Source organism: Cupressus sempervirens, chromosome 3 (assembly GCF_028749045.1).
Source record: "Cupressus sempervirens isolate cs-2001-9-10 chromosome 3, ASM2874904v1, whole genome shotgun sequence".
Lineage (NCBI taxonomy): Eukaryota > Viridiplantae > Streptophyta > Pinopsida > Cupressales > Cupressaceae > Cupressus > Cupressus sempervirens.
In genome coordinates, this window is record NC_143120.1 from 510,235,338 (window position 1) to 510,379,516 (window position 144,179).

Genomic DNA, 144,179 nt, shown 5'->3' on the forward strand with positions numbered 1-144,179 from the left:
CTAGCTTCTTAAGGCATGCTTCCTCGATAACCTTTCCATAAAGAGGGACATCCCTGATAGCTTGGAATAGAGGGATTTAGATGTGCATGTTTTTCTGTTGCTCAATAATATCAAATGTCCCTTCCTCTTGGGATATAGATTTCTCTTTATTTAGCCTATGTGGAAAGGGAGGATTCACTAAGGTGTGGTTAGTAGTCTTGTTGGGTACATCAGTTGGTGGATTGATATTTGGTAGTGTAGCTTCTAGAAGTGGTGTTGCAGGAGTGTCTACAACTTCCATGATAATAGGATATTCTGGTGCCGGCAGAGTTGTACCAGATCTCAAATGGATATCAAATATCTCTAGTGAATAAGTAGGGTATTGTTGAGTATCAGTAGTGTATGTTTGCTACTGTTGTTGCTTGTTGTTTGGATTTGGCTGAGATTGAGTAGGAAATTGGGTTGGCTTAGGATTAGCATTATTTGCTGAAGGAAATGGCATTATTGCAGGTTGTTGCATAGGAGGCAGTAGTTGTGGGTTACCAGGATTTTGGTTAGGACCCCTCCATTTGTTATTTTGCTACCAATTTCCTTGCGGTAGTTGCCATTGATTCTATTGATTTTACCACTAGTTATTTTGTTGGTTTTGCCATTGATTATTATGCTGATTAGGCCATTGGTTGTTTTGCTAGTTTTGTCAGGGAGGTTGGGAGTACTGAAAATGATTTTGATAATTTTGGTTTTGCCACTGATTATTGTAAGGATTTGAAAATTGTAGAGGGTCTTGAGGCATACCTTGTCTTGAAGCCTATGGTTGACATTGAGAAACGAAGAACACTTGATCGTTGTCCCTATCTATCTTAATGTACTCAATTGGCAAATGTTGATTCTCCAGGTTGGCTACCAGCTTACATGTGCAGTCTTGATTTTTTTTGTGGTAGTGAGGATAGTACTCCACTAGTCATTATTTAGCTTCTACATGCTTCTTCTTTACAGTCATGGTGTTGAAATTGTTTATGATGTTGTGCTTGAAATCTGAGAGTAAATTAGATATCTCGATCTTTGAAATGCCCTGACTGATCCCTTTAGTGGCTATGGACTGGTATCCTCTACCTTTCTTCATAGTTAACCTTGAGTAGTTAAGACAAATTTTCTTGAGGTCATCCCAAGAAGATTGGTATATATTGCCACTAGCCATCAAGTCTAATGCTTCCATACAATTATCGTTTACCCCTCTTAAGAAGACTAGTTTCTAGGAATCCTCTGCTAGTACATTTTGGGGGTTCTTCTACATTGTGTACACAAAATGTGAAACATAGTCTTCCAATGTTTCGTCCTCCATTTGGGATATTGTAAAAATGTCATCTCCCCTTGGATCATTCCCTTTATAGTACTCTTTGTATTTCTCTAAAAATAGAATTTGCATCTCATCCCAAGTACCTATTGCATTGGCTCCTAAGCCCATGAACTATCGTAGGGTTGATTCTTTCAGTGTTGTTGGAAACAACTTGAGCTTGTGGGCATCGGTGTTAGAGTAAAAGCTAAAACATAGTATGTCGAACTCAAACAAGAAAGTATCAGGGTCCTCAGTTAGAAGGCCATAAAACTTCAGAAGAGCAACTACGGGTATATTTTTGAGATTAGCATTGTTTATGAGGCTCAGGAGAGGAAATGGAAAAGTAGGATGTGCCATTACTGGAGTTATTTGATTATGGAGTTACTGCTGAAAAGGAGCATTAGCTACGAGATTGTTAACAACAGGTGGGTTTGGACCAGAACTACCAAGAAAACTAGTCAATACTTCAGCAAAAGGTCGAAGACTGCTTATATCCAAAGATTTTGCTCTAGAGGAAGATTTTGCAAGAAAATCAAGACTTGCGTCCTCAAAAGGCAACTCAACTTCTTCAATTTTGTCATTCAAATTAATAGACCCTCATGGAAGAAATTTTCCATATTCATCTCGTTGTCTTCCTCTTTGATGCATGCAATTGAATTCTTCACACTTGTGAAACAATTATTAGGACTACAAGTCTGTATTCAAAAACTAGCTATAAAAAAACTATGACTCAAAAAATAAATGTTCCTAGCTTGACACCATCCCTAGCAATGGTGCCAAAAATGGTCAACCTCACAATACATGTGTAATAATCATGCCCAAGGCCTTACTTAAGAATAGTTCATTCAATCTAAGGATTAATTCTCCCACCATGAGGTGCATTTAATTTGTCAACACAAGGATGTATACTTGAAATGGTCGGCATAGTATGTACACTAGGTTCCTTGAAGAGTCATTATGCTTATGTTGCAAGAAAGTAAAATGCATATTAAAAACCTACACTAGTGTTGCAGGAAAGTAACACACTTAACTCCTTATTGAAATGAATGCTAGAAATACAACTCTATGTTAACCTATACTTCAACCCAAACCATCCACTATAACTGCTCTTGTAGATGCTATAGGAACATTCACAAAGTACAATGCTGCAGGAAGAAACTATAACTTCTATCTGATATACTAGAAATGCTGGAAGTAAATATGCACTACTCTAATCTAATCCACCTCCCAAGTGGGCCCCCTTGGTTGGCTTCTATTAATCTACTAACATGAATTGTAAACCAATAATTACTTCATTATATTTAAAAAACTCCTTACATAAGAATAATACATAAAACTGTAGATAACTTGCTACAAGAGACAACAATGTTTTTCATAAAAAAATTCCAAGTTTTTGCAACTATCAATCCAATCCCTATAAATAGAGGATCAACACTTATTCTAAAATAGAAAAGAAAACAAACTGACTAAAGATCTACCAAAGAAGAAGAAGGAAATATAAAAGCTCATAAGGAATATAGCAACACTTCGTCCCTACATTCCTGGAATAATAGCTCCTCCTTTTTAGTAGTCATATCTTCTGGTACCATTATGATTCCTCCACTGTAGTTGGGCCTTGACACTCCTTAAATGATGTCATCCACTCTCTAGCTTCTTCCTTTCCTAGTAAGTTAGTCACGATACAAAAATATTTACGCAAATAAGCATAATCAAATTAAATCCAAATATTAGAACACACATTCTGATGGTTATATGAAATACTACATTATATGTATAATATTGGCAAAATATGACATAACTATCTATTTTGAGAAAGACGTGGTGGAGGAGGAAGAAAGGGTTGAGAAGATGGGAGAGAAGTAGTAAGTTGAGGATTGAATTTCTTCTATAATAAGTATGAGACACCACGTGATAATCCAAAGAATCACTAGGTTTCCCTTTTAAGTGTTATGGAAGGACAACCATTAAGAGTAATGCGAGAATTATTTTATGAGGGGTGACCTTTGAGAGTGAGAATAGGTTGACCAAAATTAACTGTATTAAGAACATGATTCTCAGTAGACTCATTACTAGAAGGGAGAGCATTAAGGAGATTACCATTATCCCCTTTTCCTAACCAATCCTTAGAATAGGGATTGTAAATTTCCATCAATGATTTGTCTTTGTTAGGTTCATCAAATGAAGCCAAGGCCACATTGATAAAATAATTTATCATGTCTTCTCCTTTCTCTAAAATATCCCTAAGAGTAGTGTATCTATTAGGAGAAGAAGAAACATCAAGCTTGTCATGTTGAAAATAAAAGGTATTAGTCATCATGTTATCTTTTTCACGGGGTAGAGAATAGGCAACATTATCATCTAGAGCTTCATCCCAAACTGTGATATTATAAATACAAGGAACATCTCTATTAATAAAGAACACCATAGAAAAGGAGTAGTCATGAGTTATAGTGAGGTTCATAAAGGATAAATTATTGAAAGAATATATATCACCACCCTCACCTAATGTATCCCCATGGTTAAGACCAAAATTTAGAGCAGGGAAAATATTACTATACTACTCATCATCATAAAGTTCATATGATAAAGATAAGTTAATGAAAGGGTGTTGTTTTATGTCAGAGACAATGGAATGATGTTTAGATAATGTTTTGAACAACTTGTGCAACATGAGAAAAAGAGAAGTGTATATAGAGTAGATCCTAGAACTTGTTATTGAGATGCATGTAAGATCAAACAAACCATCCAAAAAGAATCCAGGAAGGTACATACACAATGATGACAATGTCATTAAAAGAGGTCTAGCTAAGAAGTTCTAAATACTAATAGTGCAAAGAAGAGTGGATCTAGAGCATAACTAAGAAACATAAGTCCAAAATTAAACAAAGGAGAGAAAGTGTCAGGTTCACTAAAAATTTTGGTGGTAAAATAGAAACTCTTAATAAGATGTGTAAATATAATTCTTCCACTTTCACACTAGCATTAAATACAAGAGAAAGAGAGGCTTCCAGACATAACTATCAATATAAACCAAGTTAGATTAGAAAATTCCCAAATAGATAAAGGGATACTAATGCTAAACCCAAAAACTATCAAGGAAGTATGCAATACAGTCCTCTTTCATGTAATGTAAAGTTCGATTAAAAATGTACAATTTAAATATGAAATTGAACTAATTGATTTGACAAGAAGTGTAAGATAGATCTAGGTTCTAAATATATGTAATCAACCCATTAAGATATGAAAATAGGTCTATGCTAGAAGATGAAACAAATGATGAAAAATTTACCTTGAAGTGTTCAAGGTAATATAACTTTTTATTCTAAAAATTATGAATCTTAACTTGTGACTATGATGTTGGGAGGAGCTCTAGTAGGTAGGATTCTGGTTGGTGGGAATTTAGCAGTAGGGATCGACCCTATTGGTATAGGGATTCTGGAAGCAGGGAGTTCAGTAGGGGGTGCAAGGAAGTCAGAATTAGGGTTTAGTGGGTTTTTAGAGTAGGAAGAAGACAAAGTTTTGTTGGGATTCTATTCTAGAAGATGTGGGGTATTTGTTTCTGATCATTCTAATCCCCTGATCAAGAATTCAGTCCAAGAAAGGGACATACTGAAGGATGGGAATCTCTCAGTGGATGTGGGCATGAACATTGAAGGTTCATGTGTTGAGGAGCCAAAGAAGGAGGATTTTGAAGCAGGTCAACAAAAGTGGTCTCCTTTGTTTTGAAAAGGCCAGGAGGAAAATCTTCCTTTCCACCTATTACTTCAAAATCTTGTTGGGAAAAAGGTGAGTTTTAGATCTTTATCCTGGACTTGATAGTTGATTATTCTATTTTGACTATGGCTTTTACCCTAGTTGGGAATTTTCTAGGGGCCCGCTTAGATATTGATGTTCTTAGAAAAATGATTAAAAGGAAATGGGCTATCCATGGTCAAGTGGATACTACTTTAATGATGAAGGGGTTCTTTTCCTTTGTTTTTACTTGCAAGGAAGATTTAAATATGGTTTTATGTGGAGGTCCTTGGTCTTTTGGTAATAGCACTTTAATGATTAAAAAGTGGGAACCAAATATGGATCTTTCTTATGCTTTCTTCCTTACTACACTGGTATGGGTTAGACTCCCAGGGCTCCCACTAGAGTTTTGGCATGAAGACATTTTTTAAGGGATAGTTGGTTCTTTTGGAGAACTTATAGCTATTAATAATATAATGGCTTATGGATCTAAACTTTGTTGTATCACAATCTATGTGAAACTTTCTCACCTCAAGGATCTTCCCCAGAAGGTGGAATTAAACTCAAAATTAGGAAAGTGGGTGCAAGAGATAGCTTTTGAAGATCTTCCTAATTATTATTTTGTCTACAAACAATAGGGTCATTGGGAAAAAACTGTGCTTTGAAAGGTGAAAATAAACAAAAAAAAAGTAAATATGGAAAAAAAGGTTCAAAAAAGAATTTGGAAACCTAAAGTCCTTCCCGAAAAGGAGGTCTTAAATGAATTGAAAGATGAACAAGCTAATCTTAATAAGGAGAAGTTGACGAAAGCTGACAAGAATATCTGGAACATTGAGGATTTGAGTATCAAGGATATTGAGAATGTTGATAGTCCTAAGAACTAGATGGTCATATATCAAAATAAGGATATCGAGTTGGAAGAGTTAGAAGATCTAGAGGAGATTGAGGAAGGAGAAATTTTTGAGGAAAGAAGTGGTCAACTAGATGAGATTGAAATCTTAGAGGAATTATAGAATGAAGATTCCCTTTCTTTGTTGATCCCTCCTTGTCAATATTTTCCTCTTTTTGTAAGTGTTTTAGATCCTAAATGTTTTGATTTGATAACTAAAATGTTGGAACCTAAACAGAAATAGGGTCAAAGGAAGAAAATAGATTAAAAAAAAAAAATCTAACCCATTTCCAATAGGGGTTGAGACTCGAAGAAGTAAACTGAAACTTGGCTCCCTTTAGTTGAAGCCGAATGTTGGGACTCTAGAGAAACTGGGCAGAAAATCAACTCGGAAGACTAGAGAAAGCGAAAGTATGCAGAATATTGTTGATGGGAAACATGCAACTATTTTGGCTTATACCCCAAAAAAATCAAAATGAAAGTTATTACATGGAATATTAGGGGGATGAATAGTATGCATAAACTTGATGTTGTTCAAAATTTTTTTAGAGAGAACAAACCTGATATTCTGGTGCTCCAGGAAACTAAAATGGACAAAGATAAAGCTGAAAATATGAAATCTTTTAGTAACTACTCTATTTTGGCTACTAGCTCAGAAGGAGCTTGTGGGGGAATTATGATAATGTGGAAGCATACTCTTTTAGTTGGTACTTTGATGGATGCTAATAAACATTTTATTGTGGTTAAGTTTCAAAGTTTCTCCTAGGATAATTATTGGTATATTGTTAATGTGTATGCTCCTAATAATAAACACTCTAGAAAAAAAATTATGGAATTCTCTATCTAATATTAAGAGTGTTGATTATTATGGTAGATGGTTATTGTTGGGGGATTTTAATGTTCCTCTTTATGAACATGAGAAAAAAGGAGGTAATCCTAGTCAACTAGAAGGAAGGCTGGACTTTATGGACTTTATCAACAATGAAGGACTAATGGATTTGGATCTATAAGGGATTGATTATACTTTGAGTAATAAAATAGTTGGAAATGAGTGTAATTAAGCTCATTTGGATAGAGTCCTTATATCTCCAGACTGGACTAAATTTTTTGTGTAATCTTAATGTTATTCAGAAGATTACTTGTGATCATTTTTCTCTTTTGTTTAAGGTGGGGGCTATTCAAACTAGGAAGAATTTCTTGTTCAGATTTGAGAAAATGTGGATGCAACACCCATAGTTTAAGGATCTGATGAAAGAATGGTAGAATATTAATATTGAAGGAATGACTCTATTCCGAGTTGCATCTAAACTTTAAAATGTCGCAAAGAAAAATAGAGAATGGAGTAAAAGATCCTTTGGGAATATTTTCTAGAGTAAATCTAATCTGAAAGATGATCTTTAATCTATCCAAGATACAATTCAATAGGAAGGATATTCAATGGAGTTAGTTAATGAAGAAAATGAAAAATTGGTGGAATACCATGACATCATTTCTAAAGAAGAGATGTTTTGGAGGCAAAGGTCCATATCCATATGGCTAGAAGAAGGGGACAAAAACACATAAATTTTCCATCTATCTACTATGAAACACAGAGCCACGAATTTTATCTATAGGCTTTCTAAAGGAAGACAAGTAATTACCAATAAAAAGGATATTTTGAATGAAGTGTTCTCTTATTTCTCATCTTTGTTGTCTTCTGACCCAAATATTGATGAAACTAAACAAGATGAGTTGCTTGAAGTTATCCCCCAGCTAGTTTATATTGACCAAAATAAAATGCTAAGTGTGATCCCTAAGGGAGAGGAAATTTTCAAAGTTCTTTGCTCTTTTGAAGGAGATAAGTCCCTTGGACCAGATGGCTTAGAATTGGATGGTAATGATGCATGTGATGTTGCCAGAGAATTCTTTGGAGTGAAAAGAATGTTGAAGGAGATTAACTCTACCTTCCTTTTATCTTATTCCAAAGAAGATGGAGCTGATTCCCTAGAACAGTTCGGACCCATTAGTCTTTATAATTTGATTTATAAAATCATCTCTAAAGTCCTCACTTTGAGACTTTTGAGCATTCTTCCTAATCTAATTTTAGAGCAACAGAACGGTTTTATTCCTAGAAGATAAATCCTTAACTCTATTATCTATGTCCATGAAAATATCCATTCTTTATCCCTTTCTAACAATCAGGGGTTTATTATGAAAATTGATATTGCTAAAGCCTATGATAGAGTTGAATGAACTTTTCTTCACAAGGTTTTACTTTCTTTTGGTTTTAGCGCTATGTTATTAAGTTAATTATGCAGATGGTTTCCACTACTTCTCTTGCTGTTTTGGTCAATGGAAGGTCCACATATTTTTTTAAACCCTCTAGGGGGTTGAGACAAGGTGATCCTTTATCTCCAATCCTATTGACTATTATGGCTGATAGTTTGGGTGGATTTATTGGAAAGTTGATTTTAAGAGGGGAAATTCAAGGTTTGAGACCCTCTTCTCATCCTCTCATTTGCTCTCATGAACAATTTGTGCATGATGTTATTTTTCTAGGTAAATTTGATGTTACGGAGACTAGAAGTCTTAAAAAGGCTCTCAATATTTATTCTGTAGCTTCTGGTGAGTTGATTAATTGGAATAAGAGCTCCCTATTTTTTATTAACACACCTAAAACTAGATAGAGAAAGATTGCTAATATTTTTGGATGTTCTATAGGATCTTTCTCGTGCACCTATCTTGGTCTCCCTTTGGGTCTTTGTCCTTCGGATACCTTTTGGGAGGATCTTGTTAAGAAATTTAATAAGAAACTTGTTGGGTGGAAAGGTAATATGCCGAGTTAAGCTGGTAAAGTTACTCTTCTCAAAGCTTGTCTTCAAAGTATCCCTATTTATGCTTCGAGCCTCTTTAGAATCCCAACTAAATTTGCTAATGCAATTGACAAAATTCAAAGGAACTTTTTATGGTCTGGAATTGAGGAAAATAAGAGAATGGCTTTGATTTCTTGGGATAAGATCTGTAAACCTAAGATGGATGGTGGTCTAGGTATTAGATCTATTAAAAGTATGAACAAATCTTTACTTGCTAAACAAGGGTGGAGAGTGTATCATGACAATAAGGAATGGTCTATTTGGAAACATAAGTATCTTTATGAGGCTCCGTCTATTTCAAACTTTTTATCCTACCCTGTTATTCCTACCTCTTCTGCCATTTGGAGTGTTGTCCAAGGTGCTAAACATATTTTGAATGGATGATGAGTGTCTTTTGGATCACCCTTTCATTGAGGATTTTGAGGATTTGAATTCTATAGAAATATGTAAACTGATTTATTGGGAATATGTGGAGAACTATTGGACTAACAATGAGTGGGTTAATATTAATATGATTAATCCATTTTTTTCCAGTATCTAGTTTTCCCTGAATGCTTGTAGCATTTATCCTGAGAGGGAGGATCTTATGGTTTGGGGGATTGATCCTGAAGGATGCTTCAAGGTATCTTCTGTCTTTAGATCTGAGTATAATGGTAATTCTCCAATGTGGGCTAAAGCTTGGATCAAAGATCTTACTCCTAAAATCAATATCTTTTTTTGGACAATGCTTTAAAATAAAATTTTAACTATGGTTGTAGAAAAGAGGGATGTATTTAGTCAACATATGTTGTCTCTACAAGTTAGATTCTAAAGAGAGGAATCACCTTTTTTTGAATTGTAGATACAACTAGAATGTGTGGAGTTATCTTCTTCATTATTGGAACATAGATTGGGTTCAACACAATAATATTGATCAGTGTTTTTAGAGTTGGAAATGTCCTATAAAGGATGTTGAAATTGGTTTTCTCTGGAAGATATCTCTTCCCCATCTCTAGTGGGGGATCTGGAAAGAGAGGAACAATATAATTTTTAGAAATAAGGAAACTGTTGATTGGGTTTTGGGTCAAAATATTATTAGAGCTATTAAGAGAATTTCAAATCTTAGAGAATTTTTTTTTATGAAACCCAATTAAGTAACCCTATGAATGGTAAAAATATTAAAACTAAACAGGATGACCAGAGACAATATGTAAAATGGAGATCTACCCCTTTGGGATGGGTTAAAGGTAATTTTGATGGTTTTGCTAAAGGAAATCCTAGAAAAGCAGGATGTGGTGGAGTGTTGAGGGACCATTACAATAGGGTAGTGGATGTTATTGCTATACCTATAGGTCATTCTACTAGTCATAAAGTTGAGGCAATGACTACTCTGTTCATGGTGAGGATAGCAGTGGATTCTGGTTGTTGAAACTTATGGTTGGAAGGGGACTCCCTTAATATTGTAAATATGCTAAATAATAAGATTCCAATAACTTGGAACATTGAGGGCAGCATCATGGAGACAAAAGACCTTATATCTTTTTTTTGATAATGTTATTCTAACTCATATTTTTTGTGAAGGGAACAAAGTTGCTGACTGGATAATGAATCAAGCAGTCTATATGGAAGCTAAGATGAGTTGGCAGGATTACCTCATCAAAGATTGTGAGTTGATGATAATTGTTAATTATGATATGGCACATGCTAATGAAGGAAATATCATTCAACATTGAGAAATGTATGATGAGAAGTGATGGTTTTATGGTAGATTATATGTGTATCCCAAGGTCGTACAATTATGCCATCATGGAAAGTATTGGGCATGTTTTCAAGGTTAAAAGTGTCTTGGAAATTAAATACACTTTATTCTTCTTTTTGGTTATTGTTTTTCAAAGTAGAAATGGGAGGTGAGCCAAGGAAACAAGAGTTGAAGACATGCAAGGAATGGAAGGAAAATTCAGCTATGTGGGATATTTTGCAAAAAGGGAAAGTTACGATGTATACTGAGAAGCTTCATGGTTATAAGCCCCACATTATAGAATATTTTTACAAGAATTAGATTGAAGATAGTGTTACGATGCATGGGGTTATTGTGAAATTGTCTAAGGAATTTCTTGCTGAGATTACGAGACTTCCTATGGAGGGTCTTAAATTTAGTAAGGAGACCAAAGTTTTGAATGCTACCTTCAAGAAATTCCCTAAAATTGATGAAAAGGAGAAAAAGCTAGAGAAGAGTGGCGATTTCTATGACCTAAGCCAAATTAAGGTTATATGGAGGGATGTTTTATCATGCATTCACAAGTATTTCATACTTGATGGAAGATCCAAGAGGGTAGACAAGTTTCATTTTGTATTTTTAAATCACTTTCGATATAAATATAGATTATATTTCCCATTTTATTTAAAGTTTTCTTTGATTCAAAGTCTCCAAGCTCATAGAAAAAAGGAGTCTAAACTAGTTCTCCATGAGGGGTTAATTTTACTTATTGAAAATTACTATAAAAACAAAGTTGTTAAACCCTCTCTTGTTGTGGAAAAGAAGCATAAATTGCCTGGTAATGACCCTTATGTTAAGAAAATTAAGGTTAAAAATGAGGAGGGAGTTAATGATAGTAAGGATGCTAAGAAGGGTATCAAAAGGGAGATAAAAAAGAAAAAAGTGGAGGAAGTTACGAAATCTGATAAAACTGCTAAAGATGATGATAAAATGGAAACATGGGAGCTCAGTTCCTATTTGGAAGGTTATTAAGGAAGCATAGGTATGACTAGAAAGGATAACGTGGACAGTAGTAAGAAAATAGGGTCTAATGCTAGGTCGAAAGCATCGGGGCATAAAGAGGGGAACCCAGGTGCTCACCCTACTTCTACTAAAAGGGATTCCACTAAGAATAAAATGGACATGGAAAATAATAAGAACAATGATGGTAAAGCTATTATCATGAAAGAGCATAGCTTGAGTAAGGAGAATAAAAAGGACCTCAAGGAGAAGCAAGACTTAAACACCGAGAACTAGGTCAATATCAAGGAGAATGAGGATACTACGATTGATTATGGAAATAGGTCTGAAGATGAGCTTAGGGATGAGGTGAACTTATCTTTCCTCCGTAGAGCCAAACTTAAAGTTGATGCTTCTCTTCAAGATGATTTGTGGCTCTATAATGAGATTATGGTGCTAAAGAAAAAAGTTGGGGATATGCAGAAAGATTTGGACCAAGAAAAAATGCCGAAAGCCAATTTGGAAAGCCAAATTGGTAATATTCCTGATAAACTTAAGGTGTATGTACTGGAACTCTAAAATTTGATCAAGGATAGTGGGGAGAAGATGGAGCTTGTTACTTCCAATTTGGTTGTTGTTGCAGCCAGTCTTGGTAAGAAAAGCAACGAGGAGATTATGTCTCCTAATATTGCTGATGCTAAGAGTCTAGGAGGTCCAAGTAAAAGAACCAAGCAGAGCATGAAGAAAAAGGTTACTGAGGCTCCTAAGGTTCTTGGGTCTACTAAGGTTGATATCATCCAGACTACTATGAAGGTAGGCAAGGAGGTAGCGAAGATCATTAAAGAGCTTCTTTAGAAGCTGGTCGGGTTTGCTGGTGTGCTAGTTTTTCGTTCGTGTGATTTTTCTTGTTCTATTTTTTGTTGTTTCCAACTTTATGTTTTAAACTCTAGGTTCCAGGTCCTTGTAAACTTGGGTTTGTTTTTGTTTGGTTCTATGCTAGTGGTTTTAGGTCCTTGTAAAACGTAGTTTTTTGATGTTTTGTGGTGAACTTTAGGTTTTAGGTCCTTTTAAAACTTGGTGATGTATCATGTTTATCTTTAGCTTTTATAAAGGGTTTTGGGTCCTTTCAAAACCTATTTTTGCATTAATCTAAACTTGTGACCACAAATTCAAGATCATAATAGAAAACCCATAAATTATATTTTTTATAGGCCTCTAGGAAGACGTCAACCTGGTGGTAAGGTGTTTAGAAAATTTAAGGGAAGGTGGAAATGTTCCCAGGATATAGTAGCAAAGTTAACCCAACTTCTTTGGAAATGTTTTGGCCAACAGTTTCCATATCTACAATCATAATTCGACTATCCTACTCCTACACATAGTGAAATCTGATTTTTATTTTTGTTTGATGAGGGATTGCCTTGATAAAGTCCTATATTTAGGAATAAAACTTGAAATTAACATTGTGAAACATGAAAAAAATAAATACAAATGTAAATAATTACCTTTCTTGAAGGAATCCTTGTCAATAATGATTTTACAATGTTTGTGTGTTGTAGATGTCGAATTTACAATGAAGGACATAGAAAATCTCCACAAATATAATGGATCTACCAAAACCATGTATTGGAGCCATGGATTTAAATATGAGTCAACGAAGAAGACTATGAATTTCTCCATGTAAATCTCCTCCCTCGATGGACAACACAATGTTAGATTGTCAAGAGGAAATGCTTACAAAGAATCCTTGAATCTTAGATGCTTGATGAATGCTTAAAATGCCTTAGGAAATCTACTAGGTTGACTACTTGGAGTTCCTTCTTGATGCATCTTGATTATTATGGATGTCTTAATGTAAAAATGAGGTGCCCAAGCTTCCTTTTATACTAGTTTTCGTGCTAAAAAACCAAGCTAGCCGCACCCAATTAAAAAAATTAACTCGTGAGACAAAACTACCCATGGGATTCAAAATCATTGAAGAATAAGTTGATTGGGGTCAACCTAGTCCACAACATGTTGACTTGGGTTGACCTATTGTAGGGTCAGCCAATAAGGAGCTAACCTTGAGGTCTCAAATACTACATTGATAAAAATGGAAGATACAAGGCATAATAGGAGAAAGAGATGATTGAGCATGAATCTATCCATGGTCCATAAGGTACTAAATGATGAGAGCTAAAAGGTATTAAATTATGGGTGCTTACATTTTAAGATGGTACATGAAGTACAAGGACACTATATGTTTTGTGGTAGACACAAATACATGCCTCATGGAAGCAATGAAACCAAGGACCTTGTGGGTTACACTTATGGGTTTAGAGGTGGAAGCAAATATGTTAATAATCTATGTAGAATATCTATTGCACAAATAACTAGATCCAAGTGTTCCTAGGTTTAGAACATTTGATGATAAAGACATGGAGGTTTGTAGCAATTTGATCTAACTAATGATTGAAAAGAAGTGGAGCAATTTGTTCTAAACATCAAATTCGCAAATGAGTAGATTGATAAGGCAATAACCAAGTATGAAGCATGATAAACTGGCATGTTTGTTGTAGGAGAAGGAGAATAAGTTAAAGTTTTATTTGTAATGAGCAATAGGAAAATTAGAAGTGCTACTATAAAGTGGGAGAAATCCACTCCTCTTATCAAATTTCTAGTTGAGAGAAAGGAGAAATCTATTAAGGCTAAAAATTCAGAGCCTTCAAAGATTAAGAAGACAACTAAAAATATGAAGGTCAACAATAAGAGGAAGAAGGAAAAAGATGATGAAAAGAGTGAGGAAAAAGGAACTTAATCCAAGGAGGGCTCGAAAGAGCTAAAGGCTAGTGGAAATAAGTTCAAGGTTGTTGCCCTTATACCACGAAGACTGTTGAACCCGACATAAGTAAGTTTTTATATGTTGATAAAATTGTAAATAAAACTAGGAAATGGGGTATGCTAGTTAAAGTTAAAAAATACTATGATAAGTTTAATGAAGAGGAACAAAAGCATACAGAGAATACAATTGTCTTCAATATGAACCAACTAAGTAAAGCCCTTATTGAACTACACACATCCTTGCAGTATAAGATTGAAGCTAGGTGGCGTGTTGCATTGAAGTAAGAGAGTTAGTTGAGTATGTTTTAGTTCAATTGTTGCCAGAGATATCCAAGGAATAAGTAAAGGATATTCTTGGTAAGACTAGACTACCATTCAAGATCAAGAAAAGGTTAACAAGAATACTAAATTTGGCGAGTCTCAGTTGGATCAAGATGAGACAAAAGTTTTTTTGAAAAAGTTCTCAGGTCTAGAGGAGCAATGAAAGAAAAGTGCACGAAGTAGAGGAAAAATTAGAACAAGATGAACTCCAAATTACTCATACTAATGAATACTGGAAGATTGATGGTGTTGAGATCACCATAGATGATATTCCTTTCCTAAATATTCCATATGAACAATTGGATGTATTAGAGAACACAAGATATTATCAAGCCATGGAGGAAGTGATGCTTGAAGATACCACACTGGATGCATCTACCAGGCGACAACAACATGTATCGATAGTGACTAATAGTGGAGAAGATGGAAATAAAGAAGATCAAACATATGTTGAGGTTGTGTACATGAAAGGAAAACAAAAAAAAAAGAACAAAAGGAAGGTATTGCAAATAAGAATAATGAACATCAAACAATTATACAAACCTTATCTTCCCTTAAGATTTTTTTTGATGAAGAAGATAAAGATGACATACCAACCACTCAAGGACCAATTGGCATCACTACTTTAAGCCCCAATGAACTAATTGAAAATTTCATGACAATGCAATCTAAGGCAAAGAGGTAAATGATCAAATCATAGACGAAAGATGCATAAGTGATACAATCAACAAGAGATATATAGTCAGATTTTATGCTTGAGGTTTATTGTGATTCATGTGCTACACCAACTAGACAATTGGATAAATTGGTGACTGTTGCAAGTGAAAAACTATAAATTTAGAGGATGCGACTATGCATAAACTCCAAAAAGACTATGAGATAAAAAAGAGGTTAGAGAAACTTGTTCAATCCCTTACACTTGACAGAGTTACTTTAACAATGGGTGTGAACCAAGTGAAGGAAGGTGGTAAGTTACTTGTCATGATCTTTGATTTCTCAAAGTAGAAGAAAGGATTTTAATCTCAAGAAGAGTTGAAAAAGTTAATTACTAGTTTTGATCTAGTGAGTCATTTATCTGCAAGTTTTGGGGAGTCAACAAGCATTGTAAATTATAAGCTTAAAATTTTTGACAATGCACAGGAAAAGAGAATTGCTACAATACTAGAGGCATTGAGAAACTTGATTCCTAAAATAGATCTTTTGTAGAAATGGATAAAAGTGGCAAAAGTTGTATTAGCATTACTGGGTATGAGTACACTAGATGTACTAGAAGTGCTAGATTATCTGCTACATAGTTAGATAATTATCATGGAGAATCGACACAAGACTTAGGAAAATGATATTCATGTCTTAAAGACCAATTTTTGTGGATGTCTTTACCAAGATATATGCATACCAATAATACATTTTTAGTGTTTTGTATATCTTTTTTGCCTTCCTTTATCATTGTTGTCAAAGGGGGGATCCGTATCAGTGAAAAATTGTAAGCTTGCAATAGAGAGTTAGTGGTTGGTAATTTTTTTTGTAGCCATAAATATGTAAGGGGGAGTCATGGAGTCTTGTATTTTTTGCATCAACTAAGGAGGATTCAATTTTGTTATTGATAAGAGAACCATAAGTGTTGCCACCAATACCAAAGGGGAAGATTTGGCATAACGATGAAGTTGGAGAGATTGTTGGCATATTATTACCATGAAGTATCAAATTAGTATTGTCATTGCTAGTAACAAATCATTCCGAAGGTGATGGATAAATACTTCTGATAGACAATTAGATTAAATAGACACAATTGCTAAGTGTTTAGTTTATCAGTGACTGGATAACCAATTAAGGAAAAAGTGATATGCAATAAAGATGGATGTTTCAAGGTGTGTGCTTCATATGGAAGCATTATCATAATAATATCAGTGTATGCTTAGTGTCACATCAACCGATTTGTAGTACAAGCAAATATTTGATGAAGCAAACCGATGACAACTATTAGTGACATAGTTAGTTTGCTCTAATTGATATTTCGGTAGAGGAAAAAGTCCAAGGATGACTTAGAATCTTATTGAAGTATTTGGGTTTGACATCAAGGAACTTGAATTTGTGAATCAACATGCTCACTCATAAAATTAAATTCCTTTTGGAGTCAACTTTGGTAATACATTTAGGGATTTTCCACCAACTTGAAAAAATATATAAGGGGGATGTTTTTGTTGTGATAAGTTGTGATGCATGAAGGTGTTAGGTAGAAAAGTGAATGTGTTGTGGAAGCAATTTAGAGTAGAGAAATTGAGAAGAACATTAGATCTATCAAACAATGAGTGCTTTTTTCAAATCACTTTACTTGTTGAATCCTAACAACTTCTTTGAGCTAAGTCCCCAAACATGATCACTCCTAACATATCTGAAGATTAAACCCTCTAACTAGGCGACTCTCAGAAGGAGTCTTCAAATCCTTTAACCAAGTAGCTCTAATAGGGCTTTTGTAATAGCTTGTAACCAGGCTATAAATACTCTTAATTGGGTATGCCCTTAACATGGTGATGCAATACTCCTAATAAGGAAAATCTTATTACTAGAGTAGTGAGACTTATGGGTGCTAATTCACATCATGGTTTTTCTCATTGACCAAAGATTTTTCACAAGAAATATATTGATATTTTTCTAATGCATGTTGTGGATGTTTCATTTACTTTGCTTATATGTTATAGTTTCAATTACATGTCGGTTAATTTGGAAGATAATTGAAAAGGCTTTTAGATATGTGGTTGCACTAATTTGCCTTATAACTAACAATTGCATCACATTAGTTTTATGGTTAGAGTTACAATTTCATTACTATTAGGAGTGAGGTTAGGAATGAGGTTAGATTTAACAATATGGTTGGTTTTCTTATTAAAGTAATATGGTTTTTGGTAGGGTTAGAATTATGATAATGGTTTAGGTTTATGTCATGTTCAAGGTTACGACTATGTTTATAGTCTGGGTTATGAATTTGTTTGGGATTAAGAATATGGTTAGAATTGCAGTTTAAGATTTGTGATAAAGTTAAGATTTATGGTTAGATTTACAATTTCATTACTATTAGGGGTGAGGTTAGGAATGAGGTTAGATTTAGGAATATGGTTGGTTTTATGGTTTAAGATATGGTTTTTGGTAGGGTTAGAATTATGATAATGGTTTAGGTTTATGTCACGTTCAAGGTTATGACCATGTTTATAGTTTGGGTTATGTCTTGTTTGAGATTAAGAATATGGTTAGAATTGTAGTTTAAGATCTGTGATAAAGTTAAGATTTATGGTCACTAAGTATACCATCTTTCTAATTTCAAGATTTTTTAACTTTATTTGTGTACTTATCAGATGTACTTACTATTGCACTCAGTTGTACTTAACTAGTTATTGAACTTTTCTATCTCAACCAATTAGATGTAAGTATTTTTAATTTTAATTTTAACTTTTAATTTTTGTAATGTTTATTTATCAGATTTTTGATTTTAAAAATTTGTTTTATTGGATTTTCATTGGCTTATAAACTTGGGTCTTATAGGAGCAGATTTTGAGGAAGCACTACTCGATGTTTTAGAATGCAATTTTTTTTTGTCATGTAAAACTATTATTTTTACTATATCATACAATTATTTTAACATGTTTTTCTTGTGATTATATTTTATGAATAATATTTTATATAATATTTGTTTAGTTTAAATAAAATATTAATACTTTAAGATACAACTTAATTAGTTATAATAGTACATAATTTAAAAAAATTAAAAATTAATCAACTTTTATCATATAAATTAAATATTAATAAAATTATTTCAAAATTTATCAAATTTTTAACTTTATACCTATTATAAATTACGACAATACATGCCATGTGACACTTGTTAATTACACAAATATATACTAAAAAGACAACTATTTATTAAGCCGAGAGGCTTTCTACAATCGCAGCAGTCTTCAATATAAACAATTTTTGTTTTGAAAAAAAATTGACGTTTATTTACATGTCAGAAAAACAAAATAGAAATAGACTAAATATTATTATAATTAAAATCGTGAAAATTATAGAGAGGAAATGGAAGTAAAAATGAGGCAGATCAAAAATCTTGAATCCTCTTAGACTCACATAAATATGCGATGAAAATTATGGAATTATGAAAATAGGCGCCTCGAGAAGGATATCTCTCGGCTTATTTCATATTTATATAATATATAAAAGCTAGTTTTTAGTACAGGCCTACCATTTAAAAGTTAAAATCAATTATTAATTGGTTGGGGAAGAGACGAATAGAGAACGCACTGTTAAGAAACTGCGGAAGAAAGCGTGAGGATACAGTAGCAACGCGCAGAACTCTAAACTGCCCATTTTTCTTAGCTTTGCTGAATACGCCTGCGTTGTTACATGAACATTTGGCCGTAGTTATATCAGAAAAGACTTGCTTTTTCATCCCCACGATAGGATTAAAAATTCTGTCTTGGAGTGGGGAAGAGAGAAATGGCAGAGGAGGCGGTTCTGGAGTATTTGCAGACTCATGAGGAGATTGGAGATTCGGGAGAGTTCGCTGATTCGAAAGGTCTTGAACATTCAGATCTTTTAAGCGTGATTAAGAGCCTCAATGGCTTCCGACTTGTTGACGCCAAGGTATGCATTTTTTTAACATCGTGGCCAGAACCATCCCTAACATCGTATCTGCAATCACACCTGTGGAACCCTCTGTATAGAAGAATATTTTCAGGCGCTAGGTAATCAGCACATCGAAGAGAGATTCAGGGTTCGTTGCTAGTAACAGTGATTTAGAATGCATGGAAACAGTTATCATGGCTAGGCATATCCCTAACACAATATTTGCAATCACACTCGTGGCAGCCTTTTTGTAAATGAAAATGTTCAGTGCTAACAAGCATGCTTAAAAGCGATTCAAGGTTCTTGGCTACAAATGCTTCTGCGTGTTTGGAACTACTCAATATGTCTAGTTACATCCCTCCACCTGAAATCTGCAAAACAAATACGCTACATCATGCCTATGGCTTGACACCTTTCAATTAATATCGGTTCACATCTCAGATCGAGAGCTATACCTTTATGGTTAATATTCATGAATCTGGCATAGTAGTTGAACACATTTTCGTTGGATTCAATGGTTGATCACACTGGTTTTCCAAATACAAACTCAGTGATACGACTCAAATTGGTAAATTACAAAGACCTTCAGAGATGTTCATTTTATATTTTCAATTTACGACTAAAATTCTATTTGCTGCTACCCTCTTTGCTCCTCCCTTCCCAATATATGAGATATAAGAAATGGAATACACCTACCCTACAGTTGTTCAACTGAAGTTCTAAAAGTTAGATGTCAAACTTACTTCTTGTAGCAGCAGAAACAAAAAATTCCCTATTTTTAGGTCAGAAATCATAACACTCAAACTCTGGTCCGTAACTGAAGATGACCCTTCTGCATCAGCTGTCACATCTTAGTACATTGTTAATAACACGTTGAATTAAGAACAATCAATAGCCTTCCTCTATCTAACATACCTTTGGATTTAGTTGAGAGTAGCCTGTGCTTTAGTGATTCAAGTCGTCGCTTTCTTGAGATCTCATTTTCTAACATATCAGTCACTATAGCCAATGGTTCTCAGCATTAGGGCCATCGAGGTTGAGAATCATGTTTATTTTGCTAAAATCACCTAATTTTAGGGAAGTTGCAATAAACGAATGCTTCGAAGTATTCTTGTTTGTTTCTGCAGTGCTACCTTCTACTCTGTGCTTGATATTTTATATTTTAAGGGCTTTTGGCTGTGGTTTTGCTTGCTTTTTGCCCATAAGCATATCACAAGTCTAATTTGGCCAATGGATGACACACATTTTCTCATTCTCTCATGTCATGATGATTATAAAACAATTCAAAACACTGAACATTTTGTTAAACGATGAATACTATTTTCTATGTTAGTACCCATATCTGCTCTACACAGTCATAAAATGAATTTCTAGCTTAGCATGAGGCAAGTAGGCTATGGATAGATAGATAGATAGATAGATTTTTAACTTCCACGAGGCTAAGAATAGCGTATGGTACAGCCTTCCAACTAAGCCAGCTTTAGTAATTCAGATCTTTTTTGGTGCAAGCTGATGATGAGCCCCCCTAACTTCTCATTGTACTCCTTGTTGAATAAATTGTGCCAAGAGCTTCCAGATATAATATCTGCAAATTTGAATCTGATGTCCTTGTACGCATCACATTCTAACATAAAGTGTTGTTCCGTTTCCACCTTCCCAGCATTGCAAAACATGCAAATTCTCTCTTCCCAAGACTCTTTTGGCCTCTTCCATCGACCGGTCTCACATCAGAGTTGATGAGAGTTGGTTCTGAGCTGTGCAATGAGACTTTTAGCTCTCCAAGAAATGTTGGCCCCCTATGTATGCCTTTTGGAGTTGAACTCGCTGATATATTAGGCTTTTTTCTTTCCTAGTCCATTACCCCAAATCTTCTTATAGAATTTCTCCATAACAAAGAGCTTTATTTCTTTATTATTAGCGGGACACATATTGAAATGGATATTCCATTTGCACATCCGCTTGATGTTTTGTTGCATCCACGTGTTTTTACGGTTGCACAATCTATCATTAAAGATCATTTTAGGCCATCTATCTTCATACATTTTTTCAGTTCTTTTTAGGTAGCTAATGAGGCGAACCATAGCAATTGCCTCAATAGGTGCAGCCTCCACTTCACTTAACATAATATCATATGAGACAGTGTTCTTGATTTTAAACTTGTTTGTGATCCAACGCTTTTGAATCCTCTCAATTTGTTTCCATTGTAAGGCTGAGGTGCTGCTGGTCCATATTTCACATCCATAAAGAACAACCAGTAGCACAAGAAGACCAAACAAAGTTTGACTAGTTTTCCAATCCCAAACTTTTGCCTCTCAACACCTATTTTGAAGTGCATAAAATGCCTTCCACCCATCCAATAATCTTTTCTTTCTACAACCTTTCCAACTTAGATTTTTGTTGAAGTCTATCCCAAGGTATTTATACTCTGCAGCCTCCTCAAGTATGCTGCCTTCAAAATAGAACTTATGCTGATGTTGTTTTCTGTTTTTCGAAAAAATCATGATTTTAGTTTTGCTGATGTTAACTTGCATTCCAACCATTTTGTAAAAGTGCTCAAGAGAAAGTAGATGTTCTTGCAAACCACAAGTAGATTTCGCAACCAAAATGAGATTGTCTGCATAAAGGAGCAACCTTATTAAAAATTCACCCAATTGGATACCCTTGCCATTTTGCATGTCTAACCATTCTTCAAGTTTGTCAATATATAGGCCAAACAAAGTAGGAGATAATGGACAGCCCTGTTTGACCCCTATATCATTCCTAAAACACTCTGAAATGCCATCTGACGTTCTAATTTTGACTTTTACCTCTTCATACATTCTATGAACAACAGCTCTGAGATTCATAGGGATCCCCAATTCTTCCATCCTGAGCTAAAGCTTGTCCCTAGGGACAGTGTCAAACACCTTTTTAAAATCAACAAAGCAACAAAAAACCTCGCGCTTTCTCTCCCACATTTTTTTGATGATATGCCTCAAGGTGATACAATGATCAATTCTTGAGTGCTTTAGCCTAAAGCCAACTTGCCCTTTTGAGTGCTTTACCCTAAAACCAGATTGCCCCTTGGATGAAATGCATTTTTAGCTTAGTTTGAGAAAAAGAAAGCTGTGTTGTAATATATGATAATTATATTTCTAACTGAATTTAAAAAATCAGATACAGTTCCTCCTTTTTTTGGAATCAAAGACAAATTTTAAGATCAGTAGAATATTTAACAAGTTAACTGTACATTCATTCCTTGTTAGTGAAAGAAGTGCATATTGATGTGAGTTTTGTTCCACTACAACATGCATAATCAAATGCTCATTGCTTCAAGATGAAACATTGAACATTCAATCCTCTCTTGATATAAGGTCATCTCTTATGCTAAGCTTGCAAAATAATATCATGAGATGACTTCAGAGTTCCTTCTTAATTGCAGAAGCTTGCTTAATGTAATAATTGGATTTGCTAGTGATCACTTTGGAGATTTATGCTATTCATTCAATGGACATCAACTGCACTTCTAAAGATATGGCTTCACAATGTGCAAAGAAAATTAATTTTGACTTTACAACTTTTCTGCTCCAACTCAAAATTAAGGTTAATAACTTGGGCTACTTCTATTTCTAACTATGAATACAAAAAATCATGGATGAACTTGGACTCTACTAGATGCAGCTTGATCAATGACTACACCCATCTAGTGCTAGCTTAATGAAAGCATAAACGGTTTTCACATCAATATCCCCTCTTCAATGTCATGAAATGATTGCAAACTAAAGATTCAATATCAATTGAAGGTAAGCGCTTTTACTCATCGACTTACCACACACGACAGTCCTACCAGCAACAAGAGGCTAGTGGCTGAGATTTGTCGAGTTATTCAAGTAAACATCTACAATGACTTCCATCCAACTAAACTACTTCAGCATGAAAATAAATCTACTCCAAGTGAAAGATTGAGGAAACCATGCAACACTGCAAAGCAATTTTAAGTAATCCACCATGAAGAAGCAACAATGAATTATCCATTACTTTGATAGCATCATAGCAACAATTTGATCAAATCTCTCCCTTAGCTAGCCTACTCTAATCTTCTACTACTGTCGAACTTTCTTCTAGCTCCACTATCCTAAGCTAATGAATCACAAATGAGAAGGCCTTGGCCTTTTATAGATATCCAATTACAACAAAGGGTCAAGATCGATTCAAGATCAAGTGCCAAGATTAATCCCTACAAACCCTAATTAAGGTTGCCAAATTTACAAGAAATTACAAGAGGGCACAAATCCATGGACTTATAAGAGAATTACAATGATATTACAACTAATGAGAAAAAAATGGACACTTGGCATGATTTGATTGAATTTGCTTGGAGGAGACAGCTCAGTGTTACCTCATCATCCCTATCTTGTAGACTTATTTAATCCTTTGATGGAGAGATAATATTTCTTGGTAGTTAAAATTTCTAACTTTGATCAACTCTTTTAAAACTATCAATCTCCATGAGGGCGCTTGTGATGTCTGTCATTCCCAACTTGCTTCATCTTTCGAGTCTTCTCCACCTTCATTTCTTTATGGCCCAACTTAAATTGACATCTTGAACTTAGATTGGATTACGGTTGTGATCTCGGTTATATCTCTATGGTGAGATCCCCTCTGAATATTGTGCATCTCAAACCATCTTGATCTCAATCTGGAATTCTCTTTGATGATTTGATTTGAATCCCTTTCACATTTGGCATTTTTGAGCTTTAAGTTTTTCTTTAAAACCATTTCTCGTCTTTCGCCCACCTTGCAAATTAATAAAGGAATTGCATTAAACTTGTGAAAGGCTATTCAAACATGAAATAATTACAGGAGGGCACAAATCCATGGACTTATAAGAGAATTACAATGATATTACAACTACTGAGAAAAAAATGGACACTTGGCATGATTTGATTGAATCTGCTTGGAGGAGACAACTCAATGCTACCTCATCATCCCTATCTTGTAGACTTATTTAATCCTTTGATTGAGAGATAATATTTTTTGGTAGTTAAAATTTCTAACTTTGATCAACTCTTTTAAAACTATCAATCTCCATGAGGGCGCTTGTGATGTTGGTCATTCCCAACTTACTTCATCTTTCGAGTCATCTCCACCTTCATTTCTTTATGGCCCAACTTAAATTGGCATCTTGAACTTGAATTGGATTACAATTGTGATCTCAGTTATATCTCCGTGGTGAGATCCCCAGCAAATATTGTGCATCTCAAACCATCTTGATCTCAATCTGGAATTCTCTTTGATGATTTGATTTGAATCCCCTTCTCATTTGGCATTTTTTGAGCTTTAAGTTTTTCTTTTAAAAACATTTCTCTTGTCTTTCGCTCACCTTGCAAATTAATAAAGGAATTGCATTAAATTTGTGAAAGGCTATTCAAACATGAAATAATTCTCAAAAATTCATGAATTGAAAAAAACATAAGTGCTCAACCAGTGAGAAGATTTTAATATCACTACCAAATTTTACAAAAGTTTATTAGGAATTTGAAAATAAGTATGCTTTTCTTTTAGAAAAGGATGATTCCTTGACCTCTTCTTACCATCACCCACTTCAATCCAACCCACCACTTTCTTAAATCTCCCCAACTTCCTAAAAACTCACAATCTCATTTAAAAACAAAATTGTAGTCTTCGAGGATTAGTTTTCTATTTGTTTGGGACACAAAATAAAGTAAGTTGACATCCCTTATATATGAATTTGAAGATTTAAAGGCACACTATCAAAGGGAGGGCCGACTTTGGTGTAAATAGCCAATTAGAGTTTACTTGAATTGAATTATTACAGTCAAGTTGGCTGACTTGGACAGGGGGGTTGCAATTTTTTTAAATGTTCAACTTCTTCTCTTGAGGTTAATACCACTTAGACATGGGGGTTGCAATTTTTTTTTACTGTTTAACTTCTTCTCTTGAGATTAATACCAAGTGTTGAATAAATACCAAGGCAGAAATTTAATGTGCAAAGGATTCATCCTCCCACCTAGGTGGAATCCAACATAAGTAGAAGAATTTTGCTAGTGGAAATAATCCGATGCAAAAGATTTGTCCCCAACTTGGAGCAGAATTCGACATGGGTAGAAGATTTTTTTTTTTTTTTCCTCGAATACCCTTTTCATCATTTCCATGTCATCTACTGTATCCAAAAGTTTGGTTTTAGCTTCTACACGAGGCAGGATTCATAATGGTCAAAGGATTGTGCTTGATGGAGATCATGGGAAAGAGAGGATAAAATCTTCTTTGGAGGGCAGAACCCGCCCTCTGCAGAGGATAAGTTTCAATACCAAAATTACTTATTGCCTCCCATATTCCTTCCATTTGGTCTCATTCAAAATTTCATTTCATCGTTTCCCTTCATTGACATTTGGTAGTGCCATGTCAAAACTCATTATTAGGTTGTAGGTTTCTAGTATTGAGTGGAAGAATGAGAAGATTGAGTATAAGATGGGGGAAATTTCAGCTCGTCGGAGGATTTGATCACAATTGGAGCACGAAAAAAGGGGGGTCCCCAATTTAATGGGCGACGATGTTAAAAAAATGCAACAGTGCAATCACTTAGTTTTGCTGTATATTATACTGACTATGGTTTGATTAACTATCATAGTTTTATTTTTATACTCAGCTAAGAAATGCATTTTCTACTTAGCACAAGAGAAATGAAAGGGGCGAACACTTTGATGATATTATTCAACACAATAAGGAACATTTTAGACAATGAATGACAAGGCAATTGATGGCTAGGCAAACCAGTCATCCTCAAGAACTACAATGTAATACTAAGATTATGCTAACATTCCATAATTATGCCAACATTCCCCCCTTATTACATTGATCCCGAAAATATCAAATTCACCTTGCCCTAGGGATCCCCTTTTAAGGCTTACACGACGAAAGTTGCTGACTGTATACATATTTTTTTGAAAATATCTCCTTGAAGTACCAATCTTGAATCATGTGGGGCTCCATTAAGCTGCCTCTTGATCCTCAGAAAGGTGGAGCGTTGAGTTGTGCTCTTAAGCTCTTTGACTCAAACTCTCGAATTATAGAGTCTTGAACTATTTGACAATAATTCCGAAGACCTATAACAGAGCTCTATCATTGTCTGATGACCATGAAAGGGTATAGTTCTTGATCATATACTCCGAAGCTTGCTTGACAACAATCCATATTGAGCTGACCACCAAATCTTGAATCTTTCTCCAAAAAACAATCTTCACAAACATGCGCTCTTCTTATTCATCAATGTAATGCCCCCCCTATTTGGACTTTATTTTTATTTACCCTAAAATTTCCAACTGGGGTTTTTGATTGCACTTGGAAATGATTATTTGCTTAATCTTTGTAATGTTCCCTACTAGGAAGGTGTAACTTACGAATGATTAACATGCATTACTATGCATCTAAAGTCAAATTATTTTAAGAAAAAACATTGAATAATTCTAATACATTTGATATTTAATCTATGTAAGCATACTTCCTTCTCTTCGAAATTCAACCCTAAGGAGCATGGGGATTTACTTGACACCAGTCTACAAGTAGGCTCCCTCCCCATTCCTATCTCATCTTGGGATTCACCTACCTTTTGAGGATTTACTTTGCCTCTCCCTACACAATGCCAACATCTCCTTTTAAGGGGCTCTATAGCAAGTGATTAAGGACTAGGCTATATATATATATATATATATATATATATATATATAAAAGTATTACTTATCCCTGATAGAATTCAACTATGATATTTGTTAATTCAGTTTTGATTTATAGATAAGTTACAGGATAGCAGTATGCTGTTACACGATCTATGCCAGCCATTTAATAGAACATGTTTTCTCTTTTGATGAGCACAAATGATATATATTCCTTTCTGAATATCTCAGACACACACTCATCTCTTCCATGCTATTGAGGTAATGGAAGTGATATCCAATAGATATCTTTGAATGATGACATCTCTTAGAGTCATGTCTCTTCATTGCAAATCGGTTCATTCAAACCAATCGTACTCTTTCCTTAATTGTTAATCAGTTTACTTTCAACAGTTTCTTTCATTATACTTTGACTGTTGACTGGTCATTGTAACATCAATGGCTTAGTCCTCCTAATAAACAATTGACTAGTTTACTGTGGCCATTGCTAATTTTTGTGTCATCGATGCCCATTGGATTAGTCAATTTGATAATTGCTATGCTCATGCATATTGTGTTCCTTGCTATCTGTTCAGGATACTGAGAGAATATGGTAGTCTGGGCATATGCCATTGATATCTGATGCTAAACTTCATGTCCCATGTAGCTTCATTCCTACTGCGGACACTCTCCTCAAGTCTCCAGCTCGGGCCTACAATTTATATCTTTCAAGGAGGATTATTTGTGGTCATTGTGCTTTTCAACACTCACCAACACAATTCCATTATTATAATTTATAATCTGTACCCATTACTAGTCATCAATAATATATGTTCAATTAAGGGATGTTGATCTTTATTCAAACATGTCGCTGTTATTTGTTGAACATTAGTCAAAGCTTGAGCAATCTAAAGTGCCAACGTGGCCTTTCCAAGACAGTGGCATACACAATTTAGCTTAATGTTTTTAATTTGCATCTCCTATATTGTGGTGATGAATGGCTTATAGCGATTCAATTTGTCTAATGATTGCTGTTGTCAACAAAGTTGATTCTCATATTAGTGAATCGGCAGCAGTGATCAAGACAAGTTACTTATTCAATATATTATTTCATGAATTCTTTTATGGTTCAGTGTTCTTCAGTAATTTTGTCTTTTTAGAGACTTCAAAAAATTATAATTATATATTTATTAATTTACATTATAATTCTATCAAAATTCATTATTATCAAATATTATCTTAGAAAAGAGATGTTATAATTAGCATCAACAAATAAAGCAAATCAGAAAGCATAAACCAAAAATGTTTTTCATGTAGAACACCATCTCAAAATGAGAAGCTGATTTGAAATGAAGAAAATTCCTCCATCCTCTATTGCCACCATGTAATGTCCCCAACTGTTGGTGAAATAGATTAATCAAATGAATTATTTTAAAGTTGTCAATATGACTTTATTTTAATTAATTTAATTAAAGGCGACTCAATAAAATAAGTATTAATAAATGCAACTTAATTAATAAATTGACCTTACTATAATGTTAACTTTTGGAGAGAAATGAAATAAAGTACAGTTCAAACAATAGGGAAAATGTTATTATAAAAGGAGGAAAAAAGTAATTGTGGCATTCTGAAGAATATTTTATTTTTATTTTGAATCTTTTCAATGTGCGCTTGAAGCTTTGTTTGAATGTTCAGTATAAAACCCTAGGACGGAAACCCTAGATGCTTTGGTGATTTGGACGAGAGCCCAAATCAGCCCCCTTGGTGGATTTGCTTTAGGATTCACAGGTGCATTACATTGTTTAGTTTTGTGGATGTTTATCCCACTAAAATGATCATATCTCACCGGAGCTTTGATTATATTGGACTGGAATCATGTGGGTATGTTGCATGTAAATTTCATGCATGTTCTAGCATTATAACAGCAATATATTTGATGCAACAGCCATGCATGTTATATATTAGAATCATTTTTTCAATAGATCTGTTTTTGAAATCACTTATCTCCTTGGAAATCTTTATTGTTTCCTTTGCATGTAATTTTGCAATGAAATGAAGCAAAACATGTCAAGAATTGAAGCCTAAATCTGATTTGAGACAATATTTTAGTTTAGGCTTCCTACATTTTACACATCACAAATAGCACCAGAGGAAGTAATACAAGCTGCAAGAGCCTAATCCAACATTCACAGTGACAGGACACTTATAAACAATCCTAGTGACAGTAAATTGTGTCCTGATCACAAAATATTTTGGCTTCTTGATGTTACTCTATATTTGAAACTTGCAATGCAATCTGCAAAAGCTCCTTGTTCGTTTTATGTATCTTTCTATAGGTAAAGATCTCCATCACATCTACAATCTCCAACACTCCCTTTTAGCCAGAGAGAAATCTTTAACTAATCAGTCATGCAAGGCTGCAACCAAAATGTCAGTTGAATCACATAGATCCTATAAAATTCATGGAATCACTCAACATGAAAACCAGTAACAATTACTTATATTCATGGAATCACTCAACATGAAAACTTGTAACAATCATATTCAACTTTTATCATGGACTCACTCAACGTGATGCTGTCATGGAATCTCTGAACATGACAAACCTACAAGAATCACAATCAATTTTCGTCACAGACTCTCTCAACGTCATGCTGTCACGGAGTCTTTCAACATAACAAGTTAGTAAGGTTTACAAGCAACATTTTATAACGGACTCTCCCAACGTGATACAGTGATGGACTCTCTCAACATGACTTCTGACTCCTATCATGGAATCTCTCAACGTGATGTCTACATGGACTCTGTCTATGTGGACTCTTTCAACATGATGTTCACTCCTAGAGTGAAAGAGTTATCAGGTTGACCTTATAACAATCATGATTAAGAACTCATAATCGGCAAGATATGCAATCACAGCCTAAGACTTGTTTCCATCGAGAGTCTCAAAATCTATAATTTATATATTGACAATATCTATAAACATGACAGGGATTCCATAAGCACTCCCTCTTAACAGAAATAACTTTGATCATCATATTTAGATGGATGATGTAACCTTCCTCCGAGGTTGAACAACTCCCTCGAAATCATGAGCTTCCTCTGAATGCAAATATAAATCATCTTGTTCCTTCCTGCTACGAAGAGAGATTAATGCTAAAATCATACATTATTCTCAGTAATATAAAAATAAAAATATTATTTGTACTCATAGATTAGTGTATTCACATATAAAGCACTATAAAACTTATCTGAACATATAGACTCGTGTCCATGCAAATTTTGTCATTTCTAGATTAAAAGTCAATTCTAGTTAAGGCATGCATGTGTTTATTGGAAACATAGCATTGAGGTTGAAACTGTGGATGACACCAGGCAATTATAGAAGCTTCTAAAGAAACGGCGGCTTCTATTGTATTGCTGATGTTTAGTAATGAGAGATTGTGGTTTTTCATTTGAATTAAAACATCCACATGGCAACACCCGAGGTGTATAAACAATCTTTTCAATAAATTTCAGGTTCCTATTTGTTGTGATTTCCTTCTGGAATTTCAGAAACATCCTCTAGAAGTTGAGATTTAGAACTTTTATTACTGCATATGGTACTCTACTCTGCATTGACATATTAATTACAAGTCCTTGGTATGCATAAAATATCCCCTAATTTATTAACTCTGTGAATAATGCATTTCTTTGTATTTGCAGTTCAATAACTTATATTTGTACAATCTAAGTAGAATAATTACCATTGGTTATCAATCTAAATCACTTATAAGAACAGTTTAGATTCTCTATAACATTTTCCCTTCTTGCCATACCCTGTAATATTTGATTTCTAATTCAGTTAAATTCTGTAGTTCAGTAGAGCGATGTACATTCTCATTGAACTACTAGGAGAAAAGATAATTCCAACTACTGATTTTGTCGTTTCTGGTACCATGCGTGAGCAGGATATCAAGAGGGAAAAGTGGATTCTTACCGAAGAAGGTCAGGCATATGCCAATTCAGGGTCACCAGAAGTACAGTTTTTCTTAGCCATTCCACCAGAAGGGATTTCCCGTGAAGAGCTACAGGTTTGGAATCTAACACTGATCTTAATATACAACTATAATAAACTTAAGGCACATGCTACAGAACCTTCCTATATAACCATCATTTAATTTATTGGAATAATTCCTGCTTCCTCTGCAAAGAGCCAGCGGGAAACAGACTAAGTTATTATCTGGAGTTATGTGCTGTAACTTGTAAGATATACTTCCTCTTTGGAAAGTTTTCACTCCATTATTTTTTCGTTTTGCTGGATGTTTACATCCATATAGAATTTGAAATAATCTTATTTTGTCCCCTTGGAAAGTTGTCTCTCCATTTTCTGTTTTGTTTTGCTGGATGTTGGCATCTGTAAAGAATTTGACATTAATTTAGTTCTATTTTTTTTAATTCAGAGGAGGGTGGATGGGTCTGTTTACAAAATAGGAAGCTCTCAAGCTATGAAAAACAAATGGGTGGAGCTTGGCAAACTTCTAGTGTCTCGAAAGGTATGTTATATTAAAATGCCCTAGAAACTATTGGTTCTGTATTGTTATATATGAAATTTATTCTCTTTTTATGATGCACTGATAAAAAAATGCATTTTATTGAATAATATGCAAGATTAAAACATTTTTGGAAAATTTTGATTGTAATGTACGTTTGAAAATTATGCTACTTTTCTTATACATTGACACCAAATTGCATTGCTCGCTTCCTAGAGATATATAACCCTGACCTTAAAGTAGTGGTCACAAATGCTGTCTTCTTTAATAGAGAGATTTGTGCCAATGTACAAAATATTCTGCAAAAGTGGATAATAAGGAATATGCAGAATCATTTAGTTCTGTTAGTTTAGAATTAAAACTAAAAATTCTCAGTTACATGTATACGAGATCTCAAGAAAGATCCTGAGAATATTTATGGACACTGGCTATATCTAAAATAAATTAGAATTAAGCTATAAGATAGTGTTGTGGGGTTTTCACACAATTGCCCATTTTAAATGGGGACCCCTTCCGTTTGCTCGTAGTTGTTAGGTTGGTTAGGTCTTTTGCGGTAAATTTGGTAGTTTGGTACTTTAAAAGACTGAGGGTTGGTAAAGAAATAAAGTTGTCAAGTTGTGATCTTGAATGGGAACTTTAAGATTGATGTCCTTTGGAGTCAAGTTATATTGGGTTGAATGTGAAATCCTAAGTGTATTTAAATTTTGGCTAGTCAATTAGTCCAAAATTCCATATAAACTTTAAAGGCATTTTCCATGCATAAGGGCCTTAAAATCCTTATAGAAATGGAGTTTCCCTATGTAAAATTGCCAAAATTCTAAGGGAAATCACTTTTCTGAAATAAAATACACATAATCTGTACTTATTATAAATTTTCCCATTTATTTTGATCAAAATCTGTACTTATTATGAATTTCCCCACTTTTTTTCCGATCTAAATTCGGATTTATAATGAATTTCCCCACATATTTTGATTAAAACCCAAACTTACAATGAATTTCCTCACTTATTTTGATCAAAACTCTGACTTATCATACAGTATGTTCCTACAACGGATGAAATTCGGCAAATCCTGTGACTTAGCCGGTAACTCATGTTCTATTTTCGCAAAAATAATTTGAGTTTATTAACCATTTTTTATACTTGATTTTAGTAACATATTTTTTAAATCAAAATCTTTAACATTAATGATATTAGTACTATTTTTTGATAGGTAACATTATTGGTATTATATTGATATTAAAGAGAGATTACAATATTTGAGGTATGGCAATATACCTTACTACCATATATCTACCCGTCCTAGGGCCATACATTTATCATTACAAAAAACTGCAGAGTATTAAGACCCTACCAAAATCATAGACCTGCCCAAACCAAATACAAAAAGCCAGAGACAAAACAAAACAAAAGATGCCCGCTTCTAACACCGTTGTCTCCACCATCATCCTGTTGCTACTCCTTAAACCAGTGTGCTGCCTCCTCGCGTGTGAATGTTGGCATAGAGTGATCGTCCAACACCAAAATCCCTTGCCTTACTTGGCGACGCTTGCTACTGCCATCCCCCTCCTTCAAGTAGCGATGCATCCACCCAGACACCCTTTGCCATGGCCTTTGCCATGGAAGCTCCCCCTTCCTGCTGATTCTTCTTCACGAGTTGATGGCGCAATGGTTGCCTTGGAACGAGCGTGCTCTTTCTCGGTGTAGCCTTCATGAAGCCTTGCTTACTCTCAGTTGATATCGAAATTAGCCCAAGCAAAAAATCCACAATCTTTCTCCAACCCTGCTTTGCCTTTGGAAGATGCATTCCTTGTGGATTTGCAGAGGACCACACTACCAATGGCTGAACAGACGATTCCCCGCCACCAGTTAGTCTCCAGGGTTCCTCTCCCATCTCTACGCCCACACCCAAGACAACTCGTTCAATTATATCTTCCAACCCCAAAAGCCACTACATATCCACACAAGCTACGACTATACGGCGAACCCCCTCCTTCGCTTCCCCCACCATTAGTGCTAGCGCCAAAAACAAAGGCGCCACGTCTAGGTTCGATCACCACTTCCAATATGCATCCAAATACTCCGGCCCAAACATTTGCTGAATTCCCTCCAAGAAATCCGGATCCTCAAACACAAATATGTTCTGAAGGCGCCGAGCAGTGATCTTGCCCTTGCAAGTTTGCGTCTGATTATCAGAGCCCAAAGCAATATTTGCCTCCATTTTTGTCGCCTTTGAAAAAATCTGAGTTTGGCTTGTCTTCTGCCTGAATTTAAATTGCTTGGAACTCTCTGGAAACAAGCAAACGCCAGAGTGCCGAGAAATGATTACACACAAGTTGACACACGTGGAGGATTGGGATCTTTGCATGCCGTAAAATGATAAATGCCATCGAGGGTAGGAGTCATGATGCCTTCCCCATGAAATCAGCCAAGATGTAAAGGTTTTTGATTGTAAAGTTGGCCAAGGTAAAATATATTTTTCTCTCTTTAATCTAATACAAGGTGTCTCAGGTCCTCAAAAATTTCATTCTGAGTTCCCATTGCTGCATTTGCACCCATGTTAGCCAACATGTCCGCCACCCTTCTCACTTCTCGGAATGTATGAGAAACCTTGAAGTCTTCAAATTCCATTAGCAATCCTTTGATCTGCTGAATATATTTATCGAGGTGCCAAGCCTCCATCTTCCCTTTCTTTATGACATTTATGATTATCTCCGAATCCCCTTCCAAATGGCCTCTTCAAATATTTTAGTTAAATCTAAGAAATATAGTACTGTTCTATTTTGACATTGTAAATTAAAATTATAGCTTATTAATATTTTAAATTTAGTAATAATTTTTTTAACTTACTAATTGGCATGTGTTATTGAAGGTTTGGAGTCCACATGGGCTTCCACTGAGCATCCTTCTTTGTGATTTTGATATTCTCTCTATCAAGATGAGCGCAGGGGTCCAAAACTTGCAAACCCCAGATATGCAGAAGAAGAACCAAAGAGATTATATCGGTGTCTGCAAGTGACCAAAATTATTCAGTCATAATCTAAATGCATAAATTGTAACAACTAAGAGTTCGAAAAATTAACTTCGTTAAAAATTAAAACAAAAATGGTTTAAATAATCATGAAAACTCATAAAAACATATAAATAAGGTGACATTTTCAAGGGAAATGAATAGCTGCAAATTCTTTCCTTGATCTTTAGGGAGTTCCCTAAAATTATTTTTTAGGCCCTCAATTGAGCTAGCATGAGATGTGAATCACTGCCCCTAATCTTGCAACAAGGTCTGAGTTGAGGAAGATCACATTTTTGCAGGTAAAGCATTTTTAAGCATTTTAAGGATTTGAGGAAAGATAAATAAATGAGACATATCTATTAATTAGTTTTACTCTTAATTTTATTTAATATTTTGTACTGTTGTGATATGGTCTGTTCCCAAAAGGAAAAATATATTTTCCTGAAGTTTCAGATTCTAATAGAATTTTACCATTTTAGAGAATATAGTATCATCAACTTATTCACATGAATACTTGAATGCTTGCAGACTGATTTAAATAGAAAGTTTCTTATTCATCTACATGGTCTGCTCAATAATATACATTGTAAATGCTTTAAGCTTTAAAGTTCCCTGATATTCGAGTGTTTTGTAGGTTGAAAGTGTGGAAGACCAAGTTAGGGAGCTACTGATCAAAATAAAGGAAGGGGATGGCAAGGTAAATTCTGTGTGAGAGTTTGCCTTTACTGAAGGTCTTTATTTATTTTTGCAATCTTTGATTGTGTAATGTGACCATATTTTTTGGGATTTATATTACAGAATAGGATTATGTCACTGTGTGAATAAATTGGCAATGCTGAAATTAAGAAGTAGCACAATGCCGTAACAGGTCCTTCTGGAATTCAATTAAGAAATTACCATGGTTTGTTTTCCATGACGTTGTTGAAAATGAAAGAGGCATTCTGTCTAATAGTTCAACTGAATTGCCTTGGCCTCCACATTCCACAGGCATTTCACTAGATTAAAATACTCACACAGGAAGAGAAGATGCTCATATTTTTTTTGAAATAGTTCTCCCAACACTGTCAAGTGCCGACAAGCAGCTGATGCCATAATCTCTACACTATCATTCTTTATCTCTTCGTCATATATTTTAAAAGTGGTGCCACTAACGACTTAAGAGCCCAATAGTGGTTTTGGAACTGTGTCAAATGTCTAGTGCCTTCATCACATACTGATAGAGCTTTTAAGACATACCTCCTTTCATAGGATTTTTAGCTCATTTTGGATTGTCTTGACCAAACTAAGATTTTATAGTTTGGCTTATTGGTAGATCTTCCTCCCACTCTGTTTTAGATGCTAATTTCCACCTCAGCAAGGAGCTTGTTCAATAATATGGCTGTGCCATACTATGTTAAGGGAGATTTCAATCAGTTCATATGCATTTATCCTAGGGACATTCTGTCAAACAGTTAGCATGTAACTTTATACAAATTCCGTATCAGCATATCTGCAGTTTTGTGTCTTGAAGAAAGTCAATTTTTGACTATTCAAAACCAATGCCTATGATTCCATGTTCACATTCTCAACAAGAGCACTTTGTCATCGAATGATAGCCCATTAATATCAAAGCATCACCCAAACAAAGCATCAATCGACTTGGCCTGTGAACAAAGAGGTTGGCTAAAGATAAATTTAACTGTTTACACCAGCCAATTACATTCGCTTGGAATTGTTTCCGGTGAACATGTAGTGTCCCCTTTTTGGGACATTGGAAATATTAAAGACATGTTATGTATAATATTAAAATTGACTTGGAGAGCGTGGACTCGAAATATAAAAGGTCAATTTAATATTATAAAGTGGGCAAAAAGGACAAGGAGAGATAAGACGAAAAGCCAAGAAGTCGAAGAGGCACAGCTGTGAGGATAAAAGGAGAAGAGACTCTTTCATTTGGGGATGCTTGGTTTATTATTCAGATTTCAGTTTCTCTCTTGCAAGAGTAATCGAAAAGCTTAAGCTTTCAGCTAGTATGAGGACGTAGCACCTCGTGCCGGCAGACAGTGGATGCAAACCCATTGTTCTTGGAGACGTCACATCAGGTGTCTCGCATATGCTTACATGTTCTTTTCTTAAGTTTTCCAATATGACTGTTATATGATGTTTAAGATTGGATTTTTTAGTGCTAGTTATTGTATTGCTGTTGTATACTGCAATAACATGTTTTAAGGAGTTGTACAAGGGTTTACTGGTTTTTATATTACTGGTTTGTAACGCATTTTCATATTCTCAAGTCCTGAATATTGTTTTGGAAAGAACGGATTATAATCTTGTGGAGAATCTTCTGGTTTTATCGTTGTATCGTATTCCATTTGCGTATGTTTGAGTTTTGAAATATTATATTCAAAAAGAAGCTGGATTAATATCTGGTGGAGTTTTTACTGGTTTCAATTTGGTTTTGTAAGACATCTGCATATTTTTAGTTCTGAATATATTTTTTGGAAGGATCGAGCAAATATTCAGTTTGGGATATTTCAGTGGTATCAGAGCTTTGAACTTGCCATCCTGTGTGGTATAATTTGTGATTTGATCAGTATTGATATTGAAAATCATGATGTGTACCAAATGCTTTGCAAGATTTGGTTGATCTCCGAGTCTGGTCATGAGGTCAAAACCCGGGGATTGAAAATCTGAATAATGTATAAGTTAAATGAAAATAAATGCTCTTGTTGGCTCTGTCAAAGACATTTGGAAATACGAAATTAGTGTTTGGATGTTGGTGATGTTAACTTGTGTTGATGTTTTATCTTTCACATTGGCTGGAATTAAGTATTGAACAGGTACTTATATGAACTTTGGTGTTACTTTAGATAATCCATATGCTGATCCTTTAATAAGTTTCAAGGGTCATACACGAATGCCATAGCTGTTTTTGATTCCTGCCATGTTCATTTAGCTCTGATTATTGAAATCATTTGATGTGCTTTGGTATAACATTTTTCTTTTAAATATAATTTCTATATGCATTTTGAAGACCTGTTTTACTGATGTCTCACAAACAAATTAGGGAGTTTTACAATAATCCTTTCCGGATCCTAAGACATGACTATATTATATTGATTTTTCTCTTGAAACTCTCTTATTTTATATAGATTCATTCTTAATTTTTCTGAATCTGCTAGATGATTGTTAATACACCCTTCCTGATTTGCTTAATGCAGGATGTAGATTTGAAGGACATTGATGCTTTGAAGAAAAGAAAACTAATTACTTTGCAGTACACTCTTTCATCTCTTGTCATTAAATTTTTTTAACTTTGTTAGTCTCTGATAATCCATTCTAATATAATTCTTTCCGAGAGGTCTCTGTTAGAATTGTTACAATACATGGAGGGCTGCATCTTTATATGTTATTCTTACAACAGAAGGTTTCTTCTTCATTCTCTCATTAACAATTGCATAGCATTTTGATGCAAACAAATATTGTTTTATATAGGACTTGGAAGGGTTATTCCTTGAGAAAGGGTCCAAACTATGCTCCAAAAAGAATGAAGGCAGCAACTGATTTAACGCGGGAGCAATTGCAAAAGTAAGTTTGTAATAGATTATTGTTGCATATAGTCTTGTAGCTTAGTGCTTACGCCTCTTCCATGATTAGTTTCTTCCTGATATTTAGGTGTTTATAAAGCTACCGTCAATAGTATTTTGTTTCGTACTTCATTTTTAATGTTATTTTTTTTTTTGTGATATTGAAACACAACCCTTCATGCTACCTGTTTAGTACTGCCTATGGTCAACCCTATTTGGGCTAAGGGAATAAGTAGGGTTTACATGGTTGCTTGTGGGTTGTGGCTAGTTTAAGATGCTCATTAATAAGGTGTTCTACTGTTAAGAGTCCATGTATAGCCTATGCTAGAGGCAGATGTTGTTGAAAAATGTAGGATTTATCAGATTGAGAAGTGTATCTAACTATGGTTGAATGTTGTATCATTCAAAATCAGAGTTGCAAAAATGTAGGGTGTAGTGCATACAGCAACTATTGACATGGGGGTCGATGTTGCAGTGGCTAAAGATCTATGGGTCTTCAGTTTTGTGTTCAAGTGTGATTACCCAAAGGAGTGTAACGAATTTGAATAAGTTCATTGAGGAGGTTGCTTAATACTCTGTGTGGAAGTAGCTGTTCTGGGATAGAAAAAGAAGTTCATTAGGCTAATTAAAATTGAAATATGGAACATTTAAATTAATAGCCAAGATGCTCAAATTCTGCATAATCAGGCATGTTCTCATGCTGTAATCTTGTATGATTGAGACGTATGGGGAAAGTTCTTGGACATTTGTAGTGGGACTATATTGAATACTCTGCCACAAGTGGACCATTTCACAGATTATTATACAGACAAATGTTGGGGATTAAGCACTTGAAAACACAACCCTCAAATCTTTATGCTGTATGTGGATGGAAACAAAGTGCTTCTAGGTGGGATATCTGATGGATATTTCTTTCTGCCTATTTTTTGGCTGTATTTGGCTCCAAGATTGAAGACTTCGTAATTTTTCTGAAATCTCGTGCTGGTGGTTTGTTGTTTTATGTTTCAAGAAGCTGCTGATCTCCTTTTACATGAATTTTCTCAGCATCTTCCTTTGTATTCATACTGATATACAAAGAGGAGGTATACCACTTACTGTTTTAAATGTTGCTAATGGAGATTGAGTAGGCTAACCAAATTGACACATATCAGTAGTTGGAATAAAAGGAACTTTTAGCCAGTATTCTAAAATACATAAAAAATATAAGTAATTGCTGAAACAAAATTAGTCTTCAGTATGAACTTGATTAATCATGGATGATTCCTCTGCCCATACACTTTACTATTTGTCAAGCAATAGTATTTACTATAAATTGAGCTGCATGCCACAATAGAATGTTCACTTAAATGCAAAACAAGGTCCTTACTTTAACACAAGATATTTAAAAGGCCAATTGGAAAAGGAGGCACCCTCCTTCAATAAGTTCACCTCATTAAATGCTACTATTTCTTGTTATACACTTGCAAGAGGATATCGTTTCTACCTGTATGAGTTTTCAGATCGTGCTACAGTCATGGCAATTTGTGAAGCTGAACCTGGGCAAATAAATATGTATTGAGTCGCATAGCGAGTTACAATACTTTATTTCATAATTCAACATTTATGCTATGGTTGGAGCTATAAATCTGTTACTTTATCCCTGCCCTTGAGTTGGATTTAAATTGGAATTGCTTCTATATTGGGCTTCTTCCAGCATCCTTTCATACAGAGGCTTTATACAGAACCATTTAACTCAAAACTTACTTTAATGCAAAATCCGTTCATTACCTTCACACAAGATGCTTGAAAAGCCAATTGATAAAATCTTAATTATCTAAGTTGCCCGCCACAATAAAATGCTCACTTTAATTCAAAATGAGTCCCTTACCTTGACATAAGATATTTTACAAACCAATTGACAAAGGAGGAGGCACTCTCCTCCAGTAAATTCACCTCGTTGAATGTTACCATTTCTTGTTACACATATCCAAAGATTTCGTTTCTATCTGGATAAGCTTGTTGATGTTGCTGAAATCATGGCAGCTTGTGAAGAAGTGCACATTGCAATATTGTATTTTTGCAAATGTTATGTTTAGGAGATATTCTTAAGCTAATGGTGAAGATGACACATGGTACAAAGAAACTCCATTGCTCTATGAGTTGATTAAAGTCATACAAATTCGCTTAGGTCAGATAGACCTGTTTCTGTGTGTTTTATGAGGTATAGAATCCTATAATGTGCTAAATAGGTGAATTGTGTGATCCCAAAGATGACTTCAAAGTTCCAAGTGCGTGGTTTGCTGTTCAAGATAGACTCTCGTGGTAGGTTGATTTGCTGAAAACCTCCAAGGGGATTTATGCTGTTAGTCAAGCTGTTGTCAACTTTTGGATGATGGATTTTATTTTCTATTTTTTTTTTTTGGTTTTCTAGGTTTAACACTAATGGAGATTTCTAAAACAAAGTGTTAAAAAGGAGGGTTTGAGATAAGTATTAATGTCCAACGAAAAAACCACATGGGTTTATGGGACTGAGCATACAAACAAAAGAACCAACCAAAGCAGGAGCGCCAAATGGTAAACTAATTCTATGAACTTTGTAGACAAGGCTGCAAAAGTGGAATCTGAAACCTTTCCTTGTTTCACCAAATTCAACTAGTCGACAAGAATGGTTCAGTCTTGTAAGGTATTCTAAGAATTTTAACCCTAAAGTAATTCTATGAGCTCTGGAGACAAGGCTGCAAAAGTGGAGTCTGAAACCTTTCCTTGTTTCACCAAATTCAACTAGTCCACAAGAATGGTTCAGTCTTGTACGGTATTCTAAGAATTTTCACATCACAGATGTTTACCTACATCCAAACAATGAATACAATAATGGAAGTGAAGTTTTTCTATGAGAAGTTCAAACTGATTTTGCACAATAGTTGAAAATCCTCCAACTATCAAAAGAGTGAACATATTGATTCCACAATGAACATTCTTATCAAATTTGTCATTCAATTTAACAACTTGAAAGTAAACTCTATTGTAAGCGAGAGACAAGAAACCATGCAACTTGCAAAGATAAGAAACCACGCAACTTGCAAAAGATATTTAATTCACCTATAATTGAATTATGAATTTACTTAAGAAGTGTTTATGCAACCACCTCTCTCTTTACAAACGATTTGAGAGGGGTTTATATAGGTATTCAAAATAGATGAAGGGCCAAGACAAATTTAAGATCAACATCTCTACCCTAATTAGGGTTTACATTGATTACATAGTGAGGACTAATGAAAAATAAACACAACTCAGATTGAACTTTCTTCTTGGAGAAAACATCCCTTATTCTTTCCTTGGCAACATATTTGATAAACTTGGACATGTCATGCATGAAATCATCTAATTGGTGGAGACAGGTGGTTGCCACCTTAACATGCTTATCTCTTTGAATGAAGTTAGCTTTGAACAATTCTTCTTCAATTTTGGGAGTTAGCTATTTTGGAAAAGCATTCCCAAATTGTATCATATTTAAACCTCCTTGAACTTGGAATTTTCTCCCTTTTGAATGCTCTTCGATCTGGGATTTTGGACTTCTTGGTTTGAACTTTTAAATTTGGAGGATCTCTTTGAAATCTTCCGTTTACCTTCCATCCTTCTTCCTACCGTGAAATTTTTTCGTAGTTGATGAAGTCCTTAGTTTTGCTTGTTTTCCCCATTGACAAATATCATCTTTCTTTATCCCATTTGAATTCCTCCTTTTGATCTAAGAAATCCTTGGTTGTTGTAGTATCTCCTTCATCGATGTCCATCCTTGATTGTTCACTTTGCATCATACTTGCAAAACAAAACTGTTAATAACTTATTGAAATGACTTACTCTCATAATTTGGAAACACACTTTCAAGTTTGTTTTTTAAGGAAATTTACCATACTAGGACAATTTTCACCATTGCTTCATTGGTGGTTTCACCCTCTAGAAGTCTACTCTCTCTAATATTCACACCTGTCTCTAGATATTTAAACCTCTTTTTATTAATGCGTAAACTTAACATTTCCCCTTTGAAACTTGGTCCTTTCCTCCTTTAAACTTGGAATTTTCTCCGAATACTTGGTCATTTCAACCTCAATTAGCTTTGAATTCCACAATTTTCCAACTTTTCTCTAGCTCCAGAAAGTGAATCTCATCTCTTGGTTTGATTTGTTTAGCTAGGTTGTCAACACTAAGCCAATTTTTCATTGTGAGAGGGCGGACTGTATCTTGGTTAGTGGGTTCTCTCTCAACTTTCCTTGTTTGAAATCAAGAATTTTCACAACTTCAAAATTTTTGACAACTTTGCATGGGCTTCGAATTTTTTACAACTATTCTAGAAATTTTCACAACTATCTATGGAATTTTTCTTTTGCTTAGTTATAGTTCACTATTGATCAAGGAATTTCCTTAACCAAATTCTTCTCTTGAAAGTTCTCTCTATATGGTGAACTTTTGATGATACTTGAGGAATTTCCAACACACTCCATTGACAAACTTCAGTATGCTTTGAGGATTTTTCACATTCTTCATGATCAAACTTCTCTTGGATTGAGGAATTTCCTCAATGCTTAGCCAAATTTGCAATCATCCTCTTGGCTAGTCGGACTTGGCTTCGAAATAAGAAGTTTCCATTAGCATATTTTATTTAGACGTGTAACGCCCTGCCAAGGGATCCAAAAGAACTAACCTAAAGTTTTACTAAGTTTGCCAAACTTTTTTTTAAAGATAACATATAACAACAATCATAAAATAGCAGAAGCAATAACATACAATCATCCATAAGCAACACATAACAAATTACATTCCTTAAGGATTCCAAGACGTTGAATCACATTTAAATTTAAATAATGCTAAGTCTAATAGATAACACATCCACATGAAAGAATAACTACAAGTTCAATCCATTTAAATAATATACATTTGTTCAAAATGCCACTTGACATTAATTCGGAATGCACAATCATCCACTGTACATGTCACAGGGTATGAAAGGCTGAAACAATATGCATTTATAAAATAGATTACATCATCCCTTTTGGATCCATGAAACAAAATACAATACAATAAGTAAAATCATCCATCAAATAGATATAACCATCCATCATAATACACAAGGATAGAATGAAAGGAAATGTAATACAAGGAACTCCAATCACGACATCAACGAACGTATCTCAATGGTAAAAGTAAAAAGCACTACCACCGGACCTTGTGGTAACCCAAAAAGGTCCACTCCCATTGCGCTGAGGAGATAGTCTCAAGTCCCAAACGCGTTAATGATCCCAAAAATCAAAAGTAATATCTAGGTCAAGGAAAACCCTAAAAGTAGTCTAGCTCAAAGGTTCCAAGATGAAATGACATCTAAACCTAGAGACAAACAAAGACATGTAGGGAATCTATACTGCTAGTGGGCAAGTGTCATTGCACGAGCCAACTCTAGGGTCACTCGACTAGTCTTTTAATCCTCCGATCCCCTAGTAACTCTATGCGGCACTAGTATCCTTTCGTACTGACAAGGCATATTAATGATGCACGGTAGCAACCAAACGTCCTCTCTACTCCCATCCTAGTCTATACTAGCACTCGAGGCATGGGTGAGGAAAGACAAACTCTTATTAGGTTCATTTTACTCTCATTTAGTGTAGTGTTCTCACTTGTTAACTACTTACAATGGGTTACCCGTCAGCCTCTTTAGGGCCTCGACTTCCATTGCAAGCCACTCCTCAACTTAACATATAGATAACCTACCCTAAGCTCAGCAAAGCAAAAAGATCTCAAAAGACCAAAACCCATCAATTCTCTAAACAAGCAACTGACAAGTATAGAAATCACTTAGTCAAAGTACACATTATCAATATGATCATCCTAACAAGACTGATCCAAGAAGGTACGCATAAGTCAAAACATAATAATCATCTATAATCACCAAAACAATATTCCCCGACCTCTGGTACACATCCTAGGACTGGTCAACACTCTAGTCAACCTTTAATTCCAACATACAAGAAAACACTCAACAAACAGTGCAATTCATAGTTTTGTTTGATTTTGAAGACACACAATCTGAGTTTACAGTTAGGTTTAAGTTTCCATTTTGTTGTACGTTTTTGGTCTGATAAAGTTTACTATATTTCTCGATAAGCTAAACCCATTTTCACATATAAATATGAATGCCTCATTACCATAAACTCACAAAACAAACATTATCTCTATAACGATCTTAAATTTTAAATAATAATTATTAAATAATTAGTTGGCAATTATTTAATATTATTAAATTTTAAATAGAGAATTCCATGAATCAATTTCTGTTTATAACGTCCCATCAACAATTAATTAATGAATAACTAAGTTAATTAACTTAATTGTTAATAGCATATATTTCATGAAAACCCTAAATGAATTAACACATTTTATAAATTTAAGGAATTTATAAATAAACATATTAATAAAACATATTAAAAATTAACTTTTAATTAAATTACAATTTAAATAATTAAATTTTAAATAACTAAAACTTTAAATTTTAATTAAGTTAAAATTTAATAAATTTTAAATAAATTAAATTTAATACAATCTTTAAATAAAAACGTACTTGTGATTTTTTAAAATTAAAGCCCGCAGGCTATATGCTGCCATGGCAGCTCTGCTTTCGTGACAGTAGAGTACTACTGTGACAGTATGTTTGCTGTCACGATAGCAGGTTTGTTGTGTGGCCCCTTTAAAGGCCGCCGACAGCCCTTCCGCTACCATGGTAACAAAAAAGATGGGAGGTGGGGGTTTGGTGGCCCCCCCTCCATCCCAATTTTATTTTATATTTTCTTTTTCTTTTTATATATATATATATATTTTATTTTTATATTTTTATGAACATTTTGTATTAATGTTAAACAAAACATCCCCTCCAGAATATATATATATATATATATATATATATATATATATATATATATATATATATATATATATATATATATATATTCTTATAAAAATACTAACAATAATCTGATAGGGAAAATATGATAAACTAATCGAATTTTGCATTCTAACAATTCAATTTCTTCCCAAACGCTTTCTGATTAAAATTATCAACTATTTAATTTACAGGACGTAGGTTTTCTAATTTCTTTTCAATCCTCATATACATATAGAATTTGATATGAATACCAGTAATTTCACAATGAAAGATTCATCATAAACAATATTTGGGAAACAGATTTAACAAACATGATGTAGATAGGAATTTCGAAGAACATAATTCATTGTGCGAATAAAACACAAGACTCTACCTGAATCTGATGCTAATACTCAACCACCTGAAGATTGTGAGAGAATTCTCTTTTCTCTCAAAACCTTCTCTCTGAAAATCTTTTCTCCAAAAATCTTGGTTGCTGCGAAATGAACTCTCAATCTCTGATAAGGAGTTCTCTTCTAAATTTGGGGCATTGATTGTGTGATCACGCAAGGGAACTCGTTGATCACAATCTTTAAACTCTTTATTTACTTTCTGAATATTCATGCACACTTTTTGCAATTTAAAATATCTTATTTAAATTAATTTCTGTTTCTTTCTTTAATTAATTTTTGAAGCGTTTATTTTTTGATAAAATATTTATTAAGTAATAATAATATTTAGCATTTATTTAAAAATGACGTCCTAAATATATAATTATTAAATTAAATGAATATTATTACACTCTAAAATTAGAACTGTAGATTTCTTTTTAAATTTAGTTCTTTTATTTAAATAATTTCTCAATTAATTAAATATAATTAAATATTGAAATTATCTTAATAATTTTCCATTAAATTAAATCATTAAATATTCTTTTGATTTGACTTAATTAACAGAAAAATCACCAAAGACCTACAAGACGAAATGTGAAAACCCATCATAAAATAGCACATACAAGATCAAACTCAAGGGTTATAATCATGAATTTAAGTCATATGATGAATTCAGAAGGGTAATCATCTCAGATACTTGTCCTAATTTTCTAGGACAATTGGTTTTAAGGTTAAGATTTGGACTCAAGAATTTATCTCCCCTCTCTTACCATTGAGATATTGCGATAGGGTACGCTTATTCTGGCAATTCAGGGAAGTCGATACCCGGTACCTGCAATTTGCATAAAATCCACGCATGTACAAGCACATATATTCTAAACTAAAAAGGCAACGGCAGGAAGTGGTGCATCGTGTAGATCCCGACTAGCAGGTGACTACGGCTCCCTTAACCACATCAAAAACATCATACATAACGAAAACATACACGCACACCATACACATGCAAGTATGGGATAAGTATCCATAGAAAACACGTACAAATAATCCATCTAACTAACATCATTAAATAACTGGAATCACTGTAAATAATCATCATCAAAGTGTAATCATGCATACATGAAGTAACTAGTACCGAGTAGTCTCATCATATAATCAACTGAGTATGAAAACAATATCGAATAATCTGGAAAATAATGCTACTAATCATCAAGCATAATCATAAACTAGCCTAAAAGAGTTTGGCAATAATAACTGAAAGTAAAGTAGGGGCAGGCACTACAAGACACAGAAATTTACATGACTTCTTGAGCAGACTTCATGCCTTGATGAGGATTTTGCAATGCCTTAGACAATCTCTCATCTTTTCAAGGGGGACATTATCTTGGTTTGAAAATTTGAGAATTTTTTTCACTATATCTCGTCATTGTATTGACATTTACTTCCTCAAAAGATCAAAAAACAATAAGCTAGAAGAGGACATGAAATTTATGAATGCAGAACACGGAATTTTAAGTCCAATTAAATCTTATTCTAATTACACTTTGCATTCATACGTCCAAAATTCATCTTCAATCCTTTAAAATTTGAATTTTCAATTAAAAATCAGTACTTAAAGTATGAACAAGCAAGGATGGCAATATTTAAACTGCTCCAATTCTGCAAATTTGAAGATTGAGATTCTGATTGGAATGAAAATATCTTCCAAATCTGCATAAATTCGTTAAAACCTGTCAATCAGATTAGAAAACCCTTTGAAAATTCCAAGAAATGATTTTAAAATCGCCTCTAAACTTGAAATAGATTGAACTTTTGAATAGAAATACGTGAGCAAACATGAAAATTTCAAGAAATCGTCATCAATAATCTTGGAGTTCAATCTAAAAATCACCCAAAATCTCTACCTTACTCTGAAATCTGAAAAAGTATTTCTATCTCCAGGGCTGCAATTTCCTATTTGTGAATGAATACAATGCTGATCTCTTATATTTATGGGAACCAGTGATATCAAGAAGGGATGAACTTACTTTTTTTTGTGTTTTGTTTTTTGATTTCTTTCTGTTATCAAACCTGGTCAATTTCTCCTAGAGAAGCTTTATTTATAAAAAACTTTTTTCCTTTTTCTCTGAGATTCGGTTTTCTGTTTGCTTTGTTCTAGGAGCTCATTCCAAGTCTATCCTTTATGTGTTCTCTTAGAAGTTCCCTTGACTTGATTCCTTTTGCTTTCTGATAGAATTTCTCATTCCAAGTCGATCATTTATCTTTGCATTATCCTAGAATTTCTTTGTGTGGGTGAACTTGGTTTGGACTTGAGGAATTTTGAGCTTGGAGGGTGGAATATTTACATAAAACATAACATTTCAGTATAAGAATTTCTTATACTTTTAAGTTATATTTTATATAAATATTGTCTGGATTTTTGAGAGTGGTTTCAGATGTTTAGGAGCTATAATGGAGATTTTGGATTTTGGAAGATCCTAAATTAACTTCAGACTTCCAAATTTTAACAATCAACATGCTTCCATGAGTGCTCTTTCCCACAACCTTCCTTGACATATGGTACTTAAAGTGCTAATTATGAAAAGATGTATAACAATATAAGACATAAATATGAAGTTTATGTTCACCATGACCGCTATTGCTAGTTTAGTTTTATATCTATTGCTAGTTTAGTTTTATATTGCATTGAACTTAGAACAATAAAAGAGATATAAGTTCTAACTTCTATCAAATAAATTAAATAATCACAAATTAAAGATTCAAATTCAGAAGTCATATATATAAATTTATTAAACGTATGAGTATTACTATCTCATCAATGTCATCATAAAGATAATTACATCAAGTAGCATCAAATATGATATGATCACAGTGTTCAATGTTTAATCGTTCATATATCCAAGTCTCAAGATAAAAAACAAAATCAAAATGTCAAGGTCCAAGGGCCGCCAAAATGCAGTAGAGCCTAGAGGCCTCTAATCATCCTTGTCAAGCTTAGGCTTAGGCTCAACAAATTCATCATCCAAACTCTCAGACTCTCCAACGTGAGAGCCGTGAGAGGAACACCAACCAACCTTGCATCAGAAGCATCCTCATCCTCATCAACCTTTGATGACTCCTCTAGCTCTACATCCCATTGTGTTGCACAACTCTCCTTGTACACACGTGTCTTGCAATCATTGATACACAAGGGTTAATGTCCAACCACTAGCTTCTGTGCTCTCTTAGAGGTAAGTTTGTTCCTCTTAAGAGAATGGGTGAAGCTATAGGTAGACCAATTCCTTTCAGAAGCTGAAGAACTAGATACCTAAGATAACAATCAAATGACTAGTATGAGAATGAGAAAATTGAAATTCATGCTAAAAGTGAAATTGAAACTGAAAACATATATTTTCAATAATTAGAATTTAGGTTCTAAAGTTGAAGAACAAGAAACTTGAGATAGGAGTTGATTTGGGTCCATGACATTTCCACCACAAAAATGGATCTTCTTGTGCCATTGTTTTTATGACCGCCTTTTGCTCTAGCTACATAACCCTTTACCAAATTTGGTCCACCCAAGGCAAACCTTCCAAGCTATCACACAGTCATACATCCTATCAATGCACTAGAAGAACACTGTTCCTAAAATTCAAATTTGAAAATGAGTAAATTAAAAAATTAAAGATTCATAACTATAAGTGTAAGTGAACTAAGTTTAACTTCTAACTTCTAAGTTCTAAGACATAAAGATGATTAGGATCACAATGAGGAGCATGAAAACATGATAAATTGATAGTAGATTACCTCATCATCGTTCAATGGTGCAACTCTCCTAGGCCTAGGCATGTACCACTTTGGATTTAGTGCATAGGCAACCATTGTTAAGGGAGTGTTGAGGCTGTCCCATCTACACTGAATAATAAGCCAAATATGCTCAGTGTAGAATGCTAAAGTGGGGTCCCTTTCTTGCACAACTGCCCTCATTTGGCTAAGCATAGCATCAGTGCACTTGTACACCTCTCCAAGGCTAGGTGCATCCCCATCCCCATATTTGATGACCTCGAAAACTGGAGTGACGATAGTAACTATGTATTTTGCATCACTCCAAAATACATCACTCTTTACTATCTCTTTCACCTTCATCCCCTGCTTTGTCTTGGATCCGTCCCACCAGTGCCACTCATTCATCATAACCATGAGTTGTAATGACTCCTGCAACTCAAGCATTTTCACCAAAAGAATGATGTAGGATGCTTATTGGGTCTCACCTGGTTTCAAGAACTCCTTTGTGAAGCTCTTGAAAAGGGCCTATGATGTGTGGTGATTGTGATAAACACCTTCACATCTCTAGCATTGCTCACTACTTCTTTAATCAAGACTATCTTCCCCATGTCCTATAGTGCATTGTTCATGACATGCACACAACATGGAGTCTCCCAAATATGTTTGTATGCTGCCTTAACATGTCTCCTTGCAACTTTACACACAATTGCTACATCTGTCACTACTTTGACCACATTTTCTGGCCAAACCTCCTCAATAGCTGCTTGGAAGATGTCTTCTTTTGATGCCTTGAATAGTTAATAGCCTTGATAAAAAATGGCCTCTCTATGCATGTAATTATGATATTGATGAGTGGACGGGTCCTAATGTCCGTCCACCCATCCATGATGTTGCTGCACCCATACTCCTCCCAATGTGGCCTCATGTTCTCTATTTATATACCAATCTTGGCATACTCTTTATCCAAGACTGTAGTCCACAATTTTTGCTCACCTAGTGGCACAAATGACATTCTGCCTCCCATTGCCACTGATTGCATCATCTACAAGAAGACCATGTCACATGAAGAGCTATGCCATGTGAAAAAATAAATCTACCAATGACATTAGAGCTCAATCTCCTCCTTCATGTAGACATTAAATAAATCAGCTATAGTGTTACTTTCAAAGGACACCTTTCTTTTTCCCTTGCTTGATTGTGCTTCAACCATAACATTGGATGTGGAAGGAGGACCTAAGGCTGCACCTCCAAATGATGTAGCTCTTTGCTATGATCTAGGAGTAGGAATACCTAGCTGCCCTTACTCATGAGCTTGCTGAAGTCTTTGATTCTATTGCCTACAAGTTAAGGTGGTAGGTACCTCAACTCCCAAGTCATTTGGAATACCCCCAAAGCTTGGTGAACTCAATTTTGTAATGCAATTTTTTTGATTTCTTCGAGAACTCACATACACCCACACCTTTTCCTATCTAAAAGAGAAAGTGTACATTCACTCTATTGATGCTACCAAACCATTCTGTCCCACAAATGTTGCATTTCCACTTCCTTGTACCACCATTTGATGGTGTTTGTGCAGTTATCCTTGTTACAAACTATCTACGAGGAGATTAGGATTATAACTACTTGTAGCCCACTTGCCAAAAGAGTGGAGGGACAATCTGTAGTTGGTGGACCAGGTGGCAAGTTATCTACTGATTGAGATTCGCTTTCCTCATTCTCTTCATCATGTTGAGGGTTATAATCTTCTTGGCTGCTATGAGAATGGGCTTCTAATTCCATCTCATCATCAATGTGACTTGACTCACTTGAATCATGACCTCAGGAGCTCATTTTCGCACTTCATTTCACAAAGTGAAAAAAATAAAAATAAATACATGCTTGCAACCTATGCCCTTTTTCAAAATCACAATTTTTTAAATTAAAATTGAAGTAAAAAAAATTTGGAAATGAAACAACAAGCATCTACTAAAATCTAGAAATGAAATTCAAGTAAAAGCTACAAACTAGAAACTAAAAACAATGAACTTGACTTGAAAAATCAGAAAATAAAATAAAAAAGCCATGAAACTTGTACCTTTTGCTTGAAAAATATCTTAAACATCTGAAAATTTTTTCTTCTCCTCTTCTTGCTCCTTCTCACTCCTCTTTGCTTTCCAATCACTCTCTTCACTCAAACATGCACCCTTTTATGAGCTCTTCACTCTTCTTCTTGCTGTTGCAAAAATTGGAAAACCATGAAATGAATAGAAATGAGAAAATGTAGAGGTTTTATGGGATTTCAACCTCTAAATGGGCCCCACATACCCTAGGGCTAAGAAACAAAATAAAAAATCATTATAAAACATTTTTATTTTTTATTTTTTAACTTTCCAACTCCCCCAAAATGAGGGACATCTGTCCGTCCCCTGGAGGGGTTGAGGGACTTTTCCCCATTCCCCTGCCTCCATAGGCGACACGAGGAAGACACCCGGTTCCCGGTAAGACGATGACCCAATGGTGGCGCTGCTAGGGATGCGGGAATGTTGTCCCCTCATCCCAAGGGTGTCCATGTCTTGGGTGTGACAGGGAAAAATGGTGGGGACGTGTCCCCGTGTTACTATGATAGTAAATATATCAGAATCAATCATTTCATAACAGTAGACACTTATATCTTCAGAATTTGCTTGAATATTATCAATTATCATTATAAGGAAGGACTACTAAACTAATAATCCCTGCATTCTCTTAATAGCCAAAACAAGGGGTCATTTAAGTGGTCTTAGAGCTTAATCTTGTCATCATGTGAATAGGGGTTTATGCAAACCTATCAAAGAAGAACAAAGGTCACCATGAACAAAAAAACCAATGAGATGAGATCCTATATGGAACAAACAAACCAAGTCCTGATAAGTCAAATGGAAAAATCAAACCAAGCTCTCCTTTATAAACGATGTGGAATCAATCAATAATTTGAAGAGCTATCCTCCCCATGGAAGGGACACTAATCTGAATCATTCAGAAAATAATAATGTGCCATCAGCTTCTAGGGTACCCAACCTCCATTTTTATGTAGAGATGCCGAGAAGAGATGAAGGTTTAGAACAATCAATGAATAGCATTGAGGACATTACAAGAGCTTATGTGAATCCCGAGCCCCACAAAGTAGAGAGGTTATATCATTTAGAGAATTTTATGAAGGCAAACAACGAGAGGCACCTAGGAGGGACATAACAAAGATCTCAAACACAAAGTAAAGAATGTAACACTTCCAAATTTGGACGGATCAAGGAAAATCACAGCTCACACATGGTTGCAAAAATTGAGTACCTTCTTCACCTTAAGTCCCATGACAAAAGAAGACACACTCCAGCTTGCAATACTCCATTTGGAAGGAGCAACACATGATTGGTGGCATCATGGGTTTATTTCCCTGGGCCACCAAGATATAAACTCCCATGGGAATGTTCTCAATGACTTATTAATAGATTTGAAGAAAGGGACCCCAAATGGTATTTCCAAGAGCTAAACCCACCTCAAACAAATTGGAACCGTGGAGGAATTTGCCCACCAATTCTAAAGGTTAATTGTTATGGTCCTAAATCTTTCCCAAAAGAGGCTCACTTTATGTTTATAGGACTTAAAGACTCCACCAAAAAAATTGTAAAATCATTTGAACCCCAGTCATTAAAAAAGGCAAAGAAAGTTGAGTCTAATAGAGTTAAGGAAAGATGTATGAATTTTCCAACCAAGGTACACACCGAGTATGAAGGGTCAAGAAAATGTGATAAAGGAAAAGCATGCTATTTTTGCAAATAACACTGTAGTACTAAGCACCAATGCTAAGGCAAAGAAACTCTCAAGCAAAAAAAAGACACAATGAAGAAAGACTTATGTTTCAGGTGCAAATAACTACAAGTGTCAAGACACAAGTGTGGGAAAAGGAATCAAGTCCATAGAATTGAGGCAACATCTAACAAAGAAATAAGGTGGCTGCATAAGAAAACAAGACATGATACAAGAGATCCCAATAGTATCCAATCACTAAATGAAGGGGAAAAGTGATGGAGTTTTGAAGAAATCCAACCCTAGCTATGACAATGGTGCACTAAGTTTAGAATAAAATCAGAAACGAATACTAGAAAAGAAAGACAACAAAGTGGACTAGATATACAAATTCATCCATTTCAAATTAGTTGAAAATTAACAAATATCAGTTCTATATCTGAATCAACCGGTAAAACTTGTGAACAAGTAAGAATTGAATATCAAATTAGAGACTAGGATTTTGTAACAAAACAAGTAGCTACAACATATTAATGCAAATGATTAGTTGTATTTACTCATGCTTAGAATCTTCTCTATTCTTTTTATGGAACTAAGAAAAGATCACACATTCTAGAGGTTTGGTAAGAGATAAGTCTCGACCATGACTTATAAAGATGGATAGATTATTAAGATAATATCTTATACTTTCTATAATAGTCAACTACTTGTCTGTAGTCCGTCTTTCAGTCTAGATAGGAATGTTTCCTATCCCGTCCCTTTTTTCTTCACTCCAGATAGGAATGTTTCCTATCCTGTCTCTAGTTTTGTTTCTAATTCCGTCTTCAGTCTACGTTGTTTCTTTTAGAAAAGAAACAACGTCCTTGTAATTCTTTATAAGGAACACATTTGTTCCTCTGTTAATCAATGAATCATCCGGAAATCCGTTAATCTGCCAACTCTTCTTGAATCTTGTAACATGGTATCAGAGCTATTACTTAAATTTTTTCGAAAAAATTTATAATTTCTTTGTGAAATTATTTGTTTAAATTTTTTCAAAATTATTTTTGTTGAATTTTTCTAAAACCCGCTTAGGGTTTTCGGCCTAGAGAAATTCCCGAACTCGGGTCTGCCTGTGTTTGTTTAGCACACTCTAGCCCCATTCATCCATGCACATTGATCCTTGAAGAAAAATCTGCCATTTTTTATCAAGAAATCTGAAGTTTTTTCAAGCTTTTTTCAGCTAGGGCCTTTTTTTTCGAAACCCTAATTTTTGGGGTCGAAAAAATATTTTGTTTGCACATTCTTGGTGGGTTTTTCGAGAACTCAACTGGGTTGTTGTCCGTTTTTTTTGGGTGCCTCGATTTTTGTGCCTCAATTTTCGAGCCAGCGGATCCAAAAAAACGACAGCAGATTCCTTCTGGGTTTTTCGAGCTCTCTTCTGGGTCATTCTCTAATTCTTCTAGGTCTTTCGTATTTTTGCCTTGAAGAACGTGCCTTCATAGATTTTCACAGGTTTCTATTGAAAAACGTGCCATGGCATCTCTGACAAATATTTTGCTCGAACATAATTCCAAATTCAATGGTCGCAATTATGGAACCTGGAAGCAACGCATCATCGTAATCTTCGAATATCGAAACACCGATCAACTTGTTCTGGGTGTTAGGCAGCGTCCGACTTCTTCGGGTCCTGATCAAGGCGAAGCTGCATTTTTCGCCTTCTGAATCTATTTCTATTTTTTATGGGTTTGTTGATTTTCTCCTCAAAAATCATTTCAAGTTGTCTGTAATACGCAAGGTTGCGTGAGATTTTGGGTTTGTTGATTTTCTCCTCAAAAATCATTTCAAGTTGTCTGTAATACGCAAGGTTGCGTGAGATTCTGGGTTTGTTGATTTTCTCCTCAAAAATCATTTCAAGTTGTCTGTAATACGCAAGGTTGTGTGAGATTCTGAGTTTTACTGTTTTTTCCACAAAAACGAAATTTTGTAATTGCAACTTATTTTGAGTCATAGCACTCTTCTGGCAAAGCTTCTTGGTTTCAGCATTCTGTAGATCCAGGGAGGGTCTCAGTTATCACAGAATGTTCCGACATCCGTACGTTGACCATTAAGGGAGGGTATTAAGATAATATCTTATACTTTCTATAATAGTCAACTACTTGTCTGTAGTCCGTCTTTCAGTCTAGATAGGAATGTTTCCTATCTCGTCCCTTTTTTCTTCAGTCCAGATAGGAATGTTTCCTATCCTGTCTCTAGTTTTGTTTCTAATTCCGTCTTCAGTCTACGTTGTTTCTTTTAGAAACAACGTCCTTGTAATTCTTTATAAGGAACACATTTGTTCCTCTGTTAATCAATGAATCATCCGGAAATCCGTTAATCTGCCAACTCTTCTTGAATCTTGTAACATAGATGCTAAAGAGATATCCATAGAGGTTTGGAAAGAGATGAAGTCTCTACCAAGAATTATAAAGATGGATAGTTCCAAAGGGATATCCATTGAGGGCTTAGAAGATATCAAATATCTCCTAAGGATTATAAAGTATAGTCCTAAAGGGATATCCATAAAGTCTTGAAAAGAAATAATGTCTCTACCAGGAATTGTAAAGATCGATAGTTCTAAAGGAATATTCATAGAGGCTTGGGATGAGATAAAGTCTCTATAAGGATTATAGAGATGGATATGTCCTAAAGGGAAATTCATAAAGACTTGGAAAGAGATAAATCCTCTACCAAGAATTATAAGGGATGGGTATGACCTAAAGGGATGTCCATAAAAGCTTAGGACAAGATAAAGTCTCTCTGAAGATTATGAATGTGTCCAAGAAGGGTTCCATTAGGTCAGGATGAGATAGAGTCTCTCCCAGAGATTATAAGGATTACTCATTAAGACCCATTATGGGACAATATAGTGCATATCAAGGAGTAGGAAAAATGCTACAAGAAGTCAACATAATTTCTATTTTTTGAATTATTCTTAAGGCTTAATTTGATATTATTTTGAAACATTTTTATGTTTGACTATCAAATATTGTCGTTTTCACCTCAAATTGAATTTTTCTGTCTAGGTTATTCAAACTTGCAAACAAGATGATACCAAAGTTGCATAAGAAACACCAGAGGTTCAAATTGCTTGAGGACAAGCAATATTTGGGAAGGCCAGACTCTCATGTCCCCTCGTTGAATATGAATTCAATATTAAATAATAAAACAAATGAATAAATAACAATATTAATATAATATTTTATTTTCCTCATAGATAAACAGCCTAAGCGTTGATACATCATAAAGTACATAGATGCATCCCAAGAATTAGCTCTTAGTCCCAAGTTACATTCTTTTGCCTTCCTTTTAGGTCATTCCTCTTCATTCCCTTCTTCTTCTGCCTTTGATATAGATCTGTATATAATCTAAGCCTTACATGTTGCATTTATGTTAAGGATAAATCACTTATGCCCCCAAACCAGATCGGTATACAATCTAAGCATTACATCCTTAATATTATTTAATAATAATAATATTTAGAAAATCTATAATAAAATAAATAAAAATAAAAATAATTTGAAAATATAGATATAAATGAAAAGATAAATAACAAATATAATAAAATATAAGTATCATCAAACTTTGGAATTGACCATTAAAGGAATCGGCACAACACAAAGGTTTGGTCATTGCAAGTCTTCGTAAGCCATCTCCCTTTGGCATATTGTGGGTGACATGAAATGCATGGGTAGATGATTTCTTTGTCCAACGATATACTGTTGTGGACCCACTTTCTGAAGAATTCTATATTGAGTGCGATTAATTAAGTATCACAATTAACAAAAACTAATCACAGATCATCCAAGAGATACAATCTTAATTATATAATATCTATTAATGGAAGTTGATCTATGGGAAGACGTGTCGGGCTGGAAGAATCAAGGGTGACATCTTCTAGGTTCCCTGAGTATAGATATTTAGGGACATACTTTCAGCGTTGGAGAGGAGGAATACATACAACAGGATACTAGAAAGAGAAGACAATAGAACTACGAAGCTGGAGTTAATAAAATCAATGGTAGAAATAAGTAAAGTCCTCGAAGACACTAAGGATAATATCCAAGACATCAATTATCATCCAAGCATAAAAGACAGGAACAATCAGAGTTAGGAAGACACGAGGAAGTCAGCCAACTCATATCTAAGTAAGGCAAATTGGAATCCCATCACAGTCAGCAAACTAAGGAAGAATCCAAACTATACATTGTCTACAGAAACTGGAGCATCGAATTTGCATTTGCCCTTATATATTGAACTTGTGATACCTGAATGGTATGCACAAAAATTATGCAAGGCTGATCAAGATATAAAGTAGATGTTGCTGACGGGATTTTCCATTGGACTTGGATGACAAAATAGAGACAAGCAATTCGATTCATCTTTTCTTAGTTATCTCCTACAGATCTGTTCTGCTTAGAGCTAACTACCAATGAGACATTTCGGCTGCAAGCAATTAGAATCTTAATCAGAGACGGCATCTTCCAAAGGACATCATATCTACAGGTCAGAGCAGAAAACTGTATTGCTGTAATAGATACAACATAGCATATTTGTTGCTGCCAGTAGTAGAGTTCCAGTACTCACATTAGAAAGATTCATTGTATATCTGATATCGCTGTTATAATATAGTAAATATATCAGAATCAGTCATTTCATAACAGCAGGCACTTATATCTTCAGAATTTGCTTGAACATTATCAATTACCATTATAAGGAAGGAGAACTAAAGTAACAGTCTCTGTATTCTCTTTATAGCCAAAACAAGGGATCATTTCAGTTCACTTCCAACATATGTAATAAACCAGAAAGTGGAAATCTAATAGTGGTTTTTAAATTTTGATGAACTCTCTTAGAAAATAAATGGACCAGGATCAAGCACAAGATAATCTTTATGAGAGAGAGGTAGGGTGAGAGGTTGAGAACTCAATACCCAATTGAACTTCATCTTGTCCCTTATTTTATTTGTAAGTTTGCACATACAGATTTTCTATGGGGGGTAATATATGTTATTAAATCTAGAAACCTATTCAAGTTTCAAATGCCTTATACTTTTTTGTATTGATGGTTCTTTTGAGAATAGAATTACACACATACATGTGTATTTTTGCTTGTTTTCTCGCATCATGTTGGTTTCTTGCATGACTGTCTTTGTCCACTTTAGTTTGCAGTTGGGAATATGAAATGTTTTAATTAACATTAACATTGCTTCACCCAGAGGTAATTGGCAGGACTTGGAATTCAAGGAGTACAACTTCAATGCTCTTGGGCAACCTATTGAAGGTGGCCATCTACATCCTTTGCTTAAGGTAATGCTTCCACCATATTTCAGTTGCTTTATGTTTACTCTGCTTGGGAAGAAACTTGAACTATGTTATTTTAGTAGATACTGTCCTGGAAAAGTTTTAAAATGTATTTGATGATGCAAAATGTCTGCTTCCTTCTTATAATCTTCTTTATATAATACATTGTAATATATGACAAAGAATAACATGGTTTCTAATGGGTGAGAATTATTTTTACTCTGCTTGGGAAGAAACTTGAACTATGTTATTTTAGTAGATACTGTCCTGGAAAAGTTTTAAAATGTATTTGATGATGCAAAATGTCTGCTTCCTTCTTATAATCTTCTTTATATAATACATTGTAATATATGACAAACAATAACATGGTTTCTAATGGGTGAGAAGAAAATTGCTTCCTTTACTATTCAGTTACTGTCTAGTACAATTACAAACAGTCTTTACAACTGTTATAAGTCAATCTAAATTAAAGTAAATTTGAATAGGTGCATAGATTTAATCATTGGCAAGTAAGCTGCTGCTATGAATTGACATTGTTGCATTCTTGCTCCCCTCTGATATGAGTTATATGTCTGCTCTATCATTTTTCATTATGCCACTTTCCTTCTGCAGTAATGCCCAGTAAACTAACAAATTGTTGATCAACAATAATAAATAGTTTGTGGTCAACAATGGAGCATGAACGTACTTGGTCTGAATAAAAAGGAGGTTTGCTGGGGAGGGAAAAAACCTGAACTTTTATATTGAGGAAGAATCTCACCAAGCTGATGACTCAGCATCAGCTGCATATGCCCGAATATAGAATATATTACGATGTAATTGGTAAAATACTTGCTTAATATTAACAGAGACCAAGAGGTCAATATATACAAAAGAATAAAATGATGTTTCCTTAGGAAACGATCGTAAAGAATAGAAACATTCTATTCTAGCTAAAAGAAAGCTAAAGAAAGCTAACAAATAACTATAGACTAACTAATATTAGAAACATTGTAATATTCACAATAGATTACAAATAGATAACCATTAACTAATAATAAAAGTTGTAAAAACCCTTTCTTATTCAAGACTGGGAAGCTGTGAGAAGCAACTTTGGTTTTCCTCGTTTTCTGATTAATTTGGTTTTTGAATATATATATACTTTTAACATTTCAAACATAAATGATAATTTCCAATTCCTTACTGAAAGTAATGGTAACCATTCACCAAACTTGAATCAAGATTTTTATTTAATTAAATTTCAAATCAATACATATGATTTATTTAATTAAATTTCAAATCAATACATATGATTTAGAACCTGGCGGCTATGTGTGGCACCCGCTTGCATAAATGATATCCCTAAAATCGCAGGTACAACCTCCAAAATGTAAAGCGGCTCTTTCAGAATGTATAGCCCACCTGCCAATGAAGTTCGGCCTCACAATGAAGCTCCTGCAATATATTATCAGACGGCAGGCCTGTATGATGCTGATGGCTTACCTAGAAATGCAGCTGCAGACCCTTTAATGTGCCAGAAAATGGGAAATGCAGGCTAACCACAAATGAGGATGCTTAGTGCTGATGCGTGGCTCTTAAAATATGTTGCTGTGAGTGTCCATTCAGCTTCCAGGAGGCAGAAGAATGGACACAGGTCATAATGACAGTCGCCTGCAGACCCAAGATGAAACACCGCCCCAGTATGGCACAATTCCAAGCTCCTTAAAATGCTGCCAGCAATATGCAATCTTCAGAAATCAATAACGTCCTCCAATATTCAGAAATTTGCAGATCACCACAATTGAAGACGCTCACAACCAAACTCTCCTTAGACATAGGAATACTGTAGGAGAAATATGGCAAATCCACTATACTTCAGCAGTGGAATAAAACACTTCTCAGATACAATGATGAACAATAGAGAAGTTAGGCAATCTTAGCGACACCTCAGCAACTAAATTGCAAGTGCAATTCTCAGAATTTCCAACCCTTTTACATCAGCAAGGGCATATAGTTAAGAGCCCAAGAAAAAAGCCACAAGGCACAAAATCAAATATATAATCAAGCATGCTTTTTCTTAATGAAAAGAGCTCTCATTTATAAGCTTTTCGTCGGCAAAAGTTTGTATAGAATTCCACATCAAAAAACATGAAAGTTTCCCAAAAGAATTCAACACTAGAAACTTTCCAACTTGCTTTTTAGAAATATCTCTTTAAGTCATTATTTATAATAATATAAACATTATTATAATAATGCAACTTAATGAATAAATAAATAAGAACTCATGTAATTATTAACCTGATCAACCACAGGTGACAACCAATTGCCAAGCCATCCACTGCGCTGTTAAAATTAACAACTGCCCAAAATAGACTTACTAAAAATAGTAAGTAATCAACTGAGACCCCAAAAACACCCTGTCAGCTCATGAGGGTCGCTATGATGAGCTAACTCAATCAAGTGCATAGACTGGCCAAAAACGGGGACATTACAAAAGCTTATCTATTATCATAAATGGTTAATCTATTCACAACACCAAGCTGTCCTCTAATATTCACAATAGATTACAAATAGATAACCATTAGCTAATAATAGAAGTTTATCTATTTTTGTAAATGGTTAATCTATCGACAACACCAAGCGTTAGACGAAGAGGAAATTTATGATCTGATAAAGAGGCTAGTGAAGGGACATTCATTTAATGAGAAGTGACAAAAAACCTATAGTAACGGCTAGATTTATGTGGTGGGTACTGCATTGGAGATCTGTGACAAGTCTTCATTATATCTCAAAGGCCTAAATCCAGTATAATGAAACATCTATACCACATGAGAAGAATATAAGCAATATATCATATATCAATAGAATTGCATGAGAAGGCAAATTGTAATTCAAAAATGAGAGAATAATTGATTATATTCACATAATAATGAAACGAAGTAGAATATAGAATATATTATGATCCAATTGGTAAAATATTTGCTTAATATTAACATAGGTTGAGGGTCAATATATGCAAAAGAATAAAATGATGTTTCCTTAGGAAACGATCGCAAAGAATAGAAACATTCTATTGTAGCTAAAAGAAAGCTAAAAAAAGCTAACAGATAATTACAAACTAACTAATATTAGAAACTTTCTAATATTCACAATAGATTACAAATAGTTAACTAATAACTAATAATAGAAGCTTATCTATTATTGTAAATGGTTAATCTATCCAGAACACCAAGCTGTCTTCTGAATTTAACAAACTTATCAGGACCAAGAGGCTTGGTGAGAATGTCTACAATCTGATCTGTGGTAAGAACATATTGCAAGTCTATTGTCCCGTCTTCAACCAATTGTCGTATGTAGTGATGATGAACATCCACATGCTTGGTTCGTTCATGGAAGACTAGATTCCATGCTAGTTTGATAACGCCTTCGTTAAAAACAAAGTGGTCGGTCCTGTTGGTGACATCTGAATATCCCTAAGCATTTGACGAAGCCAAACAACTTCACAACCTGCTTTGACTGTCCCTCTATATTCAGCCTTTGTAGAGGTGAGAGAAATTGCCTGCTGCTTCTTATTGGTCAATGTGACGACATTGGATCCCAAACAGAACACATATCCAGAAGTTAACTTTTTGTCGTTAACAAAGCCTGTCCAATCTGAATCTGTGAACCCACAGAGTCTAGGATTATAACTTCGAGAGTAAAGAAGTCCATGATCTGAAGTGTCCTTCACATAATGAAGCACACACTTTGCTACCATCCAATGATCAACCTTAGGAGCTATCATAAAACGTGAGATGTAGCTGATTGCGAAGCTGATATCAGGCCTAGTAGCAGAGAGGTAGATGAGGTTGCCTACTAGTTGCCTTTATGTAGTATCATCAACGGGAGGAGAATCAAACTTGGTTGATAACTTGAGACCTTTTTCCATGGGTGTAGATGTAGGCTTGCAATCTTGCATACAAAATTTGTCTAACAGGGTATTGGCATATTTGGATTGAGAGATGAATATGCCAGAAGATTGTTGCCAAACCTCAACACCTAGGCAATAATGCACAAGCCCAAGATCAGTCATAGCAAAAGACTGGCATAAACTCTGTTCGATTCCTTGAATCAAAGATGCCTTACTACCAGTGATGATCAAATCATCCACATAGATAACCAGATGGATGATGTCACTGTTAGTAGTCTTGATGTACAAATTTGAGTCTGAAGAACTCCTCTAGAAGCCTTGATTATTGAGGTACTTAACAATTTTCATGTACCATGCTCGAGGGCCCTGCTTCAAGCCATAGAAAGCTTTCACTAATCTGAGAACCTGATGTTCTTTACCAACAACCTTGAAACCATGAGGTTGCATCATGTAGACCTTTTCGTGGAGATCACCATTCTAGAAAGCACTCTTGACGTCCATCTGATGGACCTTCCAGCCAAACTGTGCTGCTATGGCTAAGACTAATCTAATTGTGCTCATCTTTGTAGTAGGGGCAAAGGTCTCATAATCAACACCCTAATGTGAGAAAAGCCCTTTGCAACTAAATGAGCATTGTACTTATCCAAAGTACCCTCAAATTTGTATCTGATTTTGTAAACCCATTTGCAGCCAATGAGTTTCTTCCCTGGTGGAAGATCAGAAAGGATCCAGGTTATTTGTCAACAAGCTATGGTGTTGAGATGTCATAGCCACTTCCCACTCTGGAATTCCTTTAGCCTCAGAATATGTTTGAGGTTCAAATACACTATGAATGTTGGGCATGACAACAAAGTTAACAAACTCTATAGGTTTGCTCTTTTTCCGAGTAGTTCTCCCATTAATGAGTTCATCATCATGAAGATTAGCAAGTGTCTTAGCCCACCACTTAGGTTGGAGAGGAGAATGACCAATATTAGTTCAAGAGAGGCTCTATGATCAAGTTCCTCGTCTGAAGAATTTGGATCAAACTCAGGTGAAGTATCTACAAATCTATGTGATCTTGCAAGAGAAGCTGGAGGTGTCTGGGATCTTTGGTATAACTGGAGCTGCAGGAGCTATTGGAGCCTTCCTATCAAGTGGACCTAATGGAAGTGTAACTACCAAATCATGAGCCTTCATAGGCTGGTTTGCTGGATTAGGAATAGGAGAAACAAACATGAGCGGTCCTCACTGCTCATCAAAGACTACATCACGGCTGTATAGGAGATGAGATGTCTCAGTGTCGATCAAGCGGTAGGCTTTGTGAAGACTACTGTATCTAGCAAAGCATGAGTTTTTGACTCTTGGCATCCAACTTGTTGTGTGACGCATCAAGGATCCAAACAAAAGAAAGAGAGCCAAAAATTTTCAGGTGATTGATTCTGGGCTTGCGACCTGACCGAGCCTCCTCCGAAGTCTTACATTTGACCGTCACTGTGGGTGACCAGTTCAAAAGATAAACTGCAATGTTAACTATTTCTGCCCAGAACTTCTTCGAAATATGTTTGTGTTCGAGCATGGAGTGAGCCATCTTGGTGATTGTTCTGTTCTAACGTTAAATTACACTGTTCTGTTGTGGTGTGTGGGCTGTGGTTAATTGGCATTTGATGCCATGAGTATCCAAGAAGCTAGAGAATTCATTAGAACCAAATTTCCCCCATTGTCTAACCTAAGAGTAATAATAGATTTCCCACTCCTTTTCAATTAAAGGTTTAAACCTTTGATCCCAAACATAACACATATCCAGAATTTGATGATTTATCCCAAAAGCATGGTGGCTGTTTTGCAGCAGGTTCTTTTGATGATTTGGGAAAAATCATGGGTTTTAGAGTGTTTTGTGAATTGTTATCAACAAAAAATGAAGTGGTTTGAAGCTAATCTCAATATTTGTGTCTCTAGATAATGAGAGAGATGACTTAATAACTTAACATCATGTTGGAAGGCACTCAACATGTTTTTTCTTGGCCATGTGTGGAAGTTGTGTTGAAAAGCATTTGGTTGTTTATAAGTCCATCTAGGGAGGGTCTTGGAAGTAGGCTCTTGTTGTAGAGTGTTCTGAAGAGAAGGAACCGTGACCAAATGACTTGCACATTATGTTACATCTTTTGTAGGGTAGTTAGTAATGGCGATTGAGGGAGGCTATTGAAGTAATGTTATAATATTTAATATAATGGTCATGTAACTCCTTTTCACGTTAGTCAGTCAATTTTTAGTAACTTAATGTTCTTTAAGTTGTTTAGTTAGTTAAGTAACTTTCTTTTTTGTCTCCACTTCTCAACCATTTCTGTTATGAAAAGATCTTGTAATTGCTTATTAATGAGTATTCCTCTCCTTTGTTTAATATTGAATATCATCTAATTGCATAGTGGCTCTCCTCTGAATGCAAAATTTGAAGAACATAAATGTAAAAAAATTGGGGTTCGAATAGTAGGTGGTAGCATGAATAAGAGTTATGAATTTCGTTGCCAATCAAGTATGTGTCATATGGGTACATGTTTTGTCTTTTCTGACCCATTTTAATGTAGAATCGCCTCTTTAGCCTTATCCATGGCCTTCTAAGACACTGCAAATGGGTACATGTTTTGTCTTTTTTGACCCATTTTAATGTAGAATCTCCTCTTTAGCCTTATCCATGGCCTTCTAAGACACTCCATGTGGTCTTTATCCCCATCCATTGATCATAGAACTCAACTATCAATTCTGATACATAAATATTACAATTTTACAATATCAGAAAATTTTAACATTAAAAAAATAAAAATAAAAATAAAAATCAGAGTTTGAAAACTTACATTGATGATTTTCTCCATGACTTTGGCAAATCTATCATCAAATATTGTCTCACAACCTTCTCTCCTTTAGCCTTCCTACAATAAGAACTCTCTAACCATCTTTGACTCACAAACATGCTTTTAACATTGGACATTGTACCCAATATACTTTGGAATGTGAGGAGATTAGTGTTTTAAGTGTGTGACTTTTGATCACATGGATATCTTCACCATTAGTTTGCTTAGAAGATTTAGTACCCATGTGACATGGATATCTTCACCATTAGTTTGCTTAGAAGATTTAGTACCCATGTGTGGTTGTAGATGTAATTTGTGATATTCCTTGCATCTCTATCAACTCTTTTTGCCCAACTTAGTTTCATTGGAGTAGGTCAAGTCTGCTGCAAAGTAATGGTGCATGTCAAGCCTCCAAAAGTCTACTGGTTGCCACATATGCAACTTCTTTTATAGTTGTCATATGAATGATAGTTTCCACTTCCACCTCCATCACCACCTCATCCAACATGTTGTGCAAGATTTCTTCATTTGTTTTGTTTGAGGCATCAATTATTAAATGGATTGTCCGCCCCCTTAAGCCACTAAGAAGTTGGTGAGTATCATATTTTTGCCATCTGTCCACTTGTTGGATAAAATGTTACAAGTTTTTGTTTACCAAATTTTCTATTGCTCTTCTCTTTGGCATGTGTTTTGGACCTTATCTTGCAATGCTTGGTCCACTTAGCACATGATGACTTGGGGCTTGAAATTTTTTACTAACATGGTCAATGCATTCACTGATATTGACTGATTGTTCTCAAAGAAGGATTTGATACAATATTGAATATAATTTTTTTGTAGCATCAAAATCTTTTACATGCCCACTTTGCCTCATGTTATGATAATCCATTATCTTTAGTAGCTTTTAATGGACCTTGCACACCAACAGTGTTAGTAGGAACCAAAATGGTAGAATCCTTGTCCACACTTCATGGTCCTCGAATTTGTGGCCAAATGAAGAAAACCTTCTTATCTCTCTTTGAACTGCAATTGCCTTAGTTCTCTTTTATTTGCTTTTCTTCTCATATGCTACAGCAAGGACTGCTTTCACTTCCTTAATTTGCGGACCACCTAGTGTACATGGTGCAACATCTTGGCAACGGGTCCATGCAAGGTGATATTTGAGTTAATTTATGTCACCATTCACACTCTTAGGGCAATGGATTCAAACAACCACCCCAGTGTCCCATGTATCTAGTAAGTATGCCACTAGTTCTTCTATCTTTCAAAGTCGTATTCCTTAAAGGGTAATGATGCAACCTAGAAATAGGGAGACAACATGGAAAAATAGTAATACTCAATGTTCCAATGGCTAATTTTAGGGGAAGACAAGAGATGCGTGCATAGACATAAAGATATAAGTAAATCATGAGAGCATTTTCCTCAACATTTCTGTCCAGCCTTTGAAACTTAACGATTTATTTGTGTAAGAATATGGGTTTGATGCCATGTAAGAATTTGCCTAAGGCACTGAATGCAATGCCAATATCTAGAAGCTCAAGAGATAGCAAAAGAGAGACAAAATGATGATCAAATGGGAATTTCCAAAATGATGAGATGGTAATGGATTTCAGATTTAGATACAATACATGTAGATGTCCCTGATAACTAGGAGTGATGATAGAGATAAGCTATCAACAATACAAGGTGTAATCACATGTCCACTAAAGGTGGATCATCCTCCATTGTGTAACAAAGTATCTGCAACAACGAGAGGATGATAATGTGATAAGGACACAAAGGTGGAGCTCACAAATAACAAGGTGTGAGACAACAACTATGTGCAAGTGGATTTCTCCTACATCACGTGCTAAAATAAAATAAAAACTCCTAGGTGTTTACATGACAACTAGCATGCAAATGCATTATCCTAAGAGAACTTAGGGGAATGCAATTAAGCTCACAAAAGACAAATGACAATGCAAGATGGGTCCCAACTACTAGGCCATGTTACCTACCCATGTACAACCTACAAGTGCAAAAGATTTGCAATGCAATCTCTCATAAAGTGGAGAAAGAGGGAAAACCTCATGAGAAAAACCCTCCCCAAAAAAGAGATGAAAAAGAAAGGCAAGATGCATGTATGGATGGAGTAATCAAGACCCCCCATTGTGACATATATCTTGCATATATGATAGAGAATCCCTCCTTAGGAAGGAAATAAGGAGAGATAATATCCCCCATAGTGAATGATCTCCTACAAGTATGATGACAAAACATTGTATGATGACAAGTATGATGAGTGCTTGATGACAAAACATTGTCCAATGTCTATAAATAACATTTCTCCCCTTGGGATGAAGATACACCAAGTACAAGTGCAAGAATACTTCGCATTGAGGGTAGGAAGAAGGAAGGGGAATCCAAATGAAGTATGATGCTTATGAAGTTTGATGATGTGTCACCATGTCTTTGGTTGACGAAGATGTCACAAACCAATCAGGATCAAATTCAATAGAAGAATGTGACAAACAAGGGAATCAATGGTAATTGATCCATGTAAAAATGTAGACCAAACTCCTTCTCAAATGAAGTGGGAAGAGAAGCAAAGAAGTATGTGCAACATGTGCAACAATGAGAGGACGGTAATGTGATAAGAACACAAGGGTGTAGCTCACAAACAACAAGGTATGAGTCAACAACTATGTGCAAGTGGATTTCTCCTACACATGTGCTAAAATAGAATGCAAACTCCTAGGTGTCTACATGATAACTAGCATGCAAATGCTTTATCCTAAGTAAACTCAAGTGGAGTGTAATTAGTAATATTTAATTACACCAACAATTTGAAAACAAATTGACTAGTTTTGGGTAATACAAAGAAGTGTGCAGAATTAATTAGTTTATCAACAAAATGAATGCAAACCCTGGGGAGTAATTAGTTTGCCCTAATGTCACAATTACAACAAATGGGTTAGGGCTACATTTTTCCTAATAAATCTTTTCTCAATAATACGATCCTGGATTTGGATGTTGCAATTACATGAAATAAATATGCAATGTATATATATAGTTAATCATTAGGGGTAATCAAGCTGAACTATATTTATAGACATATTGTGGGAGGAGACATGCTGGGTCCGCCTAGAGCTATTTCTACACCAAGCTTAACAGTGAATGTCTACCACAGCCCTCTTGCTTGGCCGCTTGTACCTGCTTTCCTCAACAATTTCTTGTCTTGCTATAGGTAGTTGCCATCTTGTGGAGCTGGGCGAAGGATGAAAAGGGCAACCTGACTTTGTAAGTCCCCTCTTTGTCCTAGGCCACATTGATCCTTCTAGGAAGGCCTACTTACGAACCCTTGCGCCACCCTTCTCTTACACCTTACTCCGTCTTTCTCGCAAGGTGGATGTCAGATAGTATGCATATTACTATATACTATATCTGTTCTCTACCATAGAGGCATACACTTAAGCATTAATTTCACACACAGAGATGCACATAGGCATGTGAATCTGATTTGCATGTGGATCTTAGTCACATAAGATACGGGACAAGGAGGAATGTTAGGGTGCTTTAAGACAGCTGTTCTTCCTCTATGCAATCCCCTTCATTCTTACATGGTCAAAGGTCTTTCAGTTTACCAACAGTCCCTTAATGTTGGAGTTGGGGGGGAAATTGTGATAGGGTGCCCTTTGCTGTTCTTTCCTCTTCATAGTGCAAGAAGGTGCCCTAATAGCTGTTCTCCCTTCTTGCCACTGTAGCAAGGTACTTTTTAAGCAAATTTACCTTAAATTTTGATGCACCCTTTGACGGACTTTTGCAGTGCACTGGAAAATGAAATACTAACAGATGACACTTCAATCTGATATTTTACCTGCTGGTGTCTTGTGTCTTCGAGCTGATTCACTGAGGAAGGTTTTATGATTTGTGATGATTGGAGATGAACTGCTCTATGGTCTCCTTGCTGGGTGCATGTCACAGTTATTATTTGTATGGAAAGTCTCATCAGATGCTTCTCTCATATCGATGCTTTCTTGTACTATTTGATAATGCTATTACTGAATAAATGCATGCACACACCTACACACGCACACGCACGCACATGCACGCACTTACGGGCCCATGCGTGTATGCACGCATGCACGCACGTGTGCGCGCACACCCACACATGCATACACAATTATCCACACACACTCACACATGCACACACATCTACCCATGCGCACGCACACACATCTATCTTCTCTGCTGCTTCTGACATCTTCTTCTTGTCTGATTCCTTAATCTCACCTCCTTATTCTTGGATTAACTATTGCTGCTTGTGATGCTTAATTGCTTCCTGCTTGTTGGTTTCAGTTTTACTGTTTATAATGTATAATTGCTGTTTGTTATCTTTTATTTGTAATCAATATAACCAAGGCAGTCCCTGCTAAGAAGTCTACTCTGCTGCTCTGCAACAACTGAATTATCTTTCCAAATACATCTTTTAATGTAGTCACAACTCTTTCCTTGCAAGGGACGCAACTCTTAATTTTATTTATTATTCTTAATTACTTCTTTGGTTGGTCCTATGAATAGAGGCACCTTTTCCATAAGAGGCTGGCCATACATGATTTTACCTTCAATTCACCTATAGGTGGAGGTTGACCAATTGACCTTACTTGGTTCTTATTTAATTTAAATACTATATCGCTGCCCTCTTTTATTGACAATCAGTATATATTTATATGTAACTTTGACTTATGTCTGCCCTAATTTACTTATAAAAATTGTTTCACCCTTCCACTCTTGAATAATATTAGGAAATGAATTCAACCAAGTCACATTATGCTTCTTATTGATTTGTTAGGAAATTTTTGTTCTCTCTCCCATGCAATGCTAAAGGCTATCTTATGAACCTACCACCATGTTTTGCAGCACCATACTATTTGTCAGAAGGATCTAAAGAATCTAACCTTTAATTGAGCAATTAAATAACTTTTTTTTGAGTTCCAATAGATCGTACAACCCTACTGTAGGGAGAAGCCCTCATTAATTTGTGCAAATCAGATTGTATGCTTGAGGATATCTTCAATCTGTTGCAATGCTAAAGACTATCTTATGAACCTACGATGATGCTTTTGCAGTACCCTACTGTTTTCGTAAGGAGCTAAAGAATTTAAAACCTCTAATTGAGCAATGCAATAACTTTTTCGAGTTGCAATAGATTGTACAACTCTACTGAAGGAAGAATTCCTCATTACTTTGTGCAAATCAAATTGTATGCAAGCAGAACTGAAGTTGAAGCATCATAATCATGTAAAAACTAAAACCTCAATCAAAATATTGGTTTTGTGGCTAGAGAAATTGTTTACTGTATTTCTAATGGTTAAATGGTAGGCCCCTTACAAACAGCATGATACTAGGAAAATCTCTAAAAATCCGCTAACACGTGGCTTGATATGATTGGTACCAGAAGTTCAAAGTCAGAAACCCTATAAATCAATAATATAAAAATGACACAACAACTACAATACTTCCCAGCTGCTGGGGACGACTACCTGTCCTTGGGATGGCCAAGGGACATTTCAGATGTTCCTCGACCATCTCGAGGACAGCTAGGCATTCACAAATGGCATGGGGATGTTTATCTTGTTTCCTACAATTACTGGATAGGAGGATCACATGGGATGCCCCTTAACATCTCTCTGTCCCCGAAACACCTAGGGGACAGGGATGCTGTAATAAACTTCACAAGTTCTGCCTAATGTTTTATGAACTGGTTTTAAGGTATTCCGTCAAACGTTTGTCATGAAAACTCAGTCCTTCAATATGTATGCAAACTGTGAAATACTATATCATTACTAAACGAAGCAATAAAGACAATCAGTAACCTTCCAGATTTCCACCAAATATAACCAGACAAAGCTTAAACTAAGCAAATAATAGCAAAACGTCTACTACAGTAAGGAGATACTGTCTCAGTATTTACTCAGAAAACAACTGATAATAATAACAGCAGAGGCTATTTTCAATAACGTGGAAAAAGATAGGCACAGACCTGTGGTATGGTGAGCAACGGTGCGGGGTTCAAGAGTGTTTTAACCATTGATTCACCTTCAGTTCTTGCAAACCGATCACCAACTATCTGCAACGTCTTCAACTGCTGTGCCGGCTGAATGAGATGGCTGTCTAATCCCGCGAAGTGGAACTCAACTACAGCTATGTTTACTGTCCAAGCCGTGGAGAACATGCAATCTGCTTCTGCCTTTATAACCAAACGTTACTGTGATATAACTCCCATCCAGTAGACCCTTATTCCACAGTCCCTCAAATCGTATGGTTCCTTTATGATGTTCAGCTTAGAGCTTTTCTGGAACCTGTGATTCACACTTAGTAGACAACACTGCATAATGCATAAAACGGTGGCTTCATCTGTAATAAACTTCAATCGAGGGTACTTGCTACAGTTTCTCTTGACCACCTACGTTTATGTTGCAAGACTTCCTAATGCTATGCTCCTGAAATCAATAGCTCTGCTCCCAGCTTAATACGCAGCTACTGTCATTATCTAAAGACCATATCTGAAATGTACGGCAGTCCTGATATGAGGGGTTGGGGTGACGTCCAACTTCCTTGGAAAGCTAAACTCGAGGGGTTTTGTCCTCAGAGTTTTTGACTAGTCACATTCAAGTAACTAGAAACGTCAATATATTGAGTTCATAAATTCTTGTGTGTAAATCCCAAGGCAAGGTCTCTTTTTATAACCTCGAAGTGAGGGGAAGAGCATTGGAATAAGAGATGTGGGATAAAATGACAATTTCATCCTGTAGTCACTTAAGTCACTTTATAAAGTAAATGACTTTATAATCATAAAGTAACTTTATACAGGCACTTTTAATTTAATAAATGATGTACTAAAGATAAAATTTCCTGTGTGACTGGTAACCGTTAATCTATCCGGATGTGGAGATAGATTAACCTGACGCCATAACACTAGTACGGAGAAGGGGACCTGACAATCCTCCCTTCTTGGGATTGCTTGCCCTCAAGCAATCTCAAAGCTGGGTGCTGCAAAATAGACTCACCTTCCCAAGTAGCATCCTCATATAGTAAGTCCTTCCAATGAACTAGATATTCTCTGACAGTCCTGTTTCGCAGCTTCCTTTCCCTGGTCTCAATCACCTTAGCCGGCACCTAAACAAGCTTACCCTTATCAAGTGGAGGCAAACCCTCTGAAGGAACAATTTGTTGGCCAATGGCCTTCTTGAGGCATGAGACATGAAATACGTTGTGGATTCGATTGTCACCCAACAAATCCAACTCGTAAGCAACCTCTTTCACCCTCTAGGTAATGCAATAAGATCCATAAAATTTGGGCTTAAGTTTTTCTGATCCACTTTTCTTTAGGGAACTCTGTCTATATGGATGTAGACGAAGGAAAACCCTATCGCCCAACTCGAAACTCCGCTCAGAACGATGACGATCAACATATAACTTCTGCTAGTTCTGTGCATGCTGAATGTTATCCCTGAGAGCTCTGAGGATATTTTGCTGATTCAAAACCCAATCTTTGGCCAAGGGCACTCTGCTATCCTGCAAAGCTAAATCAATGAAAGGGGCTCGTAGCCATAAAGAGCGTGGGAAGGAGTCATCCGAATAGACATATGATATGTGGAGTTATAACAATACTCCCCCACATGCAACCACTTAACCCATGCTCTTTGCTGCCTGGCAATGTAATTTGTCAAATACCCCTCCACCCATTTATTCACTATTTCGGTTTGACCATCCGTCTGCGGGTGATAGCTAGTAGTGGGAGTTAACTCTGTACCTATCAATCTAAAAATCTCCTGCCAAAAGGTGCTAAGAGACCTGCTGTCCCTGTCACTCACAATAGTCTTGGGTAATCCATGGAGACGAAAAACCTCTCGAAAGAACAACTCAACCACTTGAGACGCTGACTAGTCCGCGGCAATAGCAAAGAAGTGTGCGAACTTAGTCAATCTGTCCACCATCACAAAAATGCAATATCTGCCCTGGACCCTAGGTAACCCTGTGATAAAATCCATTGAGATACTCTCCCACCTCTGAGCTAGAATAGGGAGAGGCTGAAGTAACCCTACAGGAAAGCCCCATTCTGACTTGTTCTGCTGACAAGTCTAACACTCCCTAACATGCTGCAATTCATTGTCCTTTAGCCACTTCCAAGAGAATCTCTCTCTAATTTGCCTGTAGGTTTTAAAAAAACCTGGGTGCCTTGCTGAAGGTGCATCATATAAGGTGTGCATAATATCCTTTTTTAGTTTAGATTCAGGTACTAGGTGGATTCTATTTTTATAATAGATAACATAATTCATTACTTTGTACTAGTCATCCTGAAGTATATCATTTATAATTTGACATGCGTGAGCATTTTTAGAATACTCCACTAACAACTGGGACGTCCAGTCTACTGAAATCTCGAAAATGGCGTGGGAAAGTGCATCAACAACTATATTATTTTTCCCTTTGACATACTCAATGTCAAAATTGTATGCGTGGACCTTGCTGACCCATTTTTGCTGTCTTTCGTTCAACTCTTTCTGTTCCAGTAAGTAACATAAGCTGTTATGATCGATCTTCACTGTAAATTTACTTCCCACCAAGTATTGTCTAAACTTGGCTAAGGCATGCATTACGGCCAGCATCTCCTTATCATAAGTAGAATATAGTAATTTGCTGCCCCTAAGTTTCCTGCTTTCAAAAGCTATGGGATGACGATCCTACATCAAAACTGCCCTGATTCCACTTCTCGAATCGTCACACTCCAAAACAAACAGTCTAGAAAAATCAAGAAGTGCTAGCACTAATGTTCTCATCACCTAGTTCAATCTATCAAAGGTTGCCTCTGAATCCTCTATCCACCTAAATGCCCGTTTCCGTGACTGATTGGTAAGGGGTGCTACTACCTGGGAAAAACCTTTGGTGAATCGCCGGTAATAAGAACAAATGCGAAGGAAACCCCGCAACTCAGGTACATCTCTGGGTGGTGGCCAATCTAGGATTGCCTGTATCTTCTCCTGATGCACCTTAACTCCCTCGGCACCAATCACGTGACCCAAATAGAGAATCTTAGTTAACCCAAATTCGCACTCAGACTCTTTTGCGAATAAAAAGTGTTCTTCCATGAGGCTAAGGATCTCATCTAAGTGCTGCAAATGTTCTTCTCAAGTCCTACTAAAGATTAATATGTCATTAAAGAAAACCAACACACTCTTCTGTAGCTGCTTTTTGAAGATATGGTTCATGCATGACTGAAAAGTGGCTGGTGCATTAGTGAGCCCAAATGGCATCACTAAAAACTCGTAGTGTCCATAGTGGCATCTGAAAGCTGTCTTATGCACATCCTCCTCTCGGACTTGTATATGATGGTATCCTGATCGAAGATCTATCTTCAAGAAATAAACAACTCCATGGAGCTCATCCAGTAACTCATCAATGTGGAGAATCAGATACCTGTTCTTAATGGTTCTCTTGTTAAGGGTGTGGTAATCTATACACATCTGAAGGGTGCTGTTCTTCTTAACCAACACCTCTGAACAGGAAAAGGAGCTAGAACTGGGTTTGATATGACCCATATCTAGAAGTTCTTTAATCGTCTTCTCTATCTCTTCCTTGTAATGCCTGGGGTGACGATAATGAGTGGTAATGACGGGCTTGGCGCCCTCCTCTAGCTGAATGATATGCTGAAACCCTTTATCTGGTGGAATATCTGGGGTTAATTCCTCAAATACCCTCCTGTGCTTGTCTTGGACCGTGTGAATGTCACAATGGTACTATTGTCTTGTATCCTGTTTCTCCTCGGAAGAGATGAAACACTGTGTTGCTCATTCTATATCATCGTGCCTTAAAATGGCTTCCATTCTGTGAGCTCTTATTAACCTGGGTCCACTATTTGGTATGGCTTTTAGGACTACTAATTGATCGCCTTGTGAGAATTCCAACTGCATGGTCTCGTGATCAAATGAGTACCAGCAAAGAGTCCTTAACCACTGTACCCAGAATGGCATCCAACCCATCCAAATCAACAACATAGAAGTCAGTCTCTAAAAGATAATCATCAAACTGTATCTGAAGATTGGGCACTTTCTTTGTGTAACTCAAAACCTCACCACTGGCTACCTTCACTTCAAACTCGGGTATGTGTTGATGTGAGTTTTGTATCACTTACATAACATATTAGGGTTTGAATATTCAATATGAGATATCGAACATGCAACTCCTCTCTTGAAAAGTTATTACTCATGAGATATGAGAATAGTTCCAATGTTCCTTACTCTTGTGGATACTTGCTCAGTTTATCGATGTGATTCGTTGGTAATCACGTAGGCGGCCTTATGCAAATTGTTGAGGATGACTTGGACTTTGATGGGGTGGAGGTGATGGTGGTTCGGTTTGTGAAATGTGCGGGGGCAAATAATGTTGATGGTGGTGATGATGGAGGATGTGTCTGCCAATGGTGATGTTGATGGGAAAGTGGTGGTGGTGGAAGGTGAATGGATGTGTTCTAATGCTTGACTTACACCTCTAACTTCCTTCTCTAAGCTTCGACTACCCAGCTACTCACTATTCTACTCCTACTCCTATGAATGGAAGGTTAGCAAATGGATGGGGATTGAACCTAATGAAGGCTAACCAGCGGCCCCACCTCCATAGATGCAATGATTCTAAGGAAAATGAACTAATTTACCACATAAGGCTTCCCAACCAGCCGCTAGGATGCTAGTGGTCTAGTATTGATCCCTATCAAACATCTACCAATGCTACCATACAACTATCCATCTACTTTATCCTCACTTAAACAACTTCAAATGCAATTTACTTCAACAACTTGAAAAGAAATGTAACTACGTGGAAGTAGAAAACATGCAATAACACCCAATGTTCTTAATCACCATGCAAGTCACAACAATGAAAAAGAGAGCAATTTTGGTATTATCTTCGCAACAATTTCAACAACACTTTACAAATGAGAGCAAATGGCCTTATATAGGGGCCAAAAATACAACGGACAGTGGAGATCAAAACAAGATCAATGATCATGATTGGATCCTCAAAACCCTAATTAGGGTTGCCACCCCATTGGCCAATGAGAAGCTGCCACCTCATTAATGGGCCAATGAAAAAAGTGGCAACCAATGAGAAGGCATCAAAATGGTGGCCAATCAGAAATAGACACTTGTCCTATTCTAGAAGAAAGAGAAATTTGCCACTTGGGCTTACATCAAATGACCTTCTAATATAACTCTTCCCTTTTCTTTCATTTTCTTAGCTAAGGCGATGAACTTAGCTAGCCTTTTGTTAGCTTCTTCCATAGGAGGACAAGGTGTGTGCTTCGCCTTGAGTTTTGTTGACTTCACCACACTACTTACTGCTTGTAGTATCCTTTCATTGTCCTTCTCATATTCCTTTGCATATCCAATAAAAGCATTGAGAGAGGAAAGGGTGCCCAAATGCTTCTTCTTGATAACAACCTTTCCTAACTCATCCAACCTCGATCCAAAATCTGTCTCATTGATATCCTCTTTGCCAAGGGGGATTGTCCTTCCTTTAGTCTGTCCTTTATCCGTATCATGTCCACTGCACCGATATTGGTGTCAGTTATTCGCTTCATTTTCGATAAGAAGGGTGTTTTGGGCATCATATCCTCTTTGTCTTTCTTAGTGTTTGTCCACTTGGGATTCTTACTCGCACTAACATCCTCCATACTCGTCGCCCTATTACGGGATGGTAGAGTGGTGGACCAGAAGGCAAGTAGAACCAAGGGAAGCAATCCTTACACTAGAACAAAAGAAGGATGTCATCTTAAGGACCCTTTGCAACTCTAATGATGAAAATTCACCTTAACCAATAATCGTACAGCGACTTTTCGGAATTAGGACTAGACTTCAAGAACTTCAAATCCTTTGCAAATCGGAAATTTAAACATCTAAAGCTATCCACCACTTGTCCACAAAGCAAAGATCAGACTTTCTCATGTATCCTTTCTCCCAACAAAAATCGCCTGTCTGATTTTTTTAAAAAAAAAGTGCAGTCCTAAATGGAGAAAATCAGGTCTTCACATAAATTGCCCATGGCACACAAATCAGATCTGCCCTAGCAGAAATTGCCAAACAATGGAGGAAATCTGCCCTTTGCAAAGTCTTCTAACAATGAAAATTCTGTCCCAAGAGAAAAATTGCCAAGGAGTGGAGGAAATCTGCCTTGAAACAAATTTGCCAAACACCAAAAATCTGCTTCTCAATGAAATTCGCCAAAGCATGGAAGGAAAAATGAAAAGTGAGGAAGTAGTGGGAGAGAGGCTATCTCTTATACCCAAGTTCTCACCCTCTCTAAGCTAGCCGACTTGGTCCTGGAGGAGAGTAAAAACAAAATTAAATCAAAATTAAGGCCCACAATTAAATACTTAGCTCAAAAATTAATTTTGCGCAAAGGAAAATTGCACTTTTAAATTGCCATTTAGCTCCAAATTGCAAAAGAAATTAAATGGTGCCTTGGAGATCTTAAATATTTCCATTTAATGAGGATTTAGTAATTAATACGTCATTAAAATTGGATTTTGGCTAACCAAAAGCCATTGTTCAATATTAAATTACCAATTTTATTAAAGGCAAAAAGCTTTCAAGGCAATTTTAATCTATTAAAGCCAATTTTTTGCAATTTTACCAAATCGATTTTGCTATGCCATTTAAAATTTTATGACAAAAAATAAAATTGCCTCTAGAGTCAAAAATCGATTTTGCAATTTAGCCTCATTTCTACAAAATTAAAATTTTCACCAAAGAAAAATTTAAGATTTTCCAAAACTCGAGTCTAACAAAATTTGTCTTTTTGAAAATTATTCAAATTTACACAGTTATATCTGGATTTTCAAAAGAAAACGTCTAAGTACAAATCTACAATTTTATCCTGCCAAGAGTTGCTCTTTAAAATTTGTCTGGCCTAAGGATGAAATTGGTGGCTCTGGAAAATCAAGTTGAAACTGGGTGAAAATAAGCTAAGTCTCTCTCACTGGCCTAAAGGTGTCCAAGGCTCAAAATTCTTGAAAAATCAAAATTGTTGGACAATCCAAAAACTTGCGAATGTGATAAAAAAAAGAGGGGGTCCCTAAAGAATTTGGGGCGATGGTGTGAGAACCTCACAACAGTATGTCAGCTGTTTGCAATCCTCTCTTAGATACCATCCGTGTGCCAATGAAATTATGGAATGCTCTTGTATCCAAAAGACAAACAATGTGCTATCCCCTAACCACACCCTTCACTCTAAAAGGATGACATGCCGGATCACTAGAAAGAGTGGCTATAACAGGAGGCTGTTCAGTAGTGGCCTTCTTCTTTTTATCTTTAAGAGGCTGCTCCTCAACTTCTTCGTCCTTGCTGTCCTCAACATCATCACCTTCTGGTTGCTCTCCTGTTAGAAATATTAATTTCTACTTAGAATTAGTCGTCCATCATTAGATGTTTCTAGATTATTAGGTTTAGGTTTAGGTTATGTTGGCTGAAATATTTTCCAAAAGTTTGATTCAGCTGTAGTATTTTCCAGAAATATGCAGATATTTTGTCTTGTCAGCTAATGCTAGATTTCTCTAGAATATTGTACGCTTGCCTATAAAAAGGCACTATGTATTCATTTGAAATCACGGTGAATGAAATACAATATATTTTTATTGTGCTGCAACACATTGTGTTTGGTGTTTTGTATTTTCCTGTGCCTCTGCCCATCCAACAGATTGGTATCAGAGCCCAAGGTCAAAGATTATGGAAAGATAAAGATTTCAGAGCACAAGGATCAAAATTCTGGAGAGTTGAAGACTACAAAGTCAATGGCTGGAAAAATGCTGGTAAGATTTGAGCTTGTGTGCAGCTTTGTTAATATTTTGTGTTGGAAAGTTAAGATAGCAAATGGAAATGTAGATAAGGCTGAAAATGAATGGTTGTTTAAACTTATAATTCTATGAAAAGGAAAATGCGTGACTTGATTTGTTTCAGATGTGTTATTATACTAGTTTGCAGAAAATGAATGAATGAAGTTTCATGTGTTAATTGTTGAAAGGGGTAAATATTTATTTGTGACAAAAGCTTTGAAGAAGTTCATAAAGAAATCTTGAAAGGATACAATAGTGAGTTGTTGAAAAAGGATAAAGTGTGTTTAATCTCTTTTATTTTAATGGGAAAAGCTGGTAGAATTCAAAAAGAGAAGACAAATAAGTTAGAAGAAGAATTAGTGATGGTGAAGAAAGAAAATGCAAGATTATTGTGTGAAAAAGATATATTGCAAAAGGAATTGGAAAAAGTAAGAAATGAAACGGGAGAAGAAAAGTCTAAATTGTTGAATGAAATTAGTGTCCATATAGAGGCAATTGAAGAGCTAGAGGATAGGTTAAAATTTGTGGAAGAAGTACATAATTGGTAGGTGAACGAAACATGTAAGCTTACAGATAAAAATAAAGAAATAGAGGAAAAGTTAAATTGGTTTGATGATGCTGAGAAAAAGAGCAAAGTTTTAGAAGAAAATGTGAAGAAATTGGAAGAGGGAAATAGTATGTTAAAGAAGGAATTGTCTACTTTGAAACAAGAGAAAGAATGTTTGAATATGAAACCATTTGTAAGTGATGTATCATGTGACACAAATGATTTGTGTGATTATGCAATTGAGAAATGTGATTTTGCTAAAGCTGAAAGTGTTTGTGATGAAAAGTGTAAGAAAGAAAATGACAAGAAGTTTGCAGATTTTGTTTGTTATGATAATAATAGGGTTGGTTTGGAGATTATGAAAAGAATGGGTTTCAAAGGTAAAGGTCTAGGAAAGAATGAGCAACGAATAAGGAATCTGATTGAGCCTACAATTAGGCCAAAATATGAAGGTCTTGGTTATGATGCAGGCAGTGGAAAAATGAATAAAGGTTCAAGAGAATCAATTGAAAGCATGAAGATTGTGCAATGTTCACATTGTAACAGGAAAGGGCATGCAAAAGATGATGTTGGGAAATACATCCTTGTAATATTTGTGGCTTGAAAAATCATTGTTATAAGACATGTTGGAATAGAGATTGCAAAAATGATTCTATGGCAAGTTGTATAAAAATGGATTGTGGATGGAGCTATGGATCTAGTTGGCAAAGAATTGCAGGAATCATCAAAGGTTTATTCAGGTACAAATGTTCAAGTATAAGAAGGAATGCAACAGCATTGGGAAGCTGATTAGAGGAAGGCATCAAAGAGGCAAAAGGTTATTAGTAAACCCTGTCACTGGCATTTGTGATAGATAAGGCAAGATTATCAAAATTATCAGTGGATCCTGTGAAAAGAGAAAATCTTTGGCAGCCAATTGCTGACAAAATGTTTGTAGAAATTAAAGGCTGCGGCCTTGGAAGACACTGCTCATGCATAAATAGATATGAAGATTACATGACGCATTGGAATTTGTATGCGACAAATTTTGATAGTAGAAATTAGGGGGGAGTGTTAGAAATATTAATTTTTACTTAGAATTAGTCGTCCATCATTAGATGTTTCTAGATTATTAGGTTTAGGATTAGGTTGTGTCGGCTGAAATATTTTCCAGAAGTTTGAGTCGGCTGTAGTATTTTCCAGAAATATGTAGATATTTTGTCTTGTCGGCTAATGCTAGATTTCTCTCGAATATTGTACGCTAGCCTATAAAAAGGTACTATGTATTCATTTGAAATCACAGTGAATGAAATATAATATATTTTCATTGTGTCGTAGCACATTGTGTTTGGTGTTTTGTATTTTCATGTGCATCTGCCCATCCAACATCTCCTTCATCCTTGGAAAGACCCTCAACATAGTGAATCTTGCCTTTACCAAAGCATCTGTGATTGAGGATCCAAGGTTCCCTGCAAGTGAAGCACAATTTCTTCCTCCTGAGTTCATTACGTGTCTCAAAATCCAATCTTGGAGGATTTGATTTTTGTTGATTTTTGTTTCCTTGGGTCGATGTAGACCCTCTATAGGGTTTCTTCAGAGGCTGCAATAGTGATGAAGGTGAATCCAAATCATGGGCGATCTTAATCGCGTCATTCAGGGTGTTCGGTTTAAGTACCTTTACCAAACCCCTAAATCTATCCTGTAACCCCTCTGTGAATAACATCACCTTGCGCTGCTCTGACATATCTGGCACCATCACTGATATATGCTGAAACTCATCAATGAACTTATCCAAAGACCCACTTTGTCGTAACTGAGCCAAATCCCTGTAATAGACTTCAATATCTTTCTTGTCAAAGCGAGTAATCAACTTGGAGCTGAAAACCTCATATGAAGTTACGAAGCCATGATCTTGGGTGACTAATCCGTGATGCCACCAATCATACACTGCTCCCTCAAGGTGCATTGTTGCAAATCTGATGGCTTCCGCTTCTGCCATGGGTTTAAGTGTCAAATAGGTATCAAGCTTGTGAATCCAAGCTCTAGTTGATGTCTGACTACTGTCATCAAAGATGGGGAGTGTGAACTTGTTCATAGCATGTTTTAGATCCTTGTTTGGTGCCCTCGGGCTCCAGTCCTGTTGCTGTCTATCAACCTTCCTTTTCTGATTTAGGTAGTAGACAAAGGTCAGATTTTGTTTAATTGGGTCCGGAAACAAATCCCATTCATCAAACATTGCCATAACATTGTTCGGTAGTAAATTTGGTGCTGCTACTGGTAATGCTTCTTCTTCTACATAAAAGATTGGCATTAAGGGCCTGTTAGTGTTACGTGTGGGAGCTCTAACAGCCTGGGGAGATCTAGCTACACTACCGCCTCTTCTGTGATGGCTCAGAGCTCTTCTATGGACCGGGGCCAATTGCTGCATAGTACTTGCTAGTTGTTGAAGAGCATTAGCAATGTTGTTTTGTCCATCTCTAATAGCTCGCAATGTTTCCCTTACTTCACGTTTCTGTTCCGTCTTATTGTGTGCCATTCGAATGTTGTTTTCCGGTTCACCTTGTCCTGAATGATCAACCTGTTGAGTAATATCAATTTGTTCACTTGTTCCAAATATTACTTCCTCATCCACTGTAAAAGTAACTTCAATCTCAATGTGATCTAAAGAACCTGCTTTATCCGGCTGTAGATGACTGAATTTGTGCTATCTTTTACTCATTCCCGGCTGTCATTTTTGGATAAAAAATAGGTCTGCAAAAATTTGGTTTTCCCACAAGATGGCAGGTCTTGTGGCTCTGATACCATTGTAATATACTTCACAAGTTCTGCCTAATGTTTTATGAACTAGTTTTAAGGCAGTCTGTCAAACATTTGTCATGAAAACTCAGTCCTTCAACATGTATGCAAACTGTGAAATACTATATCACTACTAAACAAAGCAAATGTTATGAAGCAATAAAGACAATCAGTAACCTTTCGGATTTCCACCAAATATAACCAGACAAAGCTTAAACTCAGCATTCATAGCAAAATGTCTACTATAGTAAGGAGATATTGTCTCGGTATGTACTCAGAAAACAACTGATAATAATAACAGCAAAAGGCTATTTTCAATAATGTGGAAAAAGATAGGCACAAACCCGTGGTAGGGTGAGCAACGGTGCGAGGTTCAAGGGTGTTTTAACCATCGATTCACCTTTAGTTTTTGCAAACTAACCAACTATCTGCAACGTCTTCAATTGTTGTGCCGGTTGAATGAGATGGTTGTATAATCCCGTGAAGAGGAACTCGACCACTGCTATGTTTATTGTCCAAGCCGTGGAGAACATGCAATCTGCTTCTGCCTTTATAACCAAACGTTATTGTGATATAACTCCCGTCCAGTAGACCCTCATTTTGCAGTCCCTCAAATCATGCGGTTCCTTTATGATGTTTAGCTTAGAGCTTTTCTGGAACCTGTGATTCACACTTAGTAGACAACACTGCATAATGCATAAAACGGTGGCCTCATCTGTAATAAACTTTAATCGAGGGTACCTGGTACAGTTTCTCTTGACCACCTATGTTTATGTTGCAAGACTTCCCAACGTTATGCTCTTGAAATCAATAGCTCTGCTCCCAACTTAATACGCAGCTACTGTCATTCTCTAAAGACCATATCTGAAATGTACAACAGTCCTAATATGAGGGGTTGGGGTGACGTCTAACTTCCTTAGAAAGCTAAACTTGAGAGGTTTCGTCCTCAGAGTTTCTGACCAGTCACATTCAAACAACCAGAAACGTCAATATATTGAGTTCATAAATTCTTTTGTGTAAGTCCCAAGGCAAGGTCTCTTTTTATAACCTCAAAGTGAGGGGAAGAGCGTTGGGATAAGAGATGTGGGATAAAACAACAATTTCGTCCTGTAGTCATTTAAGTCACTTTATAAAGTAAATGACTTTATAATCATAAAGTAACTTTATGCAGACACTTCTAATTTAATAAATGATGTACTAAAGATAAAATTTCTTGTGTGACTAGTAAGCATCCTGACTATTGATGCCGTTAATCTATCCGGATGTGGAGATAGATTAACCTGGCGCCATAAAACTAGTACGGAGAAGGGGACATGACAGATGCCTGCTTTTAGGGTAGGGGACACATCTACATGTATTCTTAGTGCTGGTTCCCAAAACCGCAGATTGGAAATCCAAGAGCTTGCCACTTCTCCGATTCATAATCACCTTGATTCCCCTACACTTAAGGCTCTGCTACACCTAAGTGGGTAGACTTGGTTCAAGACTGTTATTGTGAAGGATCTCTGATAGAAATATTGATAGAGATATAATTCTGACTTACCTTTCTTTTATGTAGAAGTTCAGATCTCCAGATTTGTCTTCAATGAATCAATTGCTGATGATGTATTTGGAAATCTGCAGGTGGTACAATCTTGGGGATTGCAAGTATGTTTGATGATTGATTTATCTTTGTCCACCGATGTGCATATTATATTTATATTGTACCAAAAGACATGGCCCCTTAGGGGCATGACTCTACCTGGCCAAAGGTCACGTAGAGTCATGACCCTACGTGGTCATGACTAATCAAAACTGTCTTAAACACTGACAGTAACTAATGTGCCTCTTCATTAACATGCCCGATACAATAAGAAAACTCGGCAACTATGCATAAAAAGTTATATGTAAGATAAATATGCACAGCCCAATGATTAGTAATCATCCATATGAAAGCCCAGTGCTTAGAATATCGGCAGTGATACTAAACTCGATCCTTGATCGATATGTTGAACTATAGTAGATGTCTTAAACTCGATATGAATTGGTAGAAATAATCAAAGAGTTTAAGATTACATCTCATATTTTATCGACAAAAGCTATAAAACATTAACATTTTCTATAGTGAATTTAAGCTTTGGAGTTCTCCGGTTGGAGACCTAATAGATTTAGAAGCACACAATATCTCATAAAGTCTACCATGAGAATGCATACTGTCATCTCTACATGGCTGTCTATGTCTTTTCAACATATTAACTCCCTGTATATGACAATGCCGCATGAAAATTTCACATTTGCATAGTGATCATGTAGGAATCCGTAAACAAGCTCTTGTTTGAGGTGAGTAATCCTTGTTATGATCTAAAGAGGGGACATTGATCTCCAACATCTCTTCACAAATGGAGACTCTAAATTTTGTGAAAATTCAGGCTCCATTAGTGGCTCTGATTGGGGACATATACTCCTTGTGGGCATAATGAGATTCCAACTATCTCTGGAAGAGTAGACTGAGCACACATGCTTAGCATGATGCACGATGAAATTGGGTCACCCCAAGCCGCCCCTACACTGGCTCTTTCCTCTATCAAATACCTAATTTTGATCATGTAACATTGTGGCTCTCCTGAATATGGTATCACATCGTTCCTTAGTAAAATCTTATCCATTAACAAATGTTAGAAAGAAACCATTATATAACATGTGTTTTTCCTTCTTCGCTTGTCTAGATTTAAATCTTATTGTTAGTTTATCAACAAGATCATTTGAAAAGAAATAAATTTCATTGTCATTTGATCCTAGCATTTGTTCTCTTTGTTCAAACATTTGATCAAGATACATGGAAGAAAAATCTTCAAAAGAAACATGATGAAAACTTGAAAATATTTCCCTAAGCATATTCTTAACAAATATTATCACAGGGTTTCCAGGGATACTTACCTTGGTATGCTGCTCATACTTCTTATTTGTATCAAATGTATCATCTTCACGAGCAATACTTGTGGAAAGTAGGTAAAAGTTCTAGAACTCATGGAAAAAGCCAGATTTGTCATTCTCATGTTGGACTTTGGTTGTGAGGAAATGATTGGGCAATTGTTTCAAAATTTCTTAAGAGAGTTCAGGAAACATCATTCCAACAATGTGAAAGCTTGCATAATTACCATCATGCCATTAATCCTTGATGAGAACGATGACATATGCAAGCAATTAAATTCTGATTTGTTAGCCATGTGGAGAAGGAAGAACATAATTTCACCTATGGCTTATGAGCTTGTGCAGGAGCTAATTGAACATAAGTTGGACATGTTCAAAGAGTTTATGATTGAACCGGAGTTAATTTCAGCAAGCATACATGTTGAAGGATCACCAAAAATGAGCAAAAACCAAATGAGAAGAGAACAGATTTGTTTCACATATTACAAAACTTGGACACCTAATCACATTTGCTAGGATCGTAATGAAGTTAAGGCAAACAAAGAAGTTCAGGCCAGCAATGAAGAAGATAAAAGTTTCACAGCTTTTCCCCTAGAAAATAACACAAGTATTGGTCATACCACTCTTTATATTGGTGACTTAGAGGTGGTTTTAGACAAGCATCTTGAAGAGGATGGTCTAATTGGAGGAGAGAGTGTGTTGGAGACTTCAAATGACGAGAAATTGCATGAAAATGATAACATGACAGCCACATTGTCATTGCACACAACTCAATCAAACAGGGAGCTTGAAGCATATGATGACATTGATGACATCCTTGTTAAGTCGTGTATAGTTTATGACAACTCCTCATTTATACATAATAGTGACTTAGTGGAACAATCAAAGCAAAAATTTCAGGATGACAATGTGAAATATCCCAAATGGATATTGACCTGATTTTTATCTCAAAATAATATTCAGAACATAAACATATGAAGTTGCATTATAAACCAACAATATAAACCAGTGAACTTTTAATAAAATATCTTAAAGTATATCATTGCATCATACATCTACAATACAATAACTAGCGTTCAAAAATCCAATCCTAAACACAGTTCTACAGTTAGATTGGAATACTATGAAAGAACCTATAAGCACACGTGAGACACTTGATGTGACGTCTCTATGGACAATGGGTTTGCGTCCATTGTCTACCGGCACAAGGGTTTATGTCCTCACGTTGGATGAAAGCTGAAGCTTTCCCAAATGACTCTCTCAAGAGAGAACTGAAATCTGAATCATAAATCAAGCATAATTCGAATGAATGAGCCGCTTTCCTTTTAATCCTCAAAGCTATGACTTTTCGATTCCCTTCCTATCTTTTTGTCTTATCCCTCCTTGTCACTTTTAGCCCACTTTATAATATTAAATTCACACTTTATAATTTTAATTGATGCTGTCATAGTCAATTTTAATATTTTATGAAAGTCTTTAAATTTCCTAATGTCCCAAAAAGGGGACATTACAAATCTTCCCTCCTCTAGATTGCTTGTCCTCAAGCAATCAATACCAGGATCCCATATGAATCTGTAGGTAGCTTTGTAGCCCAATCTGAAAATAAATCTTTCCACATTGTGAAGCAAGGTGTCAAAATGCAACCCTTCCATTAACCAGATCCCTGGATCCCATATTAATCTATGAAGTATCGTTGCATTTGTAGGCTGCACAACTCTGATCATCATTGCATCCAGTCTCAAATTGTGTAGAACTACAACAAAATCCTTAAAATGCCATAGATACATACAGTTAACACCTGGAACCCAAACCATCCCATGTGCATGTTCAACTAGAACAACATGACGTGTGCTACCATCATATACAAGAAGATCCCCAATCCGATTGAGAATCTTACTCCAATTGAGGTCACAAGTTCCAATGTGGTCAAATAATTGTGGGAACTCAACTATGTGCCAACCAACTCCTAGAAACATTACGAACCATGGGAGTGTTCCTCTTGGATCCCACAAACAAAAGGGCCATCCATCTTCCCAACTAGCTGTACTATATTGCTGCTTTGTGCCCATAGTGGGTGGAGTACTCCAGTTGCTCAACTGCCACAATGCTGCCCCTCTCATTGAACGCACTCAAGCTATACTGTCCGCCACATCTCTATCCCAGGCTGATTTGTAATCAGCATTATGTCCCTCTGTCAAGGCAACAATCTCTTGGTTGCAACAATTGTCAATCCAGAACTCTTGACCAAAATCAATGAGTGTGCCATCATCTTACTCAAATAGCGGGTTCTCCATTATCTAATCAACATCTACTTCAAACAAAGAGTTGTCTACAAGCTGAATGTGATTTGAAGTTTTGGTACTTGGTCTTTTGGGACAACTATCCAAGTCATAAGTCTGCTGATTGCTATCAAGTTTATTAATTACGTCTGGGAAAAACTCCCGCCTCTCTTTACTCTCATGCTTTCGATAATGATTTGTGATCCCAACCTGATTTTCTGCTTTTTGAAAAGCAATTTGTGTATCATCTAATGCCTTGTGAGCATACTTAAGCTCCATAATCTCATTCTTTCCTTTACTCAACTGATCAACATATATTCCAACAATCTTAAGAATATAATCCCTGTTAGAAAACAAACATAAATAATCTGATTTTCTAGATTCAAGGGCTGTCTTGACTACCTGCAAATAATGTGCCATCATCGGACTCGAATAGTGGGTTTGCCATTATCCTATCAACATCTACTTCAAACATAGAGTAGTCTTGTGATGTCCATGGTTGGAATTGAAGAGAAAAGATACACTTGAATTACAAAAAATTTGTCAAACAATTGTCCAGCAACCAAGTACTTAAAATAATATTACCTCGACCAGCTACTATACTATTTCCTCACACCAATAATATGAAATAACAAGTTTAACTTATGAAGTAAAGTTCATAATGATATTATGAAGGAAAACTCTATATTGAAGAAATAGTCTATGATCAGACTAATAAAGCAGCACCATTAATACATATGTGAATGATAAATCTCGGAATGTAGACATTAATATTTCACAGTGTTTGAGTTACTACAGGATAGCAAATATATACCAATTCGTTAACAGTGTGGGGCCATTGAGGGTGGCTGGAGATGGTGGAATGCCCTTCTTGCGCTCACGATCAGATGTTTGCCATGAATTTACTGTATTACTGGCTGTGATACACTCACTCAGATGTTTGTAAGATCCCGTCCTCCTATCACATTCACCGACTCTTAACACTCGAGCGTATGTGCTTGTAGACTGATAACGTTAACTTCCTAGGCTATGCCATTGCACCCGCACACTGTTAGTATAATGTATGTGTACCGCTGTAGATAATGACTCCTAAACTGTTACTGTCTAAGCTGACCGTCCTCTTGGTGATGATTTTCAATGTAGACGATATTATGAAACAAACTGATTCCCTTGTCTAGTTCTCTTAACAATGATACATTAAATCCGGAAGTTTGTTGCTAAACAAAGCAGTCACAGTTGACTGGAATGGAAGATATTCACATGGGAAATTATTGCACTGTCTAGGAAAGACTATTATAATTTTTTAATCTTCCAAACATTAAACACCCATACTGACCTGTACATATTACTTCTTACTGAACTTCAGATATCAGAACACTCCTTGTCACTGCATTCCCAATACTGAAAGATATTAATTAATCTGGAAACATAAATCTGAAGTGAAAATGGTGTAAGCTAGGCGTGCATCTAGTCTCACTCTCTTTTCCTTAAGGGGTTTCGTCCTTAGGAAAAATCTAGTCACATTGAAGCAACCTGATTAATATTTGAATAATAGCATATATGCGTTGTGTTCATTCCCAAGACGAAGTCTCTTATTTATAACCTCAAAGTGAGGGAAAGTGCTGGAATAAGAGATGTGGGATAAAACACCAATTTCGTCTTCTAGTCACTTAAGTCACTTTATAAAGTGAATGAATTTTTAAAACATAAAGTAACTTTATTAAAGTACTTTAATACATTAAATGACGAACTTAAGACAAATCTTCTCTTGTGATTGACATACATCCTTACTGGTAATGCTGTTAATCTATCCAGATGTGGACATAGATTAACTAGGCATATATGCATCAATATTTGAATAATAGCATATATGCGTTGTGTTCTTTCCCAAGATGGAGTCTCTTATTTATAACCTCGAAGTGAGGGGAAGTGCTGGAATAAGAGATGTGGGATAAAACACCAATTTCGTTTTCTAGTAACTTAAGTCACTTTATAAAGTGAATGACTTTTTAAGACATGAAATAACATTATTAAAGTACTTTAATACATTAAATGACGAACTTAAGACAAATCTTCCCTTGTGACTGACAGGCATCCTTACTGGTAATGCTGTTAATCTATCCGGATATGGAGATAGATTAACTAGGCGCCAAAAGAACTAGGGCGAAAGAGGGGACATGCCATGTGTACAAGCTGAATGTGATTTGAAGTTTTGGTACTTGGTCTTTTGGGACAACTATCCAAGTCATAAGTCTGCTGAATGTTATCAAGTTTATTAATTAATTCTTGGAAAAACTCTTGCCTCTCTTTACTTTCATGCTCTCAATAATGATTTGTGATCCCAACCTGATTTTCTACTTTCTGAAAAGCAATTTGTGTATCATCCAAAGCCTTGTGAGCATACTTCTCTGTTTAGCTCCATAATCTCATTTTTTCTTTTACTCAACTGATCAACATATATTCCAGCAACCTTAAGGATATAATCTCCGTCAGAAAGCGAACATATATAATGTGATTTATAGATTCAATGGCTGTTTTGACTACTTGCAAATCAGCAACAAGCCAATCTCCTTCCGCTCTCTTTTAAGCCTTCCTATAGAGATCCTCAACCATCCTGTGGGTGCTGTCATAATGTACCAAAGATTCCACAACCATGTTTTCACTAACCTTTAGCTGGTTCTTTAAGGCATGCATCTCCTTATTGTCATGTTAAAGCAGTTCATTGTCTTAGAATGTCATCTTGGATTGTTCCTTTAAATTTATATCATGTGTATAAGAAACATATGGTTCATCACACCTGTCAAAATCATAGGCCTCCATTCCCTTGTTCTTTTGATTTGCATGCAAAGGCAAAAGTGTTGCTATGTTATCATTTGTATATAAAGACTCATCATACAAAGACTCCAACATGCTATTACTTTGAGTACAACTGGAATCATCTTAATAACCTGGGCTGGACCAAGGTCACCATAGAAGGTTGTAAAACCCAATTCATGAGCCTATAATCTGCATGTTTTACATGAGTCAGATATGTTTCTATCTCTTCCAATTTGGAGAGAACATCATTTGAGGATTCCATGTGTTCTAGTTGCAACCCAAATATGTATAGCCGACCCACTTGTTTTTCTTTCTGCAAGTTCCTTAGCTGTTCACCATTAAAGGTGTCATTAAATTCTTAAGAGAACATTTGATTTTTCAGACTTCCCATGACTGTAACTGCAACTTCTGTATGGGCTGCTTAAACAACCTATCTGCAGATTTTAAATACCTTGAAGACTTATTGTTGTTGTACCATTGCAGTCCACTAGTACTGGAAATGGTAGATGCTTAGTTTATACATCTTATTCTCATGTAAATCTATAACACAGTTAATGAAACACAATAACCACAACCTATCTGCAGATTTTAAATACCTTGAAGACTCCTTGTTGTTGTACCATTACAGTCCACTAGTACTGAAAATGGTAGATGCTTAGTTTATACAACTTATTCTCATGTGAATCTATAACACAGTTAATGAAACACAATAACCATTCTAAAAACTCTCTCTTTCATGCTGTAATATCCCCAATGGACTCAGTATCATAATGAGGACTAGATTACCACTTTAATGGAATGTCAACTTAGTATGGAAGAGAAGGTTTGCAATGCATTACCACGTGGCTCCAGTAATTACCAACTACCACCTGTTATAGTAGCTTTTGGTGCTTATCTTCAAAATTAAAGAGTTAGTTACTTCTGTATGTCAACCGACTGCTCCCCAGGCTGCTGCAGACAAGTTCAGATCATAACAACAAGGATATTCAATATCACGCCCATTCTTCAGTCGGAGGTATTCTTCTCAAAACTGAAACTCCTAGTGTAATCCAACTTGCTTTCAATGTAGCTCAAAATGCGCAACTTGTGAATGCTGGACCAACAAAACTTACAGCAACACTATTGTGCCCAAAATGATTGCCGTATAATTTGCACCCACCAACTCTACTACTACCCCAGAATACTCACACACTGTTCAGACTTTAGCCAACCTTCACATCCTGTTTTGTGTTGTTAATTGAGATGTTCTCCCACAATATGGTCAATTGTAGAGATTTAAAAGTTCAGTTGACCAAGCAAAGTAATTCCGAGTAACATATAGTATCAGGTTTTAATATTTCCCTTCAAGCTGCGTCTACATACCATACCCACGCCCCACGCAGGATAACCACTAACAACAAATTTATTTGTATCGTGTTCGAACCTCACTCCATACTATTTATCCCCTCACCAATCATCCGTTTGGGGATCTTTCAACACTATTGTCAAATAATATCACAGTTGGTATCTAAATGAAGAGGTGAGCCTTATTTAAACTTGAGGATGGGTTATCTTGATTCACCTATCTTCCAGAATGGCCCTTACGGCAAGTAGAGATTCAACAACCTTAATTTTTCCGAATAGAGAGCAAAGAATGCCTATTTGTAAATATGCCCTAGACTATATTGAAATTGCAAGTGTGTATCAATGACTGTATTAAAATTTTATACTCCGTCAATTTTAAAGTGGAAGTCGTAATATTTATTCCCTATGCATGAATATGTGTCTTTACTTGAGACGTGTTGTTCTATAGAGCATCGTTATTCCCAACTAAAATGATAGTCACAATTGATAAGCTTCTTTATCAGTTACTTTTCCACCCCTATTGCCCCCAATGCGGCAGAGATATATTTTGCAAAAATGTTTGGAAAAGTGAATCAAGACTCCTTTTTAAACTTGTCATTTATTCACCATTCAGTCCAATGACAACTGGGCACAACAATTCTTTTATAATTTGTAACGGCAGTGACTATAAAATTCTCCAGTTCCAGTCGAATATTACTTCCACAATTAGGCTTCCCTTGGTCCAATGAGACATGTAATGTTTCAGTCTTGGATATTTCGGCAGCTTCAGATAATTTATATGTCCAAAATATTTATTTTTATTACAGCAGAAACTTTACTTTTCTTCCCATATCTTCCTCAGAAATGACAAACATCGGATCAATGTAACGTCCAACAGGAATTACCCATTCTGCATAATATGAAAGTTCGCCTGTAAAACATGACGCTTATAATAATGCATCAAGTTCGAGTCTGTGCAGAAGAATTTTGGGCCCAAATTATTTTGTTACTTCACCATTTATGTCTGCCAAAAGTTTCAATTTTTTTATCTGCTCAACTTCAAAGAGACCACAACTACGTGAAATAACACCTTTGAAAATTATTCTCCGGTTTAGCAAATATCACGATTCCAATATTCAACATGAGCCATCTCTCACCACAAATATAACTGATATCACATTGTTTTTCCATAATGTCTACACACTTTTAATATGGTGTGGCCAATTAATTCTTTCAAGGCTCAACATTGCTAATTTTTGTGCTTTAATATTTAGGAATTATAATACTTTTATACCGCCCAATTCCTCTAATCAGAATAATGCTTGCCCGGCAAAAGACTTCAGAACTGAATATATATACTGAATAAAATGACTTGCTCCTTAAACCTAGATACGACTTTCGATAACTGTAAATACCTTTGTGTTGTTGCTTTCAAACTCATAGGCAACCAAATTTGTTTCGACAGATTTTCCCGTGGCTCAACTACAGTCTGCGTCCAACTTGGACGAAGGAATATTGAAGATTGCAAAAACGTTTTAGGTAATGATTCAGTAAGCTACATTCTTGTTTGAAGATGCTCATGGTAACATAAGATATGCAACAAGAGGAAAATGCTGGGCGCAACCAAGAATCCTTATACTCCCAATGCAATACTCCAGCTACTTAGGCCCAATGAAATATAAAGCTCCCCAAACACCGTAGTATATATGTTTGCCCATTTTCCACAACAGAGGTTTACGATAACTAATATTCCACTCTAGTTTGGGAAATATATTTTAACCATACCTTTCAGAACTGTTGCCAATGATATACACATGATTTTTCCCAAATTGCATGCAAATTTTCCATCCCACACTTCCATGTCAATATACCTTATAAATATGTAGGAACTTGACTCCACAAAAAAACAAATATTGAGAAAATCTTATTTTCAAAATGTCAAAACCATCTGAGTAACCCAATTTCATTATTTCTACAAATTTGTATCTACTCGAGATTCAACTGTACTTATTTCTGAACATCATAGGCTGACAGGTTTGATGGTCTGCAAGTTTAACCTCTGACTAGACCCAATAGGATGGTAGGGTCGATGCTTTGATACCATCGAAATATCCAAAATGGATATTGACCTGATTTTTATCTCAAAATAATATTCAAAACATAAACATATGAAGTCGCATTATAAACCAACAAAAATAATATTCAAAACATAAACATATGAAGTTGCATTATAAACCAACAATATAAACCAATGAACTCATAAAATACCTTGAAGTATATCATTGCATCATACATTTGCAAGACAATAACTAGCACGCAAAAGTCCAATCTTAAACACAGTTTTACAGTCAGATTAGAATACTAAGAAAGAAACTGTAAGCACACACAAGACACCTGATGTGACGTCTCCACGGAGAATGGGTTTGCGTTCACTATCTACCGGCACGAGGGTTTATGTCCTTACGTTGGATGAGACCTGAAGCTTTCCCAAATAACTCTCTCAAGAGAGAACTGAAATCTGAATCATAAACCAAGCATAATTCGAATGAATGAGTCGCTCTCCTTTTAATCCTTAAAGTTGTGACTCTTTGACTCCCTTCCTGTCTTTTTGTCTTATCCCTCTTTGTCAGTTTTAGCCTACTTTATAATATTAAATTGACCTTTTATAATTTTCATTCACGCTCTCATAGTCAATTTTAATATTTTATGAATGTCTTTAAATTTTCTACTGCCCCAAAAAGGGGACAGTACACGATGTTATGGGTGACCAACTAGAAAATACATGCCAAAGTGATAGTGATTCTTTTAAAAAACAGTTGAAAGTTGATGAAGAGATGATTGTTGCAGCCTTGGTGTGTTATGATGATACTCACAAGATCATTGAAGATATCTTTAGGAAGGCACATATAGAAGAGAGGCAAAATGTAATGGAATGTGATTCTATTGTTGCTGATTTACAAAGGGTTAAAGAAGCCTTAGAATCTTTGAAATCAGATTAGTTGTGTTTGATTTCAGATAGAGATTATAGTTTAAAAGTTGCTGAATTATATGCTGGTCAACTAAGGACAAAAGAGGATGAGGTTAGTAAGCTCAATAGGGAGCCTAAGAATGCTTAGGAGGCATTGATAATACATGAGTGGCTCTTCATGAAGCAGAAAATCAGATTGTTGTCACCAAACAATCTAGGGAGAAGGAGGATAAAAGAAGGTATGTTTTTCCAGCAAGTGATTAAGGCACTTGATAGCATTCAATAGACTTACGACTTGGATAGCTGCCCCAAAAGATCAAGAAATGAAGCTTTGGATCATTTTCAGCTAATAGACAATTCCTTGTTTGAGGTGGATGCTGATTGGACATTTGATAATCCACTTTTTGAGCTGAATACAGAAGATCTTTCTGTTTTCTGTGATGAGGATGATCTTGACTGGAGAATATGAGACCCAGTCTAGCAATGAGTTTGGTTCATAGGATTGGTGTGGTGATCCGCATTTCAGATTTAACATTGATTTTCATTCTCCGATCAACTTATACATGGTTTCAATTTCTAATGTACACATGAGTTAGATAGACTTCTTGCTACACCAAGTAGATCTTGGTTAAGGATTGATGGGAGCTGTAATTTGATCATAGGGGATAGATTCTTAGTCCTTTCATTGCTCATGACAACGTCATATCCAGATGTATTTCAGACTGATGACATAATGTATAGCCTCTTTGCATCTTTGGTACTAATTTCAGCTATTGAGCAGTTTGATTCCTTTATCAGGAGTTCAGGATGGATAGTTATGATGGAGTTCAGTATGCATTTCCACGGGAGATCACTCATAGATGGAGAGCTTTCCATTATTAATAGCTCCTAGAGACATTTATATCTTCTCATATTTGATGGTCGTAATGGTATACTAGTGTGAGATCCGGTATTAGTATGATTGATGCCTTACTTCAGTAGTGTATTGATGAGTGGTTGCACAAATTTGGGCCTAGAGCAGTTTTAATCAGAGTATCGCAGCAGATGGGTGTAGCAGTGATTTTCAGTGTGATATGAGATCCATGTATCCTATGGATAGATGAGTTGCACTTGTACCCCTTGCTATACACTATGAGAGAATGTTATCTCACTGATGTGAGGATGGGTTATAGAGCTACTTGTAGATTTATATGGGATCCTAGTATCGATTGCTTGAGGACAAGCAATCTTGAGGAGGGAGGACTTGTAATATCCCTTTTTGGCGACATTAGGAAATTAAGGACATATCCATTTAATATTAAAATCGACTTATGAGAGCATGATACAAATTTATAGAAGAGGTCAATTTAGTATTATAAAGTGGGTAGATAAAAGTGACAAAGGAGGAAAAAGACAAAAAGACAAGAGAAGGGAGCTGAAGGGTCGTAACTTTGGGCGATAAGAGAAGGAGGGCTTCATTCATTTGGGGAGGATTGGATAGTGACTTGGTTTGAGATTTCTCTTGGAGAAATTAGGAAGCTTCAGCTTCATTTTAGGAATCCAAGGATGCAAACCCTCAGGTTCTTCTTGGGTGGATTGGATGTAGCCCTGATTCATCGGCTGTGGTGAATTCGTGATGGAGTCCACAATTTTTTTTAGGTTCTTTTTTTATTATACAATCTAATTGTTAATCCCTGTTTTTAAGATTGGATATTTATTGTATTTCTAGTTTATAATACAATAACAATTTGTCTAGTATTTGCTGGTTATTAATTGGTTAATGTCACTGATTATTTAGTGGAATCTGTTGGTCATTATTACATGAATTCTGGTTCATGATTCTGAAAATTTAATTGAGGAAGAAATTGAAAAGGATATCCGAGTAGGATTTTACATATGGATAAAGCAATACACTCATAATAAGAATCCTACTTTGAGATTCTAGGAAGGGCATATGAGGTGCATTGTGAGGTAGTGATGTAACACTATGAACACTCCATCTCATATGATAACCTATTCTCTAAATGTTAACTAGTGCCTTCATGTCATAATAATGAGACGAACAAGGGCTCATGTAGGCTTTTTGAAAAATGTACATTGATGAGATGTCTCAATTTTTCTTTTTGCATACAATTGCTAGCCTTTTCCTTTTCCATGCTCTATCCTTTAATAAACTAGAGGGAAACACAAATTGAACTATAGGAGTTGCAACCGATCCTATTCGATCGTGGATGTGTCATGACAAGGAAGCACTAGAGTTCAGGGTGCTTGTCATTCACTTCCTTGTATATATTGTCATTTGTTTTGTCACAGATTGGAATTGGTCTACACATAGCTTCATTAAGTCAATCAAAAATAACAACTTTACCTTTAGATGTTTATAAAAGTTGGCAATTGCTTACAAGGTCTTGTAGCTAAAAGATCAATAGACTCTAGTCCCGCCTTGGGAGGTTGATTTCAATGATCCTATACAAGTTGATGAGGCATTAGAGGGATTGGTTGGGGTTCCATTAGATGAATTAGTCGTCCTTCACAGTGGTAGCAACTTAGACTCAAACTCCAATTTGATGCAATCTTACCGAAGGCAAATGTTGATTAAGAACAACTATATATATTAGACATTTTTGTTATTTTGTAATCCAAACTTCTTTGGCCATTTTTTTGTAATTTTATATAATATTTATTAAAAGCTTTAGATAAGAACACATAATATTTATACAAATATTTTTATTATTATTCAAACACATTAGGGTTTGGAGGAAGAAGCACGATAGGGCTGTTTGAAGCCATTCCACACCAAGCCCAAGAGTGGATGGTCACCGTCTTGGTTCATGTGGCAAGCAACAGGACATCCACTCGACGTGCCCTAGTTAGTGGAGTGCTTGTATTTGCTTTCCCTATCCATGCTGCATCCCTCTAAGGTCAAGAGTCATCATTGTAGAGTCGGAGTTGTTATGGGGGCTTCTTGATTCTCTTATCTGAGCCCAAGAGTGGATCTTTGCCCTTCTTGCCCTAGTGGTAGGCAACATGGACATCTGCTCTGGGTGGCTTGCTTAGATGCAAGCTCGTGATTCCCCTATTCATTACACCTCATTCCTTCAATACATGATGAGGGTTTACAAATAGATTTACTACAGGCATATGCATATAATATCTAATCACATATATGTAATTGTATAAAAGTACATATATATATATATATCTATACGTATACATATATATATATATATCTATACGTATACATATATATATATATATATATATATATATATATATATATATATATATATATATATATATATATATATGTATACCTATACATATATACGTATACATATATATATACGTATACATATACATATATATACATATACATACATATACGTATACACACACACACACACACACACACACACACACACACACACACACACACATAATTGATATCAGTTGATTTCTTCATTTATTGGATCCATTACACACACACACACACACACACACACACACATATATATACATATAACTGATGTCAGTTGATTTCTTCATTTATTGGATCCATTGTTTTTTCTGATAGCGTAACGATGCCTTGGAATAATGCCTTTCTACATCTTAAATATTCTTCTATCTTGCAGGAGGGTTGTGTCGCATAGGTGGTTACCCTTTCATTTCAAAAAATGTTCTCTCTTACAAATGCTCTTTATTTTAATTGCTTTTTTTCCGCTCAGGACCAGTAGCTCTTTATAAAATAATGGCAAAAACTTGGACCGGACCAAGGGTGGAAACATCAAAGGGTACCACCATCCCAAGAGTGGTAGCTTTTTATTAGTTGCTGTTTTTAATAAGTCTTAACCCCTCAAGATTCTTGCCTTAATTCAATTTGTTCTTAATTAATCCTTCACGTTTGTTACCTTCTGTCGCTGTTTAATCTTAATTGCATAGTCAGTGTTCCTGCTTTCTTAAGGATGCTGATTGCTCTCTTATGTGGGGAATCGCTTCCTATTATACATTGTAAAATTGTGAAGACTATTTTCTGTAATTTGTTGGCAATTTATTGATATTGCTTAGGTGGGGGGCATTACATCTGTCTGAGCTTTCGTCCCCCTTGTCCCTCTCCCAGAAAAGAAGAGGAATACAACACAATTTAAATGCAGCAATATTCCAAAAATATTTTACATTTTCAATCCAAAAAAGCAGGGATGCGCCTTGGCCTATGGATGTGGGGCCTCCAAAAGGAGCCACACAGAAATAATTGCAAAAACCAATTTTCTTCCAAATCATTGACCAAAATTTTAGCCTATGAAAGCATTGTCATCTTGTTCAATTCAGGGAGCAAAATTCTAGCTCACAGCAATTTTACCCCTGTAATTCAACAATCAACAATGGTGATGATGTGGCAAAGGAGAAATTGTATGACGAAAACAAAAGCTTTGGTAATGTGCGCAAAATTAATTTAAGAAAATTTCAGCAGATAATTCCTGATAACAAAGACAACCCCACAATGGTGAAGTGTCAGGCAATCAAAAAGCACATTTGAAACCCTGGCTGGATCTCAAATGTGAAGAACAAAGACAGAAGCTGGGCCACACCAAACACTTGGCTATTTACTTTATTAATATAGAGGAATTTCTCATGACTTTGTTGTTAATCTTCAAGGAATTAAGATGTGACTGGAAGGTAAGAAATTAAACATTAAATTCCATGCAATTCACTTAAATAGTATTGCTCAGCTATGGCGATATAACTCATGTCACAGGCAGCATTCATTCCTGAACATGAATTCTCTCCAACAATGATTTGTCCCTATTAAGAATTCACCCAGTCAATAATGGCGACTTTGATTCCAGCAGATCGAAAAGAGGATGATCTGCTTATATGTACAGTTCGAGTAGTATATGAAACACCTCATCCAGGATTCAGTTCAGCTGGATTTCAGCCCGTGACACAATCATCAAATGACTCATATATAGGTAATGTCACCACCATAAATGATCCTTCCACATCCAGGAGGTAATTATCTATTATCACTTGTACTTTATACTGTGGCAGAGTCAAGAAGACATTTTGAATTGATATCTTCCCTTTGGGAAGTAAGTATTTTTCCATAGTGAAGATTAAGAAGTTAAAATTTCTTGATAGAACTATAAAAGGATTTTTCGCCATTGTCAATGCAACTCTCTCAGTAACCCCTATTGCAGACTTGTAACAGAAGAAGAGCCCTGCTGCTAACAAACAAAAAATGAATGCAGAGGAGAATGAAAGAAAATTCCATGAAAATGATGCTATGCTTCTATATGCTTTGATGAACAATCAAGAATGATGAGGGACTACTTTCCAAGGTAGATGAAGTTGCTCGGATTGGCTTCTCTGGCTTTAACAAATAGTGATCTTAAAAGATTAAGACTTCCCATAGTTCTGCTTTTACACCCATGGCCTTCGACGTTGGCTTCATCTGCGCCCAACCTTTAAGAGTGAACTCCACTACATAACTTTTTACTAGGAAACCTTGTATCTGTAACCTTGTCTTCCCACCTTACCATCTTTTGAACCAGCCATTTACCATCTGAAACTTTTAAATCTAACCACCTTATGGACCTCAGGAAGGAATTCCCAATTTAACACAAAATAGTGGCTCTCATAACCCCAGGAAGGATGATACTCATATAAACTAACTCCAGCCCATTGAAATCACTATCCATTTCGCTCTGGCCAATTTTAATGATTCTTTTAAAGGACCCATCAAAGTCATGATGACCGTCAATCTTAAGGAATAAAGGTTTGTCAGAGGGCAATTACCACTGTGTCAGCATCAAGGACATACAGTTTAGTGACCATGTGGCCTCTCTCCATCATTGGAATACTGTAGAAGTGGATGAGGGGAAGGACCGGCTATGAGATGGACTTGGCATGGGGAAGGAAGATCAACAGCTATCTTCCCTATGGCGAACAGTATTGCACTTTCACCAGCAACTCCTTTTGAAGTTACGAACATCTTTTCAGCCATTTTTCCTTTGTTAAGTGGGTTGTAATAATGTTTCTCATGTTAAATGGATTGTGGTATTTTCTCATGGATTCTATAACTTTTAGCTTCCTGGTTCATATGGGTTCATTACAATTTGGCTTCTTTGTTCCACCTTGTACACACATCAAATTCTAGTACTTGTGATCTGAATTGGGAATGTTATTATATTATTCTATCATAAATAATAAAAATCATCTTTAGTCTATGGCTCATCAATAAAAAATGGTTATGTAATGTCTGTTCCCATATAATAGGAATCTAATGGTCATAAATTCATGTTATTGTGGTTTAGGCAATCATAGTCTCAAGGCAACCATCTTGTTCGAAAGAGTTTATTTTTTCTTACTAGAGTGTTGGGTTGTTTTTTGTTAGGTACGGCAACAATTCAGAGAAATCTTTCTAGAAATGGGGTAAGTATTTATTTTGTTACTAACTCAATTCATTTGTTTGTTCTTTAGTTAGTTCTTTCATATTGGTCATCTTCCTGCTTTCTACCTGTTCATTTATTTTGCAAAGAGACACTATACTAAATATTTAGTCTGTACTTCTGTGCTTGTATTTGGATTTTTTTTTCTGTGTATTGAAAATTGTTTTACTCTGTATGCAGATTTGAAGAGATGCCAACGAATAACTTTGTTGAGAGTAGGTAAGAATATTGGAAACATGTAATTATTTTCTCAAATGCTTATTGCTTTTGCTAAGGGAATAATATGTAAAGAACATGCCTTTATATGCTAAACCAGTTTTTTCTAATAAAGCACATTATATATCATTGGCTAGTATTTATGTTGTCAAGAAGTGAAGTAAGGCTTAATTTGTATGATATCCAAACCTGACTTGTAATCTGGATGTAAAATAGACATTCCTAAATTGACTTATGTTATTGCATCCGGATACAACTGGCTTGCAATCAATAAATTGAGTTTAACACAAAGAAGCAATGATTTGCAAAAAGTCACAATTATTGAAAATAATCCCGATTATGAAAGAATTATTGACCCAATTTTGAATTAATTTTTGCATTTAAAGAATGTTAAAATCAGGTTAAAATTCCAGAAAATGAGCAAAAAAGTGAAAATCATTGCAAAAACCTATGAAGCCCTAGAGAAGCTCGCGAGATTGCCGAATCACTCAAAATTAGGGTTGGGTTGATTCCAAGAGGAAATCAAAGTCAATGCAGAATTGGCGTGGAAACAATTTGTTAGTTTTTCCCTTAGTTTACTTTTCAACCTCTTGGAACCCTAAATAGAGGAGGTGGATAACAACAGCGGTCATCAATCAAATTCAAAAGGGCCTCAAATCATCCTAAATTACGAGGGGGATATTGTTGAAGTAGTTGATGAATCTGCTCTAAATTGGACTTTAGCTCTTTGCATGCCCCGACCCATGGATTTTGCTAAGTGCATGGCACGGGTATGAGAACTCGGTATGTGGGCACAAGGAAATTTTGAAATGGGTTTGGATACGTGTGTGCATGCATGTCTAGAGAGAGAGAGAGAGAGAGAGAGAGAGAGAGAGATGGCTCACACATTTATCAAGAAGTGAATAAACTGACAGATTTCCTCTTGGACCAAATAATTGATCACAGTGTTGCATTGTTCATTTCAATTGATGCATCACCCTGGGGTGGGATGACAAGTATCTCTTCTTGGGATTGGAAATGAGGACGCCTTTGTTAGGATCAAGCAATATTGAGAGTGAGGTGAATCAATGTTGCAAGACTTCTAATCAAATTATTTTTTCACCAAAAACTCATATAACAACTTAAATTATAAACCATAGAAAATAAGCATACATAACAAGAGAACTCAGAACACCATGATTTGTTCTTTAGGAAACCCTGGACAAGGGAAAACCGCGGTGGGGATTTAACTCACAAGATAATGCACTAATCTGAATTTTGTTTTGTTAGGAGTTGATATACTACATTTGTACGTAAGTCCCTGTTAGGAGACTAGATCCTGTTAAAGGTCTGCAACACTCTTAGGAGAGAACAAAAAGGGAGCTCACTGCTCATGGATGAAGGTTTTAGCCACCATCAAAAGCTTGAACTATACATAGCATCTCAATGCTTGATTAGTTCCAATCAAGCTTGCATCTTCTCTTTTCTAACATCCAACATCAAGGATCACACATCACAACAACATTACATAATTGTCTCTTCTCCTCGCATAACAAAATACTTTCCTTTATACCATTAGATTCTTTATTCCAATTGACTTCAGTAAGTCTTTACAAAACCAGTCCATACACAAACCAAAATACAAAATTAGAGTATGTTATCCAAGAGCTAAGGCCTTTGATGTTGTTCCAACAATGCTAAGTAGCTGAATTTCCAAACCAATTCAATCTTCTAAGCCGAATTGCCTGCTCACAAAAATTACCCTGTAACACTTCTTCCTGGACCTGTGCTACTTTACACCACTGTATCTCATACTACATTGCACACTAATACTGGCAATTGCAGTAGTAGACAATCTACATCCCATATACTATATACTTGAAGTGATAGACCCATTTGATAAATCCTCTATTGTCATTGACAAAATCTGTCCAAGTGTGCTTTGTATACCTTTCTTGCACTTGGGCATTTTTTGCATTCTTGACACACTAAAACTTACCACCAACATTAGCGACTATACCAATGATGTATGTTCCCATCATTGACAACATTTGTATGGTCACTTGGCATTTACTTGCCAATAACCTTAGTTGTAGTGGTTTGAGAATAGACAAGGTCATGTATCACAAGTTGCCGACAAACATTTGTAAAGAACGATCTGAATCCTTGGTGAGGTGTGTTGTTGAGTTTGAAACCATGAGAAAAATTGTGAGTAGGGGTAGAATGGCAAGCTTGTCCACAAGGGAAAAATCTTATGAACCCGAAAATTGGGCATAGGCAATGTTTGCTGCGGTCTATCTCCTTAATCGGTTTCCCACACATGTTATTAAGAGGAAGACTCCCGAGGAATGGAAACTGGGATTGGTCACAAACCTAGTATCAACCATCTGAAAGTTTTTGGCTCTTTAGCATATCTATGATTCTAGATATTCAACACTTCAAGTTGGATTCCAAGAGTTAGAAGCTTATGTTGACAAGATATAATGACAACCATAAGGCTTACCAACTGATTGATGTAGACATTGACCGTCTTATTTTCAGTTGCAATGTTGTCTTTGATGAAGAATGAGGACCATTTCAGCTTTCCTCATCTGAGCAGAATTTTGAGGATCAACCATTGAAGGAAAAGGCTTCTGATTTGGGTGTTTGTCTTCCATTGAGTTCGCTCGATGGGAGGGATGATGCAGATTTTGTATTTGATGATGCACTACTTGACTTTCCTCTGGATCCTCTTCCATCTGCAGCTCTAGTTATTACATTTCCATTTGATGTTGGTACATCTACTCTCCAACCTAAATGGTCGGCTAAGACCATCAACGATCTTTGTTCAGATGAACTCATTTAGGGTGGATCTTCTAGAAATAAGGGAAAGCAACACAATACAGTTAACTTTACTCTCATGGCTAACATTTATAATATTAATGAGCCTCAGTCATTTGCAGAGGCAAAAGGGATTCTAGAGTGGGAACAAATAGTAGATGTAGGATACTAGAGTATACTGAAGAACAACACATGGGTTGTCTTCGGTCTTCCTCCAAGGAAGAAATTCATTAGCTGCAAATGGGTGGATAAGGTCAAGTATCATGCAGATGGTACCTTAGATAAATATAGTGTTAGATTAGTTGCTCGAGGATTCACATAGCAAGAGGGCATCGACTATGAGGAGATTTCTCATCCTACTAAGATGAATACAATCCATCTACTCACCAATGCAACTCAATTTGGATGGAAAGTCCATCAAATGGATGTTAAGAGTGCCTTCTTGAATGGGTAGTTGTAGGAAGAAGTCTACATGATACAGCCTCTTGGTTTCAAGGTTGCCAACAAAGAACACCGAGTATGTTGACTCAAGAAAGTTCTCTATGGACTCAAACAAGCTTCTCCAATGTGGTACATTAAGACTGATCTGTACTTAGTTGCTCATGGTTCTTAGGATAGCCCTTTTCACTATAATTTGTATATCAAACACTCTGGCGATGATGCTTTCTTTTTTGTTGTTTATGTGGATGACTTGTTTATTACTCGCAAATCAACACATTTGATTGCCGAAATCAAACAAGACCTTTGCAAGTATTTGATATGATGTATTTGGGGCTTCTCCATTATTATTTAGGTGTTGAGGTTTGGTAGACTGTGATGGAGCTTAAATTTTTGCAACCATTTCATGCTAAGGATTTAGATCATAGCTCTATATGTTAATTGCACATATGTTATGCACACCACAAATATTTGTTCACTTCAGCACATGGATGAGACTCCTCTCTTTAACTAGTCATAATTCTAGGTGCGGATATCTGATAAGGCAGACCGCATTTTGGTATGGGGTTCTCAGCATCATTGAATGTAATCCTATCACAACTTCAATGTTCTTCGTGACTCTCTCACAGTTTTTGAAGACTGTGGTGGTCAAAGCAGATCTCAAAGGGAGTTATGTTCCCAGAAATATCAAATTTTCAATAGCCAAACCTAACAGGGATTCCAAGTTCTGTATGGGCTCTGGTGAATGTTGTTAGTTTGGCATCAGTTTCTGATGAGAGCTCTGAGTACTCTGGACATCTGGTGAAGGGTTTAGATTGTGGTGAATATGTGTTTTCTCTTTGTAGCATTTTAGAGAATTTGATGCCACGGATTGAGAACAATAGGAAAATAAAAAGAAAAATGGCTGATGATGATGAAACATTTGATGGAAACCATCTTTCAGCTATCGTCAAGCACCATTCTTCATCTGATGCAAACAATGAGGATGGACTTACAGGCACGAATTTGTCATTTGTACAGTTTCTGAGGCTGCTCTATCAGCAGTGGCATCTGCAACTGTTTCTAACTACAATTAAAATGGAGAGTTTGCCTATGCATTTAGCACAACATAATAACATATGGAGTCAAGATGGCATGAAGAGGAAGTTGGAACTACAAGATGTTGCTCAGCTGTATTCCTACCTTATTGCATTGTTTTCTGCTTTCAATTCATCTGGCGGACCTTTGCCCATCCTTAATTTATTGGCCTTTACTCAGGGATTTTTGTCACAACTGTGGGAATGGCTGCAACAGTTTCTAACTCTCAAGAAAGCAAGTCATTCAAAAGTTCACAAGCATGCACAAGCCAGTGCGAATTCTGGTTGTGATCAGTTTCAGGGTGCACAAGACAAAAGGAAGATGTCTAAGATGATCAGGATCTAAATCTAAGGCAATCGTATACCCATGGCAATAGAATACCAATGTTGAGATTTTTTAAAGCATTCACGAGGCAGAAATGTTTTAATACTGATGATATTGTTCAGGGAAAAACAAAGTCGATATTATGAAATCGAGCAATGGCAATATCGATTTGAAGTGTCTTCCACCAAATACATCGTTTGTGCAGCTTTCCAAGCGAGGATTTTGAATCTAACGTTATTGCTGTTTCTTGCAGGTGTGAAGGGTGCTGTCTATGCAGATGAGGGCATGAATGCGTGCATGGAGGAGAGTCCTGGAGTGGTTCCCGTAAACAGCAGGTCTATGATGTGATGCTAAAAAGATGCAACACCAGCCAAAAGACACAATCCCGAAAGCTCACAGTAAACTAGCAGCATGGTATTCGCAGAAGAAATCAGGAGGACGAAAGGAGAGTGTATACCCGTGGGATATTTTCTTGAATATGTAGTAGATGGATGATATAGTTCAATGTCTGAAGCGTATGAGGAAAACATTGAATTCGAAGAAGAGATATACAGGTGTCATCATCGCTTATATGATATATCGTATGCCCTTTTTATCATACATGTAAAATTATATTAAGGATGTTTTATATCCTTAATTCTTTTACATTATAGGGTAGTTATAGGGATTAGGTGCCTGAGTGGTTGTATCCTTTCACTCGCACCTTTTCATAGTTTTTCATAGTCTATAAGTATATGATCAATTCATACAAAAGACTTATGAGAAGATACAATATACATAATCAGTTTCATATTTTAAATTTTTATAATGCACCCATGATGTATTATTATTCAATTGGAAATGGAATGAATTTTTGAACCAAGCTCCTGGATTTTGGATTGTGAGCAAATTTTTATACGGTCCGGATACATTCGCGATAAATTGATCATCCGTAAGGAGTGTCTTTGTTGTGATTTATATTTGGCATTATTATTTATTTTATATTTTGGAGTTTTAAACTATTATTAGGTTGTGTCCTCTGTAAATGTTTTTTATTTATTTTCTATAAATATTTTAATATTCGGATAAGTGGACTGGGTTGTTATTGTATTTTAAATTTGACAAACATAAATATTGTGAAATATTTAATTATTTTCGTATTTATGTCTAATTTGTCTCCGCAAGAGTTAAAGTGCATTTTAGACTGATTTAAATTGTATTTATATAATTGATCCGTCGCGTTTGAATTATCAAAATTGTTTATAGTTAAATATATTAAACTTTATAAAGTTGTACGTCTCAACTTATAATGTTGACTCTGATTGCCCATTTAATTAGGCATTGGTCTTTTACTCCTGATCCATAATCCATATGCTGGCAAATGTTTCATTTCTTTTCATTGAAGAAATAATATATTCATCTGTTGCATTAATCTATATTTATTTTTTATCTAAACATTATTTCAATCATTTACTTTTGTTCTTAGTTCATAAATCGCAAGTTTGAAGTTTTCAATAATTCTTGCCATTTTGAAAGCCTTCATAACATTCGCGTTCTAATTAATCTGCTTTAAGCGTCTTGGATATAAGTGTTTCGTCCAGGATCAGGTACACCTGCCTCGGTCTTGCAGAGCCAGAAGCGTAGGGGATTTAGATCACATTGATCAATCCCGTCAAGTTGGCCTCAACCGGTTGGATATGCCAGCATCGAGCACGCAAGGCTCATAGGATTCCAATTTGCGGTTTTGGGAACCAACAGACTGATGATAGCATTTTTACTTTCCAATCTATATTTGCCAGTAACTTGCTTGGCAAGTTTCGAATGTGAGATTGCAAGCTTGCTTCCATGCCTATGGAGAAATGAATGAAGTTGGCAGTCAAGTCTATTTCTCCTGTTGATGAAACCACTTTCAGGCCACTAGGGGGCAGTCTCACTGCCACTAGACCTGATCTTAGTTTTGTTGTGAGCTACATTTCGCACTTCATGACAACCTCCAAGGCTGATCATTGGGTAGCAACAAAGCGTGTGCTGTATTATGTGAAGGGCACCTATGATTACAAACTTCTTTATGCTAAGAGTCATGATCCTAAACTTAGTGGGTTCATAGATTTAGATTGGGTAGGTTTGGTTGATGATAAGAAATCAACCTCTGGATATGTGTTCAGTTTGGGATTTGGTGCAGTCGCTTGGACTATTAAAAAGCAACATACACTATTTCTCTCCTTGACAGAAGCAGAGTATCCTGGACCAAGTAAGGCAACTTGTGAGGTAGTTTGGCCTCGTCGGATGCTTGTGGATATGGAAATATCTCAAGCAGGTCCCACTTCCTTGTTCTCTAATAATGAGAGAGTTCTCAAACTTGCCAAGAATCTGATCTTCCATGAAAGAACCAAACATGTGGGTGTTCATTGTCATTATATTAAGCAATTGGTTGAAGACAAAACAATTTTGTTGCAATATGCTCCAGCTGCAGATCATATTGCAGGCATTCTCACCAAGCCTCTTGGCCGAGATAAGTATGCTAAATTTAGGGGGCAATTTGGTGTACTGACCATTAAGGGAGGTTATTAGAATATTATTTTATTTACTGTTTTAATTGTCATCTTTTGTATAATATGTAGATAAGATTGTTTGTTGATCTTCATTTTTTTATTAGAAACTTTCTCAGTAATAAGTCTACTGTAATTGCTATATCATAAATTACAAATGACATATAATATATAATGAATACATTCAATTTTCCATATATATATACACATGATTTTTAATTTATAAATGTAATTTTATTATTAACTTGTCTCCACCTAATATAATAGTTGCAAGCTAGGTATTGCCAAAAATCAGTGGCTTGCTAATCTTGTACTTAGACTAATCTAATGTTTTTTGTGAATTCTACCTCATATAGAGGATTCATTGATTGCCATTACAAAATCTAAAGCGCAATAATTTTGGAATATGATTTGATAAGCTCTCTCAAGTATTAAACTACTACAAAATGTCCTCCACTTTTACTAAATTCCTAACAGTAGCTAGTTTTCTCTCTGATAAATCTTGATCTCAGTTACTTCATAGACTCAGCTAATAACTGATCTCAGACTTAGACAACTATTTGATGATTGGCCTTCTTAGAAAACTTGATAAATTTCATTGTCAGTTACTTCATAGACTTGGCTAACATTGATCTCAGACTTGGACAACTATTTGGGGACTACCATCTTAAAAATTCAACTGAATATTTTCCTATGTAATCAGTAAATATGAATATAAACGACAAAATCTATTTTCTACAATTTATTATGATCTCAGTTAACTAATATTTGATCTTTGACATAGGCAAGAGCCTACAGCAAAACTGTAAATTGTGAGCCTCTTATTTGGGAGGTCTTGGGTTCAAGTCTACTCGATATTAATCAATAATATTAATAATTAATCACAAAACATACTAATAATTAATCTTGGCTTCAGCCTCTTATCCATAATAACAAAAAAAATTGATCTTTGACTTAAACAACTATTTGGTGACTTCCTCATGAAGAGTCAACTGAATATTTTACCTATGTAATCGGCAATATGAATATAAGCAATACAATCTATTTTCTACAATTCTTGTGTTAAACACTATTTTATTTTTTCCAAATATCTCTATGCTATTCCAATGCCCTTATGATTTTTTTGCACATTTTTACACATTTTTAGAAAATCTGATTTTTTTTGCCAACTCTTATGAAAATGAAACTAAAAGTATTTTGCTGCATAACTGTGTGAAGTACTGCATACTGCATGTAATTTTGAATTTTAGACATTGTTGGGTGGATATTTTGCAACTGGCAGTTTTGGGTAAAAATCCAGTCCCAAAATAGGATGATCAGCCACAGCGTGTGAGACAGAGTCTCTCCTACCTTAAAGGGAAGGCTCCCTCTTTTCACCGTTCCTTGGATCAACTCAAGGTAAGCAAGAAGTCGAGAGATTTTATAAAATGTGTGTCACCAATATCCTTTCTTCTTATCTTTAAAGAAAGAATCCACGTACTCGTGGAGCAAGTAATGGGTAGGGTGAATCTCTAACTACACTTCATCAAGAGCTGGAAACAGTGATACCGATAAACCTTCACTAACTCAAAGGCTAGCTGAAAATGTACCGATTTGGCTCTAAGTGCTGTTGTACTTCTATATGAAAAACTTTACAATTAGGGCACAAAGACTCCTAAAAGTAAAAATAACGTAACTATTTTGCGAATTAAGAAAGAAGTATAAGCTACAGACAAAGCTTCTAGCTATACACTTCCACAATTGCTCTTGGTCAAAGCTCTGGCTCCAATTGCTTCTTAACTCTTTTATATTCAATTCACAAGATACAATTACCTAGAACACAAGATAACATGAATCAAAGATAACTTGGATGAATTATAGACAAAGCTTATTTCACGCTAGTAACAATCTCACTTAATTGAAGTTAAGTCTCAAATGCTCGTTTCTATTCACTTTCTCTCAAAATAGTGCTACACAAACAAAGTTTTGCTGACACAATTTCTTCAGAGCTCTCTTGCATAAAGATAATGATGTTTTTAACAATGAGGGGGCACTCCTTTATATAGGCACGGGAGTTGAGAAAAAGGTGGAAGAAAAAGTGAGAGCAACTCAACCAACTTTCACCTAGTCTAACTCAAAGAGAAAATATAGGGTTACATGCAATTGCACATGCAACTCGCATTACATCATTTTACATACATGTAACTCGCATTACATGTAATTACACCTTTTCATATAATACATCCTTTTAAACCTACAAACATGAAACAAAAACGAAAACAACAATCTTAAGGATTATTTCTTAGTGCCTTGAATTTGATGATGATATTATGCATTGTGAGAAGATAAACAATTTCCATGGTCTTTGATATGGCTTCGATTCTCACTGCATCTACATATGCTGATCGCACAACTTTGGAATTTTTTGTCATAGAATCTAACAAGTGTTTTGTCGAGAATTTATATAAGACAGACTTGTTCATTGTATGTGAACCAAAGTCTTCAGAATCTACATCAGCATTGGTCGTGATTGTATATTCTGAGCCTACCTTTTCAACTGCAATGAAATTATTGGATTCATCAATAACATGGCATCCCATCTGTTTCAAATCACAAGTAACACTTGTTTCAACTGCTTGACAATCTCCAAGTGTCGCCTACAACTTTGTGATCAGCTTCCTCAATGTTTCCTCTTTCTAACCAATAAGTCCTTGAAATTTGAAGAACATTTCACATGATGGAAGAATGTCACATGAGACCAAGGCATCTAGATCAAAACTTGCCATTTCATTCCAATCATTGAGGATTTCCTTCAAATTACCGCTTCTTGAGTCAAAGAAGAGATCAAGTTTTGCTTTATTCCATTCTTGTCTTTGACACGCCTAAGAACTGCAAATGTCTTTGTGATGGCTCGGACCCCTCCAAAGGTGATTTCTCCTATCCAAGACTTGGCGGCTTCAATCAACTCTCTCCTTGGATGTCTGAGACATAGCAACAACACTTTGAGAAGATTGTTGCCGAATGACCTCGTTCAGGCGAGAAACCACCTGTTTCAGTTGATTTTTCTTCACCCATAGCTCATGATTGTTCTTTGATACATTAGCCAATGCATCTTGAGCATCTTGTAAAGAATTCATACGTGACTATATTTCTGATTTTAACTTTAATAAACTTGTAATTAGAACGATTAAATTCTTCCGTAGGTTTGTCCACCAAGGGCTCAACAACTTCAACAAACTTGGTCTTATTTGAATCAACAAAAATCCTTGAAACAATCTTATCTTTCAAAGATTTGGATTTGGTCTTCTTGAGAAGGAAATTATCTGGAGGTACAACCACTTTGTCTCTTTGTTTTTATTCTGCTCAACCATGCAGGCAAGCTGAAACCTTCATCCGTAGAAGCAGATACAGTGAAAACCATTGACATTGATTTAGATTGTATTTCCGTTGTAACAGAGCAAGATTCAATCTGCACAACTGAAGGCATAGGAACATGCTGAGAGGAATCTCATCCAGAAAAGGTGCTTCATGTATAGACGGTGCACCAATTTGTGTAGGCTTTGGGGGAGATATGATCATGACTTCCCCTTCTTCGTCTGTATCTTCTTTATCCGATTCTGTCTCCAGTTCTTTTTTTGATTTTTCCTCAGACTCTTGAACTGGTTCTAAGATCTGAGAAGACTTAGAGCCTTTTCCACCCTTCAATTTGAATTTGAGGGAACCCTTAGCATCAGAAGATGAGGCACCATCTTTCCCTGTAATCGCTAGATGTGACTTCCTGCCAGGAGGGCCAAAGCTTCCACAATCCAATCCCATCTTAGGATTAACTCTTTTCAAGCTTTTATTTTTCAGCGATTTGTTAGTGTTTACCAAGATGGATTGAAATCTATCCATGATAGATGCATCTTCCTTCTGTTGCCACTCAATAGGAAAAGGGCACTTATCAAAACTGGCTTGATGAAACTCCGGATCAAGGATGTCGCCATCATCTTCAACTTGGAAATCTGAAGGGATCTCCAACATGTTGAGATCGATTATCTACTGTAGGGTTAATTTGCAGTAGTCCATCTTCATGATGTCAAGCTCTGTTCTCATATCAATCCAAATATTCTTGATGCAATGAACATGTGTGAAAGCTCTTTTCATTTGATAATTCATCTCTCGGTAATCTAAGTCAAATCTGGTCTTGAACTTCTTCAAGGTGCTTAACTGCAACTCTGCTCCCATGTTCTTTGCTTTGGGCACATAATTGATTGAATTGTTGCCAATCACCAAGGGTTTACCTGAGGTAATGCCGAAACCAAGCCTATGCATAGCATGCTGATCACTCTACACATTCATGAGCTGTCTAGCTAGCTCCATCAAGATGATTCGATCTGTAGCATACCTAGGTAAGGTATACGGTTCGCCTTTGAGATACCCAACTCTTATGTAAATGTTTGAAATTGAATGAAAATACAGCCATATTGATTCACCTTTTCCATGTTGCATCAGATACTCTCATGATAGATAACTGTCTATCAAATAAGCACTGGAAATGCCCAAAGAAGGCATCTTGGACTCTTCTTTAATGAAATTTGCTATTTGTCAAAGTGATTTTGGTCATAGTAATCCCAAACAGGAACTTGAAGACGATCTCCCTTGATTGAGAGACCAGAGAAAGATCCCATGGCAGCAGCAATGTAGACAAAATAAGAGTTCATGTAGAAGGGCGTTGATGTTCCCACCTTGACTAACTGCTGGCAAAGTGCAGTGCTGATCAACTTTCCCCAAAAGATGTGTTTTTTGTTTTCCATGATTTGAAAGATGAACTTGTACATCCATGACTCGAAATCAGTAGAATCTTTGAGACCCCAAACTTTGCTGAGAAGGATGATGAGATCCTTGTACTCTTATTTAAAGTTAGACCAATGAACAGTCTTTGGCCATCTTGAGAAGTTATTCCTTTTATTGTCTAACCAGTATTGGTTGACATACTTCTGATAATCACCTTTTTTCCCATTCTAGCATGCCAAAGATGATTCTTTGGATAGATCTACACACTCTTCTTTATGGGGTACTTTAAATATCTGCTCAATGACCTTTGGATCAAGTCTAATGACAACCTTTCCGTCAGTGTCCTTGATAGTCTTTGATTTTAGACTAAAACACCGTGCACAACGAAGAATAAAATCAGGTTCCATGGCTGCCATAGAAAATGTAGACACCAAGTGAATGTTACTTCTTTTGATGTGCTTTATCTCGTGACCAATAGGATTTTCAATTCTTCACAGAAAATCAGCCATGTCCATATGACCAATTATTGTGTCCATTACATTATCAAGAATAAATGCAATTGATGATGGAGTTGCATGAGCCAACTCTTTATTATATTGATATTTCATCTTTCTTTTGGATTTTGATGACGAGGGCATCTCTTGCGTTTGCGCTGTAACACAAAAATCCCAAAACATAAACTCATCATCAGAAGGAATTGCCATTGATTTGCGATCAGGCAATAAAGGTTCAAAAATGGATTGGAGACTTTGCAGATTTGAAGAAATGATCTCAAAAAGAAATCATCATGCATATGCAGTGAATGAAGATGAAATGAACAGAATGCGGAATGAAGTGTTACAAAGGTGGAAAATGGAAGATGGAATGAAATGAAAATGTGTAAAGGTGGAACGCATGGGAGTGCGTGCGAATGAAGATTGCTGATTTCGATCGTGGCTTTAGGTTTTCAAGGCATTATTGCATGAAAAATGAGTATGTGCAAGTGCAACATTTAACGAGAGATGAAAAGTGAGATGAGATGCGAATGCGGATGGAAGATACACTTTACATACAAGTGCGAATGGAAGATGAGGTGCAAAGCATGAAAAGATGCGGAAACATGTATTTGCTCATGGAGGCACAAATGCATATGGAGAGATGGAAATGGAAAATGGAAGAGGGATAATGAGCTTTATAGTCATCTTTGGTAGAAAGGTGAAGTCAAAGTACATGAAAGAATGAAAATGACATCTTTTTGACTTTTTAAAAAAAGTCACTTTTAGTCAAAATCGGGGTTTTGAGATGCTATTACACGTAAGGCTTTCCATGTAATCGTGCTGTGCGAATGGATGTGAAAAGTGAGATGAGTGAAAATGGAAGTGAAAAATGAGATTACATGCATGTGCGGATGGTGAATGAGATGGAAAACATGTAATCGCATTTGTTGGATGAGATGCAAAGTGTGTGATATGGAAGATGGAAGTGAATTGTGATGATGCTTTCGCATGAAGTGAAACAACAAGTTCTTGGGAAAGAACTTGTGACTTCTCAAAAGTGGAGAAAACCGGCAAACAAACACAAAGCACAAAAACTCAAAAGAAAAACGTATTTTTGGAGAGTGACTCAAATATGTCAAGATGCAAAACACTTCAACACACAAATTCGAATTTGGAAGTTGGGAAAAAACCAAAAACATGAAAATGAATAATTTCTTCATTTTAAAAGGAAAAATTCACTTTCCATGGCATTGATTTCAACATGTGGCAATCATCAAGCAATAATGTGCATAAAATTAGCAAGATAAACACAAATTAAATAGCAAGAAAAAATAAGTCCACTTACATGAAGATTAAGTGCCAAAAATGAAGGAAAAAGATGCTCCAATGTTGAAAACCTCTTAAAAAACATTTAGACTTTTTCCAACTTTGCAAATTCAAATGGGAGAGAGCAGCAAACAAGGCGTTTTTGGAGGAAGATGCCAAAACGTGCCCTAAACTTGCTCCATGATGCAACGTTTTTACATGCTCAAGCTATGGGACATTTTTAGTGAAAAATGTTTTTCACCAAGGCAAGAGATCAAATCGATTTGGTGTTTAAACACCAAAACATTTACCAATATGCAATGTAATCACCAAATAAGACCAAATCGATTCTTCTTGGAGCAAAAACGTTGATAAAAAATGGTCTTTTTTGAAGTTTTTCTCAAAAACGTGCCCTAGGATAGAGCTTAGGAAAATGATTTTTCAGGAAGATGAATCCATTTTTGGTGCTAGAAAATCCATTGCCAAGAAAAAACGACCCTATTGGAGAAGATCTCATGCAAAACCATCAAGAAAATCTCTCACAATGAGCAAAATCGGGTTCTTGGAGAGCTGTGCATGTGTTCTTCCAAAATCAGACCTTTTGGGAGGCACCACATGTTTTAAAATATGTTTTTAGTTAAAATCAAACCTTTTGGGGCGACATGCATATTTTAAAAGCTCTCAACAAGGTAAATCAAACCTTTTAGGGTGCATGACACATTTTAAAACATGCATTTGATCAAAATCGAACCTTTTGGGGAGGATTGCATATTTTAAGTGAAATCTCATGCTTTTGATGCAATGACATATAAAACTCACCTTTTGATGTAATGACACCAAAAAGGTCCACTTTTGATAGTCTTATGCTTTTAAGTTGAGCTTTATATGTAGTGACATGTAAAACGTCCACTTTTGGTGACTTACAGTCATTTAACAAACATATATCAATTTAATTTCATTAAAATATTACTTTAATGAGACAAACAATATTTATATATCATATTAAAAATATAATACATAAATATCATTTAAAAAGTAACATTTAAATGAGCATTTGATTTAAAAATAAAAAATTAAATTGAAACTATATAGTTTATATAGTGACTTTAAGTGAAAAACAAAAAAGTAACTCAAACTTAAAATTATAACATATAGTGCACTATAATTACTTTAAGTGAAAATTTAAATGATAAAGTAACTTAAAAACATAACATAAAGTGAATTTAAGTTATATTTTTTAAAATGTGAATGCCAAATTAAAATATAATATGATATTTTTAATTCGTGCTGTTGCATCAAAAAAGTCCACTTTTGAGGCACTAAAACGACCATATCTCTTGACTGACAACTCCGATTATGCTCTAGGTTAGACCAAATCGAAGGGAAAATCGAAAGGCATGACATGAGCCAAACCAAAGCACTAAAAACCAACAAACGCAAACTCAAAAAAAAGATAATGACGATGAAGGCCTCAAAAATCAAGCAAGGCTTGACTGAAAGAAAAACGAAAAAGACATGACGAAATCCTTCAATAAAACAATTTGATATACGAATTGAAGTTGATTGATCGATCAACATTAAAAAATTGAATATCAAACTCAAACTTAGAGATACTTGAAACTAGCTTGAAAAAGTTTTGTGCTGTTACCAACATTTTGTGGTGACAAAATGCAGGACAACAGACATTTGAAAAAAGTGCATATGCAATTCTCTCATCTTGTATTTTGATTTGCAGATGTTTTTGAAGTTCAAAATATATAATATCTAATGTAAAAGACAATACTACAATGCTTTTAGAAATAAATCATCTACGGGGCTGCTTGTAGAATTTAAATATTGAAATAAATAGTGAATTTTGATAAGTCTGGTTCTTGAGGAGGTTTTTAACTTCACTAACATGATTATACCGTGCTTCACAATTGGTTGAATTTGCATCTCTCTTGTTGATAACAGATGCTTATAAAATTTAAATATTTTCTAGACCAGCTTGAGGTAGCAGAAATCTGAGAAACTCGAAAAATAAATATGCAGAGCCTTGATGTATTCCATACATAAATGGAGTTACTATCAGAAAATCTTGCTATTTTGGAACTGAATTGGCTTCTTTCTAATACAGATACAATGAATTTTCTTTTACAAGATTGCGCAGATTTACTGTAATTTCATTTTATTTGGCATTAGTGTTTTTTTTGATAAACAATGAGATTTTTAAATATGTTTCTACTTTTTAATTTTTTAATTTGTATAAATGTTTCCTATGAATGTAATTGTAACAATCATATGATTATTCAATGCATATGATCATGCGTATTATAGATCATCATAAACAACTCTCTCTGTATCTTGTAGTTTCTGGAATTTTGATGTTCTTTTCCAACCACAGCAGCATCCAGCTCGAGATTCGCATGATACCTTTTTCCTGAAAGGTTTTTACTTAATTGATCTCAGCTCAAAATACTCAATTTTTTGCTAAATATGATACATGTTGAAAAGGATTTGGTTAGGGAGAAAAAACTAATAGTTCCTTCTATTTGCAGTTCCCGCATCTACTCAAAAATTGCCTGAAGATTATTTAGAGAGGGTTAAAAAAGTGCATGAATCCGGTGGCTATGGATCGAAAGGGTGTGATTTAAATCATAAATACATTATTAATTCATTTATGATTCCTTTTATATACACTAACGGATTTCCAAATGGCTTTGACTCTTTAATCTCATGTCTTATCCCTTATATAGATATGGATATGATTGGAAGAGGGAAGAAGCTGAAAAAAACTTACTGCGTACTCATACAACAGCTGTTTCATCTAGAATGCTTTACGCATTAGCTCAGGTGCTTCTTTCACTTTCATGATATTAGCTCTTCTCTCCGCTGGTTTTATAATGTGATTTGTTTTCCATGATTTTTGGTCCAACAACTGCATTTTCTCAGAAAATTGTCATTAAAGTGGGTATAGCTAATGAATAGTAGATATGTTTTGTTTGATCTGCAGAAGCCTTTCACTCCCAAACGGTACTTCTCCATTGATCGGGTCTTCCGAAATGAGGCAGTGGATAGGACACATCTTGCCGAGTTTCACCAAATCGAAGGTTGAAGTTGAACCATTTCCAATAATAAACTACTATTTACATCTTAAATAATGTTTTGGTAGAAAAAACATTCTCTTGATTGCTGTCCAAATTGCCTGAACTCTTGGACGCTTTGTCTACATGTCCAAGGTCAGAGCTGTCAGACAATGAGTGCATGGACTAGTGGACTTTTCATTTTTATCTTATTTTGATGAGTAATTTTACAGGGTAACATCATGAATGCCAGTATGCATCTTCACTTGTTAAATTGCAGTTTCTAGTATGTATTATTTGTTTGTGCACAAATTGTAGTTCTTAACATTTTTTCTTTTTGGATTTCAGGGGTTGTTTGTGATAGAGGGCTTACATTGGGCGACTTAATTGGTGTCTTGAATGATTTCTTTTCTCGTTTGGGTTAGTATTAAAGACTTACATTTTCTGTTTGGACTCCTCGAGTGTTACCATTTTTTGCCAAATGAGTGAATTTTCTATGTTTGAGGTGTCTTGGATTCTGTATTCTTGTTATGTATTGGGATCGTATAGTCTTCTGACGCAACTTCCAATTTAGGAATGACTAAGATAAAATTCAAGCCTGCTTACAATCCTTATACAGAGCCTAGCATGGAAATTTTCAGGTAAAAGTTAATTTTTGAGGCTTTGGAAATAATCATCACATTTCAAATCACCTCCTCTTATGTCTTAATTGTTCAAGTGTAGTTATCATGAAGGATTCAAGAAATGGGTAGAGGTTGGTAATTCTGGCATGTTTCGGCCAGAAATGCTCCTTCCTATGGGCCTACCGGAAGATGTTTCCGTCATTGCATGGGGTTTATCCCTAGAAAGGTGAAAGCTTATAACTCCATTTAGACTCCCAGACTTTAGATCTCATAATCCTTTATGGCATGATTTTCTTGATATTAATAGCATGAAATTATATGTTATGCAGACCTACTATGATCTTGTATGGCATTGACAATATACGTGATCTCTTTGGGCCCAAGGTAATAATTGCAGCATTTCTGAGTTTGTCAAAATGAATGCTTCCTTCCTGGTTGGTTTGTTTGGTAAGGTGTTTACTTGTGTCAAATATTATAGCCTCTCTGTTGTCGAATATGTTTGGGCTGCAGGTGGACCTGAATCTCATCAAAAGAAATCCAATTTGCCGACTTGGTGTGCAGTAGTGTTCTGGGAAAAGATTCAGTTTTGTTGTGAGAGATCCAATATAACAGAACTAACAATTCAGCGGAAGAACATTGGATCTTTGAGTATCTCTTAATTTATTTTCATGGATAATTCTTGTGACTGATACAAATATTCTGAACTTTTTGGGATTTTCCTGTACGTTTTAGATTTTCTACATGAAGAAAGCAAATCACGTGCAGTTCATTTTAACTGTAGAAAGGTTATGGTGGTTAGAAATATGTACTGTATTTTAACAGACTATGCCTCATTTGTCATGTATAGGGATGTCTGTTGGAAGAGACATGTTTCTCCCTACATGCAGCTATTTGAGGATCTATGGATCCATCTATTTGAAATGTAAACAGAAAACATCAATTTATGCTCTCCAATTTTCGCAAATGGTATCAGAGCTTAAAAGTGCTTCTGCTTCTAAATATCAGAATAAAGCATTGAAGAAAAAATTATTTATCTGGAAAAGTTATATAGGAACCATGCACACAAGATGACAGTCACTACAAGGAAGAAAAAGAAGGCGTAGACATGATTCTACTGTACAAAAAGAAAGATCTATAAGCATTATATCAATATTTTCATCATCCAAGCCATAACCCTTGTGTATAGCTGTAGGATTTTCTAGTGTGTCATGGCAAAGATTGCCAATTATGCAAACATTGAACTTGCTTGACGAAAGTTTTCTCAACATGTCTTGAATTTGCTTTGCTGAATTGATGAGACATCTATGTACGGCAAGAATTCTTCAGAGACATCGATATATGGTTGTCTCTCTTAAAAAGAAAAGCTCAGGAATCTTACTTTGCAATGAATGATAATTAATTAGAGAAATGAAGGTATAAATTGATGTCCCCATTTGTGCTACCTGGCTGAGCAGAAATTGAGACGAGCAAAACAAAGAGGTTTGGGGTGAGCATAAATAGACTTGTACTTATGAAAATATTCCTTTTAATCCGCTCAAAAAATAGTTGCGAGGCCAATGCCTATAGATTTCTCATGAAAATTAAGTCTCAGGAATCTTATTTTGCAACAAATAATCAGAGAAATGAAGGTATAAACTATGGAGTGATGTTAAAATTTCTCAGTTGTGCTACCTGGCTGAGCAGTTACTGAGACAAGCAAAACATAAACATTTGGAGTGAGCATAGTTAGTCACGTGCTTGTGAGAAAAGACCTTTTTTATCTGCCCACAAAATAGTTGTGAAGCAAGTGCTGACAGTTTTTTTCTAGAATATGCCAAACATTCATAAAAATATAGAATATACAATTCTTATGGCAGGTCGCATATTAATTAAGGCAATGAGATCATACGTGTTTGAGATGATTGAGCAAAAAAGGAAAAATTGTGAAGAGATGAATATAGATTATAGTCTTTAAAAGAATTTCCAGCCACCGGTTCAGAAGTTGTTCAAATCTAAAGATCATTCTAGGGATGCTTGTTTGAGAGCTCTAGAAGATTATAGCTTGAAAGTTTGAAGCTAACTGCGAGATATTTCAACATAAGCCAGTCAAAAGATAGGAAGCTGAATTTCTAACGTCTACCCACATACAAGTGTTTTGGAAAGTAAAAATTGCCTTCAAAATTCAAAAAGTATTTATAGCAAAAAATTAAAAAGTGTAAGAATAGACTAAAGCAAAAAATAAAAATTCAATCAGTGCATTCAACTACTGAATCTTCAAAGGAGTGGAACAAAATTATTTGCGAGTAATGCTACAAATTGAGGTTGTAACATTATTTGGCGAAAATGATTCAACCTATCATACACTCATTACACCAACGATTGAAACTTCTAATGGGAACAGTTTAAAAGATACTGTAGGTCATAGAAGGTAATTTAGAGGCTAGCAACTGTATATTACAGGTTGAAGTTGCAAAGAAAGCTATCAATTCGAGAAGAGAAAAGGTAAGCAGGAAGAATTTGTAGTGCACTCGATCAGATAAAAAGTGCATGTGGTGAAAGGCAAGCACGAAGAAACTATAATGCTTGATCAAATGAAAGGTTGGTTTAAATCATTAATTGCAATTGGAAAGAGTAGTAGAAGGACCAAAAAGTAAAATGAATTTATACATTTGAAAGATATTTTGGAAAAGCCCCAGAAAATAACGAAGGAAAATAAATAATTGAGAGGAAAAAATGCAACAATATAAAGAAATATCAAATTCGAGAGAAGAAATTGATTTTTTCAATCAATTACTTATGAAGGAAAAGCAATGTCCTAATGTCTAAGTCTCCATTGTGTAATGATTCAATTCTTGTCATATAATATGGTCAAGGTTCTTTTCATTAAAGAGCGCACAGTTGGAGAGTTGGAGATAATAATATACTTGAATCTACACCACTTGCTACTTGCGAAGATAATTGGTTTTAAAATAATGAAAATAACGAGATATGAAAAAAAAGGGTTTAGGAAAACGTAAACAATTATTGAGTTAATTGAACCAAGAGTAGGGCTAAAGAGTGAAGGCGTTGGATATATTAGTAGCCAAAGGAATAAAAAAGATGTACAATTCCAAATAAATCAACTCAATGAATAATGTTTCTGTAGTGTTCTCATTGTCATAGGCAAGGATAAAAAGGGAAAATATATTGGAATCTTCATGTGTATACTATTTGTGGATTGAAGTCATTATGAGAAACTTTGTTGGACCAAAAAGTGTGGATTGAAGTCATAAGTCATTATGAGAAACTTTGTTGGACCAAAAAGTAGGAGAGACAACTTTCAAAAGACAATATAGAAATGGTTATTGATGGATCAACAAATCTTATTGGTGAAATGTGGCAACTCTGTAAAAAATGTTCACAAGCGTAAATATTCTCATGTTAAACAAAATAACAATTATGTAAGGTCAAACTATACCATAAACCATAATATTTAATCTATAACTTTTTAATTATTGTAAGGGTTACTTCAATTCCATCCATGTGATGGCATACGATCTAAATGAACATTCATGTATGCAAGATTTGAAGTTGAACATGCATATTTGTAGAATAGTTAACATTAATCACATAGATCATTATTATTTGGTTGTAATTTTTTTGCAAAAAAACATTTTTAAAATCTAAATTGTAGCTTTGGTCATAAGAAATATTGACAAATTGTTGTAAAATGGATTGTAAATATCATTGTTGAATATGAAGTTGCAAAGAGCATTGTCATTGCAATGTCAACTATAGAGATCACTACTAAAGTCGTGTAGGGTTTTATCACAAAGACTATTTTTAAAATCAATTGAAATGATTGTTGTTGAATGCCTAAATCTATAAAGGTGTTTGTCACAAAGATCATTGGAAACACCACCTTATTTATTGATATTTGTGAAGGTTATGGTTGCAAAGATCTTTGGAAACACTTTACCTTCTATTTTGATATTTGTGAAGGTCTTGATTGCAAAGGTCTTTTGAAATGCACCAGTTTCTAATTGATTTTGGTTAAGATTTTGACCTTGAAGTCCTTCACCTACCTTATTGATTAAACCATGATAAATGTCTTGTTATGAATAATGATGACTCAAAAATAATCAAGTGAGTTCAAACCAAGGATAATACTATGGACATTTTGAAGACAATATCGATAACTATTCTTCATCAATACATATTTGCTAACAAGCCTAATAGTTAAAGACGTTCCCCATCATCTAGTAAATTATGCGATAAATAAAGTTGATGGAGGGGGTGTTAAAAATATATAATATATTTTATCATTATGCCACATTTGTCATGTATAGACATACCTACTGGAGGAGAAACATCTCTCCTTACACACACTTCTTTAAGGATCCATGGATCCATCTATTTAGAATATATAAGTAGAAAACACCAATTCATGCTACCCATTTCTAACAACCTAAGAACACATGGATCTAGTTATATATTAAAAAAAAAGTTATTATGGCTTATGAGAGAAAATATTATTATTGAGCACATCTTCTAATTTGATTGTTCTTACTTTAATAGTCATTGCTCTCTGATTTTTCCAACTTTCACACAAGAACGTTTGTAAAATAGATCAATGCCAATAATTGTCCCGTTTCATGTTTTGATAGGCCAAAAAATATGAAGACTCACATTTCTCCCACCTTCCAATTTTGCTTCAACTAAAGGATCATGAAATCATTGACATTGTTCAAAGTAGGAGCCCTAGAACAATAAGAGTATGCCGAAAAAATGAGGAACTGTGTGAATATTAGAATGCACTCTTATGGCCCATTGATAGATTATTCCTCCCTAAATTCTTGACTTGCATTATTATTGGTATGTTAATGTTTTAGGTTAATGCACAAAACTTTTAGCAGTATAAAAGCTATTTGTTTTTATTCTATTTTATATAAAGGTGTTTAAATGGTCATTCAAAAGGTTGTCTTGTTGGAAATAAAAATCTTTTGTGCAACCTACAAGTCATTAATGAGAAGGAAAGCCAAAATAATCAGAAGCCTCTACCAATCTCACAATCACAATTCCATTCCACTAAATCTAAGTCACACAATCACAATGACAATCCACTAAATCTAAGTCACACAACCACAATGCCATTCCATTTATTATAAATGCAAGATAGAACAAAGGAGAAGGTTAATAAAATCATGAATATTTTTCTATCCTTGAGTACTAAAATAATAAAAGAAGTTAAACAAACTTTAAAATTTTTTTAATTGAGGCAAATGTTATATACAGTCTGAATGGATTAATGTAGCTATTTGAACGTTTTGCGTTCATCCTTTGTACATCTCTGAGATCGATTTTTTCTCCTCTTGAGTTTATATAATGGTATGTAAAATATATTATTTGGGTTTAAAAGGTAAATGACATAGATTCTAAAGAATCAAGAAACCTCATATTGAAAATAGTAAAACAAGAAGAAATGAGAATCCCACCAAGCCCCATAAATGGGGATAAGCATTTTTTTCCTAGAAGAGAATGCTTTTGAGTATTAGAAATAATATTTGCTTACTTGTTAACAGACAAAAAATAAAATGATTTTATTTAATGAGGTGCGCCAACCAACATTCACAAAATCTTTTGTGTAAACTGCAAGTCATTAAGGATTTTATTACAAATGATATTTTCTCACTTGTTGGAAATAAAAATCCTTTGTGCAAACTGCAAGTCATTAATGAGAAAGAAAGCCAAAATAATCACAAGCCACTACCAGTCTCACAATCACAATTCCATTTCACTAAATCTAAGTCACATAGTCACAATGACAATCCACTAAATCTAAGTCACACAACCACAATGCAATTCCATTGAATATAAATGTAAGATAGAACAAAGGAGAAGGTTAATAAAATCATGAATTTTTTTCCATCCTAAGTACTAAAATAATAAAATAAGTTAAACAAACTTTAACATTTTTTTAATTGAGGCAAAGGTTATATATAATTTGAATGGATTAATGTAGCTATTTGAATGTTTTGTGTTCATCCTTTGTACATCTCCGAGATTGATTTTTTCTCCTCTTGAGTTTATATAATGGTATGTAAAATAGATTATTTGGGTTTAAAAGATAAATTACATAGATTCTAAAGAATCAAGAAACCTCATATTGAAAATAGTAAAACAAGAAGAAATGAGAATCCCACCAAGCCTCATAAATGGGGATAAACATTTTTTTCCTAGAAGAGAATGCTTTTGAGTATTAGAAATAATATTTTCCTGTTAAGAGACAACAAATAAAAGGATTTTATTTAATGAGGTGTGCCAAACAACATTCACAAAAAACACTAAAATATATGCTTGTGCCCCAGAAAGGGCAATTTTGATGATTTGTAGCATCAACTTTGATACCGTTCCTAGTAGAAGTTGATTATTATTAGAAGCTAGCAACTTGGTTTTTTTCCTTTAAGTATAGCTACGAAGGTTGATATATTTTATAGGTTTATTCAATTGTTATTTTTTGATTAATTTGCAACCTATCAAGGGGTTTGACCCTTACAAGAACAAGGCCTTAAGGCAAAAACTCTGACCATAAAAAGCCCAAAGCAATGAAAACCAAGTCAAAACACAAAGCGCAAAGGCTTTTAGCCCAAAAAGAAAGAGTGAAACTCATACCATATGAGGAGGGCAATAGTTCTTGATATGCCTTTGGACAATTGTCCAGGCACTACCATCCTTAGGTTCCCCAATGAAGGATACTTTGCTAGGACAACTCTCAATAGATTGATCGAAGTGTTGTAGAAGTTGAGCAATGTTGAAAGAATCTTGGTGAAAAGAAGAAGTAGAAGTTGAGGAGAAAAAGGATCCACATGGACAGAGGGCATTGCACCAAAAAAGTAGGGGTAACAATAATAGTTTTAGTAGGAGCAAGATTCAAAATAACAACATTATGATCTACAACAAGATCCCAATATGCAACAATGACATCATCAATAATTCTTGCAGGGGCCTCATCTTCATCAACATCCTATGAATTTTTAGAGGAAGTATCAGAAAGGGTACTAGGGCATGATTTATTAGTTAATTATTACTTGCAACCTTCCACCAAGAAACAACACATTTTTATTGTAGAAAAGCACAATTAGTAGCCATGTGTCCTATAGAGAAGAAATCGTAAGAACGAGGCCTTCATAATCCAATGTTTGAGTCCATGGCCTTTCACCAACCATGACTACTGCATCCCCTAGAAGTGGTTGGGAGACATGCATATAAACTAAGATACATGCAAAAGTAGAGTGGCTCATAGTGGTCATAGCTTCATCGACCTTCAAAATTTGGCTAAGGGAGTTCCCAACAACTTCAAATCGAGACATCTCATATAAATAAAGTGGGAGGTTCAAAAGGAAGACCTACACTAAACTCACATTAAAGTGGTTTAGTAAGAGAGTTAACTAAGACTACCTAGGGTTTGGCAAAAAAGGGAAGGATTCTCCAAACCCACAACTTGTTCATAACCACATCATGATATTGAGAAGAATTTTAGAAGAAGAAAGTAAAAAACAACTTAGCACAAGGGTAGAACTTAATGCGACTTGAGACTAATGGTCTCCAAGAGTTGGTTACAACACAAGTTCGAAAGAGAGGGCCAAAGTCCTGCAAAGCTACCAACCAAGCTATGGCTTTGGTAGAGCTTCACATTCACCACTCCAGGACTATAGATCACTAGAGACGAGGTCTTGCTACAAATAATGAGATGAGATTTCACCTTTGAAACAATGGTAGCCACAGATTTGGCACCGTGAGCATAGCTCCTTTCACCAGTAGCACTAGTTTTGGAAGGGGAACTCTTCCCATGTTAGTGTTAGGACCACTGGCATCAATGACCAAAATAGTAGCCTCCAACCCAAGTAGAGGGTAGAAGAATGATGCTCATCAAAAAGAGAAGAGCCCCCCTCGAGACCAAGGCCAACAACTAGAATAAACCATAGGCAAGGCACAACTGTAGGGAACACGGAAAGAATGTGACCCATTAGTAGCAAAACATGATGCAGGATCGACACCTAGTGAGGCAGTGCAAAGAGATGCTAAAACACCAACTAGTGTAGAAGGTCTAGAGATTCCATCTCCAGTGCATCCCAGACTAGTCGCAGGCAGAGTGGTATGTGCACGAGGGGTAGGGCACTGGCTAAATAGTCAAATATTTGCACCGGCCTTCCAGTGCCTGTTCCCATCCCCATCCATGCCCATCATCATACCATTACTGATATCACGTCATAACTGCACATTCAGTCTTCGCTCCAGTACTGACTGTAGAAACCAGAGTACTCCCATCATTCAAATTAATAAATTTGTATGACGTGAGCATTGGAGATTCTGCAGATCCATAGATGACTAGTTATTTCCTTGTCTAGTTGTAAAATTTTTTCCGTTGGTATTTACAGGTATCTTATGAAGCTTTATGTAAATGGATCCTTACCATTATTGTCAAGTTATCCATATTTATATAATAAAAATAAGACTTTCATAGTAGAATCAAAATAAATTAAATAGTTTGGTTGATTTTTTCATTAATTAGAATTTGGTTTAATATTAGATTAATATTGGTAGCATAATAATAAAATATACATTAGGTTGTTTTAAAATTTTAATCAATGTAGACTTGTAATAAAAAAATATGGTCATAGAATTTTCCTTGCAATTAGAAGACACTTTAAGATCATACTCATGAAAGGAAACTTACTTAAATATTAGAGATAAGTTGTGATAGATATAAATATTATGGATATTAAATCAAAGTTATCTAATTGGGAAACATGATAATTTACCTAAGTTAGGAATCATGTTGGAGTACAATCATGTTGGATTAATAATCAATGTGTGGGTAGTTTTGAACAACCAAAAACTGTAGAATGCTTAATCTATAAGGGTATACTAGTTTTTTTAAAATTAAATATTTAATTTTATACTAAGAATAAAATAATACATAATTTTATAATTACATTTTAATACAATCTTTCATAAATCAATATTATAATTATATTTAACATATTGATATATATAAACAAGATGAAAACTCTCGCTCCCGCTCCTGCGATTTCTCTCACTCGTAAAACTCCTGCTCCCACTCATGTGATTTCTCCCACTTGTTTAGTGACTTGTCCTGCACTGGTTTCTGGGGCTTCTATGATGGCTCTACCTGCCCATGGAGCTACTAAGATCCCTGTTTCTGTGACGGTTCTGCCTGCTGCTGCAGCTAGGGTTCCTCCTTCGATTCCTATTTCTGCGATGGCTCTGCCTACTGCTGCAGCTAGGGTTTCTCCTGTGGTGACTCCTGCTCCTGCTCTTGCGATTTCTCCCGTTCATAAAACTCCCGCTCTCGCTCCTGCGATTTCTCTCGCTTGTTTAGTGACTTCTCCTGCATTGGTTTCTGGGGCTTTTCTGACAACTCTTCCTACCCATGGAGCTACTAAGACCCTTGTTTTTGCGACGACTCTACCTGCTGCTGCGGCTAGGGTTCCTCCTTCGACTCGTATTTTTGTGATGGCTCTGCCTGCTGCTGCAGCTAGGGTTCCTCCTGTGGTGATTGTTGCGACTAGGGGTGGTCCTAGTCCTAGTGTTCATGTTACTCCTGCTATGAAGGGTTCTCCTGTTTGATCTGCCCTCTCTTATGTGGATGTGGCCACATATGAGGCAGCTATTTCTGATCCTGTGAGGAAGGGCTCTGTTCATTTGCTCCTTCTGTCAGTCATTCGGCTGTGCCTGTCTTGATTAGTAATCCCCTTGTGCTTCATTTTGAACAAGATGTTGTTGAGGAGATCAACTCATATGTGGTGGATTACTCCAATATGGTTACTATTTTTTGTTTTAGGGGTTTTTGGCCCTCTCTTTCAGATTTGCATGCTTGGATTTTCAAATTTTGGGAACCAATCATTTCAGATGAAAAGCAGATTTACCCTATGTCAAGGGGTTTTTTTATTGTGAAATTTGCTAATGTTGATGATAAAAATGCCATCCTGGGTCGTGGTTTCTCTTGGGAGGAAAGGTTCCCCCTGATGGCCAAACCTTGGTTTTCGACATTTAATCCAACTACTAAAACTTTCAATAAGATTCCACTTTGGGTGAGGTTACCAAATCTTCCCCTTCATTTCTAGCAGGATTCAGTCCTGGAGGCTATAAGGGATGCTCTTGGGGATTTCATATTAGTTGATTCGATTTCTTCCAATGTCTATAGGACAACATATGCTCGCATCCTGGTGGAGATGGATACCTCCAAGGGGCTTCCATAAATGTTGAAGTTGGCTTCTCCATTTGGTTCTTGGATTCAGCTGCTTGATTATTAGGGTATTCCTTTCAGATGTAGGAAATGCCATAAGATCGACCATCTTGTTGCGAGTTGCTCCTCTGACAAGGCTAGATTGAAGAAATCACCTTCTTGTTGGTGGGGGGTTTCAGATGATCACTATACGGTTCATAAGGTTTCTAAGGAGGTGGATGGTTCGAATAGCTCTTCGCATATTGATCTCTCTTTGGTCGAGGATTCTGTTGTTGTTTCTGGTGATTCAAAGGTTGTCTCTACAACTATTTTGAATTAGAATGTTGTTGTTGACTCATTGGCTTCTATTGTCTCTACGATGATATTGAATCAGAATGTTGTTTCTAAATCGACGCCTGCTGCTGTCTCTGTTGATTTGACTATTGTCCCTTTGCTGACTTTGGATCATAATGTTGTCACTATCCCTTTTTCTATTGCTGACTCTATCGATGAGGGGTTTTTGGGGGTTAGTTGGGACTGAAAGAAGGCTGCTGGGAAGGTAGAGGATGATTGGACATTAGTCGAAGGAAAAAAAGGCAAATCCTCTGTTCCTTCTTTTGATATGTCTTTACGTTCTCATAAGACTGGACCAAAATGTAAATCTTGATGGTCTATTACTTATTGGATTTTTTTCCCTCTTGTTGGAAACTTTGGTGTGTCCCTCTATTGTACTAGGTGGTTTCCCACAATTGTATTTTGATCTCATTGTTATATCTTTCTTGCCCTTTGTTAAAAGGTTTCAGGTCCTTTCAAAACTTGTTTTTACTTAATCAAAACATATTGATATATATATAGATATAGTAATATTTTTAATAACCAAATATAATATAAAAATTTCTAATGTTTTTTTCCTTTTTTTGATTAGTAAACGGCCGAGGCCTTGATTCATTTTATTATAATAAAGATTATAGTTACATAGCATTACTCTGTTCAAACAGGCACTGGTAGGAAAGAATGGAGAAGAAAATCTCCAGTCTTGCCTAGGAATTTCGTCCTGTATTATTTACATGTTCAAAGGGGCATACCCTCGTCCTTCTATTAGTTACAAAAATACGCATGGGCATTCCCATGGATAATATATTTTCCTAATGCAAAGCTCCCCCCATTTTCGTCTAGAGGAGTTGAGTCAATTCTAGAATAGTACAAATATAATTGTTAAAAAGAAACCATCTCCACTGAATTTGAGAGCAATAATTAGATTAATTACAAGATCAAAGGGGCATACCCCCATCCCTATAGTTATTACAAAAAAGAATATAGGCATTCCCATAAACACTAAATCTATTTGATATAATCTCCCACAATTTTAAGTTTGGGAAGCCTGTGTTGATTTTCCAAGGTCACCAGAATACCTGTCTAAAAAAATTATCTCCAAAAAATCTTAAAGCATTGACAATGTTAGGTGATGCTTCAACATAATTGAACATGCAAGGACAACCATTGAATTGAAATAACAAATATATCGCTTCATCTATGCTAAAGCATACCCGATTAATCTTACAAGGGAAACCTACTCTCATGGATCATATAATTTCATTTCACATAAATTTGATTATCAAAATACAACAATCTTAAAATCACCATGATACTGATTTAGAAACAGTCGTTATCCTTGTTCTAAATTTAAAACATAGAGCATTGGAATACAGAAAAGAACCAAAGTGCATTAGGTATAAGGAAATTTCAGTCATGTTCTCATTCCTACTATAGGAATTAGAGCCGCACCATAAACAAAAAATCTTCTGCAAGTAATTCATATCCAGCGACCATTCTTTCTCTCATTCTTACTTTCTTTTGTCCTAATTTCATATTTAAATGCCTATGGCAGAATGAGGCACGTATTTGCTGAAAAAATCTCGAAATCGATTCTTGACAGAATAGTAAAAAGGTGAAATGGGTCAAGATGCCATTTAATCAAGAATCCACCAAAACACAATAACATATGATTTTAAACTCAAGAAAACTCAACCAAGCATAACTAAACTTTGTTCTTCATAAACATCCCGAATTTTAGATCATATTAATCAAAACCTCCTAACACTAAACATATATCCCGAGATTAAAGAAAAACCCTATATTGAGCCTAATTGATAACTATCTACTATGGATAAAACAAAAGTATATATAAGACATGGACTAAAAAAGTTTGAAATTTCTTCAGAACACCTAATAATATGATATTTCTAGGGGGCTAATACAAAACCCAAAGCCTTCTGCCTACAATCCTATACATCAAAATACATATATTTCAAACCCTATACTTGGAAACAAAATTACCAACTGTACCCCTTTCCTACTTTTTCCATGTAACCATAACCACCTTAGGGACATCATCTGAATCGTCCATGCCAACATTCAAAGGTAATTCAAAATTTACCTTGGCTCTGCTAGTCTTCTCCGAATTGAGGATGCAAAATTCCAGAGCATTAAGGTTGTCAAAAGCCACACTCAGCTGCACATATGCATTGAACAATTTGAGATATTTGATGACCCATTCGTTGTTAGCCTCAACAATAATTCTTTGCCAGTGCAAGAGGAAGTTGACACTGGCTTCCATGCACGACCATTCCTTATAAAAGGCCAGGCTTTCCTTGATAATGAGGGATTGTTAGCATGGGGCTGTCTCTAAATCCGCAACACCCAAAGGAAGACCCATATACTTTTCGGGTAGTGGGATTCTAAATTTATCATCAATGCTGTGGACTACCTTTTCAAGTTCTTTCCTCCAAATGGGACTGAAGATGTCGAAACAAAGCCTTATTATATCTTCCTTTCCAATCTTCGCCCTTACCATAACACCAATAAAAGAATCGATTATGGTACTATTGGTCCTCCATGTAGCTTTGTAATCCAAAACTTCTTCACCTAAGGCTCTGCTAACAACAAAGCGAGTCATGTCATCTGTTGCTCTTAAGAGATGGCTCCATCTCTCAGGCTTGACCTTCCTTAATAAAGCCATGGTTCTATTCTCTGTCGTGTGATATACATCAATATTAGTCTCCATCCTAGCCCAAAATGGGAAACCCAGGGAGTGAAATCCTAAGTGTTACTTAGTAAAGGCCCAACAAAGTCTCCAAAAAACCATTCTCTCAAAGCCTCTCTTCATACTTCATTCTTGGTATGTCTCCTTAATTTGCAATAAATGCATGAGTTTTTCCATGATCACATACAGTCATGACAGCTGATAATAACACTTCATATGTAAGAGTATACCTCCTCATCGTACTGGGCCTTCATAATTTTTGAAACTCTAAATAGAATTTGTGGTAGTGGGATTCCTCCAAGATCTTTCAATGATGGAAAGTTAATCCAAAATATGAGATGGCAAGTTTATAAAATTAAAGGTAAATCTTTGACCACTTTAAAGATTAGATAAACCCGATGTAGGTAGAGAAAAATCCGATGTAGGTAGAGAAATGCCGGTAGGAATTTAAATAGTATTGAGCTAGTGATAACCTTGCACTTATAAATACTTTAATGTCTTTTTATCTTTCCTAACAAATTATGGTTATGTTTTGTCCTAATAACAATATTACTACATAGTAAATTCGTTATTCTATGTTATATAGCAGGATTGTTTCTCCATCTGCACCTCTACTAGCAATCCCATCTGCTAGTGTGTTGCCTTCTCGAAATATGTGATTAATTTGAATTTCCTCAAAATTATCCAATAGTATTAGAACTTCTTGGAGCTTTGAGTTCAAGACCCAATTAGGAGTCTTCTTCTTTCTAATTGCATTAAGGACAATCTGAGAGTTGCCTTCGATGAATATTTTGGACAGGCCTAGTTTATAGTAAAGTTGCAAACCTCTCTCAAGAGCTTCTAATTCTTCCATGTTGTTGGATGAAGGAGGGAGGGGGGATGCAAACTTTTCTATCCAATCGCCATAATCATTATTTATAATGCATCCGACTCCAGCTACTCCAGGATTACCCCTTGCAACACCGTCAAAGTTCAGTTTATGCCATCCTAGAGGAGGAGGGGCCCATTTACAATTAGCCCTTGCCTCCTTGTTTCTTGATGAGCATACTAGGGGTGGATTGATAAGATTGGACCAATTCTTTTTCATAAGTTCATCCCAAAAGGAGAAAGAACCTTCTTCTTCTTCTTTAATAGTTTCTCGAAGATTGGCATTTAGCACTTCCACTATTGACGCTTCTATTTTAAGTAAAAGCCTATCTATATTTAGTTCTTTTTCCTTAAACATGCAATGATTTCTTTCCTTCCACAGTTCCCATACCACTATGGATGGGAAAAATACCAAAGCTTGTTATAGACCCCACAAGTCGAGTTAGTAGGCCATGAGCAAAGAAGCTCCTTGAGAGAGTTCTGAAAAGGGGTGGTCCATTCAAGTCGAGTCCTGAGCCATTCCCAGCAATTGAGTGAAAAAGGAAAATTGAGGAATAGATGATCGACATTTTCACTACTATGTTTACATAGGACACACCAATGAGGGCCTATAATGCCAAATCTCAATAATTTGTCCGTAGTCAAAGCTCTATTTTGAAGGACTAGCCATAAAAAGAAGCTAGCCTTAGGAAGACATGCAACATCCCAACACAATTTTAGTGGAATCTCCACTGTATTCCATTTCTGAGAGTGGATGATGGCCTTATACCCTTTTTTCACACTATATATACCATCCTTTGATCCAGCCTAGATAAGACTATCTGACCTTTCAGATTGTTTGATGTTTCTATTAGAAATAATCTTTTCAAAGGCTTTAACTAAATCCAGATCAAAATCTAACTTGGCCAAGGAGCACCACTTCCATCGCGGTACCCCATCTGAGACATCCTTGATCTTATAATCCTTTACCTTACTTCCCCACAAAGATGTCAACCTAAATTTAAGATTATCAATGCTGGAGGAGGACTGAATTGGGGGGAGCCCATCCCAAGAGTCATCCCAAAATAGGGCTTTATCACCCACCCCCACATCCCATGTTAGAAATTTACTAATAATTTTTTGACATTTAGACATAAAGTTCCAACACTTCGATCCTTTAGGCAGTCTTTCCATTTTAAACAACGACTCAGGATCTGTCGGATTCAAATATTTATTATATATGATCTTGGCCCATTTGTGATCATATTCCTTATATAACCTCCAAACAAGTTTTTCTCCCAAAGCCTCATTTTGCCATTGTGGCTTCTTAATCCCTATGCCCCCACAATCTTTAGGTTTGCATAAATTATCCTATTTAATAAGGGCAAGTTTCTTATCATCTTCTTTATCTTTCCATAAAAAAATCCTTAGTTTGGATTCAAATCTCATAGACATCCAATTAGAGAGAGGGAGACAAGCCATAGGGAAGAATTGAATGGCAGAAAGGACCGATCTAATCTTAGTAATTTTGCTAGCCTTAGAGAGCCATTTATTTTTCTAGCTTCCAATTCGCTTATTCACCTTTTCAATCATGTCCCGCCAAACTCTGCTATGTTTTGAACTCTTCTCCAAGGAAATACCCAAATATTTGCATGGAAACAATCCCTTTTTATATCCCATAATCCTGCATATTTGATTTTCCATCTCTGGGGAGGTGTTTAAGAAGAAAATCAAAGACTTTTCCTTGTTCACCTTCTGTCCTGAAGCATCCATATAAGACTGTAAAATAATTTTGTAACCCAAAGCCTCTTGAATAGAGCTCTTTCCAGGTAAAATGGTATCATATGCGTACTGTTGATGGGTAATATTGGGAAGATTCCTAGTTACAGTAATTTCAGAGATCTTCCATCTCAAATGTGCATCTAAAATTGCTCTGCCGAAAGCATCAACCATTATAATGAAAAGGGAGGGAGATAATGGATCTCCTTGTCTGATACCCCTAGAAATTTCAAAAAAACCTTCAGGCGTCCCATTGATTAGAACGAAAATCTTAGGGGTGGAGATAAACTTGAAGATTAGATTAATCTGTTGATGTGAAAAGTCGAAAGCTTCTAAGACCTTGCAAAGAAAATGCCAATCAACCATATCGTAAGCCTTATGTATGTATAGCTTCATAAACATACATCCTTATTTATCCTTGGATGTGGAATCGACGATTTCTTGGATTATAAGAATGCCGTCCAAGATAGATCTCCCTGGAAAAAAAACCTATCTGTTCTTTAGAGATTAGTTTTGTCATGAGATCCTTGAGCCTATTAGTTAGAACTTTTGAGAAAATTTTGTAAATGGTATTGCACAAGGCTATAGGGAAAAAGTCACCATGGTGTTTTGGCCCATCCTTTTTAGGGATCAAGGTAAAGAAGGAATAGTTAATTTCTACCAGCAAAGATCCACCATTCCGTGAAGCTTCAATTCTTCCCCTAAGATGTCCCAACTCTTTTGGAAGAAGAAGGCCTGAAAACCATCAGGCCCTGGTGATTTTTCAGGATTCATGTTAAAAACTACAGTCTGAACCTCCTCCAAAGTTACTGGTCTATTTAGATTTTTGTTATCTTCAGGCGTAATCAGTTTTGGAATAAACTTTAGCATTCTAGACTGGGCCTCCGTATTTGATCCTTCATAGTTGTTGAGTAAACTTTTATAATGGGAGACTAGCGTGTCTACTATTTCTGGCGGGTTCTCTATGTGCCAAACCAGCGGAGTCATGATACTAGTAATTTTCTTTAGGGATTGATTATAGATAGTTGAGTTATGAAATTTTTTTGTGTTACAATCTCCCTCATCCAACCATTTCTCCCTAGATTTCTATTTCCAAAAGGTTTCTTCTCTTGAAAGTGTAATAACCCCAATAGGATATAACTTCTTCAAACACCAAAAATCTTTATACTTCAGTGGTTTGACATTTCGTCAAACACTTTGCAAGCAAGCTCTGATACCACTGTAATAACCCTCCTCAAATCTACCCTCAAAAAATGCTGATGAAAGCTCAAGGAATTTCATCAAACAATTCACATGCAAGGAACGTATGACTGATATATTATTTCAGCTAGCTTCAAATGACTTTTTTTTACAATTTGCATCAATTAAAACTTGTGCTAGAAGACTACAATGGACTACACAATGACCTAACATGAGTGTGCTACTAATTTTGACAATATTCAGTGCATATATATGATCTAAGCATAAGAAATGAACACCTACAACCAATTGGCATTTTTACAAACATTTGGTATGCAAACTAACTAGTTGATAAATAATGATATTAAATTGCTTAAATGACACCAGCAACTATTATCTTCTTAATTGCAATGAAAATTACAATGCCCATGAAATATGGCCAAGACTTTGGCATTTACATGGATTACAAAATGATAATGCTGGTATAATGCACACTTACAGCTGAAAGCGTATAGCACCCTGAAAAAATAATACTAACAAAAGAACCTGGTTGTAGATGGCTGAAATAATTTCCTTCTATGCTGCCCCTTTTGCTTTGCTTTTTTCGAACTGCTTTTTCGGCCTACTTTTTCATACCCGCTTTTTCAGCCTGCTTTTTCGGTTCCGCTTTTTTCGTACCCGCTTTTTCAACCTGCTTTTTCGGTTCCGCTTTTTTTCGGATAGCTTTTTTCGTACCCGCTTTTTCATCCTGCTTTTTCGGTTTCGCTTTTTCAGACTGCTAATATGTTGAATCTTAAGACCATATCTTTCAATGGCGTCAAGATTTCCAGCTTGAAGGGATTTCGTCCTCCAAACTATTGAGACATAATCTCCAAGAAAATTCTCAATTTCTTTGATATTTCCAAGCCTTCTTAAATGAGAGCTATCCTCTTTCTTTTAATCCCTTCCTCACTTGCTCCACGTTTTTGTCTTCCCAATGTGGGATAATACATGAGTTTTAATATTACTTCTTTTTTTCCTTTTACAAAGTCCATGTATGTACTCAAAAGGGGAACTCTTGATTTTTTTTTAATTTTTAAAAGTGACTTTATAAAATATTTTATAATTCAAGTCACTTTATTAAATTAATTAAATATAAAGTTACCTTTTAATATTTATTTATTTGATAACTTTATAAATAATTAACTTAATACCACTTATTTATTTAATTAAAATAATTAATTAGTCATCCTCATAAAATATTCATTATTTTAGACAATCTAATTAATTAAATTAATTAAATCAAATTGCCTCCAAAATGGGGACATGAGTGTCCGCCCTTCCTGAAATTGCTTGTCCCCAAGCAATGGCTAAACAATAAACTAATCAATCCGCCTGGATCCCAAATGTAGTCATGAACTATACCACTGTTAATTAACATAGGCTCCCGCAATATCCTTTGCAATATAACCAAGAGGAATCCATAATCAAACTGACAATTACAACTCAAACAATCTCTAAAATCACAACTGCCACAGTCAAAAACCCACGAGACACAAACTCTCAAAATATCAGACCCCAAGTAGAGTAGATCACCCAAACTGTCAACATAATAAACACCATCCACACAACCCACCATGTTATGCGGAATGCACACTCCAACTCTGCTACAATGGTGACCACTCCCACATGAAACTGCACCAAATATGGAGAATCCACACCCTATACAACTCCTGCAGTCAACACAACTCTACAGATCACCGGCCACTATCTCATAACCATAACTCCCATAAACCGCTGATGGTGAAAAGACATCACAAGATAAACAGCAAGAAATGGAACCCAAACCAAATTTTCCTGCCATCAACTCCTCAACAGAAGGATCAAATGCTAACTGATGTACATACCTTGCAGTATAATGCTGATAAAAAGAACCAACCTCAGTCAACAACTCACCATGAACAAGTGATACAACCCATTGTGACTGATCACCAGCTAAGTCAGGAGATGTCATAGCCAAAGGAGTAGAATCAATAACAACAACCGCTGAAGCATCACTCCCAAACTCCTGCTCTAAGTCATGTATTATCAAGCTGTCAACCGCAGAACCTATCACCATGTCATGCCCATCACAACTCTCATCCTGTGGCATTAAACCATCCCATAACTGATGACAAGCACTAGGAATCAAAGTATATCTCTGTATCATCATCTCATCAAAATGGTCATCAAAGGTAAATTGATGAGCATACGTCACAGTGTAATGCCGATAGAATGCGCCAATCTTAGTCAGTGGCTCGAACTGCAACCCAGATGAAACTAACTGCAATCGATCACTAACCAAGCTGGAACTGACTACTACCTCTGAAGACATCGCCAAGGGAGTAGTATCACTAGCAGGAACCATGCCAACTGTCAGCTCACCAACATCACACATAATCTTTGATACAACATATCTAGTCTCCGTGCCATCAGTACTAGAGGCCACCACCATGTCAGGCATACCACAACAATCTGTTGCAACACCCTTCTCAACTGAACCTGACTCTAGTGAGAATGAACCCGATATGCCAATTTTATTATCAAGGATGGATGCATCCCCATCTCCACTGTCTCTGACAATCTCAACCATGGACATCCTCTGATCACTAGACACCACAACTTGTGACTGTATAGAATCTAGTAAAGACTGCAGTCGCTCTAACTCCATGGTCACCTTAGCCAAATGAAACTGTGACTCCTCGAAAGCCAACTGTGTACTCTCAAGAATCTCAGAAGTCACCTCGAGTTGCTGAGTAAGCTCACTCACCTCATCTTCCTTGGCCAATAATGCTTCGTATGCTGTACTCCCCCACTCCATAAGATAATCTTTGTCGGCTACCAACTGCATATAATTCTGTCTCAAAATTCGAATAGCCTCCCATAAAGAGTGGATCTCCATCAAGGAAAGATAACTGCCTCCCTGCTCATTACTAGTAGGAGAACCCCATCCATAAACTGCTAACAACTGACAAGTAGCATCGAAATGCTCGCAAACGATAGCAATGTCTCACTCACTAACTCTCAGCTGACTAGACACATGATTGTGCTGACTGGTCAAACTCCTATACTCTACCCCTGGTACACTGTCCAAAGGAGTAACCTCATAATAGCTATCGTTTGTAATACTACCATCCAAATTTTGCAGTCCAACTGCTAAACTTGTATCATCAAACAGAGTGACTGAAGCATCAACATAAACCTCCGTATCAAAGGAAACTATTGAGGAGACTAAGTCCTCAAAAATGTCCACAACATCCCCCTGGGTGTCATCTGTAATAATCAGATCCTGGGACTCTTCTGTAAACTTTGTCATATCTGAGAGATCATCAACCCATTCCAACAAGAATGGTCGACTGGATACATGAACAATGCCCAACAAAGGTGTGTAAAAACTAATTCCAGCATCAAACAAGCTGCTGACATGGATGAGAACTACACCTGGCAAACTACTAATCAAGTCCATGATGGTGCAACAGATACTACTACCAAAGAATGATAAATATCTCTGGTCAAAATGATCCCAAGTACTAAGATAAGGATCCCAACATCTAATCCATGAATGGAAACCAACTGGAAATTCAAGTAAACTTCTCACATGAGTAATGTGAACAATACCAACTAACTTGACAAGCCTGTCTACAGTCTCTAAATTCGGAGTGTGAATGCTAGACGTACTCATATCATCATCAATATGTGACCTGACTGTAAAAGGAAATTGAGTCCCTAGTATATGCGCTAACTCCCGAACTAAACTCACCTCAAGACAATGCTCGTCCACATGTCTCTCAGAATCCTAGAGAGCCAACTTCATTGCCTCCATGCCTTCCTTGATCTGCTGTAAGTCATCACAAGAAGAACCTGTTGTGACTCCTTTCTGTCTCTCCTGCAATTGAATCATCCAAATGTGATTCTCAATCAATCCATGTATCCTATCATGATGAGATAAAGCCGTGACAATATTTTTGTCCCTTATCTTCAGCTGGCTTGCCAAACCAAGTAAAGAGCTACTAGCCTCTATCTCATGTGAAGAAGCATCCAACTGTGCCTGATAATGACTTTCTGCAAAGTCTTGAATGCTCACTTTCTGATCAATTGTACTATCCTCAAACATGACAGTATCCTCAACTGCTGTAACTTCATCCAACCCAACTGTACTAGAATCACTATTTGTGTCAATCGCACAATCTGGTGTGCCTGGGATATCACCTTCTGGCTCAACCTACACAATGTCTGTAACCCCTTCTACCTGTGAAGATGATGCAAATAAACCATTACTTAAAGATATGCTAATGTCTCCCTGAATCGAATTAGCATGTCTGTTAAACTCCTCATACAAGTTTTTGCCTGTCACAGGGAAGGTATGATCCTTAGGCCTATCAAAATGTTCAATCAGTCTCTCCTTAAACTCCACATATGAGGTAATGTGTGCATGACCCATAGTGACCATACCATGATGCCACCACTCATGTGCTAACCCATCCAGGTGAATTGCTACATACTTAATAGCTTCTTCCTCAGGCATAGGATTCATTTGAAAGTATGTGTCAAGCCTTTGAACCCAAGCTATTGCTGTAGACTTCCCCGAGCCATCGTAATATGGTAACTCAAGTTTCCCTAATTTCTTCCGTAGCTCATAGCTCTGGTTCTTGTCATGTCCACGTGGCATATGCTTCATCCGCACATCTATATACTCCCTAAAGGTAATTGCAGCAATAAAATTTGGACCTCCGAATTCCCAATCTCTCCTCAACTGGTCCTGTATATCAGTGATCTGGGGCTCTGGTACAGGCTGCTCTGGAGCTCTAGGAGGAAATGTGGGAATCATGGGCCTCAAACTCACTGTCCTAGTTTGCTGGGGTGCATGATCGAAATTGTTCCCAACTTGTTCGCTTCCATTATGTGTCCCATCTTGATTATTCCCATTCTAATTGTTACCATTCTGATTATTACCATGTTGATTATTTCCTCCACCTACGTTAGCATTCAACCCCATTTGACAAGCCATCATCTACATCATAAGCTCCAATCTCTGACTCTATTCCTGTGCTCTCTGCTCTGCTGATCACTGTCCCTGTGCTAAGGTGTCTAATAACTGTACGAATCTTTCCTTTCCCTGATCTGGACTGACATTCATTTTGTCAAACATTTTTCTCTCTATCTAGCTAATCCAAATTCCTAATAAGACCTCCACAGGATGGCAGGAAACCGCTTTGATACCACTGTAATAACCCCAATAGGATATAACTTCTTCAAACACCAAAAATATTTATACTTCAATGGTTTGACATTTTGTCAAACACTTTGCAAGCAAGCTCTGATACCACTGTAATAACCCTCCTCAAATCTGCCCTCAAAAAATGCCGATGAAAGCTCAAGGAATTTCATGAAACAATTCACATGCAAGGGACACATGACTGATATATTATTTCAGCTAGCTTTAAATGACTTTTTTTTTACAATTTGCATCAATGAAATCTTGTGCTAGAAGACTACAATGGACTACACAATGACCTAACATGAGTGTGCTACTAATTTTGACAATATTCAGTGCATATATATGATCTAAGCATGAGAAATGAACACCTACAACCAATTGGCATTTTTACAAACAGTTGGTATGCAAACTAACTAGCTAATAAATAATGATATTAAATTGCTTAAATGACACCAGCAACTATTATCTTCTTAATTGCAATGAAAATTACAATGCTCATGAAATATGGCCAAGACTTCGACATTTACATGGATTACAAAATGATAATGCTAGTATAATGCACACTTACAACTGAAAGCTTATAACACCCTAAAAAAACAATACTAACAAAAGAACCTGGTTGTAGATGGCTGAAATAATTTCCTTCTATGCTGCCCCTTTTGCTTTGCTTTTTTTGAACTGCTTTTTCGACCTGCTTTTTCGTACTCACTTTTTCAGCCTGCTTTTTCGGTTCCACTTTTTTGGGACAACTTTTTTTGTACTTGCTTTTTCAGCTTGCTTTTTTGGTTTCGCTTTTTCGGACTGCTACTATGTTGAATCTCAAGACCATATCTTTCAATGGCGTCAAGATTTCCAGCTTGAAGGGATTTCGTCCTCCAAACTATTGAGACATAATATCTAGGAAAATTCTCAATTTCTTTGATATTTCCAAGCCTACTTAAATGAGAGCTATCCTCTTTCTTTTAATCCCTTCCTCACTTGCTCCACGTTTTTGTCTTGCCAATGTGGGATAATACATGAGTTTTAATATTACTTCTTTTTTCCCGTTTACAAAGTCCATGTATGTACTCAAAAGGGGAACTCTTGATTTTTTTTTTTAAAGTGACTTTATAAAATATTTTATAATTCAAGTCACTTTATTAAATTAATTAAATATAAAGTTACCTTTTAATATTTATTTATTTGATAACTTTATAAATAGTTAACTTAATACCACTTATTTATTTAATTAAAATAATTAATTAGTCATCCTCATAAAATATTCATTATTTTGGATAACCTAATTAATTAAATTAATTAAATCAAATTGCCTCCAAAATGGGGATATGACAGAAAGGATAACCTCCTATTTCGTGAGAAGTTCTTTTTCTAAAAGATATTTCTCATAATTCATGCCATGTCTTATAATGTCCTGATTCGGATTTTTAAGTTTTTCTTCAATCTTAGTTTTTCTTTGAAAATATTGTTGAAGTGCTCTCTGTTCCATCTTAAAATGTTTTCTTTTAGCAATTTGAGTTTATAAATAAAAATGAACATTTTAGACCCTTCAAAGCTCGCTTGAGTCCACCATATCTTGATGAGTTGAAGAAATTTTGGATCTTGAAACCACATTTTTTCACATTTGAATAGATTTCTGGGTGGTCTAGATGGTTCAAATATCTCCACACATACAGGGAAATGATCTGATCCTACATGAGGTAGGATAGAGGACTAAAAGTTCTTATTGTAATCTATGAGGTTACCTACTATAAAAAAATATATCTAGCTTTTCCGCAATATAAGCATTATCCTTTCTTTTATTATTCCATGTAAATAAACCATTACTTAATGGGATTTCTAACAAACTATATTTATCAATCCATAATTTAAAATCTAGAGATGATGGTGTAAGATGTTGGGAACCTCCTACTTTTTCATCCAAACTTAAAATAGTGTTAAAATCACCCCCCAAAATAATTGGACTATCTTTATACTCTAGTAAAATCGAACTTAATTCATCCCAAACAACTTTTTTCCCTGTGATACTATTCGGTCCATACACATTAATAAGAATAAATTTCATATCTGATTTTAAGCTCTGTACACTAACACACAACCAATTACTACTGTTCACAAGATACTGCAAATCTATTTTTTTCGAGTTCCAAATAATTCCTAAGCCACCAAATGTGCCTATTGCCTCTAGGAAGACTGAATCCCAAATACCTAACATCTTATTTAATTTGGTGCCTTCTACCTTGTTTAATTTTGTTTCTTGTATTAATATTATTTTTGAATTAATTTTTTTTAGATATTGTTTGATTAGCCTTTTTTTGCTAGGGGCGTTTAGGCCCCTAGCATTCCATGTTGTAATGCTCATGGTGCCTTGGAAAGGCACTTCCCCTTCCCCATGTATAGAAGCCCATCAATTTTCCTCTTTTCCTTGGAGAGTCCTTTAGTCTCTCATAGCTCCTTCAATGTTTTTCTTCCTCTTTTTCCTTTAGGCTTACCATAAATTGGAGAGCTTAGACCTTCCTGATTCATATGTAAACTGATCTCTTGTTGGTATTCACCCAAGTTTTGTGCTATAGGAGACATGCTATCCCCTATTTTTTCAAACTCTTCAATCTCTAATTCCTTACATATCTTATCGCCAATGTCATCCTTCTCCAGACCCTCATACTCTATCTTTGCCAAATTTCCCATGCTTATCTTGTCCTTTTCCTGACTTATTTCTGGGTTGGTCCCAATCTTCTTGTCCTGCTTCCTTAAGATGTCCTCCATCTCAATCTTTAATATATCCCTTCGGAGATCATCAACTGTTTAATCTTCTCCTCCCAAATTGATGATTTTTTGTACCAACTTCTCTTTTTGAGAGGTAGTGCTATTGTTTATGTTATCAAAATCGAAGACCTATATAAGTTCCTCTGATAGCTGCTCTAGACTCTTATCATTTGCCCCTAACACGCCCACCTCTGGAGGTGAATTTAGTTCCTTGTTAAGAAAATTTTGAACAACTTTAATAATAGATCCTTCTAAATTTTTATCCTCGATCCACGTTTCTAACTAGTTACCCTTTGGAGTAAAAGGTGAGGTGAATTGATAATCAGGTGTTTGCAAGAATTTAGAGGCTCCTCTGGTTCCTTTATTTTTATTAGTGGGTAACTTTTCCTCAGAGCTTATATCAATTGCCTGCTGCTGGAAGTCTTGTTTTTCTATCCTTGTTGGTAATTCTTCCATCCTACCCTTAGGTGAGGAAAAGAGAAGATCAATTTTTGCCTCACCTAAGTCATGGATCTCTGATGATTCTAAAGCTCTGATTTGCGACTCTCCTTGTGCTTCAGCTCCTTTGTTCCTTGTTGACTCATTCAAATTCTCCTGTCTTAGAGGACCCTCTTTGATATCTATTTCTGAGTGATTCCCCATTCTTCCATCACCCATTCCGTTACTTCCTTCTTCGCGGTCTATATGAGCATTGTGTATCGCTGTTTCTTGCTCTGTTTCCTTAACTGTGATCCTTGTAATGGGTCTATCAATCTCCTTTGGGACATCAAC

At 35.7% G+C, this 144,179-nt stretch overlaps 1 protein-coding gene across 1 annotated transcript; it reads left to right on the forward strand.

The window, feature by feature from the left end:
• Positions 1 to 18,849: 18,849 nt before the first annotated feature.
• Positions 18,850 to 119,319, forward strand: LOC149567416 (phenylalanyl-tRNA synthetase, putative / phenylalanine-tRNA ligase). Its single transcript, XM_089820594.1, has 18 exons — positions 18,850 to 19,256; positions 30,841 to 30,963; positions 31,333 to 31,425; positions 35,070 to 35,132; positions 37,636 to 37,691; positions 37,910 to 38,002; positions 58,040 to 58,130; positions 100,698 to 100,735; positions 100,933 to 100,971; positions 117,020 to 117,096; positions 117,208 to 117,292; positions 117,406 to 117,502; positions 117,663 to 117,759; positions 118,081 to 118,152; positions 118,307 to 118,373; positions 118,456 to 118,581; positions 118,685 to 118,739; positions 118,866 to 119,319. The coding sequence occupies exons 1-18, from the start codon at positions 19,110 to 19,112 to the stop codon at positions 118,917 to 118,919; spliced, it is 1,473 nt and encodes a 490-aa protein (XP_089676720.1). The 5' UTR covers positions 18,850 to 19,109; the 3' UTR covers positions 118,920 to 119,319.
• Positions 119,320 to 144,179: the final 24,860 nt, after the last annotated feature.

What these genes read in the sequence shown, in the direction of transcription:
- LOC149567416 (XM_089820594.1), top strand. Translation starts at nt 19,110, where the DNA reads ATGGCAGAGGAGGCGGTTCTGGAGTATTTGCAGACTCATGAGGAGATT. An exon ending in TTTCCCGTGAAGAGCTACAG is followed by an intron (nt 30,964 to 31,332) that starts GTTTGGAATCTA and finishes TTTTTAATTCAG; the next exon opens with AGGAGGGTGGATGGGTCTGT. An exon ending in CCTAGCATGGAAATTTTCAG is followed by an intron (nt 118,374 to 118,455) that starts GTAAAAGTTAAT and finishes GTTCAAGTGTAG; the next exon opens with TTATCATGAAGGATTCAAGA.